This window comes from Salmo salar, chromosome ssa01 (genome assembly GCF_905237065.1).
Source record: "Salmo salar chromosome ssa01, Ssal_v3.1, whole genome shotgun sequence".
NCBI classification, from domain to species: domain Eukaryota; kingdom Metazoa; phylum Chordata; class Actinopteri; order Salmoniformes; family Salmonidae; genus Salmo; species Salmo salar.
In genome coordinates, this window is record NC_059442.1 from 132,818,979 (window position 1) to 132,963,157 (window position 144,179).

Consider the following 144,179-nt stretch of genomic DNA (forward strand, 5'->3'; position numbering starts at 1 on the left):
ACAAGTTTGGCACATCTGTACTTGGGGAGTTTCTCCCATTCTTCTCTGCAGATCCTCAAGCTCTGACCATTCGGATGGGGACTGTTGATGCACAGCTATTTTCAGCACACTCCAGAGATGTTCGATTGGCTTCAAGTCCGGGCTCTGGCTGGGCCACTCAAGAACATTCAGAGACTTGCCCTGAAGCCACTCCTGCGTCATCTTGGCTGTGTGCTTAGGGTCGTTGTCATGTTGGAAGGTGAACCTTCGCTGTAGTCTGAGGTCCTGAGCGCTCTGGAGCAGGTTTTCATCAAGGATCTCTCTGTACTTTGCTCTGTTCATCTTTCCCTCGATCCTGACTAGTCTCCCAGTCCCTGCCGCTGAAAAACATCCCCACAGCATGATGTTGCCACCACCATGCTTCACCGTAGGGAGGTGCCAGGACACTTGGCATTCATCAGACCAGAGAATCTTGTTTCTCATGGTCTTTAGGTGCCTTTTGGCAAACTCCAAGTGGGCTGTCATCAAATCAAATGTATTTATAAAGCCCTTCTTACATCAGCTGATGTCACAAAGTGCTGTAAGGAAACCCAGCCTACTGAGGAATGCCTTCCATCTGACCACCCTATCATAAAGGCCTGATTGGTGGAGTGCTGCAGAGATGGTGTCCTTCTGGAAGGTTCTCCCATCTCCACAGAGGAACTCTAGAGCTCTGTCAGAGTGCCCATCTGGTTCTTGGTCACCTCCCAGACCAGGGCCCTTCTCCCCCGATTGCGCAGTTTGGCCGGACGGCCAGCTCTAGGAAGAGTCTTGGCAGTTCCAAACTTCTTCCATTTAAGAATGATGGAGGCCAATGTGTTCTTGGGGACCTTCAATGCTGCAGACCTTTTTTGGTACCCTTCCCCAGATCTGTGCCTCGACACAATCCTGTCTCGGAGCTCTACGGAGAATTCCTTCGACATCATGGCTTGGTTTTTGCTCCGTGGCACCTTATGTAGAAAGGTGTGTGCCTTTCCAAATCATGTCAAATCAATTGAATTTACCACAGGTGGACTCCAATCAAGTCGTAGAAACATCAAGGATGATGAATGAAAGCAGGATGCACCTGAGCTCAATTTCGAGTCTCATCGCAAAGGGTCTGAATACGTATGCAAATAAAGTATGTTTTTTTTATACATTTGACAAGTAGCATAACTTATACTATACATTTGTAACAGCCTAAATGTTACGAAACGTATATTCAATCAAATAAGCCTTGTGTAATTCAACACTCTCATAGACCTCCATAGAATAAAAAGCTCATCTCAAGCGGACAGATTTTGGGCTGAGTAAATCCTCTCGCTTCGCCTCTTCCTCTCAGAGGCTACTCCTCAGTCTTTCCCTATATCATTCAACTTTTAGCCAGACTATTAGTGCCGGGTCGGCCTCTCCTACGCTCCCTTTTTCTTTCACGCCAGCGCAGTCTTCCCCTCTCTCTCCCCCCCCTGCATAAATGTGGTGGGTATAAATAACCTCCTCTTCCTCCCAGAAGGCTGTGCTGTGGTGGGCGCTCTGCAGCTCTGGTGCGTCACTGAGCTGACTGACCGACCGTGTCCTTCCACGTGTCCCAGGACTGGCCTAGATGACACAGGGCAGGGAGACCTGGTCCAGAGGCTACTTCACAGGAAGCACCGCTGCCACCCACCAGACCACTTAAAATGACTGGGGCCAGCTGGGCAGCTAGCTAGCACTGAGCGTGCCATGGACATTCTGTTAGACACGTCAGGACGCTGTGTGTTCACACAAGCCCCAAGAACTGCCCTCAGTAAACGTTTATAAGCCTATAAATACCCCAGGAGAAGAGAAGCCACTCTCAGGTCCCACTTAAGGCCCATCAGGGAGACCGCTCAGCCGGTCAGCCTCTCAGCTGGACAGGCCATCTGAGACATGTGAGCGATACTGACCGCCCTGATGGCTTGTAAAGACTTCAGACAGTTTACAGCATCTAAGTAAATATAGTTTATATCTAGAGTGCACATAAAATTAAATAAATAAAAAAAGAGTCTGCAAAGGGAGAAGCATAACATATGGTGTGTACTTGTAGTGTAGAGATGAACTATAGTATGGTGTTTTCTGGGTAATTGAGTTTATGTTGATTGGGGCTGTGGCGGAGCGGGTTGTGTTGTTCAGTACCCCCTGGGTGGACACAGAGTCATGTTTTCCATAACTGTCCTCACGTTATCTCCTGCCGTGTGCAGAGATCAGAACAGTAGACAGTTTGCACTGGGCCTACTGATGCTGACAACTGAGCTACACCAGCCAGCTGAACGCAGTTACAGGGCTAGTAGGTGTGTGGTTTGGGCCATGGGGGAAAACAAAGCCTTTTACAGACACTGAGAAATACAGTGTGTATATCTGTATGGGTGGCCAGGCCACCACCACCCTCTGTGATTATAGCCTCTTCAATTCTCTACAATGGATTGGTCTATTCCCACAGTACTATATGTTTACCATAATGCAAAATGCCTCAAGATGTAAAACATACAGTAGAGTACTGTCTGTATTTCTCTCAAAACAAAATGCCTCTCCCACAATGTGCTTCTCAGAATAATGAAATAATTGACTGCGGTTCAAATTCTTTATGGATTGGCATTACCTTTAAAGCTGAGATCCACAAAAGGGGAAACAGCACCACCAGTTGCATTTGTTATCGTAGTTTTTTTGTTTTTTTTAAATAAATGTACAGAGGAGATGAGCATCCCACAACGTAATAAAGGAAATGTGTAGTACATGCTCTGCTGGTGTGTTGATGTCCGAGGGGAAAAAAACAGTTCATTGTTTGAGTAACGTCTTTGTTTTTTGTAATATCCTGCTACGGATTCCAGCTTTAGGAAATCTATATCAGTATAAAACTGTCTGAGAAATGCATGCCCAACAGACCCAGCCATACATTCGCTACGGGGCATATAACTTCATTTTATGTACATTTATGGAATTGTCTGTGAAGTGGATGATTTATCTGTTTTCATATTCAGACGCTCAGTTCAGACTTTGGTTTGCACAAAGCAGTATCCTAAGACACTTGGACAATTCCCAAAGTGAGATGAACCCAATGCTGCCAAACCACCAAGCTCAAAGCTGACATTTTAGATTTGAGTGTGTATCAATCTTTGAGGTGATATGTAACTTGGCCAGACACCTTCTCAGAGGATTTCTTCCCACTTGATTTATTCAATTGTGTGCTGGAATAAATATTTAAAGCGCTCAAGCACTGAAAATTCCATAAACAAATCTAATTTGTGGCTCAGATATCATCCCTTTACTGCTGAGAGTCTTACTGTAAATACAGGGATATTATGGGGATTTGTGATTTATCCTTATATACTAAATTCCACTTTCTGAAAACAGAATATTGCATTTCAAAAGTTGTTAAAATGTTGTTTTAGCAGTTGCATGTCCAGATAGGTCTGTAACGTTACATTTCATGAACTGATAAACATGGCTACGACCACATTTAGCTTCATATCTTTTGTTTTACATCTATACTAGGATTCCTTCCACTGAGAAAATAAGGAAACTGGCCGCAGCATCACTTACCAATTTCACTTTCAAAAACAGGGAAGTGCAAATCTCCTAAACAAACATGGAGCTACAGAAAACTGTCTCGATCATCAAAACTGGTAACAAGGCTGAGGGACTGAGCAAATACTGTACAAGAGCAAAATACTGCTTTGCTATTGGCAAAGGCACTTCAACAAACATTCACCAATTTAATAGCAGCATAAATGGATAACTGGAGTCATACAGTGACGAGATTGGCTTGTCTATTAGCCAAGCATAGTCACTATCAAGTGATAATCAGTGTTAGTGAGAGTCCCATCCTCCTGCTTTTCACAGCAGCAACACAAACAGTGTGTACCTGTGGTGATTCAGAACCATTTCTCAGCAGCAGAGCCATTCTTCACACAGCAGGCCTGCCACTAGGCTTGGGCGGTATACCGTATATACACCATATAAAGGGGGTATTTGGAAAAAGCCACGGGATGGTTTTTCAATACCGTCAAAACGATTTATTTGATGTTTTTCAATAAATATTTGTCGCTACTTTTTAATACCTGCATTCAACTTGTGCAATACATTAGGAGATAAAGCGGATTGCGTTTTTCATTTCACCCGTCACATTATGAATCTTACAGTAGTTCCCCAGAACAGTTGAGTCATCATGTGTTTGTAAATAGCACGGAAGAAAGCAGGAGCTGGTGTATTCGATTTAACTTGCTAGTTGGCTAAGTAAGTGGTTGAATTAATAAGGAGACGGGGCATCATATAGTTAAAAAAAAATAAGAATAAAACCTTTATTTAACTAGGCAAGTCAGTCAAGAACAAATTCTTATTTACAAAGAAAGCCTACCCCTGGTCAAATCAGAACAAATCGAACCAGGAACTGTAGTGACGCCTCTTGTACTGAGATGCAGTGCCTTAGAACGCTGCACCACTCAGCCGTGTTTGAGAAGTCAAAGCTCTTTGGAAGGGTTATTTGTACAGCTGCACACAGATCCACACAGAGATACAGCATGTACACATGCTGCTCCATAGCCAGTACTGTTCTTCTTCAGACAAGCATGAGTCAGAACTGTATTATTTTGCACAATGTGTCTCTTTTACATTTGCTTGTAAAATGTTAAAACTCAAAAATGACATTAGGTAGCTATTACCTATACTTGTATAACTTTATGAGCTGGCTTTACCATCTTTGCAATTTGTTAATTTTCGTTTGAACTCATTAGCATGTTTATCTAGCAGCCTTGAAATGATTGAAATTCGCTATTTGTGCTAATTATGTTAGCATTCTGGTAATAGACGCCCAATGGGCTTTTGTTTTTAGCACACCCTGGTGTATGAAGACAGTAATAACAAATACCGTGATGAGAGAAGGACAGTATGACGATATGAAAAACTTTACCTTCCACCGTACTGATCCTCTCCTATCCCAGCCAAGGCCCCTCAGCTGAGCCCCAGACCAGGCCAGACCCAGCAGAACCCAGCCAGTGCCAGACGTCAGCCTAATAATGTACGGTGCCCCAGACAGATATTACAGAACCACTGCTTCTCCGAAGGGTTCCAGAGAACTGAGAGGAGTCTCTGGCATTCGTAGACAGATTCATCTATTGCTCTGTGACAAGGAAGACGGCCCCACTGTGTACAAAGCCAGAGCTAAAAGCCAGCACTATCTCAGACTGACTGACAGAATATCAAATGGCATGCAGATTGGTAGAGCAAAGTCTACTCTTCACAGAAATTGTGGAAAGTTCTAGAAATATGTGAATACAGTGGTTGCTATTTGGATGTCAGATAAAAATGGCATGAGGCACAAAGATAGAGGGAGATTTACAGAGGCCATTAAAATGTCAGAGGGGCCGTTGCAGTTAAAGCTGTCGGAGGAGAGGTTGTGTGACTGAAAGCAGCAGTGAGTGGCACATACTGGATCTATGGCACAGGCTCTTTCATCACTCAGGAGCCAGATGGCATAGTGAGCATTAATGCCATTCCTGTGAGGTGAGTGTCGTGGCTGAGAGGACACTTGTCTGAGTGTGAGCTTGTGCAGGGTTCTACATTTTAAAAAAGAAATCATTGGTAGTGCTGAAGCTCCAAAATTAAAAAAGTTAGGAGCACCAGGAAATAAGATTTTTACAGCCTATATGAATTCTGTGCCCTAAAAACTAATATGTAATGTGTTAATGCATTATTTTATTATAAAAGCTAACATTGATATGAATACCTTTCATTGAAATGACATTTGTGGAACATTAGGTTTCTACATTGCCTAAAAGCACAATTTTCCAATTGAGATGCATTACATAAAGTGTACACCGTCTCTTTAAAAATGTCAGGTTTGCGATGAGACATGCAAGAGATTGGTCATTCATTTACTTATGTGATCATTGATCTTCTGAAGAAGCTATCCCTTTTCCTTTCTTTCTGTGTCCCCAAATGTTTGGATACACTGCTAAAGTTACCAGGTTGTTAGCTAGCTTGCCAATGAGGTAACATGACTGAACAAAGTGTAAACAAATGGTTAACGACGTCGACGCGTGAGTCGTTTTAGAAAGGCCCACGACATTGCTTTATGAATGTAAAATGCAGTCCCGGCAGATAAAAATGATGTGCTGGTAATATGGGTCAGATCTTTTGACCTGGTTGGACGAGAAGTAAGCCATTTTCACTGTAGTAATGGTTCAACCATAATGCTAACGGATCTGTACTCACTTGTTTCTCTAGGGCACTCTGAAACAACGGTACAGCACAACCTTCTCATTACACAGGGCTTCCAAAATAAAAACTCCTGGTCGCACAGTAAAATATGTTCTCGCACTTTAGTGCCCCGAGTGTGTGTGATGTGTTTTTGGGGGAGAGGGGGAGGGGCAGCATCCCAGAGTCGCCTCTTCACTGCTGACGTTGAGACTGGTGTTTTGCAGTTACCATTTAATAAAGCTGTCAGTTGAAGACTTGTGAGGCGTCTGTTTCTCAAACTATAAACTCTAATGTACTTGTTCTCTTGCACAGTTGTGCACCGGGGCCTCCCACTCTTTCTATTCTGGTTAGAGACAGTTTGCGCTGTTCTGTGAAGAGAGTAGTACACAGCGTTGTACGAGATCTTCAGTTTCTTGGCAATTTCTCACATGGAATAGCCTTCATTTCTCAGAACAAGAATAGACTGATGAGTTTCGGAAGAAAGTTCTTTGTTTCTGGTCATTTTGAGCCTGTAATTGAACTCACAAATGCTGATGCTCCAGATACTCAACTAGTCTAAAGATGCCCAGTTTTATTGCTTCTTTAAATCAGAACAACAGTTTTTAGCTGTACTAACATAATTGAAAAAGGGTTTAATCATCAATTAGCCCTTTAAAATGATAAACTTGGATTAGCTAACACGACGTGCCATTGGAACACAGGAGTGATGGTTGCTGATAATGGGCCTCTGTACGCCTATGTCGGTATTCCATTAAAAATCTGCCGTTTCCAGCTACAATAGTCATTTACAACATTAACAATGTCTACACTGTATTTCTGATCAATTTAAAAAATAAAAATAAATAAAGGCTTTTCTTTCAAAAACAAGGACATTTCTAAGTGACCTCAAACTTTGAACAGATACCCACACACGTTCTGTCACAACCCCCCACCCCCCCAACAAAATATAAATAAAACATGAGAGAGAGAGAGAGAGAGAGAGAGAGAGAGAGAGAGAGAGAGAGACACTCACCCTTGAGATCGTGAGGGGCAGACAGAAGTCCTTTCCTCCCTGCAGTCTGAAGCCCCAGGGGGCAGGGCCAACCAGGGAGACACTGTAGTTGCTGCTCATGATTCTCCTGCAGAAACAAAAAAAGCAGGCAAAACATGAATAAATCGGGACCTTTATGGGTTATACAGAAGACACAGCACTCCAACAGTTTTCCCATCTGCAATATGTGACCGGTTACAGGATCTGAGGCGTTTGACGCTGGTTCCTGCTTCACAGTAGGGACGTTCAAATATATTTTTTTAAATTTGTATTATTATTATATTTTTTTCAATGCCTTCTTGAACATGTGAACTTTCATGTGCCTTAAACATGTATGGGATCTGTAAATATGAATACACATTTTTATTATGAGTTTAGCCAATGGAGAAAGCACTGAGCTATACAGGGAGAAAGGATTCTTCCTGGCTAGTCATGATTGGCTGAGATAATGGATTTGGTTGGACATGATGAGAGATGAGTCCTGTTTGGGATGTCATGTCACAGGCTTCTATCAATAACAGAATGAGATTTTCCCTAATACAGTAGATTATCTTTGCTACCCAGGATACTTGGAAAGATACAGTATAGCTATGGACAACTTAAAAAGTGTTGCTGCAACTCTCAAAAATATTGCTCCCCTGTATTTAGCTGCGTTTAAGTAGAGACTGCTTTCTGGAGGACAATGCCATTCTTACTCACATGGATGGGTTGGGGCTATAGCTTGAGAGGGTGTGAACGATGCTAAATGGGCATAAACAAAGAAGGGCTCTCTCTCTAGTCTAGGAAGTGTGAAAATCTCAAAATCTTTCATAGGGCATTTTATCCTATTTGTCTTTTGAGTGGGATAACAAGTGTATCAACTATTAAAGCAGCATAACTATGAGTATGTACTTTTATAACATGTAAAAATAAGCAAATCACTTACATTTGACATAAACCTCAATAGAGAAATCTGGACACATCTTTTAATATTGAATGAAAAACATAAAATGTCAGCAAACCCACGAGTCTCAGCTGTTCTCAGTGGGTCGCCGAAAGGACTACTATAAGACAAGACTGCCAAGCTCCAAATACCTGCAGTGTCCCATAATGCTTGACTCAGCTGTTTCCATGGAAGCCAGATGGACTACAAGTTAGGGCTTATTTTATTACAGTATTGTTATTAGTCAGTTACATTTTTATTTAACGATAACACATGGTGATATAAATCTGATCTACACAGGGCTTGACATTTTAGCCCTCTTCTTTCGAACCATCTGCAGAGACAGTGGATATGAACGTTTGGACATGGTTCTTGAGTCTTTTGATGCAGCAGCTTAACCGGAATCAACACTGCTATTCAGAGAAGTGAAGCATATTTTCCTCTGTGAGAGACAGACACATTCACGTTTTATTTATGTTAGAGAAAAGATGGATCAGCACTTTTTATACCAGGGGTGTCAAACAAAATTTTCCCCGGGGGCTGCATTCGGTCTTCAATGAGGTCCGGAGGGCAGCACAGAATTAATTTTATATTTCCTTGCCGTCAGTTTGCAAAAAAATTATTATGGAGCTGGACACCGTCAAGACTATATGAATGTAGGTCCATTATAATTTCTACACAATTTAGTTTTATTTTTTTTGTCCTTTTCTTCTTTTGGTAGGGTAGACCAACTTCAATATTGCAGACTGGAACTTCCATCAATATAATTTCCAATCGCCCATATTTTTCTGTGTACGCACACACACCTTTTTCAAATATATGTCCTTTATTATTTTACACTAACCCTACCACCCCTCAAATAATTGAAGTAAACTAATGAACACTTAGGCTTCTACTTCCAGCTTATACAAACTATATACATGTTTTACGTACATAATCCATTTTACAATAGTTACAGTGCCTTTGGAAAGTATTCAGACCCCTTGAAATTTTCCACATTTTGTTATGTTACAGCCTTATTCTAGAATAAATTACATTTTTTTTAAATCCTCAGCATTCTACACACAATGACAAAGCGAAAACAGGTTTAGACATTTTTGCTAATTCATTAAACCTAAAAAAAATCTTATTTACATAAGTATTCATACCCTTTGCTATGAGAGTCGAAATTGAGCTCAGGTGCATCCTGTTTCCATTGATCATCCTTGAGATGTTTCTACATCTTGATTGGAGTCCACTTGTGGTAAATTCAATTGATTGGACATGATTTAGAAAGGCACACACCTGTCTAGATAAGGTCCCACAGTTGACAGTACACGTCAGAGCAAAAAACCAAACCATTAGGTTGAGGGAATTGTCCTTCGTGCTCCGAGACAGGATTGTGTCGAGGCACAGATCTGGGGAAGGGTACCAAAAAATGTCTGCAGCATTGAAGGTCAGTGGCCTCCATCATTCTTAAATGGGGGGGGGAGAAGGGCCTTGGTCAGAGAGGTAACCAAGAACCCAACGGTCACTCTGACAGAGCTCTGGAGTTCCTCTGTGGAGATGGGAGAACCATCTCAGCAGCACTCCACCAATCAGGCCTTTATGGTAGAGTGGCCAGACGGAAGCCACTCCGCAGTAAAAGGCACGACAGCCTGCTTGAAGTTTGCCAAAAGGCACCTAAAAGACTCAGACCATGAAAAACAAGATTCTCTGGTCTGATGAAACCTACATTGAACTCTTTAGCCTGAATGCCAAGTGTCACGTCTGGAAGAAACCTGGCACCATCCCTAGGGTGAAGCATGGTGGTGGCAGCATCATGCTGTGGGGATGTTCTTCAGCGGCATAGACAGGGAGACTAGTCAGGATCGAAGCAAAGATGAACAAAGCAAAGTATAGAGAGATCCTTGATGAAAGCCTGCTCCAGAGCGCTCAGGACCTCAGACTGGGGTGAAGGTTCACCTTCCAACAAAACAATGACCCTAAGCACAGCCAAGACGACGCAGGAGTGGCTACGGGACAAGTCTCTGAATGTCCTTGTGTGGCCCAGCCAGAGCCCGGACTTGAACCTGATCAAACATCTCTGGAGAGACCTATAAATAGATGTGCAGCAACGCTCCCCATCCAAACTGACAGAGCTTGAGAGGATCTTCAGAGAAGAACGGGAGAAACTCCCCAAATACAGGTGTGCCAAGCTTGTAGCGTCATACCCAAGAAGATTCGAGGCTGTAATTGCTGCCAAAAGGTGCTTCAACTAAGTACTCAGTAAACGGTCTGAATACTTACCGAAATGTGATATTTAGGTTTTTTATTTTTAATAAATGTGCAACAATTTCTAAAAACCTATTTTTGCTTTATCATTATGGGGTAGTGCGTATAGATTGGGGGGGGGGGGGGAGTTCTGAACCTATATACATTTTACAGACAGTATATTTTACATGAGTTATGTTATTTGTCCCACCCTTCAGGTCCATTCAACCCCTCCCATCTATCTCTTAACACCATCCATATGAGATTTCTACTTGCCATATATATTGTGCTGTGATGTTTCACAAGTTCTGAACCTTTCTATTCTCATAGTTCCTACAGTTGGTAAATTTAAAGAAATATTTGTTAAAAGTATTATATTATTGATTGATAGAAAGAGACTGACTATGACTTTAAAACTATTTTGCCATCTATAAGGGGGATACCTAGTCAGTTGTAGAACTGAATGCATTCAAATGAAAAGTGTCTTCCACATTTAACCCAACCCCTCTGAATCGGAGTTGCAGAGGGCTGCCTTAATCAACATCCAAGTCTTTGGCGCCCAGGGAACAGTGGGTTAACTGCCTTGCTCAGGGGCAGATTTACCTTGTCAGCCCGGGGATTTGACTTGCAACCTTTCGGTTACTGGCCCAACACTCCTACCTGCCGCCCCATATGGCATTTGGGGCGGCATGTAGCCTAGTGGTTAGAGCGTTGGACTAGTAACCGAAAGGTTGCAAGATCGAATCCCCGAGCTGACAAGGTAAAAATCTGTCGTTCTGCCCCTAAACAAGGCAGTTAACCCACTGTTCCAAGGCCGTCATTGAAAATAAGAATTTGTTCTTAACTGACTTGCCTAGTTAAATAACGGTAAAAGTTTTTTTTCCCCCCACAATTATTATTTTTTTATGTTATTTTTACTCAAACCACCCGTGGGCCTGATTGGACCCCCTCAAGGGCCAGATCCAACCCACGGGCCATATGTTGGACACCCCTGAGTTATACTGTAACATCAAAAACATATCCTATACCCACACATACAGTATGTCTGAATGCAGAAAAATGTCACATAGAAATGTCCATGATATATACTGAACAAAAATATAACGCAACATGTAAAGTGCTGGTCCCATGTTTCATGAGCTGAAATAAAAGATCCCAGACCTTTTCCATACACACAAAAAGCTTATTTCTCTCAAATGTTGTGTTTACATCCCTGTTAGAGAGCAGTTCTCCTTTGCCAAGATAATCCATCCACCTGACAGGTGTGGCATATCAAGAAGCTGATTAAACAGAATGATCATTACACAGGTGCACTTTGTGCTGGGGGCAATAAAGGGACACTAAAATGTGAAGTTGTGTCACACAACACCACAGATGTCTCAAGTTTTGAAGGAGTGTGCAATTGACCTGCTGACTGCAGGAATGTCCATCAGAGCTGTTGCCAAAGAATTTAATGTTAATTTCTCTACCATAAATTCTTGTCAGTGCGGCCAACCGGCCTCAAAATCGCAGACCACGTGTGACCACGCCAGCCCAGGACTTCCACATCCGGCTTCTTTACTGCGGGGACGTCACCCGGACAACTGATGAAAATTAGGAGTATTTCTGTCTGTAATAAAGCCTTTTTGTGGGGAACAACTCATTCTGATTGGCTGGAACTGGCTCCCAAGTAGGTGGGCCTATGCCCTCCCAGGCCCACCAATGGCTGTGCCCCTGCCCAGTCATGTGCAATCCATAGATTAGGGCCTAATGAATTTATTTCAATTAACTGATTTCCTTACATGAACTGAACTGTAATTCACATGTTGCATTTATAATTTTGTTCAGTATAATAACAAAACAGACCCAGAAGAAACACAACATAACCTTCAAAGCAATGATAAAATAAATCAGCTCTCGTTTAATTTATTTCACAAAAGTGTCTTCCCTACTGAGGTCACAAAGAACAATCAATCCACAACTGAAATATCATTAGCGGGTGAAAATGGACAGTCCCACAACAGTGCTGTGCCTATTTATGCTTTGTGAGTGTGTGCCACCATGTACATCAGCTTACACAGAGTGTAGAGTGCAGTCAAGTATTTTAAGAGTGAGTTGAGTTGGGAAGGCTACGTAGATCCAGCATAACCCAAACAAACATTCCTCCCCAGCAATCGATTACAGACTAGCTGTTTACTGAGGAACCCCAAAACTAGCCATGATCGAATGAATTCCCACTGTTGTTGGTCATTCTACCAATGTCATCTCAAAACTTGGCTGAATAACTAACTTCTCTCTCGCTTGTAGAGCCCAAACAAAATATCAGTTCGCCGATATTATCCTTTTAACTCTATATTGGTATAAATCCACCAATAACCTTTTTTTCCCCAGCCTATTTATTGGTTATCTGAACACTTCCTGATGAGCCATTATTGTCACAATGTATGAAAACATTTGAAGCATATTTATTAGACATCTGCCCTTTTGGATGGCAATTTACGAGAATTCAGTGTGGGAAAATGACACTTTGTAATTTGCCCACTGTAAAACAGTATATCGGCAGGTATAAAAATCGGTATCGATACATTTTGCCTCCCCCCAAAAATCAGAATCAGACCCAAGAAAACAGCTTGGTCGGGCTCTACCCTCTTGTCTTCCATAGACTGTTAGTGTGGAACAGGCCCAGGTGGACTGGATTATAGCACAGCACTCAATGTTCCAGACAGTAGAACAGAGAGCTAATTATTACTTCTCTGATCCAGCTCTCTCCAGGAGCAGGCCACTGGCAGGAGAGGAGAGGTACGTAGGTCATAGGGCACGATACCAGCGGGGACTGTGAGGTAGGCCAAAAATCTATACCCACGTAAAAGCAAAAGAGAGAGGATCCAGCTGTGTTTGTTGTGAACTGAGAAAGTTTCCCTTCACTGAACACACTACTGAGTTGTTAATTAACACTGTCCTATTTTGACATGGGCCAGGGCAGGGGGTGGAGGGGAAGACTTTTGGCTCTTGATAAGATATCACCTAAAACATTTTCCACTATGTTAAGTAGAGGTCGACCGATTAATCGGAATGGCCGATTTCAAGTTTTCATAACAAATCGGAATTTTTGGATGCAGATTTGGCCGAATTCTTTTTTTTTTTTTAGACCTTTATTTAACTAGGCAAGTCAGTTAAGAAGAAATTCTTATTTTCAATAACGGCCTAGGAACGGTGGGTTAACTGCCTTGTTCAGGGGCAGAACGACAGATTTTTACCTTGTCAGCTCGGGGATTAAATCTTGCAACCTTACGGTTAACTAGTCCAACGCTCTAACCACCTGCTTTCCATTGCACTCAGGTAGGAGCGAGGAGAGGGACGGAAGCTATACTGTTACACTGGCAATACTAAAGTGCCTATAAGAACATCCAAAAGTCAAAGGTATATGAAATACAAATGGTATAGAGAGAAATAGTCCTATAATTCCTTTAATAACTACAACCTAAAACATCTTACCTGGGAATATTGAAGACTCATGTTAAAAGGAACCACCAGCTGTCATATGTTCTCATGTTCTGAGCAAGGAACTTAAACGTTAGCTTTTTTTACATGGCACATATTGCACTTTTACTTTCTTCTCCAACACTTTGTTTTTGCATTATTTAAACCAAATTGAACATGTTTCATTATTTATTTGAGGCTAAATTGATTTTATTGATGTATTATATTAAGTTAAAATAAGTGCTCATTCAGTATTGTTGTAATTGTCATTATTACAATTTTTTTTTTTTTTTTTTAATATATAAAAATAAAATAAAAACAACAAAATGAATTTGGCCGATTACTCGGTATCGGCTTTTTTGGTCCTCCAATAAATCGGTATCGGTCGACCTCTAATGTTAAGGCCCGATCTACTTTTAAAAAATCCTGCTTATCTTTCCGCACAATAATAATGACTTTCACGTCACATCTCAGATTTCTCTGTGGCAAATCTTACCATCTCCTGTATCAAAACTGTCCTTTGTGAAAGTGATAAACACAGAGATATGGAGTCATGCCAGCAGCATCACACCTCACTGACACAACCAGGAAGTGACATTCTGTAATTCTTTAATTTACCAGGTAAATTGACTGAGAACACCTCATTTACAGCAATGACCTGGGGAATAGTTACAGGGGAGAGGGGGAAGAACGAGCCAATTGTAAGCTGGGACGAGAGGGCCAGACTACCCATAAACATACAAACTGAGTAAGAGATATGAAAGAAAAAGAGAAACAGTCTAGAGGAATATATTGCTTAATTCATGCCCGTCATTATAAAAACCCACAGCGCCAGGTCTCTTTAACATGTTTCAACTGGCCTATTACGTGTTCTTACTAGAAAAAAATAAATAAAAAAGTGTTTCATACACTCTTAGAAAAAAAGGGTTCCAAAACAGTTTTCCATTTTGAGTTCCATGTAGAACCCTTTCCACAGAGGGTTCTACGTGGAACCCAAAAGAGTTCTACCTGGAACCAAAAGGGTTCTTCAAAGGGTTCTCTTATGGGGACAGCCAAAGAACCCTTTTAGGTTCTAGAAAGCACCTTTTTTTCCAAGGGTAGCCTAGTGGTTAGAGCGTTGGACTTGTAACCGCAACGTTGCAAGATTGAATCCCCGAGCTGACAAGGTAAATATCTGTCATTCTGCCCCTGAACAAGGCAGTTAACCCACTGTTCCTAGGCCGTCATTGAAAATAAGAATTTGTTCTTAACTGACTTGCCTAGTTAAATAAAAGGTCACATTTATTTTTATTTTGTTTTAAACTAGCTCATCTCTGAATAAACTGAGTTGATTAAGGTATTGTACTGTACCAGCGATATCCATCAACTAGTGAATCCCCAGTGTAAAACCGTGTAAATGCTGTCATGTCTTCAGACTGATCGGTCTATAGGGCTGGTGCTTGGGCTGGTGCCACTGTGCCTGTTGAGGAGAGAGCAGCAGACAGGCAGAGCGAGAGACACACCCTGGAAGGCCAGGGACGTGTTGGAACTCAACCCAACTTCCCAGTGACTGAGCCTTTCACTGGAGCCCCGAGGGCTTGACTGATTGGTGCTGCCACATTTGTCAACCACCTGGCAAGAATGTACTATACTGTAGGACTTTGAGGGGGGGTACAGGACAGGACTAACAGTGTGTCCTACTGACTCATAGACTCACCCCCATGTTGCTTTACCTGAACAGACAATACCAATAGTCACAGACACACATTATGGCATGCATGGTGCAGTTGAGCCTTTCATGCTCTGTAAAATTTCATTGGTTTTGACACTGCCTATTTTTACATTCCCTTTCCATTGAAAATAAGCAGAAGTATAATTGTTGAACAACTAAATCATTGTGAGTTGAGACGTGACACAGGAGTGAGTGAGCTAGCAGAAGTCCAGACTCAAACAGAGTTTTCATGTCCAGGAAGGAATAAATACGAGGTTCTGAAGGAGATCGCCAAAACTCTGACTGGCGAAGAGAGAGCTCAGGCATCTCTCTACCCACACACACCTCTGTAAGGGAAAAAGTGCTGCCAAATGGTTGGACTAAGGGCTTTGTGAGTATGTGTCCATGCATGCCCATGTGTAAATCCAGTGCACTTTAAACCATGTTGCAGGTTACTGTGTACACATGACCTCTGCTCGTCACACAAGTTTGACGTTGACACAAAAACAAAATGAGACTGATTGGAGCGAGATTGAGTGTATAGACCATAACACTGTTGCAAGAGCAGTTAGTCAATTAGCCCCATTATGCAGGTAAGATTACCCACTATTGTAGATAAAGTCAGTGTGACGTCAGATTTGTTTTGCTTCCAGACTAAGTATTGTCTTCCATGGTTCCTTTTGGAACGTGCACAGATGTTAGCTTTTTTAGCACAGTTGCCTGGGACATCAGTAAACACCATAGAAGATAACAGGTTGAGGATGATGTGGACCACAATGATTCACCACGTTTCACAACAGCTTCTAAAACAGACACTGCCAATAAATTGTATCTGTATCCGACAGGGACACTCATTTCAGTTAAAAAGGGAGAGAACAAATGTTCAGCTGGGGAGTAGTTCATGAGTAATACTGCCTTGTCATCCAAAACATGATATTTCAGTGCTGTAAGTCATGCCGTCAGCCACACCTCCACACTGTGGCCTGGGTAGTAAATGGTGAACCCTGAGGGCCAGAGCACCACCTGCTCCAGCATGTCACCTGACCTCTACCTTACACCCCTCCCCTACCCTCTCCTACCTCAGTCAGACTTCTTACCCACTGGTTATGTGGCTGACTGATCACACCTGGAGCAGGTGTGGCAGACACTTTAACACAGGTGGTGGTGAATCACTGGCAGCCAGGAGGGGAGAGCAGAGGGTAGAGGTGGAGGGACAGAAGGAGATGAGGGAGAGGGGTGGTGGGAGTCACAACTGGAGAACAGGACACATGACCCTCCAAAACACACGTACTGATGTACTCATAGGCACCATTCTCCCTTCTCCAGTGTGACTCAGGGCTGAGGTGAGCTAACTATGTCCAGGGCTCGGGGGAAATTACAAGCCCAACAGCACCAATCTAGAGTTCACCAAGAGGACAATCTGGCACTAAGCATCTGGTAATCAACATGTTTTCTGAGTACATCCAATCGGGTGGGTACTAATTATATGCCACTTACTAAGGAAGCAAAAACAACAGAAACAATGGGGACTGACCTTTAACTCAGACTTCCTTCCTAACCTCTCCAAATGTGCAAATCAATAGTGGGTCAAGGATCAAATCTTTCACACTGCATATCTGAGTATAGGTCAAGGTCTGCAGTTCAGTTTGCACAGCTGATGCATGGATTATTTTCTAAGTACACCACACTGAACTGTTAACAGAACTTCAAAAGTTCCTGTGCTAATTTCAACGGTTTCAGGACATGAGGTTTTCCTCGGGTGATGAAAAACAAGCCACTATCCACTCAGAAATGCCGGTCTGCACTTAGCGAACAGAAGTAGATCATTAGTTTGTCCAAAACAAATGTTAGCTGTACAAGACACAGACTCCCTCTAAACTAACTCCCCAGCAGCTTATCCTCTGTCCAGCATAAGGCTGTTTATAAAACGCTCATGACAAAAACACACAGTCCACCGTTACAAATGTGTCTGTACACCTGTCACCTTATGTAAAAAAAAAAACTACTTCAAAAGTTTCCTGACCTTCACTGATTAGACATTTAAAAATAGCTCCTGTAATTATAGTTCATGTCAACAGAGCAGTCACGCAAACTGGACTAGAGACCCATGACGTTTTTTTTTTTAACTGAGCCTCGGTAGTACCCAAAGCATACTATGTTCAGTGTAATATTGAACAAAGTTTACTTCATGTCAATGCATGCCTGTCTTACACACCCTATTCTGGGACAATGCAATGGAAATAAATACCTTTCATAATTTTTCACACAGATCTCAACATGTTCCCTTTCCTTGCCAAGTATTAGGCAACATTGCTGTACTTGGCTACTGCACATGAAATACATAATAGTACACCAAGTATTAGGCTACATACAGTAAATCCACATTCAAATCTCTTCCTCTCTCTCTGTAGGACAGTTAGTGTATTTATGCCACCAGTGTCTCAATAACTATAACATGTAATATCAACCTTTAAAATTGTCTATAAAACGACACATTACTTCAAACAAAACTTATGAATATATATTAAAAACTTGGCTACAGTATCCTCCACCACTATTGTTTTGTGGGTGGATGTGACTACGCACACTAACTCGTATCTCCTTTAAACAAAAATAAAAGTAGCCTAACAATTGCCTATCCATTTACTTCGAATAGTTTTCCCATTCAATGTATGTGTCTGTCCCCCTCTGTATCTGTTGTGCTCACCTTTTCGTGGATGAGGCAAAGCCGGTTTGGTCGAGGTGTTGAGGTGTGAAAGCGTGTGACCGTTCTGCCGCTACCACGAGTTTCAGACTGAACTGAAGTGAACGGAACTATGACTTCCGCATCGCCCTATCTCATCTGACTGGCCCATACCACGGTAGGCGGGCAATCCCGGTTACTTCAGTCAGCGCGACAATGTTCCAGAATGTACAAATCATATTGATAAATTTTACTTGCAAGATGGTTACATTTGTACCCACTTGTTAAGAACATTTGTACAATTTTAAAGGAAGAAAAACGTATAGACGATTCAATGACTGCCTGCCTATGCCTAGCCTATAGATATGTTTCACAAATCATCTATAGGCCTACTAGCAATCATACTACATAAAGAGTAATGCAAAAGGTCTATGATCAAAAAGGTCATCGACCAAAGGTCCTTGGTCAAAGGTCATTGAATCAGAATATCATACAGAATTTAATAGTAAAGTGTATTGTTATTGACTAAACATAAAATATCCAGTTGTATTAATTTCAATGTGGTTTCATTTTAACTATGTCTGGATGTGTCTTGATGAACAGAATGAACAGGCTTTTTCTCGGATGGATGGGAGTCAAAGGGAAAGGGAGTGCTGATGTTTGTTGTTTGTTAAGGAAGGAAATGAAAAGAAAGGGAACAGGGAAGTGAAAGGATCGGGGGAAGAGGGGGTCAAGACACAATGAAGTCACAGGTGGTTGGCTACAAAAAGAGAGAAGAAGAGAGGAGGGGAATAATTGGTTGAATTGCAAACTACAATGTCCCTGTCAGTGACGGCTTAATCTAATAAAGGTGGTTATTTGGGTGGTCTGGACAGAAGGGAAGTGGGTGGTCAAGTTGACTGCTGGTGTACTGTGACGGTACAATCATTATTCAAAATAAATTCTTGTCAACTTGACCAATTATCCAAGAGTTGTCCAGATCTTTTTTATGTAACTTTCATGTTAAGTTTGATTGTTAATTGGTGCTCATTAGTTTGAGTGGTCATAATGATGATACTGTGGTGAAGCTGTGAGACAGCTTGTAAGGGAGGACGTCACTAAATCATGAACTAATTGCTTGCACCTGTGCCTGCCTCTGCCCGGGACTGAGCAACTGATATAAAGCAGAGCTGAGAGCTGTGCCTTGATAGATGTTGGTCTTGTAGCTTGCACTCCCCTTATGCCTCGATCACACTGACAGTGGTTTTGCGCAAAATGGTACAGAGCATCATCTGGATATGTGTGCAGCAAAAGTTCAACATTCACCTTCTGCTACCAGTTCTGTCAAGCGTCAAAGGGCATACAGTTTGATGCATACATCCAATAAATCCAACTTATGCCCCGATCACACTGACCGTGTTTTGCATTTTGGTATACCAGAAGTATGTTCACTTCCAATGAAATGCTGTGTTTGCCTTGTTGCAGAAGCAGTTGCAGCGTGTTCTGTGTGGTGCATACATTGGATTGATCAAATATGCGTGTCAAACTGTATGCGTTGAGGCTTGACAGAAATGGTAGCAGAGGGAGAATATTGAACTGTTGTTTCACACATACCCAGATGATGCTACCTACTTTTTTGCGCAAGCACTATCGGTGTGATCAAGGTGTTATGCACCACACAGAACGCAATGCGACTGCCTCTGCAACACAATACTGCAAGGCAAATGCAGCGTTCCATTGGAAATGAATGTACTTCTGGTGAAACAAAATGAACAATGGGTGTGATCTGGCAGCCGGCGAAAGACAGGTAGTGAGGGGGAATTTGGGGAACCAGAGTAGATAGTGGGGTTGCTAGGGGTGCAAGCCATCTCTCCAGTTTTGTATTGTGTTCTTGGACATGTGAATTAAGAACCTGGTCTCAGAGCATTTTGTATTATTCTGTATGTAAATCTGAGACACTCCATTTAGTATAATGAGGTTAATGGTGTATTAATGGTGTATTAATTTGTGGATGTCCATCACCCATGATATGTTACGAATTTCAAAACGTATAATATGTTAAGAATTCTAGCTAGGTTGCCAACGTTAGCTAACTGGCTAACGTTAGCTAGGCTAGGGGTTAGGGTTATGTTTAGGAGTTAGGTTAAAGGGTTAAGGGAAGGGTTAGGGTTGGCTAAAGGGTTACGTTAGGGGAATGGTTAGCAAAAATGCTGAAGTTGTCTGTGATGAGATTCGAGTACACAACCTTTGGGTTGCTAGACGTTCAAGTTAAACATCTACCCCAACAACCCTACTTTCATTTTTGCCTTAAATAACCATCTGTCTTATGTAGCCATACCAAACATAACATGTCATACTGAACTGAACAAAAATATAAATGCAACATGCAACAATTTCAAAGATTTTAAAAAGTTACAGTTAATATAAGGAAATCAGTCAATTGAAATAAATTCATTAGGCCCTAATCTATGAATTTCACATGAGTGGGAATACAGATAGGCATCTGTTGGTCACAGATAACTTAAAAAAAGGATCAGAAAGCCAGTCAGTATCTGATGTGACCACCATTTGCCTCATGCAGCACGACACATCTCCTTTTCATAGAGTTGATCAGGCTGTTGATTGTGGCCCGTGGAATGTGGTCCCACTCCTCAATGGCTATGCGAAGTTGTTGGATATTGGTGGGAACTGGAACATGCTGTCGTTCACGTCGATCCAGCTCATCCCAAACATGCTCAACGGGTGACATGTCTGGTGAGTATGCAGACCATGGACGAACTGGGACATTTTCAGCTTTGGGGGAAATTGTGTACAGATCCTTGTGACATGGGGCCGTGCATTATTATGCTGAAACATGATGTGATAGCGGCGGTTGAATGGCTTGACAATGGGCCTCAGGATCCCATCACGGTACCTCTGTGCATTCAAATTGCAATAGATAAAATGCAATTGTGTTTGTTGTCCGTAGCTTATGCTTGCCCATACCATAACCCCACCGCCACCATGTGGCACTCTGTTCACAACGTTGACATCAGCAAACCACTCACCCACACAACACCATACACGCTGTCTGCCATCTGCCTGGTACAGTTGAAACCGGGATTCATCTGTGAAGAGCACACTTCTCCAGCGTGTCAGTGGCCATCGAAGATGAGCATTTGCCCACAGAAGTGGGTTACGACGCCAAACTGCAGTCAGGTCAAGACCTTGGTGAGGATGACGAGAACGCAGATGAGCTTCCCTGAGATGGTTTCTTACAGTTTGTGCCAAAATTCTTCAGTTGTGCAAACCCACAATTTCATCAGCTGTCAGGGTGGCTGGTTTCAGACGATCCCGCAGGTGAAGAAGCCGGATGTGGAGAACCTGGACTAGCGTGGTTACAGGTGGTCTGTGGTTGTGAGGCCGGTTGGACGTACTGCCAAATTCACTAAAACAACTAAAAAGAGCATTCAATTCTCTGCCAACAGCTCTGGTGAACATTCCTGCAGTCAGCATGTCAATTGCACGCTCCCTCAAAACTTGGCAGATCTGTCGCATTGTGTTGTGCGACAAAAGTGCACATTTTAGTGGCTTTCTATTGTTCCCAGCACAAGGTGCACCTGTGTAATGATCATGCTGTTTTATCAGCTTCTTGATATGCCACACCTGTCAGGTTGATGAATTATCTTGGCAAAATATAAATGCTCACTTAAAGAGATGTAAATAGATTTGTGCATTATTGTGCATATGGAACATTTCTGGGATATTTTATTTCAGCTCATCAAACATGGGACCAGCACTTTACATGTTGCGTTTGATATTTTTGTTCAGTATATTTAGTGGGGACTCACGAGTCAGTCTCTAGGCCCGCTACTTTGGAGCAGGCCTTAAGTACTGCGTCTGAGATGGAAGTCATCAGGAGTTTGGAAGGTAGTCGCATAGCCCTCGATGCCAGGGTCCGAGGTGTGTTGGATACTCTCCATCCCTCTCTCCATCAACTAGTGTTGCTCAAATGTAGGTTTTGCTTGGTGTAGTAGAATGGCTTCGACAAGAGGTCAAATCTTTGCACGCTGCGGTAACAACCCCCCCTCCCCCCCCCCCCGCCTATAGACGACCCGGTACATGTGACTAGTGCGCACGCCACTCGGGGACAAAGCGGGTTTCCTTATTACAGAATAAAATTGCTCCTACCTACTGGGAAACTGGATGGGCTGTGCTCGCCCCCGTTCCTCCTTCTTCTAGACTGGCCTCTCCATGTGACAAGAACACTTCCGGGGTGTGCCTCAATGCTAAACTAGGTGGGTGGTACACTCATCTACTAGTTGATAAGCATATATGGATAAAAATAGCTAATGAAGACACAGAGTTTATGTATTACCAGGGCAAATTTGCTGTAGCTAATGGGGGGGGGAAATGGAGATCCTGAGCCGTTGGCAGAGTGTTTGTCAATTTGGGTCCTTGGCCGTAGTTGGGAATTCTTAGTGGCAGATATCCTGCCCTAATACATTTAGCTTGGCACTGACTTTCTAGCTACCTTTTGTGCTGTGATTGAGCTGGGGGAAAGATGCTGCCAACTAATCGGAAGAAGCTGCCTCTCTTGTTGTATGATGCTAATCAACCCAAACTTGTTTTGTTTTACATTTAACCTTTATTTAACTAGGCAAGTTGGTTAAGAACAAATTCTTATTTACAATGACGCCTACCCCAGCCAAACCTGTATGACACTGGGCCAATTGTGTGCCGCTCTATGGGACTCCCAATCATGGCCGTTTGTGATACAGCCTGGATTCGAACCAGGGACTGTAGTGATGCCTCTTGCACTGAGATGCAGTGCCTTAGACCACTGCGCCACTCGGGAGCCAAACTCATACAGTTGTCTCACCCCGTATTGAAGTCATTATCCCAGGCGCGGGTCTTCCCAACAAGTATACCAAAGGTATGCTGGAACCCTCTTCCTCTCTGCCCAACCATTGCGATGTCCTGGTGGCTCACATCATGAGTACAGATGATCAGAGGTTTATGCCAGTGCATGTAATTAATGTGACTGATGTAGCCCAAAATCTAAAATGGGGCATGAAAATTGGTACTCTGTTCAATCAGGTGGAGGTAGACAGTGAAGTGGTAGACTCCGAAAAGCGGAGTGAAGAGAGCATGTACTTGCCCTGGTCTGTAAATACCCTTGTGGAGAAATTAGGTTTGGAAGAGAGTTTTTGTGTGTATTTTTGTTATTTTTGTATTTTACCCCCTTTTTCTCCCCAATTTCAATCTTGTTTCATCGCTGCAACTCCCCAACGGTCAAGTCATGCGTCCTCCGAAACATGATCCGCCAAACCACGCTTCTTAACACCCGCCTGCTTAACCCAGAACCCAGGCGCACCAATGTGTCGGAGGAAACACCGTTCACCTGACGACCAAGGTCACCCTGCAGGTGCCCATCCCGCCACAAGGAGTCGCTAGAGCATGAAGAGCCCCCGGCCAAACCCTCCCTAATCCGGACGACGCTGGGCCAATTGTGCGCCGCCCTATGGGACTCCCAATCACGGCCGGTTGTGATACAGCCCGGGATCGAACCCGAGTCTGTAGTGATGATTCTTCAGGAGGCCTAAAGAAGAGAGAGGTTTTGAACCCGCTGAACTTCATTCCATTTGTGAACTGCTCCATTGGCACACTTCTGTTTTTAGTACAGGAGATACGGATATAGGTCGAACGCGCCTTATGGTGCATCAGATAGATACAGGTAACGCAAAACCCATTAAAATTGCCGGTGCAGGATCCCCCTTCAACTGCGTCAGGAAGCCGCAGACTACATTGACCTAATGCTATATCATGGCATCATCCGCCCCTCATGTAGCTCTTGGGCAGCCCCTGTCGTTCTGGTAAAAAAAAAAAAACGATGGAACTTGACGTTTCTGTGCTGATTATCAGAGACTCAATGTTGTCACTGAGAAAGATGCTTACCCGCTCCTAAGAATTGACAATGCTCTTGACAGTTTGAGCAAGGCTTGCTGGTTCTCCACCCTCGACCTAACCACTGGGTACTGGCAGTTTTGTACCAGACAGGACCTGTTTGAATTCAATGTTTTAAGTTTTGATTCATGCAACGCACCAAGAACCTTCCAGAGGTTGATGGACGTAGTCCTAGCAGATTCGCAGTGGACCACCTGTTTAGTTGATTTGGATGGTATTGTGTTCTGTCATACCTACAATAACATCTCTGTCTGGATGAAGTTCTTTCCAAGCTGCGCCAGGCCAATCTCAAGGTCAAACCCTCCAAGTGCAATCTCTTTTCCTCTCAATGTACAGTATCTCGGCGGAAGGCGGGATGGCAGATCATGCCAAGGTAGAAGCTGTAAGGGGGTGGCCCGTTCCTAAGAACTTGACATATGTATGGAGTTTTGTAGGGCATTTTAGCATAAGCGGGTTGGCTAAAATACCTGGCCCACTGTTTCAATGGGGGAAAACTGCCAGTGGGCATTCACTCAGTTGAAAGTTAGCCTCCCTACTCCACCAGTCTTGTCCTACCCAGATCCTCACAAGACAGTGATCAGAGTTACTGATGCTAGAAATGAAGGAATAGGAGCTGTACTAACCCAAGAAGAGGGAGGATTGGAGCATGTGGAAGCATATGCTAGTCGAGCTCTGACAAAGCAAGAAGTCAATTATGCTACAACCAAAAATAAGTTACTTCCACAAAATACTTGAAAAATTATCTCTTAGGCAAAGAGTTAATTTTGCGTACCAACCACAACTCCCAACGATGGTTGCACAACTTTCAAGATTTAGAAGTGCAGCTAGCTCGGTGGGTGAAACAGTTGGCCAATTTTCAGTATAAGATTGTGCACCACCTCGGAAAGCAGCATGTGAATGCAGACGCCCTGCCGAGGCTACCTGCATTCTCTGCCATGTTGCGGCAAGCCCCCACTCTGATCAGTGCCCTGTGATTCATGCATTGAGGCATATCAACCAGCTGGCAGGCCTAGAACAGGAAGCAGGGCTGGGGATGACTTGGCACAGGCCCAGCAAGAAGATGCGGGAATAAGTACATCCTAGTAGTCAGAGATTATTTCTCAAAATGGACACAGGCATTTCCTCTTCCCAACCAAGAAGCCTTCTCCATCACCAAGGTTTTGGCAGAGGAGTGGATTTCACTCAGATCAGGGAAGCAATTGTGAATCCAATCTTTCAAAGACATTTGCAGGGTCGAACCTCTGTGTATCATCCCCAGTCAGATGGGTTGGTCGAGCTCTTTAATGGCAACTTTTGTCTATGCTGTCCCTTTTTGTAGATGAAAATCAGTTGAACTGGGACGTTCTTCTACCCTATGTCATGATGGTCTATCGCAGTAGTGTTCTTGCAAGTACCGGGTTTTCCCTATACAAATTGCTGTTTGGTCAGGAAATTGTGACCTGTTTCAGGAAACTAGGCGTGTGTCGCAAGTTACGACTTCACAGGAGAGCCATTCTAACGTTTTTTTTAAATTATTTTTTATCAAAATGCATTTTTTTTGGCAGAAATGCCTTCTGGAACATATAAACTTTCATGTGCCTTAATAACAAACTTGTATGCCATCTGTATATACGAATAAAATTGTTAAATTAGGAGCCTTGTTGGTTAAGCCACAGAAAAAGCCTGCAACCTTCCCGCTAGCCATGAATGGCTGAGATGAGTGGGCTGGACATGCAGAGAGAGGAGAGAGGATTGGTCTGCCATATAGAAGGCTTCTGTCTATTTGAGTTGGTCAGTCTGTGTTGGTAATCCTGTCGATTGCTGCTTTTTTTATGTATTGTGAAGTGGAGCTGCATAAGTGTTTCTCTCCACTTTCTGGAGGATCGAGTTTTGAAATCAGTGGAATTAGAGTATGTTAGCTAAAGAGATGGAGAAAACACCTGTCTCTGAATTATATCTTCAAACTAAGGGCAACCGTGGCATGGCATCCGTGACAGGGAGACGCGTCTATCATGCATGATGATGTATACGGGTAAGATAGTCTAACATTAGCTAGCTACATTTTCAAATATTACACGTTTCTAATTTTGACAAAAAGTGGTTTCATTTCAAGCTAAAGTGTTGAATATGGCCGGTGTCAGTAAACGTCGGCAAAAAAGCGTAATGAAATTGTTGCCTGCAGAGCTGGTTTGGCAGTTTTCATGTTATCCAGAGGTAAACAAATCATTGTCCAGAGCGTCAAGTGTGCGCTCTGAATGCTCCGAGAGCGAAACGAGATGGGTGGGGATAATGCTTAAGATGGTGTGAACGCTGCTGAATGGGTGTAGACAAAAAAATTGCTTTTCAGTAGATACCAAAACATTCAATGGCCATTTTCTCAAAAGTGAGTTTACAAGTTTATCAACTTTCAAAGCAGAATTACAGTGACGATTGTCGAAAGGAGGAGACCAAGGTACAGCGTGGTAAGTGCTCATGTTCAGTATTTATTATAACTCAGAACACTAAATCAAAAATAATAAACAACGGAAAACGACCATCACGTTCTGCAGGCTTACTGAGCTGTATAAAAACAAGATCCCACACTGAAGGAGGGAAAAGGGCTGCCTAAATATGATTCCCAATCAGAGACAACGATAGACAGCTGCCCCTGATTGGAAACCATACTAGGCCAATCAAAGAAAAAGACAACATAGAAATATACCACATAAACTGCCCACCCCACACCCTGACCTAACAAAATAGAGAAATAAAACATCTCTCTCAGGTCAGGGTGTGACAATTACTTTCCCATTGTACCTAAAAAATGCAGTGTATGATATACCATTTTGTAGCTCTGAGTCTCTACTTTTATCCAATGTAAAAAACACAATTTCAAATTTTGCTACATAAGATCGAATCCAGGTGGTGAGTTCTTCCAATCAATGTGATGCTAGACATAGATCACAGTGGAAAAGTTTACATCTGTGAATATACAGTATATCGAGGCTGGTTGACACTTTGCCTACTGTTGCGGGGACAGTGAAAAGACACCAAGCTAGAGCCTCTGGTCAACAGAAAGCTAACTTTGATTTTAGGGACAATTGTCAATATTGTTCTGTGGGTGAAATTGGTTTGGGTTTGAAATAAGGCCAGGAAGTGGGGGTATGTCATAGTTAGAGGCACTACAAGGGCACTTTCAAAGTGTTAGACCGGGTTTCAGATGTCCTGTATCAGATAGCACTGGCGGAGGGAGGTCCCGAAACTGTGGTGCATTTCAATCAACTTAAACCCTTTGTTCCTTGTTAGTTGGCTGGGGGGAGATAGAGATTTAGCAACTCCTGCCCAACCACCCCAGGCCTTCCTGCCATCCGGAAGTCAACCCAGGACCCAGTCAGTGGTATCACAGGCCGGGGGTCCAGTCTGCTATGGCTTCTCCCGGGAGAGGGGCTGTGTTGAATTCTAAGACCACTTCAAGAGATCAGCATCCAGTGCTGGTGTTGCCAGCTGCATCTAGCCCACGAGGGGTCATCCGAACTCCAGCACCCAGGGCTGATGTTGCCAGCTGCATCTAGCTCACGAGGGGTCATCCGACCTCCAGCACCCAGGGCTGCTGTTGCCAGCTGCATCTAGCCCATGAGGGGTCATCCGACCTCCAGCACCCAGGGCTGGTGTTGCCAGCTGCATCTAGCCCACGAGGAGTCATCCAACTTCCAGCATCCAGAGCTGGTGTTGCCAGCTGCATCTAGCCCACGAGCACCAACACCCATCAAAGTCTGGCATTCTCTAGATTTATGGTGCTTTCAAGACAACTGGGAACTCTGAAAAAAAAGGTTAAATCATGATGACGTCAGTGATATTCAGGTCGTAGCTCTAGAAAAACGTGTTTTCCCAGTCGTAGCTCATTTTACCCAAGTTCCCTGTTGTCTTGAACTCACTAAAGTCAGATCTTGCAGTTCCCGAGTTAACAGTTGTTTGAGGGCGGCGTAAATCATGCTTCATTGACAGCATGGCCAATGTTGAATGTTTATAATTTTAAACTAAGAAAATAGACCCTTCATCTTAGACTTTCGACCACACAGCCTCTCTACTGAGTAGCAGGCTAATGATTGCTTTGAAATGCTTGCAGTTAGCCACTGATTCCTTCCAAACCACTCATTCTTGAATTTTCCATTTTCAACTTGTTGTGCAATGTTTATGTTCAATGACCAATATGTTTTATCTATAATTTATCTTCATAATTTCTCTTCATTTGACAAGGATTAAAAAGGATTTGCCAGTAGATTGTCGACTTGATTCATGAGGATGACTGCTAGCTAAGATTTTGAAAGTATGATGTTGACATGATCAGTCCAATCAAAGCTACTGTAGATATAATGTGATTTGACGTAATTTCATCTTTGGCCAATGACCTTGAGCCTTCTTGGATGGGCACTTCTAATGTAACTATATGGCAGCACCCAACGGGCTAGAATTGTAGAGCTCTACCCTTAGACTTGGTGGTGACGTAGTGTCCCCAGGAGTGACAGAACACTGAACCAATCACGGCGCAACATTCCGTATATATGTATGTATGTATATATGTATATATGCAGTTTGCAAACTGCAGTTTGCAAACTGATATGTGACATGTATTAATGCCAACATAACATGCACCGCCCTGAATAACGGGTTGCCACTGGTTATGTGGGGCGAACAGAACAGGAATGGCAGACTGCATAGCTCAAAGTGGTGGGTTCTATGACTGACTTTATTTTCACGTGTGGGTCTCTGGACCATGTATAGGCTATTATGCCTGTGAAGTAGTAGTAGAACCTTGGATGTTCAGTTCTCCTTAACCATATACAGTATCTCACTAGTGTGTGCAGTGTCACTTTTTAGCGCGTTATCACATTTAATAGCCTGTGTGCCTTACACCTTTGGGTAATTTTAACAGCTCCCGATTGGGCTACAGACTACAGGAATTTAGCAGGTTTCCTAGCATTTCATGCACGCTGTCTTATGAAATCATGTATTTAATAAAATTCATTGTGTTGAGTTTTGGTTTGTCCTATCCTTTGATGCTGGACCCTACCGGTCAAATAAAGATGGTGGCAGCATCAGGCTACTCTGCTCAATCCAGTACTTTCCCCACCTCTCGGGTGATCTAGCGAGCTTCATTACAATACATATTGAATTTTGAAGTCTCCAGTTGAGTGTCCACATGTTATGAGGTTATACAGAAAAAAAACACAGCATGAGTGAGAGTGTGATTCACCAAATTAAATATTCCCACTGATTTTATCAAAGAAGTATGCAGGGGGCGTTTCTGCGATGTCAGTCGGTGACAGTTTATCAAATTGTTGAGTTGCATCAGTGGGTGCTGATGTCATTCTTTCCATTGCATGCCTACAGGGGAGTGAGAGGCTCATGCCAGCAGATGGCTAGGGGTTTATTTGAACCACAATGGAAATGGTAACATCTGAGAATGTCCTGTCTTGACTGAGTAAAAATAGACCTGGAATGATGTTTAAAGCAGGACTAATGCATGTTTAGCATGTGAGGTGCCTGTGCTTTGTTCAGTGCAGCAACGTACAGTGTTGCACAACTGGATGGTGTTACTTTTGCCAATTGGCCTCAGGCTAGAAAGGTGTTGTGAGATGCTGAAAATAGGATCAATCTCTCGTCATTAGGACTATTCTTTGTAATAATTTCAAGCTGGCAACCCAAAAGTTAAGTAACTAAGATATTGTATTTTCTAATTTCCAGTCATAAACTGACACAGTTACCAACCACAAATAAGGACCTATCACATTGGCCAATGTGTACGTTTCCTCTTGCCATTAGTTGAGCTCTTGGTTGAGGGGCCTGTATAAATGTGCAGTTTGTGCCCTCTAGTGGTCAAATATAAAACATACACATTTATATTTCTTCTTCAAGGCACTGATTGTAGGTCAGGCTCGAAATGAACCCCACCAAATGAACAAACAAGGATCGCAGGCAGTAGTTTTAAAGCCAGAGAAGCCCTTGTGATCTTGGTTCAGTGGTTCCCAGAGCAATTATTCCAGCTTCACACAGATCGTTCGTTTTATGATGCTTTCAAGACAAATAATAAGTCGGAAAAGTACGAGGTCAAGTCGAAAAGTGGGAGCTCTAGAAAGAGACCTCAGTTCCCAAATTGGAATTCAGAGATGGATTCCTTTCGAGTAAGGAACTCAAATGAATCAGTAGTGACCCGTGAACGCTTGTCTGCAGCCTTCGATTTCACTTACCGACATGTCAACTGAGCCAGGATCACAGTCAAACGGATTGAGAAGTAGGTTCCGATGTGCTCTTCCAAGCGTTGGAGGTGAGCAGTCATCACTCGGACACTTACTGATGCTGTGTTCTGTTAGAAACCTGCACAGCCGACGGAAGGGGGCATGGTGCCATTTTGAAGACCCTGTCTCCAATAAGAATTATTTCCTCTGAATCCACTGATTCGGTCACTAATCTGGAGGATGTTTTTTTATTTGGTCTGCATGCTTGCGTTCAGTTTACCAAATATGTCTGTTACATAGGCAAGGAGACACATTATATTTTCATTACACAAAGTCAACACTCCATTGTGAATGACAACAGTTTTTCTCTCAATGCGAAAAATCTTTCCAACATTCCCACTCGACAACCACCAAGCCTCTGTGTGAAATATACTGAACAAAAATATAAACGTAACATGTAAAGTATTGGTCCCATGTTTCATATGCTGAAATAAAAGATCCCAGAAGTGTTTCATATGCACAAAAAGTTTATTTCTCCAAAATGTGTTTACATCGCTGTTAGTGAGCATTTCTCCTTTGCCAAGATAATCCATCCACCTGACAGGTGTGAATAGCATCCCCCGAAATGGATAGCAAACAAAAGTCAATGCATGGGCATCACGGTCCTCAACGCTGACGTCCATTTGGAGAGCATGAGCTGGGGAGTTTGAGTCGTTCAGTCAGTGTCCTCTTGATTGCGAGCAATATCACAAATTATTAGTTCAACAGTGTTATCTGACAAAAGTATTGATGTGAGTTTCTGTGCCTCTGCCTCCCCACACATTGTTTCACCATATCAATTGTGGCTGGTAATATCAAAGTCTCGGCAATAGTGTGTGGTTTCATAGCGTAGCGGGCCAAGCCATTCACCGTGGGAATGATTGGAGTGCAACGGTCAAGGGCGGCCTTTTCCCATGATCTAAGGGCAATCTCTGTTGGAATTTTATCTTTTAGATTTTAATCATTTTATTTAGGATTTTTTAAGTTAACCACATTACAATGATTTTGAGATACTCTGATTGAGGAGCAATGTCAACGGCCTACATCTTTTCTTCCCACACAGCAATGCCAACAATGCCCTGAACTGTATAAACTGAAAGGAGGGCCTGACACTGGTGACTGACTACTTTACATAACCTCTTGTTCAAGGCCAGAGCCGTATAACCTCTGTATGCCCCACCAATTCATGATTAGGGCACATAAACAAGTGTCTGATGAGGCTCAATAGAGCTGAATTATTTTACCTTCAATGCAGATGTGCCTTCTTTCTCTGCTTCTTTGCTCTAAATAGTACATTTTTTACATTTTAAATTTTTTCTGCACCTGTGAAGGGATTTATACACATTGTTACAAGCAGTGAAGACCACAACCCTCAGAGAACTTCATACACCCTTGGAGATATTCAACGACAGTGCTAGCCTAGTTGTTCGAGCGTTGGACTAGTAACAAAAAGGTTGCGAGATTGAATCCCCGAGCTGACAAGGTAAAAATCTGTCGTTCTGCCCCTGAACAAGGCAGTTAACCCACTGTTCCTAGGCCGTCATTGAAAATAAGAATTTGTTCTTAACTGATTTGCCTAGTTAAATAAAGGTAAAAAAAAAAAAAATTAAACCATCTTAAAATAATCTAAGTATAATAGTTTTGTCTTAAAATGTAATTCAGCAGGTTCTAGGCATTTCAAGAGCTTGCCATCAAGTCCAACTACAAGGCACAACCTCAAAGGAAATTGAGAACCAAACATGGAGATGGACCTAATTTATTGGAAGAGCTCAAGGAGGATCTTCAAAGAGGCTAATGGAGTGGAGCTGGAGGTAACCTGGGGGTAGGAAGAGAGTAACAGGGGAAGTGTTTAGAGGCGATGTGCACTGAAATAGAGGATCTGCTCAGAAGTTAGAGGAAGTATCCAGGGGATCATGTACTGTTATGAGTTGAGATTCAGGTCATCAGCTGATAAAGTCATGCTTTAACCGCAGGGGTGAAAAGGGCAGCATTTTTGTATTTTTTTCAGCTGATTGCTCCTACAGCATAACTGATCAATGACACCCAGTGGAGAGAGAGCGAGAGAGTTCAATCACCTGGTCCTGGTCCAAAACATCAGCAGACTACTGTAAATGTTAAGAAAGAGAAGTCACTACCCAAAAACCTCTGCTCTAAAGGAATGGAATTATAGCTCAACCTTATTGCTGGAAAAGAGAGTCATACCCTCATAACAGTCGTACTGTACCCTCATTAAAGATCTAGACAGAGATTAGCAACAGGCACACTTACTGTACAGTATAGATGCCATAGCACAGTAATATCTGAAAATAAAAGCACTGCATGATCGGTGTTACATAATATCTATGGTAGAGCTGCATTAGCACCAACAATCGTTCCAAGTAGTGTTACCGAGATAATTGTGCTTAATCCCGAAGAAGAGCAATGATTAATGTGCACACAGCTCAACATTTATTCAATATCGCTCAGCAGTGATTCACATTTATCGAACATGATTCAGGAATAGGTGTCTATGCCACTGAATGTATACTTTAGTGAAATGAACTAAATAAGGATAAGGGCATCTTGCATTCTTGCGTTTTGCTGCATGACAAGGTAGAGCTTCTCATTCAGCTGCCTCTGTGCCTAAGTTGGAACCATTGATCTGCACAAGTCTACCATGATGGGAAGCTCTCATATAATGTATGGTGTAATTACATAACTGTATAAACTGTAAAGTACTCAGGAAATTCTGGAGCAAGAAGTTCAAATAAGTTCAGAGGATTTAGATGAGAAGGTGCCTTGCTGTGTCATGCCTCAAATCGGTTAGTCTTGTGTACCATATACTTGAAAGAATTTCAAGGAAGTAGACATGGGTGCAATTTGAGTTTATGCAGTAAAAGTATTGCCTCATCTAAAATTGCACATATCCTATAGGTAAAGATACCCAAACAAAATCACTTGAGTTCCCTTCCAAAATATTAATTTAAGGTTCGATCAGGGTTATTCCGGGTTTGGTATAGAATCCCCCACCCCTCTTCTCAAAGCCCATATAGCAGAAGCACCATGCCCATTTGGGGGCACAGGGGCACGTGCCACCTCAGATTTGTCCCTTTTTATAAAAATACAATAATTGTTGTTGTTTCTCTCTAGTACTATTAACCCCCAAGCAGTTTTATGACGTTGACTTTAGCCAGCCCAGATACACTACATGACCAAAAGTCTTGACCAAACATCTCATTCCAAAATCATGGGCATTAATATGGAGTTGGTCCCCCCTTTGCTGCCATAATAGCCTCTACTCTTCTGGGTAAGCTTTGTACTAGATTTTGGAACATTGCTGCGGGGACTTGCTTCCATTCAGCCACAAGAGCATTAGTGAGGTCGGGCACTGATGTTGGGCGTTTAGGCCTGGCTCACAGTCGGCGGTCCAATTCATCACAAAGGTGTTCGATGGGGTTTAGGTCAGGGCTCTGTGCAAGCCAGTCAAGTTCTTCCACACCGATCTTGACAAACCAGCTCGGTATGGATCTCGCTTTGTGCACGGGGGCAATGTCATGCTGAAACAGGAAAGGGCTTTCCACAAACTGTTGCTACAAAGTTGGAGGCACAGAATTGTCTAGAATGTCTTGTATGCTGTAGTGTTAAGATTTCCCTTCACTGGAACTAAGGGGCCTAGCCCGAACCATGAAAAACAGCCCCAGACCATTATTAATCTTCCACCAAACTTTACAGTTGGCACTATGCATTCTGGCAGGTAGCATTCTCCTGGCATCCACCAAACCCAGATGTGTCTGTCGGACTGCCAGATGGTGAAGTGGGATTCATCACTCCAGAGAATGTGTTTCCACTGCTCCAGAGTTTTTTGACGAACTGACTTGTAACGGTGTAAGGCCATTTTACTTGAGTAAGGCCATTCTACTACCGATATGTGCCTATCGAGATTGCATAGCTGTGTGCTCGATTTTATACACCTGTTGTGTGGCTGAAATAGCAAAATCCACTAATTTGAAGGGGTGTCCACATACTTTCGTATATGTATATAGTGTAGGTTCCCAATCTCTCAACTTCATAACTAGCTACCAAGAAGCCATTTCAGGCTATCAATCAAGTTAGAGTAGCTAGCTTGTCTATATTAGCTGGCATGCCTATGGGCAAGGTTGGTAGACTTTAGAAAAGCAAGCAATTACTAAACTGAATAAGACTCACATTTCTTTCAATCTTGTACCCAGATTTTAGCAGAGAAGCATATTTAGTTTCTTTAATAAAAAAATAAACACCAGTCAGGAGAATACAGACAGCTCAAGAGGTATGCTTAGATAAAAAATAAACATATCTTTTTTTTTACATAGAATTAAGCATAGTGATTATGGCTCTAGATTGTAAAATTCTCCAATTTGGGACCATCCCCAACCATCATCATGTAATTTGTGCCCCCTCAGATTTTTGGGGTTTATGACACCCCTACCATGTAGTAAACTCAGCAAAAAAAGAAACGTCCCCTTTTCAGGACCCTGTCTTTCAAAGATAATTCCTAAAAATCTAAACTTTGCAGATCTTCATTATAAAGGGTTTAAACACTATTTCCCATGCTTGTTCAATGAACCATAAACAATTAATGAACATTAAGGTCACATTTATGAAAACTTAGGACACTAAAGAGGCCTTTCTACTGACTCTGAAAAACACCAAAAGAAAGATACCCAGGATCCCTGCTCATCTGTGTGAACGTGCCTTAGGCATGTTGCAAGGAGGCATGAGGACTGGAGATGTGGCCAGGGCAATAAATTGCAATGTCCGTACTGTGAGACGCCTAAGACAGCACAACAGGGAGACAGGATGGACAGCTGATTGTCCTCACAGTGGCAGACCACGTGTAACAACACCTGCACAGGATCGGTATATCCGAACATCACACCTGCAGGACAGGTACAGGATGACAACAACAACTGCCCGAGTTACACCAGGAACGCACAATCCCTCGATCAGTGCTCAGACCGTCCGCAATAGGCTGAGAGAGGCTGGGCTGAGGGCTTGTAGGCCTGTTGTAAGGCAGGTCCTCACCAGACATCACCGGCAACAACGTCGTCTGTGGGCACAAACCAACCGTCACTGGACCAGACAAGACTGGCAAAAAGTGCTCTTCACTGATGAGTCGTGGTTTTGTCTCACCAGGGGTGATGGTCAGATTCGCGTTTATCGTCGAAGGAATGAGGGTTACACCGAGGCCTGTACTCTGGAGCGGGATCGATTTTGAGGTGGAGGGTCTGTCATGGTCTGGGGCGGTGTGTCACAGCATCATCAGACTGAGCTTGTTGTCATTGCAGGCAATCTCAACGCTGTGGGTTACAGGGAAGACATCCTCCTCCCTCATGTGGTACCCTTCCTGCAGGCTCATCCTGACATGACCCTTCAGCATGACAATGCCACCAGCCATACTGCTCGTTTTGTGCGTGATTTCCTGCAAGACAGGAATGTCAGTGTTCTGCCATGGCCATTGAAGAGCCTGGATCTCAATCCCATTGAGCACGTCTGGGACCTGTTGGATCGGAGGGTGAGGGCTAGGGCTATTCCCCCCAGAAATATCTGGGAACTTGCAGGTGCCTTGGTGGAAGAGTGGGGTAACATCTCACAGCAAGAACTGGCAAATCTGGTGCAGTCCATGAGGAGGAGATGCACTGTAGTACTTAATACAGCTGGTGGCCACACCAGATACTAACTGTTACTTTCTATTTTGACCCCCCCTTTGTTCAGGGACACATTATTCAATTTCTGTTATTCACATGTCTGTGAAACTTGTTCTCCCTAAGTAAAGTGTGCCATATGTGTAAAGTAACAGTGCTTGAGTCTAGATTATTTGGATTGGGGGCAGCATCATTTGGTTTGAATCAAGTTTGGCTTAATGATTTCTGGTGAATCAGTTGGTCCTCTACCGATGTGCTGGTTGGTTTTAGAATGTGCACATTCAGAATGAACCTTTGAGTTGGGCACCAAAAAGCAAGTCCATCCCAGTCTTTACAGTGTCTGTCTGTATGTCCTAGTGTGGTGATGGTAGCTACTACTTAGGCTATAGCAGGTAAAGCACAACCTACTCAGTGGCCTGCTGTAGGAGACACAATTATTTGTTTGTCATAAGACATAAGATCATACATAAGACAAACACATATACTTGGATAGAAGTGTGTCAAGATCATACAGTAAATCGTACATCCTCTGAAAGTTGTGAAAAAGTTAGTAGCTGATTGGCTACACACAAAGACCAGATGATTGGCTGGCTACCACTGGTGTAAAGTACCTAAGTCAAAATACTTTAAAGTACTCCTTAAGTCGTTTTTTGTGGTATCTGTACTTTACTTTACTATTCATATTTCTGACAACTTTTACTTCACTACATTCCTAAAGAAAATAATGTACTTTTTACTCCATTCATTTTCCCTGACACCCAAAAATACTCTTTACATTTTGAATGCTCAAGAGAGATTCAAGTTCCTTGGTGTCCACATCACCAACAAACTATCCTGGTTCACACCAAGACAGTCATGAAGACAGTCATGAAGAGGGCACAACAAAATCTTTTTCCCCTCAGGAGACTGAAAAGATTTGGCATGGGTCCCCAGATCCTCAAAAAGTTATACAGCTGCACCATTGAGAGCATCCTGACCGGTTGCAACACCGCCTGGTATGGCAACTGCTCGGCATCTGACCGTAAGGCGCTACAGAGGGTAGTGCATACGGCCCAGTACATCACTGGGGCCAAGCTTCCTGCCATCCAGGACCTAAATAATAGGCGGTGTCAGAGGAAAGCCCATAAACTTGTCAGAGACTTCAGTCACCCAAGTCAAAGACTGCTTTCTCTGCTACCGCACGGCAAGCGGTACCGGAGCGCCAAGTCTAGGACCAAAAGGCTCCTTAACAGCTTCTACCCCCAAGCCATAAGACTGCTGAACAATTAATCAAATGGCCACCGGACTATTACATTGACCCCCCCCCATCCTCCATCTGTTTTGTACACTGCTGCTACTCGCTGTTTATTATCTATGCATAGTCACTTCACCCCTACCTACATGTACAAATTACCTCAACTAACCTGTATCCCCGCATACTAACTCGGTACCGGTACCCCCTGTATATAGCCTTGTTATTGTTATGTTATCGTTTCATTTTTTACTTTAGTTTATTTGGTAAATATTTTCTTAACTCTTCTTGAACTGTACTGTTGGTTAAGGGCTTGTAAGTAAGCATTTCATGGTAAGGTCTACACTTGTTGCATGTGACAAATAAAGTTTGATTTGATTTGATAAGGGCTGTTCTTATGCACGACGCAACACGGATTGCCTGGATAGAGCCCTTAGTCATGGTATATTGGCCATATACCACAAACCCCCAAGGTGCCTTATTGCTATTATAAACTGGTTACCAACGTAATTAGAGCAGCAAAAATAAATGTTTTGTCATACCCGTGGTATATGGTCTGATATACCATGGCTGTCAGCCAATCAGCATTCAGGGATCGAACCACCCAGTTTATAATACTGAATATTTGTGTTTTACTTTACTTGCACTTCTAGAGGCCTTAACAAAGGCTTCCAAACTGGCAGCGACTACAGGGCAAAACAGACCAAAAGGACATGGCAAAATCCTCAACCATTTAAGGATTATCGATGCACTATGCAGAAATTGCACCGCCATTTCCTGGTTGCAAAAATTCAAATAGTTTGCCTAATTTCAGTTTATATGACAAAACAAACAAGTATAGTGTATATAGAGTCATTTTACCATCTAAACTGCTGTGAAATATATTTTCCATAACCAAAACTATTGTATTTTCAGCTGTTTGAAGCTGGTATACAAAACCGAAAGTAAAAGATTAAAAAACAAAACTTATGAACAGGAAGCATAGAAATAACACACATATAACAGATCTACCACTTCTTAGACATGCTTTCAATGAGAATGACAAATCTATAACTCACATTTATATGTGAATTTGGTCAGGTTGCCCAAAAAGTTACATACTGCAGCTATAATCTGTCCCCTGTACACATTTTTGGGACCCTACAACCAAATATGAGTTAAATTGGTGCAGCATTCTCACTCACGGGTGCAACAAAAATATCTTCTTACAAGGCACACCTCAAAATATGTTAATGAGACAGAAACAACAATGCCGTGCACCCACTAGTGGTCAAAAGGTTTTTTGTACAGAACGCTCCAAAGATACTGTACGGTACTGTATTCTGTGGGGTGGAATTACAGTACCATTCGAAATACAGCAACTCTTTCCCTGCCCACAACATTTTCCCACAATGCACCACAAAAAATGTTTCAGATTATTTTACTGTTGATAATACCCAAAATGTGTGTATAATTTACAGTTTTCAGTTACAGTGTATGTATAACCTACTTGGACCATAACAATCCTCACTTGCTCTCGATTGTCTGTATTGTATAGTAATGTGACAGTAACACATCCACATCCACACATCATGCATACACCACAAAACCTTCAGACAGACTCAACAGGGGTGTTTCAGGAGAGGAATTTCTCTACCGACTCCAGCAGTTCAGTGGAGCAGTTTAAACTCTGCAGGCCCAGTAGCAAGTTCTTCTCACGGGTCTGTACTCCATGCTTCTCCCCCTTATAGTCCCCCGTCGTCTCTGACGAGGGGCTGGTGATGATCTGGGAAACCTCAGAGTCTCTGTGTTTGTTGTGGATCAGGGTCCTGGGGGGTGAGGCTGGGGATAGGGGGGCCTCCTCCACCTCAAAGGCTGACTGGGGGACTCTGTCCTGGGTCTTCTCCTTGTCCTCCTCCTGCCACCCCTCTCCAGCCTCCTCTCTGGTCATAAGGCGGGGCACGGTGGCCATGTTGACAGATTCAGACACCATGTCGTGGTCACAGCTGCACAGTGAGCCCCTCTCACACTAAGAGAGTACCAAAATAAATGGGTTGTGAATTACATTTTTACCATCCTCATAATTAGTGGTGACTTCTCAACTATATAATATTTTGAAGAACTCCTGTCTATGCCTCTGTTCCATTGCAAATGATTGCAAATTGCGTAAATAATGTATAAATAAATAAATCATGTTAAAGCACCAGTGAACCTGAGTATACCAGGTACCAGCTGTTAAATTTTGTATTACGCTGTCAGCCTGACAGATTCGTTTCATGTTCAGAAAAGCATTACAGCCCCCCCCCCAAACGTGTGTTTGAGTGATAGTTCGCCACAGAAACCGTGCAAAGTTCTACCCAGCCACCAACTCCTAGCTGGAACTCCAACCTTACCTTTTCCTGTCTGTTGCTGTTCCTTATCTTGGCCCGCTGCTGGGATGACTGTCTGCACTCCTTCACCCTCAGAGCTCCAGAGGAGTGGCTGATTCTCAGAGACTGGCCCTGCTGGTCCATGGGGTCCAGCTCGACATCACTCCTCATCTGCTGTGGAGGTTACACACAATACGGGTCCAAGTCAGCTAGGTCAGCCAGGTCCAAGTCAGCCAGGTTCAAGTCAGCCAGGTCCAAGTCAACCAGGTCCAAGCCAACCAGGTCAGCCAGGTCCAAGTCAACCAAGTCAGCCAGGTCAGCCAGGTCAGCCAGGTTCAAGTCAACCAGGTCCAAGCCAACCAAGTCAGCCAGGACACTATTCAGCCAGGTCAGCCAGGTCCAAGTCAACCAAGTCAGCCAGGTCAGCCAGGTTCAAGTCAACCAGGTCCAAGCCAACCAAGTCAGCCAGGACACAAGTCAGCCAGGTCAGCCAGGTCCAAGTCAACCAAGTCAGCCAGGTCAGCCAGGTCCAAGTCATCCAGGTCCAAGTCAACCAGGTCCAAGCCAACCAAGTCAGCCAGGACACAAGTCAGCCAGGTCAGCCAGGGACAAGTCAGCCACTGCTCAGTATACTGTATGTACTGTAAATTCAGTTTGACCTCTTACATCTACACGTTCCGCAGGCGGAACACCTGCTCCAATATCCAATGATGGGCGTGGCGCGAAATACAAATTCCTCTAAAATCCGAAAACGTCAATTTTTCAAACATATGACTATTTCACAGCATTTTAAAGACAAGACTCTCGTTAATCTAACCACACTGTCCGATTTCAAAAAGGCTTTACAGCGAAAGCAAAACATTAGATTATGTCAGCAGAGTACCCAGCCAGAAATAATCAGACACCCATTTTTCAAGCTAGCATATGTCACAAAAACCCAGAAGACAGCTAAATGCAGCACTAACCTTTGATGATCTTCATCAGATGACACACCTAGGACATTATGTTATACAATACATGCATGTTTTGTTCAATCAAGTTCATATTTATATCAAAAAACAGCTTTTTACATTAGCATGTGACGTTCAGAACTAGCATACCCCCCGCAAACTTCCGGGAATTCGCTAACAATTTACTAAATTACTCACGATAAACGTTCACAAAAAGCATAACAATTATTTTAAGAATTATAGATACAGAACTCCTCTATGCACTCGATATGTCCGATTTTAAAATAGCTTTTTGGTGAAAGCACATTTTGCAATATTCTAAGTACATAGCCCAGCCATCACGGGCTAGCTATTTAGACACCCGGCAAGTTTAGCCTTCACCAAAATTAGATTTACTATTACAAAAGTTTGATTACCTTTTATTGTCTTCGTCAGAATGCACTCCCAGGACTGCTACTTCAATAACAAATGTTGGTTTGGTCCAAAATAATCCATCGTTATATCCGAATAGTGCCGTTTTGTTCGTGCGTTCCAGAAACTATCCGAAATGGTAAATCAGGGTCGTGCGCATGGTGCATTTCGTGACAAAAAAATTATAAATATTCCATTACCGTACTTCGAAGCATGTCAACCGCTGTTTAAAATCAATTTTTATGCAATTTATCTCGTAAAAAAGCGATAATATTCCGACCGGGAATCTCCTTTTCGGCAAACAGAGGAAAAAACACAAAGACGGGGGCGGCCAGGGCACGCGCCTAAGCCCACAGTCCCTTGATCGGCCACTTGAGAAAGGCGATAATGTGTTTCAGCCTGGGGCTGGAATGACGACATTCAGGTTTTTCCCGGGCTCTGAGAGCCTATGGAAGACGTAGGAAGTGTCACGTTAGAGCAGAGATCCTTTGTAATGGATAGAGATGGCAAAGAAGTTCAAGAAATGGTCAGACAGGGTACTTCCTGTACAGAATCTTCTCACGTTTTGGCCTGCCAAATGAGTTCTGTTATACTCACAGACACCATTCAAACAGTTTTAGAAACTTTGGAGTGTTTTCTATCCAAAGCTAATAATTATATGCATATTGTAGTTTCTGGGCAGGACTAATAATCAGATTAAATCGGGTACGTTTTTTATCCAGCCGTGAAAATACTGCCCCCTAGCCATAACAGGTTAAAGAAAGTATGCATATATAACTGAAAACTAAAAAATATGAACTTTTTTGTATGGGGGGGGGGGTCTTTTGTGTTTGGACAGAACTGTAGGTCCAGTAGGTCCATATGTAGGAGGTCCAGGATATAGACCTCCTGCTTTTCAGCTGTGATTGTGCAGACTTAGCACTTCCAGACGGTCTAAAGTGGAACCGGCAGGTACAGTGGTGCTGAATCTGCCCAAGGCACCCTCCCCAGACCAGTGGACCACTGGACACACAGCTCTGAAGGGGTTCAGAAGGACACCCGTTTCACCTACAGACCTCTCCCCATGGGTCCACAACATCAAACACACACAGCATCAGAGCATCAGACCTAGAGCTCCTGGTGTGCTGCTGGATGCATGTGTGTGTTAGCCAGTTAGTCAAGAGCCCTGGGGTGTGTCAGGGAGTTGTCTTGGCACCTAGAAGGCTTTTTGGTCTTTGTCCTCAATCAGCAGCTGAGCTCTAATTCAGCATGTAAAGACAAAGTAAAGTTATTGTGTGTTACGCGAACGACGCATAAGACACGTCACAATGCTGGAATCCATAGCGGTGACACTGCCACGTCTGTTTGCTATATTACAACAACAAAGACGTTACTTCAAACTAAAGCACTGTCTTTCTCCTCAGACATCATTGCACGCGAGATAGAACAGCAGGCTGTACAACCTTTTTTTTACCATGAAGCTGGATGTTCATCTCAAAACAAAAACAATAACAAATGTGCCTGGGGCAGCCAGTGGCGCTGTTTCACCTTTCGCAGCTTTAACCTCTATGGGCTAGGTGGGACGCCCACCTACTCAACAGCCAGTTGAATCCTGTGGCGCGTTATTCAAATCCTTAGATATGCTATTACTTCAATTTTTAAAAAATATGACTATTTTACACCATTTTAAAGATAAGACTCTCGTTAATCTAACCACACTGTCCGATTTCAAAAAGGCTTTACAACGAAAGCAAAACATTAGATTATGTCAGCAGAGTACCAAGCCAGAAATAATCAGACACCCATTTTTCAAGCTAGCATATGTCACAAAAACCCAGAAGACAGCTAAATGCAGCACTAACCTTTGATGATCTTCATCAGATGACACACCTAGGACATTATGTTATACAATACATGCATGTTTTGTTCAATCAAGTTCATATTTATATCAAAAAACAGCTTTTTACATTAGCATGTGACGTTCAGAACTAGCATACCCCCCGCAAACTTCCGGGGAATTTACTAACAATTTACTAAATTACTCACGATAAACGTTCACAAAAAGCATAACAATTATTTTAAGAATTATAGATACAGAACTCCTCTATGCACTCGATATGTCCGATTTTAAAATAGCTTTTTGGTGAAAGCACATTTTGCAATATTCTAAGTACATAGCCCAGCCATCACGGGCTAGCTATTTAGACACCCGGCAAGTTTAGCCTTCACCAAAATCCGATTTACTATTATAAAAGTTTGATTACCTTTTGTTGTCTTCGTCAGAATGCACTCCCAGGACTGCTACTTCAATAACAAATGTTGGTTTGGTCCAAAATAATCCATCGTTATATCCGAATAGCGGCGTTTTGTTCGTGCGTCCCAGACACTATCCGAAATGGTAAATCAGGGTCGCGCACATGGCGCAATTCGTGACAAAAAAATGCTAAATATTCCATTACCGTACTTCGAAGCATGTCAACCGCTGTTTAAAATCAATTTTTATGCAATTTATCTCGTAAAAAAGCGATAATATTCCGACCGGGAATCTCCTTTTCGGCAAACAGAGGAAAAATCACAAAGACGGGGGCGGCCAGGGCACGCGCCTAAGCCCACAGTCCCTTGATCGGCCACTTGAGAAAGGCGATAATGTGTTTCAGCCTGGGGCTGGGATGACGACATTCAGGTTTTTCCCGGGCTCTGAGCGCCCATGGAAGACGTAGGAAGTGTCACGTTAGAGCAGAGATCCTTCGTAAAAGATAGAGATGGCAAAGAAGTTCAAGAAATGGTCAGACAGGCCACTTCCTGTAAAGGAATCTCTCAGGTTTTGACCTGCCATTTGAGTTCTATTATACTCACAGACACCATTCAAACAGTTTTAGAAACTTTGGAGTGTTTTCTATCCAAAGCCAATAATTATATGCACATTCTAGTTACTGGGCAGGAGTAGTAACCAGATTAAATCGGGTACGTTTTTTAATCCAGCCGTGAAAATACTGCCCCCTAGCCATAACAGGTTAAAGTAATGACTAAGATATTTCACCCTGAAACTGTATAACTGTGTGAAATGTATTAGAATCATAAAACTATAATCTGATGTGTGTAGTTTTAGTCAGAATTAGAACCAGGACATTTTGTTCCTTTTTAGCTATGTAAGCAGGGTGCAAGTGTGAAACAAATGATAAGAGAAGCTATCGACAGACAACTTGTGCAACTGTGAAACCAATAACAGGACATTCTGTCTCCACCCATGGAGTGGAGAAACTGTTAGGCTTGCAGAAAATTATGAAACATGTTGCAGAATATGATAAACAATGCATGTGTGTAGTGGAAAAGTACAGACTGTCTGAGCAAGGCGTAGCTTAAGATTTGAACTTGTTTGTGTGTGTGTATAAAATATTCGCTCTGCACTTGAAGGGCAGGGCGCTCTCCGAATAAAGAACTGATACATTGTACGCTGAGACTCTGTCTGTTTCTTTGAGCTGGAGATTTACAACCTTCAGGACACAGACAGAGCGATATTGAATAGTTGAGTTCAACAATTGAGATAGAAATTCTCGTGACACTGTGGTGAGTTATTCACAATTTTGAACAAATAAAGTTTTATATGTAAAATGGCTAAATAAAGAGCAAAATTATTGATTATTATTATATTATTATTTGTGCCCTGGTCCTATAAGAGCTCTTTGTCACTTCCCACGAGCCGGGTTGTGACAAAAACTCACACTCATTCTTATGTTTAATAATTGTATCATATAGTGTGTGAGTGGCAGGCTTACAATTAAAAACCACATTTGAGAGTGCTCTGACCCTGGTGCTAGAGGGGGTACACAGCTGGAGGTTGAATGTTTGAAGGGGTACGGGACTATAAAACGTTTGGGAACCACTACTCTAGAGCACTGTGCTTTACAATGTTTTTATTTTTTGTGATCAACATTTTAATACATTTTCTCAGAAACATACTTACAAAATAACGGATTGTAGTACAAGAAAGCAGTACATTGTTGCATTTGAATGTTTATGTTTTTGTAGACCTGACTCCAGCCTTTGTGTTTGCCTGGCAACATGAGACATCTATTCTTGTGCAGCATCTATCCACCCCTCTACCCCTACACTCCATCCACTCTACTTCTACCCTCCAAGCTCTCTACAACAACCCTCCAACCCCTTTACCCTTACCCTCCATCCCTCTACTCCTACCCTCCAGCCCTCTATCCCTACCCTCCAACGCCTCTACCCCTACCCTCCAACGCCTCTACCCCTACCCTCCAGCTCTCTAACCCTACCCTCCACCCCTACCCTCCACCCGACTCTCCAAACCCTCTACCTCTACCCTCCACCCCTCTACCTCTACCTCTACCCTACACTCCTCTATCTCTACCCTACACTCCTCTACCTCTACCCTACATCCCTCTACCTGACTCTCCAAACCCTCTACCCTACACTCCTCTACCTCTAACCTACACTCCTCTATCTCTACCATCAACCCCTCTACCTCTACCCTACACTCCTCTAATTCTACCCTAAACCACTCTACCCCTACCCTAAACCACTCTACCTCCACCCCTCTACCTCTACCTCTACCCTACACTCCTCTACCTCTACCCTCCACCCCTCTACCCCTACCCTCCACCCCTCTACCCCTACTCTCCACCTCTCTACCCATAACCTCCACTCCTCTACCCATACCCTCCACCCCTCTACCACTACCTCTCCCACCCTACCCTCCACACCTCTACCTCTACCACTACCCTACAGCCCACTCACTACCCCTACACCCCTCTACCCCACACCACTCTAACGGTGACTAACCCCATTCTGTACAAATGTGCGCAACTGCGACATTCAAACGAGGCTGCAATGAAAACTAATGGGACTGTACTGACTGTGTTGACATCAAAATCTGGGGTGTGAACTACATTTCTATTCAAGCGTTGATTGACATGGTAATGGCTCTATAGTATTGGAGAAAAGTTGAAAAAACTGACCCCTCTGACGCTGTACGTTACATCGTGATGTGTCATGGCGTAACGTACAGCACGCATAAAGCAACTAATTCTGTCTTACAGCCTTTCTCCACCAGGTGTAGCACTTCTCTCACGGCTTAAAAACAAGAAAGGGACAAGGACAGGGTAAGGGGGGATACCTAGTCATTTTTTGCATCATCACTGCAAGCTATCATGACTCTCAAAAGCCGCTGTTCACTTCTGAAGATCACTTTAGCACCGCCCTAAAAACCCGATTCAAATTCGACACAAACCTTCAAATAGGTAGGTAATGACACATAATATAAACTCTTTATAGTGTTTTATTTACATTTTAGAGGCGATAAGGTGATAAGTTGGACAGATCGGGTGAAAAAAGCCGTTTCCCCACACGACATCTCTCTTTCTCGCTATCACGCAATAGGTTTCACTTCCCCACCCGCCATTTAAAAAAAAAAACCCGACAGAGCTCATTGCCTTTCTTGACTCATGGTGAGATGGGCATCACAAAGGTCTCGTCATTGATTTTGTTGGAAAGGGGAGAAATTGTGCTTTACAATGGTATTGATATTACAGTTGATCTGGAAGTATTACGTTTTTTGGCTGTTACCCCTACCCTCAACCCCTCCACTCCTACCACCCACTCCTCGCCCTCTACCCTCCACTCCTCTACACTAAACCACTCTAACTCTACCCTCCATCCCTACCCTCTACCCCTACCCTCCACCCCTCTTCCCCTACCCTCTACCCCTACCCTACACCCCTCTACTACACCCCTCTACCTCTACCCCTCTACCCTTACTCTCCACCCCTCTCCTACACCCCTCTACCCTTACCCTCCACCCCTCACCCCTCTATTCCTACCCTCCACCCCTCTACCCCTACCCTCCACCCCAACCTCTCTACCTTACACCACTCTACCCTCTACCCCTACCACCCCTCTACCCTACCCTACCCTCCAGCCCCACAGTAGCACACTAACTCACTGTGTCTCCAGTGGACATAGAGGACACTCTATGGAACTTCGTCTTGGAGGTGGAGGACTGTCTGCTGAGCATGGAGTCCCTGAAGGAGGACTCACTGTTGGACACAGAGATAAAGTCCTTCCTAGGGGTCTGGGCCAGGCAGTGCAGACAGGGAACCTTCTCTGCCAAAGTGTCTCTGTATGGGAGAGTCAACAAAAAAGAAAGGAAAGGAGAGGGTAAAAGGAGGAGAGAGGCAAGAGGGAGGGATACAACATCAAGCATATAGTACACCAAATCATCCCTATTGTCATCACCTAAGTCAAATGCAACAAGTCAGTTGTTATACTGTGCATTCGGAAAGTATTCAGACCCCTTGACTTTTCCCACATTTTGTTACATCACAGCCTTATTCCAAAATGGATAACATAAATGTTTTTCATCATTAATCTACACACAATACCACATAATGACAAAGCGAAAAACAGAAATTCCTTATTTATGTAAGTATTCAGACCCTTTGCTATGAGACTCGAAATTGAGCTCAGGTGCATCCTGTTTCTATTGATCATCCTTGAGATGTTTCTACAACTTGATTGGAGTCCACCTGTGGTAAATTAAATTGATTGGACATTATTTGGAAAGGCACACACCTGTCTATATAAGGTCCCAGAGTTCACAGTGCATGTCAGAGCAAAAACCAAGCCATGAGGTCGAAGGAACTGTCCTTAGAGCTCCGAGACAGGATTGTGTCGAGGCACAGATCTGGGGAAGGGTACCAAAACATTTTTGCAGTATTGAAGGTCCCGAAGAACACTGTGGCCTCCATCATTCTTAAATGGAAGAAGTTTGGAACCACCAAGACTCTTCCTAGAGCTGGCCACCCGGCCAAACTGAGCAATCAGGGGAGAAGGGCTTTGGTCAGGGACGTGACCAAGATCCCAATGGTCACTCTAACATAGCTACTCTGTGAAGATGGGAGAACCTTCCAAAAGGACAACCATCTCTGCAGCACTCCACCAATCGGGCTTTTATGGTAGAGTGGCCAGACGGAGGCCACTCCTCAGTAAAAAGCATGACAGCCTGCTTGAAGTTTGCCAAAAGGCACCAAAAGGACTCTCAGACCATGAGAAACAAGATTCTCTGGTCTGATGAAACCAATATTGAGCCATCCCTACGGGGAAGCATGGTGGTGGCAGCATCATGCTGTGGGGATGTTTTTCAGTGGCAGGGAGACTCGTCAGGATTGAGGGAAACATGAACAGAGCAAAGTACAGAGAGATCCTTCATGAAAACCGTCTCTAGAGCGCTCAGGACCTCAGACTGGGGCGATGGCTCACCTTCCAGCAGTACAGCAACCCTAAGCACACAGCCAAGACAATGCAGGAGTGGTTTCGGACAAGTCTGTGAATGTCCTTGAGTGGCCCATTCAGAGCCTGGACTTGAACCCGATCGAACATCTCTGGAGAAACCTGAGGATCTGCAGAGAAGAATGGGAGAATCTCCCCAAATACAGGTGTGCCGAGCTTGTAGCGTCATACCCAAGAAGAATCGAGGCTGTAATCGCTGCCAAAGGTGCTTCAACAAAGTACTGATTAAAGGGTCTGAATACTTATGTAAATGTAATATTTATTTGTTAACTTTTTTTACCTGTTTTTGCTTTGTCTTTATGGGGTATTGTGTGTAGGTTAATGAGTGGGAAAAAACGATTTAATCCAGTTTAGAATAAGGCTGTAACGTAACAAAATGTGGAAAAAGTCAAGGGGTCTGAGTACTTTCATAATGCCCTGTAGGAGCCCAATCTGGACGGCCAAGCCCAATCACACCAAAGGATCCCTATGGCAACTTGCCAAAACAACCTTAGGTTATGAAAGGTTAGGACAGTACATAAAATGGTGTTTTGAGTTATACCCTAGGGGAGGGACACATTAAGATGATTATACTCACCTGTATTTGGAGTGGATGATGGCATAGATGAAGGGGTTATAGATGGCTGAGGCTTTGGCTATGACAGCAGGGACTGCCTTGGAGTAGGGACTGAGGGTACTTCCATAGCTGAAAGGAGAGGTAACATTTATAGGACACTACAAGCCTCACAGATAAAGTAATCTGACCTCCTCAGGTTTTACTGACACATGGCAGTAACTTATTCTGCTCTGCTTCCACCCTCTAAAAATACGTTTGGAGTCAGAACTCTGTGTTTGTTCAGTATGTCAGTGGATGGTCAGTCATGCGTCAGTCCATGCCTGTCTGTGCCTTGGTCAGTCAGTGTGGTGTCTGTTTGCACTGCCTGCCTAGTTGGCTCCTGTGCAGCCTGTTCGTATGGCTCGGCAGTGACCCAAAGGTGTTGTGGAGTGAGCAGGAGGAATCATATGCTTGATTATCCCTCCTCTCCGACAGACTGCACTCCATCACTTCACATCCACTCTCTTCACCTCTACTCTCGCTGCAGTACGTACAGTACCTTCCCCACACAAAACAAAAAAAAACATATGTTTAAACTGTCTCTGACCCTGATAGAGTTTAAAAACTCTCAAAACAGACTCTCACCTCTTCAACCCATAGGTGCCTGCCATTCCGAACCAATCCAAGCCTCACTTTAAAATAATTTGTGGGATTCGGAAAAAATGTATTCCATATTTTTCTGCATTAACCAAAGATCTGCAGGAACTACAGTAAAATCCTCAACTTCATATCTGAATCAACAGTCAGAAAAATAAATTCAAGACCCCTGATCGTTCATAATATCTAGATCACATGCCCTCTAACTATTTCTCAAGCATCTCAACAGCTTGTATTCATAAAGCATCTCAGAGTAGAAGTGCTGATCTAGGATCAAGTTTCAAGTTTTAATTTACACATGCAGTACAGTGAAAGGTCTTTCTTTTGTTAGCTATTTCATTAGCTATATAGCGGTCTTATGGCATGAGGATAGAAGCTGTTCTGAAGCCTGTTGGTGTCAGACTTGATGCACCGGTACTGCTTGCCATGAGGAAGCAGAGCAAACAGTCTATGGCTTGGTTGGTTGGAGTCTTTAACGATTTTGGGCTGTCCACACCACCCTCTGTAGGGCCATGCAATCGATGGCGGTGCTTTTGCCATACCAAGCAGTGATGCAGCCAGTCAAGATTATCTCAATGAAACAGCTGTATAACCTTTTGAGTATTTGAGGGCCCATGCCAAACTTTTTCAGCCTCCTGAGAGCGAAGAGGCACTGTCACATCTTTTTCACGACCGTGCGCGGGTGTGTGGACCATTTTAAGTTCTTAGTGATTTGAACACCCGGGAACTTGAAGCTCTCTACCCGCTCCACTGCAGCTCCATCGATGTGGATGGGGGCTTGCTCGCCCCCTCATTTCCTATAGTCCACAATCAGCTCCTTGGTCTTACTGACTTTGAGGAAGAGGTTGTGGTTCCGGGCCCACACTTCCAAGTCAGTGACGTCCCTTTAGGCTGTCTCATTGTCGCTGATGATCCGGCCTACCAACTTTGTGTCGTCAGCAAACTTGATGTTGGTATAACTCGAATCGTGCATTGCTACGCAGTCGTGGGTAAACAGGGAGTACAGGAAGGGACTAAGCACACACCCCTGCGGGGCCCCAGTGTTGAGGGTTAGCGTGGCGGAGGTGATTTTGCTTACCCTCACCACCTTCCTCCAGAAAGTCCAGGATCCAGTTGCAGAGGGAGAACGTTCAGTCCCAGGGTCCTAAACTTGGTGACGAGCGTGGAGAGGACAATGGTATTGAACGCTGAGCTGTAGTCAATGGATAGCATTCTCACATATGTATTCCTCTTATCTAGGTGGGTGAGGGTAGTGTGGAGTGCAATTGAGATTGCGTCGTCTATGGATCTGTTGGGGTGATATGCAAATTAAGTGGGTCTAGGGTGTCTTGGATGAGGGAGTTGATGTGTGCCATAACCAGCCTCTCAAAGTACTTCATGGTTACAAACGTGAGTGCTACAGGGCGGTAGTAATTGTGGCATGAAGCCTTAGAGTTATTGAGAACAGGAATGATGGTGGTCATCTTAAAACATGGGGATTACAGACTGGGACAAGAAGAGGTTGAAAATTACTGTGAATATACTTGCCAGCTGTTCTGCGCAGGCTCTGAGAACGAACCCTGGAATACCATAGGGCCCGCGGCCTTGCGGGTATATACCTGAATAAAGACTTTACTCACGTCGGCCTCAGAGAGCGAGATCACCCTATCTTCTGGGTTGGTGGTGGCCCTCACACCCGACACATGTTATTGTCAAAGGGTGCATAAGTTCGTCTGGTAGAGCGGCATCGTTGGGCAGATCATGGCTGGGTCTTCCTTTGTAATCCATAATGGACTGTAGCCCCTGCTATATTCGGCGGGTGTCGGAGCCTGTGTAATATGATTCCACCTTATTCTTATATTGTCCTTTTGCTCATTTGATGACTCTGCCGTAGCCTCAGGGTTGTCTGCGATAGCCCTGTGCGCGGTAGCCCTATACTTTAGTTTAGCTCCAACCTCAGTGTTAATCCAGGGCTTTTGATTGGGTAAGCAGCAAACCTTAACTGTGGGGACAACGTCGCTTATGCATTTCCTAATGAAGCTGGTGATGGAGGTGGTTAGCTCATTGACGTTATCGGCAGAGTCCAGAAACACAGTCCTGTAGCATAATCTCTGATTCTGGAGACCATTTCTCAATGGAGCGAGTCACAAGTAATTCCTGTTTGAGATTCTGCTTGCAGACAGGAAGCAGGAGTACGGAGTCAATATCTGATTTGCAGAATGGTGGACAAGGGAGGGCCTGGTATGCTTGCTTGTGGGTAGAATAACAGTGGTCTAGAACTTTACCGCCGCTAGTGGTGAGGGAGACGTGTTGTTGGAAGTTGGGCATCACGTGTCTTAATGACGCAGAATTAAAATCACCTGTAACCAGAAAAGCAGCTTCTGGATTGTTTTCCTGCTTGGTTATACTGTAACCCTCATACAGTTTATTAAGTGCCAGCTTGTTATTTTTTCTTGTTCTGAGGTGGAATGCATACAACAGTCATGATAACAGCTGAAAACTCTCTCGGGAGGTTAAATGGTCGGCATTTGACCATCAGGTATTCCAAGACGGGTGAACAATGGGCCGACACTTCCACCACGCTCGAGTCAGCACACCAGTTGTTGTTGATAAAGAGGCAAACCCCTCCCCCCTCAATGTACCCAGACTCCTCTTCCTGTTGACACGGTGAATGGCGAATCCATCGAGTTGGATAGCCATGGGGGGTGTCTGAGAGTCATGTTTCAGAAAAGCAGAGTCCCCTTGGTAGCAAATCCGCGATTGGAGGTTATCCATCTTATTATCAAGTGACTGTACATTGGCCAGTAGAATGGGCAGAAGAGGTGGCCAGTTCTCCCTTCACGTTAATCTCTCCAGGATCCCCCCTCTTGCCTCTGTAACGTCAGTGTTTCCTCTTGGCCCGTAAATTGAGTCGGAATTTGAGAAAGAGCCCAGGGCAGATGAGTTGAAGTTGAAGCCGGAATTGAGGTAAGTAACTGCCGATCTGATGTTCAAAAGTCCTTGTCGGTCGTAAGAAATGAAAAAATGAAGTAAAAATTAACAACAAAGGAATCACAAAATAGAAAAGTTGGATTGGTGCTATCAAAACGGCCGCCATCCAGTACAGCGCCATCTTTCATCAGATACCCCCGTCCATGTAATCGTATTCAGAATGATCTAAAAACAGGCAAAACTGATCCTAGATCAGCCCTCCTACTGAGACGCTTTGTGAATATGGGAACTGAACCCCATTGAAATTCATATGTAACACCATAGTTACCCAGCCCAGGCGATGAGGGTGACGCAGGCGTAGGGAGACCAGGACATCACATACACGATGATGACTACAAAGGCAATCTTGGCCAGCTTCCACTCAGTCTTGATGGACTGCTGCTGGATCAGGGTGGACTTCCTTACCTGACTGCCCAGCTTCTCCATGTCTCTGTGGGCATTGGAGAGGGGATGGACGGGGTGTCAGAGGAAGATAGACAACCAGAGGGCCCCATCATCTGGATATGTGTTTTGATGGTGTGTGTGTGCATATGAGTGTGTGTGTGTGTATGTGTGCATGTGTGTGTATATATAAGTACAATATATAGTTGTCGTCGGAAGTTTACATACACCTTAGTCAAATACATTTAAACTCAGTTTCTCACAATTCCTGACATTTAATCTGAGTACAGTTTCCCTGTCTTTAACTTCCTGACTGATGTCTTGAGATGTTGCTTCAATATATCCACATAATTTTCCGACCTCATGATGCCATCTATTTTGTGAAGTGCACCAGTCCCTCCTGCAGCAAAGCACCCCCACAACATGATGCTGCCACACACATGCTTCACGGTTGGGATGGTGTTCTTCGGCTTGCAAGCCTCCCCCTTTTCCTCCAAACATAACGATGGTCATTATGGCCAAACAGTTCTATTTTTGTTTCATCAGACCAGAGGACTTTTCTCCAAAAAGTATGATATTTGTCCCCATGTGCAGTTGCAAACCACTCTGGCTTTTTTATGGCGGTTTTGGAGCAGTGGCTTCTTCCTTGCTAAGCGGACTTTCAGGTTATGTCGACAAAGGACTCGTTTTACTGTGGATATACAGTGAGGGAAAAAAGTATTTGATCCCCTGCTGATTTTGTATGTTTGCCCACTGACAAAGAAATGATCAGTTTATAATTTTAATGGTAGGTTTATTTGAGCAGTGAGAGACAGAATATTATTATTTTTTTAATTATAAATTGATTTGCATTTTAATGAGGGAAATAAGTATTTGACCCCCTCTCAATCAGAAAGATTTCTGGCTCCCAGGAGTCTTTTATACAGGTGACGAGCTGAGATTAGGAGCACACTCTTAAAGGGAGTGCTCCTAATCTCAGTTTGTTACCTGTATAAAAGACACCTGTCCACAGAAGCAACCAATCAATCAGATTCCAAACTCTCCACCATGGCCAAGACCAAAGAGCTCTCCAAGGATGTCAGGGACAAGATTGTAGACCTACACAAGGCTGGAATGGGCTACAAGACCATCGCCAAGCAGCTTGGTGAGAAGGTGACAACAGTTGGTGCGATTATTCGCAAATGGAAGAAACGCAAAAGAACTGTCGATCTCCCTCGGCCTGGGGCTCCATGCAAGATCTCACCTCGTGGAGTTGCAATGATCATGAGAACGGTGAGGATTCAGCCCAGAACTACACGGGAGGATCTTGTCAATGATCTCAAGGCAGCTGGGACCATAGTCACCAAGAAAACAATTGGTAACACACTACGCCGTGAAGGACTGAAATCCTGCAGCGCCCTCAAGGTCCCCCTGCTCAAGAAAGCACATATACATGCCGTCTAAAGTTTGCCAAAGAACATCTGAATGATTCAGAGGACAACTGGGTGAAAGTGTTGTGGTCAGATGAGACCAAAATGGAGCTCTTTGGCATCAACTCAACTCGCCGTGTTTGGAGGAGGAAGAATGCTGCCTATGACCCCAAGAACATTATGCTTTGGGGGTATTTTTCTGCTAAGGAGACAGGACAACTTCACAGCATCAAAGGGACGATGGACGGGGCCATGTACCATCAAATCTTGGGTGAGAACCTCCTTCCCTCAGCCAGGGCATTGAAAATGGGTCGTGGATGGGTATTCCAGCATGACAATGACCCAGAACACACGGCCAAGGCAACAAAGAAGTGGCTCAAGAAGAAGCACATTAAGGTCCTGGAGTGGCCTAGCCAGTCTCCAGACCTTAATCCCATAGAAAATCTGTGGAGGGAGCTGAAGGTTCGAGTTGCCAAACGTCAGCCTCGAAACCTTAATGACTTGGAGAAGATCTGCAAAGAGGAGTGGGACAAAATCCCTCCTGAGATGTGTGCAAACCTGGTGGCCAACTACAAGAAACGTCTGACCTCTGTGATTGCCAACAAGGGTTTTGCCACCAAGTACTAAGTCATGTTTTGCAGAGGAGTGAAATACTTATTTCCCTCATTAAAATGCTAATCATTTTATAACATTTTTGACATGGGTTTTTCTGGATTTTTTTGTTCTTATTCTGTCTCTCACTGTTCAAATAAACCTACCATTAAAATTATAGACTAATCATTTCTTTGTCAGTGGGCAAACGTACAAAATCAGCAGGGGATCAAATACTTTTTTCCCTCACTGTCGATACTTTTGTACCTGTTTCCTCCAGCATCTTCAGAAGATCCTTTGCTGTTGTTCTGGGATTGATTTGCACTTTTCGCACCAAAGTACATTCATCTCTAGGTGACAGAACGCGTCTCCTTCCTGAGCGGTATGACGACTGCGTGGTCCCATGGTGTTTATACTTGCGTACTATTGTTTGTACAGATGAACGTCGTACCTTCAGCTGTTTGGAAATTGTTCCCAAGGATGAACAAGACTTGTGAAGGTCTACAATTTTCTTTCTGAGGTCTTGGCTGATTTCTTTTGGTTTTCCCATGATGTCAAGCAAAGAGGCACTGAGTTTGAAGGTAGGCCTTGAAATACATCCCCAGGTACACCTCCAATTGACTCAAATTATGTCAATTAGCCCATCAGAAGCTTCTAAAGCCATGACATAATTTTCAGGAATTTCCTAAGCTGTTTAAAGGCACAGTCAACTTAGTGTATGTAAACTTCTGACCCACTGGAATTGTGATAAAGTGAATTTTAAGTAAAGTAATCTGTCTGGAAAGAATTGTTGGAAAAATTACTTGTGTCATGCACAAATTAGATGTCCTAACCGACTTGCCAAAACTATAGTTTGTTAACAAGAAATTTGTGGAGTGGTTGAAAAATGAGTTTTAATGACTCCAACCTAAGTGAATGTAAACTTCCGACTTCAACTGTATGTCTATGTGTGTATGCACACAGAGGCATGGCTGTGTGAATGTATCAACTCACCTACTACCAGTGCGTATGGCCAGGAACATGCAGAGGTAGCAGTAAGAGATGATGCCCAGAGGGATGAAGAACACAAAGACGCATAGCATTAGAGTGTAGCTCCTATTGGCTGGTGTGGAGGTCACATAATCCCACGTACAGGATGTCATCAGGCCCTCCGGGATATAAGAACCTGCGTAGGAACAATGGTTTAGTTTGAAAGATAAGATAAAAGGTTGCTAGCCTGGTCCCAGATCTGTTTGGGCTCTTGCCAACTCCATTCGTGTCATTGTCTAGCAAAACATGGCATGACAATTCCATAAGGAGTTGGCAAGAGAGCAGAAACAGTCAGAAAACTGGCACTCAAAAGGACGGTGTTAGTGGAGGGAACTCACTCCAGCCCAGGAGAGGTGCCAGGCTCCAGGCCAATGAGTAGAGCCAGACTATGACGATGACGACGGAGGTGCGGCGTTTAGAGGTCCAATGCAGGGCCTGCAGGGGCTTGGTGATGACTATGTAGCGGTCAATGGAGATAGCCAGCAGGTTGATCATGGAGGTGATCCCAAATAAGGCCCCACAGAAGGCGTACATCTTACAGCCTAACCATAAAATCATTTCACAGAGACAGATAACAGAAATGTTACAATCTGAGTAATCTCAGAGATGGAATTTCCACATAATTACTTTGATGAGTATTTTTTGTTCAGTGTGTACAGCATAATTCATCTCAAAATACCAAAGTAGCTGAAGCTTTCAATTATGACAATTGATCTGATGCGGTTATTTTACCAAATATATGGAATGAAGGTAAAAGTACCTGTGTCTCCAAACACCCACTCCTTGTAGAGACAGTTGACAAAGAAGATGGGGGACTGTGTGACGGCCATGAGGAAGTCACTCACTGCCAGGTTCATGATGAAATAGTTGGGAGGAGTCCGAAGCTTCTTGTTACTGAAATATAGGACAAATATACATATGCAGTGTTTGTTTAAAAAAAAATGTATTCATTGTTATTAGCTTACCGCTCATTTAAGCTTTTACCTTTCACTTTATCACTAAAGCTTAATCATTATTAACCTGTTAGGGCTAGGGGGCAGTATTGACACGGCCGGATAAAAAACGTACCCAATTTAATCTGGTTACTACTCCTGCCCAGTAACTAGAATATGCATATAATTATTGGCTTTGGATAGAAAACACCCTAAAGTTTCTAAAACTGTTTGAATGGTGTCTGTGAGTATAACAGAACTCATATGGCAGGCAAAAACCTGAGAAGATTCTGAACAGGAAGTGGCCTGTCTGACAAGTTGTTGTTCATCTTGGCTCTTTTTATTGAAGACTCAGGATCTTTGCTGTAACGTGACACTTCCTATGGCTCCCATAGGCTCTCAGAGCCCGGGAAAAAGCTGAATGATATCGAGGCAGCCCCAGGCTGAGATTATGAGATTAATGGCATAAAAATTGATTTTAAACAGCGGTTGACATCCTTCGAAGTACGGTAATGGAATATTTAGAATTTTTTTGTCACGAAATCCGCCATGCTCGTCACCCTTATTTACCCTTTCGGATAGTGTCTTGAACGCACGAACGAAACGCCGCTATTTGGATATAACAATGGATTATTTGGGACCAAAGCAACAATTGTTATTGAAGTAGAAGTCCTGGGAGTGCATTCTGACGAAGAACAGCAAAGGTAATAAAATTTTTCTTATAGTAAATCTGACTTTGGTGAGTGCTAAACTTGCTGGGTGTCTAAATAGCTAGCTCTGTGATGCCGGGCTATCTATTTAGAATATTGCAAAATGTGCTTTCACCGAAAAGCTATTTTAAAATCGGACATATCGAGTGCATAGAGGAGTTCTGTATCTATAATTCTTAAAATAATTGTTATGTTTTTTGTGAACGTTTATCGTGAGTAATTTAGTAAATTCACCGGCAGTGTTCGGTCGGAATGCTAGTCACATGCTAGTCACATGCTAATGTAAAAAGCTGGTTTTTGATATAAATATGAACTTGATTGAACAAAACATGCATGTATTGTATAACATACTGTCCTAGGGTTGTCATCTGATGAAGATCATCAAAGGTTAGTGCTGCATTTAGCTGTGGTTTGGGTTTATGTGACATTATATGTGTAACGGTTGTCTTCTGTAGAAATGGACCAAGGCGCAGCAGGTACGTGAATACTCATCTTTAATTAAAATAAAGGAGTAAAGCATCCACTTAACAATTCAAACAAAGTAACAACAGCTACAGTTCTGCAGGCTAGAAACGCAATGCAAAAAACAACCACCCACAACCCCAAAGAAAAACACACACACCTATATAGGACTTCCAATCAAAGGCAACTATACACACCTGCCTTCAATTGGAAGTCCCAATCATCCACCCAACATTTAACCAACACAAACATGCCACGTCCTGACCCCAAAACTAAAACACTAGCTCCATCTGCTGGTCAGGACGTGACAGTACCCCCCCCTCAAGGTGCAGACCCCGGAATGCACCTACCAACAAAAAAAACCAACACAAAACCCATAAACAATAACCCTAAAACAATAAGGGAGGGAAGGGAGGGTGGCTGCCGTCACCGACGGCACTGTGCTACACCCTCCCTCCCCAACCCACCTATCCTGGAGGTGGCTCAGGTGCAGGGCGTGGACCTTGCTCCACCGTCGGCGTAGCCCACTTCGGTGGCGCTGCTAGCTGCGCCGGGCAGATGGGCCACTTGGGCTGACCCTGGCAGACGGACCACTCGTGCTGGGCCGGAGGACAGGAGGGCCCCTCGGGCTGGGCCGGAGGACAGGAGGGCCCCTCGGGCTGGGCCGGGGGACAGGAGGACCCCTCGGGCTGGGCCGGGGGACAGGAGGGCCACTCGGGCTGGAGCGGAGGGCAGGAGGGCCACTCGGGCTGGGCCGGAGAGCAGGAGGGCCCCTCGGGCTGGGCCGGAGGGCAGGAGGACCACTCGGGCTGGGCCGGAGGGCAGGAGGACCACTCGGGCTGGGCCGGAGGGCAGGAGGACCACTCGGGCTGATCCTGACAGGCCGGGCACCCTGGCAGATCAGGGCAGGCGGGCACCTCTGGCAGAACAGGGCAGTCCGGCCACTCTGGCAGAACAGGGCAGTCCGGCCACTCTGGCAGAACAGGGCAGTCCGGCCACTCTGGCAGAACAGGGCAGTCCGGCCACTCTGGCAGAACAGGGCAGTCCGGCCACTCTGGCAGAACAGGGCAGTCCGGCCACTCTGGCAGAACAGGGCAGTCCGGCCACTCCGGCAGAACAGGGCAGTCCGGCCACTCCGGCAGTTCAACGCAGTCCGGCCACTCCGGCAGTTCAGCGCAGTCCGGCCACTCCGGCAGTTCAGCGCAGTCCGGCCACTCCGGCAGTTCAGCGCAGTCCGGCCACTCCGGCAGTTCAGCGCAGTCTGGCCACTCCGGCAGTTCAGCGCAGTCTGGCCACTCCGGCAGTTCAGCGCAGTCTGGCCACTCCGGCAGTTCAGCGCAGTCGGGCCACTCCGGCGACTGTTGACTGGCAGGCAGCTCCGACGACTGTTGACTGGCGGGCAGCTCCGACGACTGTTGACTGGCGGGCAGCTCCGACGACTGTTGACTGGCGGGCAGCTCCGACGACTGTTGACTGGCGGGCAGCTCCGACGACTGTTGACTGGCGGGCAGCTCCGACGACTGTTGACTGGCGGGCAGCTCCGACGACTGTTGACTGGCGGGCAGCTCTGACGACTGTTGACTGGCGGGCAGCTCTGACGACTGTTGACTGGCGGGCAGCTCTGACGACTGTTGACTGGCGGGCAGCTCTGGTGACTGTTGACTGGCGGGCAGCTCTGATGACGACTGTTGACTCCTGATGCGTGGGGCAGGTATTGGACGTACCAGCCTGGAGACACGCACCTCCATGCTAGTGTGTCTAGCGGGAAACACCGGACCGAAAGGGCGCACTGGCGGTCTTGAGTGCAGGGTTGGCATCACCCCTTCCGGCTCGATGCTCCCCTTGCCCTGGCACCTGCGGGGCGCTGGTACTGGGTGAACTGGGCTGTGCGTCCGTATAGGCGAGATGGTGCGCACCTCAGCGTGACATGGCGCCCTCCACCTCGTACGCACCTCCCTGTAGTCACGGGTAGCTGGCTTACGGCTCTTCCCTGGCCTGGCCAAACTACCCGTGTGCCCCCCCCAAAAAAAATCTTGGGGCTGCCTCTCGGGTTCCCTTAGCTCCCTTAACTTGTCCGCCCAGAATTTTCTTTCGTCCTGCCAGGTCCATTCCTCCATTTTCTTCTCCTGTGGCTTCCTCCTCTTCTGCTGCTTGGTCCTTTGGTGGGTGGTTCTGTAACGGTTGTCTTCTGTAGAAATGGACCAAGGCGCAGCAGGTACGTGAATACTCATCTTTAATTAAAATAAAGGAGTAAAGCATCTACTTAACAATTCAAACAAAGTAACAACAGCTACAGTTCTGCAGGCTAGAAACGCAGTGCAAAAAACAACCACCCACAACCCCAAAGAAAAACACACACACCTATATAGGACTTCCAATCAAAGGCAACGATACACACCTGCCTTCAATTGGAAGTCCCAATCATCCACCCAACATTTAACCAACACAAACATGCCACGTCCTGACCCCAAAACTAAAACACTAGCTCCATCTGCTGGTCAGGACGTGACAATATGCTAGCTTGAAAAATGGGTGTCTGATTATTTCTGGCTCGGTACTCTGCTGACATAATCTAATGTTTTGCTTTCGTTGTAAAGCCTTTTTGAAATCGGACAGTGTGGTTAGATTAACGAGAGTCTTGTCTTTAAAATGGTGTAAAATAGTCATATGTTTGAGAAATTGAAGTTTTTGCATTTTTGAGGTATTTGAATATTGCGCCACGGGATTACACTGGCTGTTGAGTAGGTGGGACGCAAGCGTCCCACCTAGCCCATAGAGGTTAAATAAAGATGAGGTCAGAAGGCAATGATGCGATGCTGTACTTTAATGTTAGTTAAAAGTGAAACCACTGGAATTACCCTGTCTCAGGATATTAAGTTGGCGGTTGAAGATATCCATCTAGTGGTGTGGGGTCTGTGCTTTGGCAAAGTGGGTGGGGTTATATCCTGCCTGTTTGGCCCCCCTCCTGTCTCAGCCTCCAGTATTTATGCTATAGTTTATGTGTCGGGGGGCTAGGGTCAGTCTGTTATATCTCTCCTGTCTTATCCGGTGTCCCCAGTCCAGTTCTTTCTATGTTCCGGCCTTTCTAGGGAGTTTTTCCTAGCCACCGTGCTTCTACACCTGCATTGCTTGCTGTTTGGGGTTTTAGGCTGGGTTTCTGTACAGCACTTTGTGACATCAGCTAATGCTGATGATTGATACTCTCACTTTGCTAGCTACCTCCGCGAAACCAACGTTTCCCACTTTCTGCCAACCATTGTAATTCAGGATGTAGAGTCTGAGTGGGTGAATTATCATTACATGCATGACTGTTATTTTGAATACAGTTTCCCATTAATCCCACCACAAACACAATTTGGCATAAGTGATGTTCAGCGATCAGCCATCACCTGCTGACAGCCAGCCCCCTCCTCCCTATATTCATTATTATCCCGTCCTAGCAGCATGGGTCATCCCCTACCTAGAAATACCTCCCATTTTCCAAGAAACTAGACAGGCTCACAGCATGAGGGGAAATCAGAACGGTCAGCCCAATACAAATACAGTGGGTCAATCAAAGAGAGTATTTCAAGAAATATCCAATGGCATGAAAACAATTCCCTGATTTGGCTTGAGAGTGTTTGAATGGGTGAGTGAGTGCCCTCTGCCCTCCCCACTGTGAACATGGCATTATTTTGTACAAATCAAAGAGGGGATGTGATCTAATCATCTCAATGGTCTCCAGCCATCTCTTTCACAAAGGAACCCACGGCCTGTTGGTCACTCACACATTACTAACAGAGAGGACTTTGGTGTTTAGAAAAGTAATAATGCTGTCAAGCCAACTCCTGCTCCCTCCCTCCGGCGCTCGACGTCGCCGGTCTACTAACCACCGGTCATGGCAACCCACATTGCGCACACCTGGCAACCATCATTGCGCACACCTGCTCCCTATCGTTAAGCACACCTGGACTTCATCACCAAACTGATTACTCTCCCTTCATATAGCCCTCACTAATCTCAGTCATCAGGCAGTATTGGTTCTGTTATCATGTCCAGACACTGCGCTTGTTTTGTAACGTGTCGGGTTTGTTAAACAGGACAACATTCACAAGGCCGCGGGGCCAGACGGATTACCTGGATGTGTATTGCAAGCATGCCCTGACCAACTGGTAAGTGTCTTCACTGACATTTTCAACCTCTGCCTGTCCGAGTCTATAATACCAACATGTTTTAAGCAGACCACCATAGTCCCTGTGCCCAAGAACACTAAGGTGACCTGCTTAAAATGTCTACAGACCCTTTGCACTCACATCTGTAGCCATGAAGTGCTTTGAAAAGCTGGTCATGGCTCACATCAACACCATTATCTCAGAAACTCTAGAGCCACTCCAATTTGCATACCGCGCCAACAGATCCACAGATGATGCAGTCTTGATTGCACTCCACACTGCCCTTTCACACCTGGACAAAAGGAACACCTACAGTTGAAGTCGGAAGTTTACATACACTTAGATTGGAGTCATTAAAACTATTTTTTCAACCACTCCACAAATTTCTAGTTAACAAACTATAGTTTTGGCAAGTTGGTTCGGACATCCACTTTGTGCATGACACAAGTAATTTTCCAACAATTGTTTGCAGACAGATTATTTGATTTTATAATTCACTGTATCACAAATCCAGTGGGTCAGAAGTTTACATACTACTAAATTGACTGTGCCTTTAAACAGCTTGGAAAATTCCAGAAAATGATGTCATGGCTTTACAAGCTTCTGATAAGCTAATTGACATCACTTGAGTCAATTGGAGGTGTACCTGTGGATGTATTTCAAGGCCTACCTTCAAACTCAGTGCCTCTTTGCTTGACGTCATGGGAAAATCAATAGAAATCAGCCAAGATCTCACAAAAAGATTTGTCGACCTCTGCAAATCTGGTTCATCCTTGGGAGCAATTTCCAAACGCCTGAAGGTATCATGTTTATCTGTACAAACAATAGTATGCAAGTATAAACACCATGGGACCACGCAGCCATCAGACCGCTTAGGAAGGAGATGTGTCTGTCTCCTAGAGGGGAACGTACTTTGGTGCGAAATGTGCAAATCAATCCCAGAACAACAGCAATGGACCTTGTGAAGATGCTGGAGGAAACAGGTACAAAGGTATCCACAGTAAAACAAGTCCTATATCGACATAACCTGAAAGGCCGCTCAGTAAGGAAGAAGCCACTGCTCCAAATCGCCATTAAAAAAGCCAGACTATGGTTTGCAACTGCACATGGGGACAAAGATCGTACTTTTTGGAGAAATGTCCTCTGGTCTGATGAAACAAAAATAGAACTGTTTGACCATAATGACTATCGTTATGTTTGGAGGAAAAAGGGGGTAGGCTTGCAAGCCAAAGAACACCATCCCAACCATGCAGCATCATGTTGTGGGGGTGCTTATCTGCAGGAGGGACTGGTGCACTTCACAAAATAGATGGCATCATGAGGATGGACAACTATGTGGATATATTGAAGCAACATCTCAAGACATCAGTCAGGAAGTTAAAGCTTGGTCGCAAATGGGTCAATGACCCCAAGCATACTTCAAATGTTGTGGCACAATGGCTTAAGGACAACAAAGTCAAGGTATTGGAGTGGCCATCACAAAGCCCTGACCTCAATTCTATAGAAAATCTGTGGCCAGAACTGAAAAAGTGTGTGCGAGCAAGGAGACCTGCAAACCTGACTCAGTTACACAAGCTCTGTCGGGAGGAATGGGCCAACATTCACCCAACTTATTATGGGAAGCTTGTGGAAGGCTACCCGTAACGTTTGATCCAAACAATTTAAAAGGCAATGCTACCAAATACTAATTTAGTGTATATAAACTTCTGACCCACTGGGAATGTGATGAAAGAAATAAAAGCAGAAATAAATCATTCTCTCTTATTCTGACATTTCACATTCTCCAAATAAAGTGGTGATCCTAACTGACCTGAAAAGGATGAGGAAGAAATTACAAGGAATTGATTTTGTCCATTAAATCCATTTTCCTACTGCATTATGTAATTAAAAAAAAAAGTTTAAAACATTTAAAAAAGCCAATAAGTGGGCTACATTAATATTTGAAATGACTGTTATACACCCACACCATTCTGAAACAGAAAAGCTGCTTTTTAACATGCTCAATTACCATTTTGTGGATGGAAAACTATTTCACTCATATTGTAATTCTTTATAGGTCATATTTCATAGAAATCTGGGAACAATGGACAGTTACTTTAAGGTTAGGTAAGGGTTATGGTTAAGGTTAGGGTAACTGTAGGGGTTAAGGTTTAAAGTATGTGCATCCCAAGGATCCCAGCTAGCTCTAACCCTTACCGTCCTGCACCTTAGCTACTTTACCCGAGTAGTAGAATATGTACTGTAGATTTCTGTCATGCCTATGAAGGGTCACAGTCGATTCCAGGCTGTATCACAACAATTTGCCTAGCGCCGTCCGGGTTAGGGTTTGGCCGGGGTAGACCGTCATTGTAAACAAGAATTTGTTCTTAACTGACTTGCCTAGGTATTTAAAAAAATGTATTATAACCAAAGACATTTAGAAAGTAACCGACCTAACCCTGCTACCCAGACTTACTCCGGGCAAACGCCACACCACGTCCACAAACCTTTATTTCTTCTCCGCAATGAGTCTGGATTTGACTTCCTCCCCGATCCTTCTAGAATTAGAACACATTCGGATCGTCTGATTAGTCCCAGAACCTGATGGGTTGGGACAGAGCCAGAACACACGTGGGTAAAGCGACGTTTTGAAAATTACTGGAAAGAAAGTGTGTGACGCGACTTCCACTTTTGGACATTAACAAGGCTGCATTAACAAGACATTAACTCCTCCTCCACATTTACTGGATTGGTTGAACAGTGCAGAAAACATTCCCGGACAGTTTTATTATTTTGTCAGGACCAGAAAGTAAAAAACGCCTGCTACATTCGAATCCCAAACCTAATAAGGATAGTCTTTATATAAACAACTGGAGACCCATTAGCCTGTTCAATAATGATGTAACGGTTGTCGTCGGATAAAGCGGACCAAGACGCAGCAGGGAAATGTGCACTCATCTTCTTTTATTTAGTTCGCAAAGAAGGTGAACCAAAAATAAACACGTACACAAAAAACAACAACGACGAATAACAGTCCTGTAAGGCTTGAAGCTATACACAGCAACAATCTCCCACAAAACACTAATACAAACTCATACCTATATATAGGACCCTCAGAGGCAACTAAAAACACCTGCCTCCAATTGAGAGTCCAACACCCAATTACCTAGACATAGAAATACTAAACTACAGAGAACATAGAACATAACCCAAAACCTGGAAATAATAAATCAAACACCCTTCTCAACAAACCACCACCCCGAACCACATAAAACAAATACCCTCTGCCACGTCCTGACCAAACTACAATACAAATAACCCCTATTACTGGTCAGGACGTGACCGTACCCCCCCCCAAAATAAAATAAAATACCCCCAACACAAAAAAATCCCCCTAAACTAAAGGGAGGGAAGGGAGGGTGGGAGGGTGCAACACCCACCCTCCCTCCCCAAGCCACCTATACTGGAGGTGGCTCAGGTTCCGATCTACTACCCCCACCCAACCTGTCCACCCCTGCAGAATACTCAGGGCTGCAGAGCGTCTCTGGGGCCTCCGGACCGTAGGGCGACTCACTCGGCTCCGGACCGTAGGGCGACTCTGGGAGCTCCGGACCGTAGGGCGACTCTCCTGGTTCCGGACCGTAGGGCGACTCTCTTGGTTCCGGACAGTGGGCCGTCTCTCTTGGTTCCGGACACTCTGGACGAGGCACTGTCGCCGGAAGTTCTGGACGAGGCACTGTCATCGGAAGCTCGGGACTGGGCTGACGCACTGGAAGCCTGACGCATGGGGCTGGTAGTGGAGGTACCAGACTGGGGACACGCACCTCAGGGCTAGTGCGAGGAGCAGGAACAGGACGTACTGGACTGGGCTGATGCTCTGGAAGCCTAGTGCGTGGGGCTGGTACTCGAGGTATCAAACTAGGGACACGCACCCCAAGGCTAGTGCGAGGAGCAGGAACAGGACGTACTGGACTGGGCTGATGCACTGGAAGCTTAGTGCGTGGGGCTGGTACTGGAGGTATCAGACTGGAGGCACGCACTTCAAGGCTATTGCGAGGAGCGGGAACAGGACATACTGGACTGGGCTGATGCACTGGAAGCCTAGTGCGTGGGGCTGGTACTGGAGGTATCAGATTGGAGACACACACCTCAGGGCTAGTGCGTGGAGCGGGAACAGGACGTACTGGACTGGGCTGATGCTCTGGAAGCCTAGTGCGTGGGGCTGGTACTGGAGGTATCAGACTAGGGACACGCACCCCAAGGCTAGTGCGAGGAGCAGGAACAGGACGTACTGGACTGGGCTGATGCACTGGAAGCTTAGTGCGTGGGGCTGGTACTGGAGGTATCAGACTGGAGGCACGCACTTCAAGGCTATTGCGAGGAGCGGGAACAGGACATACTGGACTGGGCTGATGCACTGGAAGCCTAGTGCGTGGGGCTGGTACTGGAGGTATCAGATTGGAGACACACACCTCAGGGCTAGTGCGTGGAGCGGGAACAGGACATACTGGACTGGGCTGATGTACTGGAGGCCTGGTGCGTGGTGCTGGTACTGTCTTCACCAGCCAGCTAGCACGCACCTCAGGACACGTATGTAGAGCTGACTCAGGTGACATCAATTTACGGACACGCTCTGTAGGGCGAATGTCATGCCTAATACACCAACATAGTAGCTCTCTCAGTTTTCATCTCCAATTTTCCCATCAACTCCTTAATAGTCTCTGCTTCGCTCACTTCCAATTATACCCCGACTGGCTCTGGTTCCATCCTCAGCTCCGCCGATCTGTCCATGTGCCCCCCCCCCCAAAAAAAAATTGGGGCTGCCTCTCCGGTTTGAACGCTATCGGCGCAGATAAAGCCTCATACCGACGCCTCTCCGCCTTGGCTGCCTCTATTTCCTCCGGAGGAAGACGATAGTCCCCAGCCTGATGCCAAGGTCCAGCCCCGTCCAAAATCTCCTCCCAAGTCCAATTTCCATTATAGTCCATATAATTTTTCCGTTGCTCCTTACCCCGCTGCTTGGTCCTTGGTTGGTGGGAGATTCTGTCACAGTTGTCGTAGGGTAAAGTGGACGAAGATACAGTGGGGAAATGTGCACTCATCTTCTTTTATTTAAACGGATAAAGAAGGTAAACCAAAAATAAATACGTACACAAAAACGACAAATAACAGGCCGGTAAGGCACAGAGCTATACACAGCAACAATCTCCCACAAAACACTAATACAAACACATACTTATATATAGGACCCTCAATCAGAGGCAACTAAAAACACCTGCCTCCAATTGAGGGTCCAACACCCAATTACCTAGACATAGAAATACTAAACTAGAGAGAACGTAGAAATACAAAAGACATAGAACATAACCCAAAACCTGGAAATAATAAATCAAACACCCTTCTAAACAAACCACCACCCCGAACCACATAAAACAAATACCCTCTGCCACGTCCTGACCAAACTACAATACAAATAACCCCTATTACTGGTCAGGACATGACAAATTATGGGAAATTATTTGCCCTTGTATTTGCTAAGAGTTTGAAACAAGGCTTGCATAATGTAATTGAATAAGAACAATCTGTTTTTATGCATGGTTGACACATTAGTAATAACATCAGGTTGGTCTTAGATATGATTGACTATAAATGACCTCATCCTTGATGATAGTCTTCTTATGTTTTAAAAAAAAAATTATATAAAGCTTTTTACACTGTAGAACATGAGTTTATGTGCAAAGCAATACGTTTTTTGGGGTTTGACTTTTTTTTGAAAGCAGTCCAAACTTTATGTAGTGATTGTACTAGCTCTGTAAAATTAGCTCACGGGACATCCCAAAGATTTGATATTGGGCGTGGCATTAGGCAGGGCTGCCCAATTAGTCCATTTTTATTTTTATTGGTTACTGAAATTATGGCTCTTCATATCAAGAAAGGGAATTTGGCAATGAATTTAAACTATGTCAACTGGCTGATATCACCATATTTTTGAGAGACAGGAAGGAGGTTTCTAAAGCAGTTTCCTGTATTGAAGTTTCGGGTTTGAAAAATTAATATTAATAAGTCAGTCTTATTTCCACTCAAGGATAGTTTTTTACACGAAGTATATGGTATCCCAATTAAAGATAAGGTTACTTATCTTGGAATGGTTATATGCAAGGATGACAAACAAAGGAGTGAATTAAACTTTATCCCCATTATTGAGAAAACAAAGAAGAAATTGAACCTCTGGTTGATGAGATATTTCATTATATGGTCGGGTTTTTAGTCCAAAGCTGAAGGGTTATCCAGATCGGTTTATGTCTCGTTATCACTTGAATTATCCCCTAAAATTAGATAAGATTCTTCATAATTTTATTTGGCGGAACAAGCCTCACTATCTACGGAAAGATATTCTCACCAATACCCAAGAACAAGGAGGTCTTGAGGTTTTAGATTTCAATACTCTAAATAATACTTTTAAAATAAATTGGATTCTGAAGTATGTTAAGAACCAGAACAGTATTTGGAATGTCGTTCCTAAGTATTTATTTGACTCTGTTGGTGGTTTAGAATTTTTTCATCAATGTAATTTTGATGTTGATAAAATCCCAGTATAATTGTCCAAATTCCATAAGCAGGCAATTTTAGCTCGGATGTTAGCGTATAAACACAATTTTTCCCCTCACAGATACTTTCTATGGAATAACAAAGATATACAATTTAAAAATAAGTCTCTTTTTTTCATAACTGGTTTGAGAATTAAATAATTTTGGTTGGTCAGTTACTGAATGAGGATGGATATCTACTCTCATATGGGGAATTTCTTGATAAATAAAAAATTCCAATAACCCCGAAGTAATATGCAATTCCGGGGGGGGGGGGGGGGTGGGTTGTATCTTTTTAAAATTCCTCTGTGGTTGATGTAAGTAACATAGATTTACATTAAAATATATTAATTGGCAATATTAACATCAAAGATATGTAGTAATAAACATATAAGGAATATTGTTTGTTATACTACAATTCCCTCAGACAGATTCTTTTGGTCAAATATCTATGGTGATATGCAATGGGGGAAAGCATGGAAAATTGCTAACAAATATTTTATCAGTAACCAGGTAAAGGAAGTTTCATTTAAAAAGTTACATAGAATTTATCCTGTGAAACATGTTTTGGAAAGATTCAAGCTGAATATTGACTATAATTGTGATTTCTGTGGAATGGAGGAGACCATTTTGCATTTGTTTTTTTGCCTGTGTTTTATAGTAGAATGTTTTTGGGATTGACATTCAGAATTTTGTTCCAAATTTTTTTTGACCGGTTGTACAATTTAACGGTTTTGATATAATGATTTATTAAAAAAATTCTGACATTGATAAAGATGTAGTATATTTAATTCAACTGCTAATAATATTAGGTACATTTTCATATTCACAAATGCGAATGCTCTAAATCAAAACTTAACTTTCTTCACTTTATAAATGAATTTAAACAATACGGCACTACTTTAACTAAAATGAAAAACAAAGGCAATTAAAACGTGTTGTATTATTAATGAATATGATTTGTTTGTTTAGGATTCCTGGCAATGTAAATAGTTTGCATGTGACTAATCTTCTTTTGTTTGTTGATATTTGTTAATAAAAAATACATGTTTGGGTTAATTCCTCATTGGCTTTGTCATACTCTGATTGGTTATAGATGATCCAATCGCTGATGACTTTGTTTTGTACAATTCCTCTCATCACCACAAATGACTTAAAAGACGGCAGATTCAGACTGAAGTGTGTAGCGATCGATAGAGCAGCGGAAGAATTGTGTGTGAGTCGTCAGGCAAGTATGAATCCACACCAATTATAAAACACTTCCTGATTTGAGTTTATGGATAAGAACTAGCTGGACAATGCATGCACACTGTCTGTCACCCATCATTAGCTCGCTTCATTCTGTCGCTCCCAGCACCAGCGAGAATAAGTCTTGGTGTCAGAACAGTACCATGTCATGTCATGTCAAAACACGTAACACTCAAGAGCACACCACCACCACTCTTCATATTGTTCAATCAAACATGAAAAAACAACACCTGTCATCCTGCTGCAACCGTTGAGGTTCACTTTCACTCAGTTGGCCAATGATGAACCAGGTCCAGTGATTTATGAAAAGTGACTACTCTATTAGAGGGGAATTCAGACCCATGTTACGCGCATGTAAATGGTAGTCAATTCCCTTTTTATTGGGCTCCCGAGTGGTGCAGCGGTCTGCATCTCAGTGCTAGAGGCCCATAGGGCGGTGCACAATTGACTCAGCATCGTCCGGGTTTGGCCAGGGTAGGCCGTCATTGTAAATAAGAATTTGTTCTTAATATTTAAAAAAAGCCCCCTTTTTTTCAATTTTCGCCTAAAATAACATACCCAAATCAAACTGCCTGTAGCTCAGGCCCTGAAGCAAGCATATTCTTGGTACCATTTGAAAGGAAACACTTTGAGTATTGTGGAAATGTGAATTGAATGTAGGAGAATATAACACAATAGATCTGGTAGAAGAAAATACAAAGAAAAAAACCAACCAGTCTTTTTCTACCACCATCTTTGAAATGCAATGGAAAGGTCATAGTTCTAGCTATTACTCTGGTTGTAATTCCGATAGTGTCCACAAGATGGCATCAGTGTATGTGCAAAGTTTCAGATGGATAGCTTGAAGAATGATTGACCTACAAAACTTTAGTGTGAAGTCCACAGGGACATTTGGGCAAATCGTGAAGGAGAGATTCGCATTCATATTCCATTTTTCTGCAAGAATATCGTCAAACCTGTGTACCTGGACTTTGATTTAGCTTTCCAAGTATTAGTAGCCATATTATAAGTTCAACATTTGCAAAACAACCAGTTTTCATAACTTCATAACTCTGAATATCCTTATAATTTTTGTCCAAAATTAAAAGGCATGCTGTCGTACAAGGTTAGAACCTACATTTTACGACATATACATAGTTTCCAGATACTCCCGTAAAGCCCAGCTCATTGGCTATCTAGCTAGCTTTGTTTGACCCCGATTGGTGCTTATACAAAGATACAGCCATTCAAGTGATGGCCGCCCGCGTCATCGGCGTGCCATGAAGGCGTTGCTCTCTGACCAAATAGGGTGTCCTATAGGCTATACTACACCCCTAATGAAATATTGAAGTCTTGTTACCTTCTAGGATCTCTGAGGAATAGATACGAATGTGATTTGACTTGTTCAAACAACGTTTAGGGTGAGATTTTCACAGATTCCTTTCTTTGCATATTGAACGAGTGGAAATACAAAATCGATCGTGCGTGCTATATGGACCTTTTTAGGATATGAAAAATGATTTTATCTAACAAAATGAAACTTCATGTTATCTCTGGGACCCTTTGGATGATAAATCAGAGCAAGATTTCAGAATGTAAGTATACATTTATCAAACCTACCGTGTAGAAAAAAGGATTTTGTTGTAAGGAGCTCTCCTCAAACAATAGCATGGCATTTTTTTTCGCAGTAATAGCTACTGTAAATTGGACAGTGCAGTTATATTAACAAGAATTTAAGCTTTCAGCCGATATAAGACACTTATATGTACCGACGTGTTGTTTCTCTAAAATCTGCGATCTTGAAAATAACGCGCTGCATGATTTCCAACTGTCCCGTTGACGGAACGGCGATCCTTGACTTGCCTAGTTAATAAAAACAAAGCACTTTTCTTTCTATGCATATTCTGACCTTGAATGTAACCATGAGGAAATGCATGTGCCAGCCAGTTATACATTTGGGGTGGAGATCACAGAAATGTAGGTGTGGCAGAGTTGTCTACAGATACGCGTATTTTGACTTTAACTTAATTCCCTAATAATTACACCACCGTTCCATGCAAGGAAAACATGAATAAGGTCGAGCAACCTATCAGTTCCAAGTGAAAAAACATAAACTTCATTTTTTTCTGATAAAAATAACAACAATCTCCATGCACTGTATTTTGTAAATTTGTAACAGCTATTGATAAAAGCTAGGTAAATAAGTAATCTGTTTGGATAAGGTACACTGAACAAAAATATTAACGCAACAAGCAATAATTTCAAAGATTTTACTGAGTTACAGTTCATATAAGGAAATCAGTCAATTGAAATAAATGCATTAGACCCTAATCTATGGACTTCACATGAATGGGAATACAGATATGTATCTGTTGGTCACAGATACCTTAAAAAAAACTAGGGGTGTGGATCAGAAAACCAGTCAGTACCTGGTGTGACCACCATTTTCCTCATGCAGTGCAACACACCTCTTCCACAGAGAGTTGATCAGGCTGTTGATTTTTTGCCTGTGGAATGTTGTCCCACTCTCTTCAATGGCTGTGCAAAGTTGCTGGATATTAGCGGGAACTGGAACATGCTGTCGTACATGTTGATCCAGAGCACCCCAAAAATGCTCAATGGGTGAAATATCTTGTGAGTTCGCAGGTCATTGAAGAACTGGGACATTTTCAGCTTCCAGGAATTGTGTACAGATCCTTGCGACATTGGGCCGTGCATAATCCTGCTGAAACATGAGGTCATGGCGGTGGTGGATGAATGGCACAACAATGGGCCTCAGGATCTCATCACGGTATCTCTGTGCATTCAAATAGCTCTTGATAAAATGCAATTGTTTGTTGTCCATAGCTCATGCCTGCCCATGCCATAACCCAACCGCCACCATGGGGCACTCTGTTCACAATTTTGACATCAGCAAACCGCTTGCGCACATCAGCAAACCGCTTGCCATCTGCCAGGTACAGTTGAAACCGGGATTCATCTGTGAAGAGCAAACTTCTCCAGCGTGCCAGTGGCCATCGAAGTTGAGTATTTTCCCACTGATGTCGGTTACGATGCAGAACTGCAGTCAGGTCAAGACCCTGGTGAGGATGATGAGCATGCGGATGAACTTCACTGAGATGGTTTCTGACAGTTTGTGCAAAAATTCTTCAGTTCTTCTAACCCACAGTTTCATCAGCTGTCCGGGTGGTTGGTCTCAGACAATCCTGCAGGTGAAGAAGCCAGATGTGGAGGTCCTGGGCTGGCGTGGTTACACGTGGCCTGCGGTTGTGAGGCCGTTGGACGGACTGCTAAATTCTGTAAAATGACATTGGAGGCAGCTTATGGTAGATAAATTAACATTTAATTATCTGGCAACAGCTCTGGTGGACATTCCTGCAGTCAGCAAGCAAATTGCACTCTCCCACAAAATCTGTGGCATTGTGTTGTGTGACAAAACTGCCCATTTTAGATTGGCCTTTTATTGTCCTCAGCACAAGGTGCACCTGTGTAAGTATCATGCTGTTTAATAAGCTTCTTGATATGCTACACATGTCAGTCGGATGGATTATCTTGGCAAAGGAGAAATGCTCACTAACAGGGATTTCAACAAATTTGTGCTCAAAATTTGAGTGAAATAAGCTTTTTTTTCAGCTCATGAAACATGGTACCAACACTTTACATGTTGAGCTTATATTTTTGTTCAGTATAAATATACAGTACCAGTAAAAGGTTTGGACACACCTATTCATTCAAGGGTTTTTCTTTATTCTTACTATGTTCTACATTGTAGAATAATAGTGAAGACAACAAAACTATGAAATAACACATATGGAATCATGTAGTAGCCAAAAAGTCTTAAATATATCCGCCGTGTCTTTGTGAGACGCAGAGTAGGTGAACGGATGATCTCCGCATGTGTGGTTCTCACCGTGAAGCCAAGAAGTAGAGTAATGGAATGCTGCATCAGATGACCTGGCCTCCAAAATCACCCGACCTCAACCCAATTGAGATGGTTTGGGATGAGTTGGACCGCAGAGTGAAGGAAAAGCAGCCAACAAGTGCTCAGCATATGTGGGAACTCCTTCAAGACTGTTGGACAAGCATTCCAGGTGAAGCTGGTTGAGAGAATTCCAAGAGTGTGTAAAGCTGTCATCAAGGCAAAGGGTGACTACTTTGAAGAATCTAAATTCTAAAATATATTTAGATCTTTGATTACTGCATGGTTCCATGTGTGTTATTTCATAGTTTTGATGTCTTCAATATTATTTAACAATGTAGAACATAGTAAAAATAAAGAAAAACCCTTGAATGAGTAGGTGTGTCTAAACTTTTGACTTGTTCCATAAATGACAATTGTTTTGGTCCATTTTACCTTATGATTGCTGGAAACAGATATCAGCATAATGAAAATCATGCAAACATGATAAATATTTCAGCCTCTTTTCCACAGTGAAATAGAAATAGTTACTAATTGTAGGACTACGGCTTCATAATTTTGGGTGGTGAAATTCAAAGACCCAAGCCGAGGCTGTATCTTATGGAAATCTGTGTGCACTGACCATAGCACGGAACCTACCGAGTTGATTTATACTGTCTAGAATATTTTAACTATATTCCCAGGCTTGTCTTTTTTCATATGAAATATTAGTCACTATTGGAAGCCACTGTCAGTAATACCCACATACATAATAATGGTCCCTTTAGTCTTAGTGTCCTTCAATTTGTAGCCTAAATATTTTTGCATTACATCATTAGATTACTATCTTTCTTCTGTCACGTCCCAGATAGCAATGAGGAATTGGTCCAGAGCGGCCCTCTCCCAACGGGTGGTATTTATTCAATTGGCCCGGATCAGGTTTTGGACTCGGACCAGAATCAAAATGAATGACTGCCCAGAATCCTACCAAGTACATCGAGCCGTTTCCGTCTACCGGAATGCACCCGACTTTGCCGGCATCTTACCAGAATCCCCCCTGAAGCAGCTCGATGCTAATTTAAATAAATGCATACAAAATTACCAGATTTAGTCATTTTAAATATTACTATTATACATTTTATGCATACAAATTATACCCATCCACCCCCAAAAAAATTATGTCGGAGGAAACACTGTACACCTGGTGACCGTGTCAGCGTGCATGAACCTGGCCCGCCACAGGTGTCACTACAGCGCGATTGGACAAGGACATCCCGGCCAAACTCTCCCGTAACTCGGACGACGCTGGGCCAATTGTACATCGCCTCATGGGTCTCCTGGTCGCGGCAGGCACGGGTAGCAACGCTGTTTGCACTGCGATGCAGTATCTTAGACCGCTGCGTCACTCGGGAGGCTCCATCCAAAGTTTAATGCTTATCAATTGCCTTGCACAAAGTATCAAAATACTAAAATACTACTTAAACAGGACTGTTAATAAAGAATTTAATTAAAATGTTAATTGTATTTTTTGATCACAGAAAATATGTGAAAATATGGAAAAATAATGAAATGTTATATAAAGCAGCCCGTGTAATCATCTGCCAGAGAGTAGCACCCATCGGCCCGAGCCCCAAGTAATACATTTGGGCCAGATAACTCACACCGGAATCGGTCCGAGCTCAATCCTGCATCCTAGCCATAAGTAATACTGCCGAAAGATGGCCCAGACTAGGGCCACATGACGTCGGCCAAGTCTCTCAGCCGAGTGCCCCGACTCTCAGCCGGAATCGGCCCACATCCGTTGTGCTAGCTGGGGTCCGTGTGGTTGTTCGTCAGAGTCGCTAGTAATAGTGGATCATATTAGGTTAACGTTTGGGACATGTAGCCTATTTGAGTCATTATGGAACCAAGACCAGACATAGCAGTTTAAACCTGGATCCTAGTGCACAGTTCACAACGACTGGACCGTTGTCATCACAGTTCCATGATTTAGGGAGGATTATTAGGGTACATTTATAGATGGGTTGGCTGACAATGTCACGAAAGCAATGAGTTCGCTTCTATGGAGCAGAAGTCCGCAAGTTGTTGTGATTCTGGATAGTCAAATAGCTAGCCACAATGACAAGAAGCTGCCATGTGGGGAATTGTAAGTGACTCGTTTCAGCTGGTTCCATCTTGTTCTTGATACCATGTCTTGTTTTGAGGTGTTTTGACTGATTTCATGTCAATGCTAATATGGCCAAAAATGTGCTAGCTAGCTAACCAACAACAGTAATGATGTATTTCAGAGACAAGTACTCATTGTGCAAATGTATTTATGTTTTCAATAGACATTGGAGACGAAATATAGTTTACTTGTTGTCAACAAATCTAAGCCAACCCCGTCTATTTTGCCCCATGGTTGCACTCACATTGGTTTTGTTGTCAAAAAACCAACCCGTCTGTAGGACTATTATTCAACCTCTATTGTACACTTTTCTCACCGTCCAATATTTAATGGATTGAACAGTTGAATATGAGTCAAACCACCATATTTTTGATTAACCAATATATTTCATGAGCAAAGGCTCTCCAACCCTACTTTGCATGATTCATAAATACTTTCCTTACCCTAAATAATGTACAAGATCAGAGTATTTTTAAATGTAGTAATTGGTGCTGAAAAGGAGACAAATATGAATGTCTTTAGATGGCTTTATTTCATTGATCCCTAATATTCTGAACCCATTCTCTCGATATATGGTATTCTAATGAGTCTGTCAAATTCAAATGAAAGTTACACCGTATTTAAAGGGATGGCTTTAGATAAATGTACTGGAGACCCTATTGAATGAAAACTCCACCAGAAAATCTGTTGGCCAGCAAGTGGGAGGATTTTCAGCAGTTGAATTATGTTTATTCAGTGCACGCAAGGGAGCCACACCTGCACAGCCCATAACGTACTTGTATAAGGTAAGTCTGAGTACCAACTACTGAGAAGTGCTTAAATCAAAATGTGTAAAAAGGGCATCGATTTCCTAAGTCTGAATCGGCCCCTTACTGAAGAGCTGAACACAAACAGTTTTGAGGAATTTAAACGGACAGGATTGCACAAAGAACAGGCATATGAAGACAAATCTGAGAGCTAAAACCAAAGGGTGTGAAAATCTGGGATGATTCATATTCTCATGCCTGTTCCCACAACGATCTTCAAATATTCAAATATCCTCTTTTAAATACCTTGCATGGTAAAATCTATCCTGTAATAAACACTTAGTAATTACTTTGGCGAATCAAATAAGAACAGGTTTAGAGGATAAAAGTCTGAAAGAGAGCAGAAACAGACTGGTACCCAGGCTAGAAACACTTGCCCTCTCTCCTCCAACAGGTGATATTCCCTCCTTCATTCCCCTCTTCCCTCAGGTACTGTGGCCTACCTGAAGAAGGCGTACATCACCAGGGCGTTCCCACCGACCCCTACTGCTCCAATCACCACGACAAAACAGGCCACGATGTAATGAGCATGGTCTGGCACATCCACCTTCCGGAAAAAACCTCGGTCCATGTTGTCCATGCCTGACATGCCTGTGACAAAGAGAGAAGCAGACTTGACTCAGTCCATATGAACAACGTAATGGACCATACAAAACTTTCACTAAACCACTTTCACCACAGAGCTCTCCCTCTCTTTCACAACATTTCTGTCTCTCTCTCTCTCTCTCTCTCTGTCTCTCTGTCTCTCTCTCTCTCTCTGTCTCTCTCTCTGTCTGTCTGTTTATTACATAACTGTCTTCCATGGTTTGTCTTGGCTCTATGATATCAGTAGTAAACATTGACTGTTTTCCATCTGATAGAGGATGGAACAAGGTAGTAAGACAACAGCTCTCAGAATTAATCCAAACATCATATCTGACCTCCCATCATCCTCCAGGTGAAATGTGTCCTGTGGTTCAGATATTGATCCCTTCCAGGTAGAGCCTTGTGGCTGAGTTGCTGTGGTGTAGTCAACATACTGTAGCTCTGCCCAGACAGGGGTCCCTTACTCATTGGTGTGAATGCATTGATTGGCTGCAAGCCACTGCACAACAATAACAATCAAAAACCTTTAGTTATCATGGATCTAAGTGTTTGTGACAAGCAACCATTTGGAAAGAGAATTTAGGAGAGACTGCACATACCATGAACAAAACTTAATGTTTGGCCATTTTTGTCTTATAAAAGTGTGTTACTTTTGGTGATACAATTATGCAATATGTGAAATCAGACTCATGAGGTCATAGACTATTTACTTTAATGCAGCATTTTTGTCACTGTTAATAAATTATAATATTGATCACTGGGTTATGTCCATCCATAAAGCTAATGATTAAAGGAAGTGATTAAGCGGTGGCATTTTGTGATGATGAAAATAGCCATGCAGACCCTGCAGTGTGTTGGCTTGGCTCTGGTTGACCGCAACCCCATTGAGGTACTGATTATAAGAGGATTTGTTTATTTATGTTAATGTGATCAAATCAAGACTGCCAAAAGAGTCACGCAATGTCAAGCCATGCCTAGGGTTGGGGAGTAACGGATTACATGTAAGGAATTACAAAAACCGGTAACTGTAATCTGTATGTTACCAGCAAAATACCAGCAAAAAATGTTGTAATCAGATTATAGATACTTTTGAAAAACTAGATGATTACTTCGAGGATTACTTTTAAACTCCGAAAAGATGTTAGCGAGAAAAGAAAATCTTTGACACTTCTCTGTTTTCTCAATGACATTCAAATCACCATTGAAAAAAGGCGCAACTTTAAATTTATACCACCTGAGCGAGTCTGACCACAAGCCATACACCACTATGATGACACCTATGTGTTTGATGGATCGCGGGAAAAGAGCAAGCTTCAGTCCAAGATATGTCTCCCAATGGTGTCGACTGCTGTCGGCATCCAAAGATTATCCAATTTGAATAAACACTTGGAGTTAAGGATGACAGCAGTGGTGTAGTCTACAGCGATACGGATATCACTTATTATTGATATCTACATAGCTGTCACGACTTCCACCGAAGTCGGCCCCTCTCCTTGTTCGGGCGACGTTCGGCGGTCGACGTCACCGGCTTACTAGTTGCCACCGATCTATGTTTCCCTGTTCGTTTGCTTTTGTCTTTATTATTCACACCTGTTTTTGATTCCCTGATTATGTTCATTATTTAACCCTCTGTCTTCCCTGTTTGTCTTGTCCGTGATTGTTTCCTGTTTTGTGATTGTTGGAGGTGGTTTCGCCTAACCCTGTATTTGGATGTGGAAGAAGTTTGATTATGATTTTAGTAAACACGTTATTGTTTACACTCATCCATGTGTCCTGCGCCTGACTCCGACACTTATTCTACTAAAGCATTACAATAGCGCATTGATGTGAATCACACTGCTGCCCTCTCATTTAGCTATTTGCGCCTCACAGATTGTGGTTGTTGTGGATGGCAGTTCACAAATCTAAATGTGTATTTGAACCCAATAATGGTTGAATTCAAGAAGTTAAAGCTGCCTATCAATCATTGTTTTTGAAACCAGTGGACAGCCAGTGAAAAATGTGCTCTTGCAACAGCTGCACAGTGCGGACCCCAGCCAATGGAATAAAAGTGGGGTGTTCAATCTAATTCATACTGATTTAAAAAAATTAAGAAATCCATAGGCCTAATGGACACATGCTCAAACTCAAACACTTATGATAGATTTAAAGGGGCAATCTATAGTTGCTACATCCAATTTTGGACTTATAAATTATACATATATATCCATTGATTCTTAAAAAAATATACCTTATAAATGCCTCATGAGCTTAGTTCAACTTTTGTACCCTATCAGAACCCACAATATAACCTTGTTTTTCTCCAAAGTTTGTAAACATTCTAAATGTAAACAAACACTGTATAGCCTCATAACATGGTTCAAACAATAATTTTGATACCATGGATAGTTAGTCATTGCATCCATAGCTCAGTCTATTAATCTGAGAGTGGTTACATTTCTCCAGGCCCATCCCTAAGCTTTTTACCAAAACAGAGGCGGGGCGGCCGTTTTGTTATTGTTTAATCATTTTTGTCTTCTAATGCCTCTTAAGGGGAAAGTAATCTAAAAGTAACTGAATGTAATCAGATTACATTACTGAGTTTGGGAAATCCAAAAGATATGCTACTGATGACAGTTTTGGACAGGTAACTAGTAACTGTAACGGATTACATTTAGAAAGTAACCTACCCAACCCTGGCCATGCCCCCTCCCTTAATGTGTAGCCATTCAGTTTCTATCTGTGAAATACATCAGAGTTGAGCAGAGTGGTGTGGGTGGGCGTCATTCAACTGCTGTTTATCTGACTGACTGAAGCCCCCTCATCAGTGTGGCTGTCCAAGAGTGTTTCACAGTAATCTCAAGAGGCAATGCTTATTTTACTAATAGCGCAATCGGCACCTTTTGTTTGTGTTTTAGGAGCCATGTGTTTCAGAAGCTCTCCAAAGATGTGTGTTGGGGGAGGTGTGCAGATGCGTCATGCCCATAGGGGGCACAGGGGCACACGCCCCCTCAGATTTGTCCTGTTTTATAAAAATATTTTTGTTGTTGTTTCTCTGTAATATTACTAGCCATCTAGCAATTTTATGAAGTTGGCTTTAGCTAGCCCAGATAGGTTACCAATCTCCCAACCACATAACTTACTACCAAGAAGCTTTTTGAGGCTATCAAATTAGAGTAGCTAGTTTGGCTAACTAGCTTAGCTGGCATGCCTGCTGGCAAGGTTGGTAGCAAGCAATTACTAACCAGATGCCTCACAAGTCCTCAACTGGCAGCTTCATTAAATAGTACCTGCAAAAAAACAGTCTCAAGGTCAACAGTGAAGAGGCGACTCCGGGATGCTGGCCTTCTAAGCAGAGTTGCAAAGAAAAAGCCATATCTCAGACTGGCCAATAAAAATAGAAGATTAAGATGAGCAAAAGAACACAGACACTGGACAGAGGAACTCTGCCTAGAAGGCCAGCATCCTAGAGTCGCCTCTAAACTGTTGACGTTGAGACTGGTGTTTTACGGGTACTATTTAATGAAGCTGCCCGTTGAGGACTTGTGAGGTGTTTGTTTCTGAAACTAGAAACTCTAATGTACTTGCCCTCTTGCTCAGTTGTGCACCAGGGCCTCCCACTCCTCTTTTTATTCTGGTTAGAGCCAGTTTACGCTGTTCTGTGAAGGGAGTAGTACACAGCGTTGTACGAGATCTTCAGTTTTTTGGCAATATCTCGCATGGAATAGCCTTCATTTCTCAGAACAAGAATAGACTGACGAGTTTCAGAAGAAAGTTATTTGTTTCTGGTCATTTTGAGCCTGTAATCAAACCCACAAATGCTGATGCTCCAGATACTCAACTAGTCTAAAGAAGGCCAGTTTTATTGCTTCTTTAATCAGGACAACCGTTTTCAGCTGTGCTAACATAATTGCAAAAGGGTTTTCTAATGATCAATTAGCCTTTTAAAATGATCAACTTGGATTAGCTAACACAACATGCCATTGGAACACAGGAGTGATGGTTGCTGATAATAGGCCTCTGTACGCCTATATTCGATTAAAAATCAGCCGTGTCCAGCTACAGTAGTAATTTACAACATTAATAACAATGTCTACATTGTATTTCTGATCATTTGATGTTATTTTAATGGACAAAAAATTATATTTTCTTTCAAAAACAAGGACATTTCTAAGTGACCCCAAACTTTTGAACGGTAGTGTGTGTTTAAATACATACTGCTCATAAAAATAAAGGGAACACTTAAACAACACAATGTAACTCCAAGTCAATCACACTTCTGTGAAATCAAACTGTCCACTTAGGAAGCAACACTGATTGACAATAAATTTCACATGCTGTTGTGCAAATGGAATAGACAACAGGTGGAAATTATAGGCAATAAGCAAGACACCCCCAATAAAGGAGTGGTTCAGCAGGTGGTGACCACAGACCACTTCTCAGACTCTGTCTCATGCTTCCTGGCTGATGTTTTGGTCACTTTTGAATGCTGGCGGTGCTTTCACTCTAGTGGTAGCATGAGACAGAGTCTACAACCCACACAAGTGGCTCAGGTAGTGCAGCTCATCCAGGATGGCACATCAATGCGAGCTGTGGCAAGAAGGTTTGCTGTGTCTGTCAGCGTAGTGTCCAGAGCATGGAGGCGCTACCAGGAGACAGGCCAGTACATCAGGAGACGTGGAGGAGGCCGTAGGTGGGCAACAACCCAGCAGCAGGACCGCTACCTCCGCCTTTGTGCAAGGAGGAGCAGGAGGAGCACTGCCAGAGCCCTGCAAAATGACCTCCAGCAGGCCACAAATGTGCATGTGTCTGCTCAAATGGTCCGAAACAGACTCCATGAGGGTGGTATGAGGGCCCGACGTCCACAGGTGGGGGTTGTGCTTACAGCCCAACACCGTGCTGGACGTTTGGCATTTGCCAGAGAACACCAAGATTGGCAAATTCGCCACTGGCGCCCTGTGCTCTTCACAGATGAAAGCAGGTTCACACTGAGCACGTGACAGACGTGACAGAGTCTGGAGACGCCGTGGAGAACGTTCTGCTGCCTGCAACATCCTCCAGCATGTCCGGTTTGGCGGTGGGTCAGTCATGGTGAGGGGTGACATTTCTTTGGGGGGCCACACAGCCCTCCATGTGCTCGCCAGAGGTAGCCTGACTGCCATTAGGTACCGAGATGAGATCCTCAGACCCCTTGTGAGACCATATGCTGGTGCGGTTGGCCCTGGGTTCCTCCTAATGCAAGACAATGCTAGACCTCATGTGGCTGGAGTGTGTCAGCAGTTCCTGCAAGAGGAAGGCATTGATGCTATGGACTGACCCGCCCGTTCCCCAGACCTGAATCCAATTGAGCACATCTGGGACATCATGTCTCGCTCCATCCACCAACGCCACGTTGCACCACAGACTGTCCAGGAGTTGGCGGATGCTTTAGTCCAGGTCTGGGAGGAGATCCCTCAGGAGACCATCCGTCACCTCATCAGGAGCATGCCCAGGCGTTGTAGGGAGGTTATACAGGCACGTGGAGGCCACACACACTACTGAGCCTCATTTTGACTTGTTTTAAGGACATTACATCAAAGTTGGATCAGCCTGTAGTGTGGTTTTCCACTTTAATTTTGAGTGTGACACCAGATCCAGACCTCCATGGGTTGATAAATTGGATTTCCATTGATTATTTTTGTGTGATTTTGTTGTCAGCACATTCAACTATGTAAAGAAAAAAGTATTTAATAAGATTATTTCTTTCATTCAGATCTAGGATGTGTTGTTTAAGTGTTCCCTTTATTTTTTGAGCAGTGTATATATATATATATATATATATATATATATATATATATATATATATATATATATATATATATATATATATATATATATATATATATATATATATATATATATATATATAATACCAGTCAAAAGTTTGGACACACCTACTCATTCAAGGCTTTTCTTTATTTTGACTATTTTCTACATTGTAGTGAAGACATCAAAACTATGAAATAACACATATGGAATCATGTAGTATCGAAGAAAAGTGTTAAACAAATCAAAATAAGTAATTAAGATGGCGCTGGAGGAGAAGGCAGACGTTTTACATGCCCCCAGCTGATTTTTTTGTTCATTTATTTGCAACTTATTTTTTTACTTATTTTGTACATAATGTTGCCGCTACCGTCTCTTATGACCGAAATGAAGGTCTAGACATCAGGACTGTGATTACTCACCACGGACTAGCAGAATACTTTTTTTCATTTCATGACTCGACGTAAATGATATACTGCTTCCTCGGGAACAGTCCCCGATCCCCATGACCTGCGTGAAGAGGAGGCGGAGAAAGAGGGGCTAAAGGTCCGGTTGCCTTCTGAGAATTCATAGGCGATAGAGAAAAAAAACACTTCCCTCCATTCTGCTAGCAAATGTGCAATCTTTGGAGTATAAAATTGACGAGTTACGCGGAAGATTAAACTACCAACGGGGGTGGTTTACAGAAGATAGAAGAAGCCCTATTTGGTAAAAGACCAAGTCCATATTATGGCAAGAACAGCTCAAATGCGCAAACGACAGTCTGTCATTACATTAAGACATGATGGTCAGTCAATCAGGAAATGTCAAACTTTGAAAGTTTCTTCAAGTGCAGTCGCAAAAACCATCAAGCACAATGATGAAACTGGCTCTCATGAGGACCGCCACAGGAAAGAAAAACCCAGAGATACCTCTGCTGCAGAGGATAGTTAATTAGAATTAACTGCACCTCAGATTGCAGCCCTAATAAATGCTTCACAGAGTTCAATTAACAGACACATCTCAACATCAACTGTTCAGAGGAGACTGCGTGAATCAGGCCTTCAGGGTCGAATTGCTGCAAAGAAACCACTACTTAAGGACACCAATAAGAAGAAGAGACTTGCTTGGGCCAAGAAACATGAGCAATGGACATTAGACCGGTGGAAATCTGTTCTTTGGTCTGATAAGTCCAAATTTTAGATTTTTGGTTCCAACCACCGTGTCTTTGTGAGACATAGAGTAGGTGAATGGATGATCTCCGGATGTGTAGTCTCCACCGTGAAGCATGGAGGAGGAGGTGTGATGTGTGGGGGTGCTTTGCTGGTGACAGTGTCAATGATGTATTTATAATTCAAGGCACGCTTAACCAGCATGGCTACCACAGCATTCTGCAGCAATACGCCATCCTATCTGGTTTGCGCATAGTGGGACTATCATTTGTTTTTCAACAGGACTATGACCCAAAACACACCTACAGGCTATGTAAGGGCTATTTGACCAAGGAGAGGGATGCAGTGCTGCATCAGATGACCTGGCCGCCACAATCACCCGACCTCAACCCAATTGAGATGGTTTGGGATGAGTTGCACTGCAGAGTGAAGGAAAAGCAGCCAACAAGTGCTCAGCTTATGTGGGAACTCCTTCAAGACTGTTGGAAAAGCGTTCCAGGTGAAGCTGGTTGAGAGAATGTCAAGAGTTTGCAACACTGTCATCAATGCAAAAGGTAGCTACTTTGAAGAATCTAAAATCTAAAATATTTTTTGATTTGTTTAACACTTTTTTGGTTACTACATGATTCCATATGTGTTATTTCATAGTTTTGATGTCTTCACTATTATTATACAATGCAGAAAATAGGAAAAGTAATGAAAAACTGCTGTGTCCAAACTTTTGACTGGTACTGTATATTATTATTTTAGTTATTTTTTTGTGTGTGCCTGTTTTGCATGTTATTTTAGCATTAATACGTGTCACATATCAGTTTGCAAACAATGTAAAAAACAAAATAATTGAGTTAACAAAGCCACATGCAAAGATGGTCTCTTTTTTGAGTAAGGCAGCTCCAAAATGCAGGTGTTTCAGCCTAGCTCAGTGCTTGCTGTGGTCTTGGGTTAACCAGCAGATAATATGGAGCGTAGGGGTTGGTAATGTTCTTTCATTGCGCCGCGATTGGCCCAGTGATCTGTCACTCATCGGGACACTGTTTCACCGCAAAATCTATGTGGAGAGCTCGAAAATAGATTTACATTAGGAGTGCTCATTCAAGAAGGCTCAAGGTCATAAAATGACATCAAATCACGTTATATCTACATAGCTTTGAGTGGACTGATCATGTCAACATGATACTTTCAAAATCTTAGCTAGCAAGCTAGACAAGCAGTTATCATCATGAATCAAGTTGACAATCTACTGGCAAATCCTTTTCAATCCTTATCATATGAAGATAAATTATAGATAAAATGTATATGTAGGGTATGTAAACATTATATAAAGTGGCATTGTTTAAAGTCACTAGTGATACATTTATTACATCCAATTTTTTATGATTAATGTGGCTAGAGATTTGAGTGAGTATGTTGGCAGCAGCCACTCAATGTTAGTGATGGCTGTTTTTCAGTCTCTCGGTCCCAGCTTTAATGCACCTGTACTGACCTCGCCTTCTGGATGATAGCGGGGTGAACATGCAGTGGCTCAGGTGGTTGTTGTCCTTGATGATCTTTCTGGCCTTCCTGTGACATCAGGTGGTGTAGGTGTCCTGGAGGGCAGGTAATTTGCCCCCGGTGATGCATTGTGCAGACCTCATTACCCTCTGGAGAGCCTTACGGTTGTGGGTGGAGCAGTTGCTGTACCAGGCGGTGATACAGCCCAACATGATGCTCTCGATTGTGCATCTGTAAAAGTTTGTGAGTGTTTTCGGTGACAAGCCAAATTTCTTCAGCCTCCTGAGGTTGAAGAGGTGCTGTTGCACCTTCTTCACCACGCTGTCTGTGTGGGTGGACCATTTCAGTTTGACCGTGATGTGTACTCCGAGGAACTTAAAACTTTCCACCTTCTCCGCGACTGTCCTGTTGATGTGGATAGAAGGGTGCTCCCTCTGCTGTTTCCTGAAGTCCATGATCATCTCCTTTGTTTTGTTGAAGTTGAGTGTAAGGTTCTTTTCCTGACACCACACTCTGAGGGCCCTGACCTCCTTCATGTAGGCTGTCTCGTCGTTGTTGGTAATCAAGCTTACCACTGTGGTGTCGTCTGCAAACTTGATGATTGAGTTGGAGGCGTGCATGGCCATGCAGTCATAGGTGAACAGGGAGTAAAGGAGAGGGCTGAGCACGCACCCTTGTGGGGCCCCAGTGTTGAGGATCAGCGGGGTAGAGATGTTGTTTCCTACCCTCACCACCTGGGGCGGCCCATCAGGAAGTCCAGGACCCAATTGCACAGGGCGCGGTCGAGACCCAGCTTAATGACGAGTTTAGAGGGTACTATGGTGTTAAATGCTGAACTGTAATCGGTGAACAGCATTCTTACATAGGTATTCCTCTTGTCCAGATGGGTTAGGGCAGTGTGATTGCGATTGCGTCGTCTGTGGACCTATTGGTGCGGTAAGCAAATTGGAGTGGGTCTAGTGTGTCAGGTAGGGTGGAGGTGATATGATCCTTGACTTGTCTCTCAAAGCACTTCATGATGACGGAAGTGCGTGCTATGGGGCAATAGTCGTTTATCTCAGTTACCTTAGCTTTCTTGGGAACAGGAACAATGGTGGCCCTCTTGAAGCATGTGGGAACAGCAGACTGGGATAGGGATTGATTGAATATGTCTGTAAACACACCAGCCAGCTGGTCTGCGCATGCTCTGAGGACGCGGCTAGGGATGCCGTCTGGGCTGGCAGCCTTGCAAGGGTTAACACCTTTAACCTGTTAGGGCTAGGGGGTAGTATTGACACGGCCGGATAAAAAACGTACCCGATTTAATCTGGTTACTACTCCTGCCCAGTAACTAGAATATGCATATAATTATTGGCTTTGGATAGAAAACACCCTAAAGTTTCTAAAACTGTTTGAATGGTGTCTGTGAGTATAACAGAACTCATATGGCAGGCAAAAACCTGAGAAGATTCCTTACAGGAAGTGCCCTCTCTGACAAGATCTTGTTCTTCTTGTCTCTGTTTATTGAAGACTGAGGATCTTTGCTGTAACATGACACTTCCTACGGCTCCCATAGGCTCTCAGAGCCCGGGAAAAAGCTGAATGATATCGAGGCAGCCCCAGGCTGAAACACATTATCGCGTTTGGATAGTGGCCGGTCAGAGTACTCTGAGACTCAGGCTTGTGCACGAGGGCACGAGATGTTTTTATTTTCTCTCTCTTTGTACGTATACACGCTTTCCCGGTCTGAATATTATCGCTTTTTTACGAGAAAAATGGCATAAAAATTGATTTTAAACAGCGGTTGACATGCTTCGAAGTACGGTAATGGAATATTTAGACATTTTTTGTCACGAAATGCGCCATGCTCGTCACCCTTATTTATCCTTTCGGATAGTGTCTTGAACGCACGAACAAAACGCCGCTATTTGGATATAACAATGGATTATTTGGGACCAAACCAACATTTGTTATTGAAGTAGAAGTCCTGGGAGTGCATTCTGACGAAGAACAGCAAAGGTAATAACATTTTTGTTATAGTAAATCTGACTTTGGTGAGTGCTAAACTTGCTGGGTGTCTAAATAGCTAGCCCTGTGATGCCGGGCTATCTACTTCGAATATTGCAAAATGTGCTTTCACCGAAAAGCTATTTTAAAATCGGACATATCGAGTGCATAGAGGAGTTCTGTATCTATAATTCTTAAAATAATTGTTATGTTTTTTGTGAACGTTTATCGTGAGTAATTTAGTAAATTCACCGGCAGTGTTCGGTGGGAATGCTAGTCACATGCTAGTCACATGCTAATGTAAAAAGCTGGTTTTTGATATAAATATGAACTTGATTGAACAAAACATGCATGTATTGTATAACTTAATGTCCTAGGGTTGTCATCTGATGAAGATCATCAAAGGTTAGTGCTGCATTTAGCTGTGGTTTGGGTTTATGTGACATTATATGCTAGCTTGAAAAATGGGTGTCTGATTATTTCTGGCTGGGTACTCTGCTGACATAATCTAATGTTTTGCTTTCATTGTAAAGCCTTTTTGAAATCGGACAGTGTGGTTAGATTAACGAGAGTCTTGTCTTTAAAATGGTGTAAAATAGTCATATGTTTGAAAAATTGAAGTTTTAGCATTTTTGAGGTATTTGAATATTGCGCCACGGGATTACACTGGCTGTTGAGTAGGTGGGACGCTTGACCTAGCCCAGAGAGGTTATATGTTTTACTCATGTAGGCTGCGGTGAAGGAGAGCCCACAGGTTTTGGTAGCGGGCTGTGTCAGTGGCACTGTATTGTCCTCAAAGCGAGCAAAGAAGTTGTTTAGTTTGTCTGGGAGCAAGACGTCGGTGTCCGCGACGGGGCTGATTTTCTTTTTGATTGACTATAGACCCTGCCACATACGTCTCGTGTCTGAGCCGTTGAATTGCGACTCTACTTTGTCTCTATACTGACGCTTAGCTTGTTTCATTGCCTTGCGGAGGGAATAGCTACACTGTTTGTATTTGGTCATGTTTCCGGTCGCCTTGCCATGATTAAAAGCAGTGGTTCGGGCTTTCAATTTTGCGTGAATGCTGCCATCAATCCACGTTTTCTGGTTGAGGAAGGTTTTAATAGTCACCGTGGGTACAACAACACCGATGCACTTGCTAATAAACTCGCTCACCGAATCAGCGTGTACATCAACGTTGTTGTCTGAGGCTATCCAGAACATATCCCAGTCCACGTGATCGAAGCAATCTTGAAGCGTGGAATCGGATTTGTCGGACCAGCATTGAACAGACCTGAGCACGGGCGTTTCCTGTTTTAGTTTCTGTCTATAGGCTGAGAGCAACAAAATGGAGCCGTGGTCAGATTTGCCGAAAGGAGGGCGATGGAGGGCTTTGTATGCGTCGCGGAAGTTAGAGTAGCAACGATCCAGAATGCTGCCAGCCCGGGTCGCACATTTGATGTGCTGATAAAATTTAGGAAGCCTTGTTTTCAGATTAGCTTTGTTAAAATCCCCAGCTACAATAAATGCCTCCTCAGGAGATGTGGTTTCCGGTTTACATAGAGTCCAGTGAAGTTTTTTCAGGGCCGTTGAGGTGTCTGCTTGGGGGGGATATACACGGCTGTGGTTATAGTCAAAGAGAATTCTCTTGGTAGATAATGCGGTCGGCATTTGATTGTAAGGAATTCTAGGTCAGGTGAACAGAAGGATTTATGTTCCTGTATGTTGTTATGATCACACCACGACTCGTTAATCATAAGGCATACACCCCTGTCCTTCTTCTTACCAGAGAGATGTTTGTTTCTGTCGGCGCGATGCATGAAGAAACTTGGTGGCTGTACCGACTCTGATAACGTATCCCAAGTGAGCCATGTTTCCGTGAAACAGAGTATGTTACAATCTCTGATGTCTCTCTGGAAGGCAACCCTTGCTCGAATTTCGGCTACCTTGTTGTCAAGAGACTGGACATTGGCGAGTAGTATACTCGGGAGCAGTGAGCGATGTGCCCGTCTACGGAGCCTGACCAGAAGACCAATCCATCTGCCCCTTCTGCGGTGCCGTTGTTTTGGGTCACCTACTGGGATCCGATTCATTGTCACCGTTTTAGTGCAATTAATGCATTGTTTAGTGTTGTGTTGTGTAGGGGCTTTCCTGGCATATTTTTCCCCACCAAGATTTTCATGCTAAAATCGCTACTGCCTACACTACTATATACACTCACCTTCCAGTTTATTAGGTACACCCATCAAGTACCGGGTTAGACTCCTCCTTTGCCTCCAGAACAGCCTGAATTCTTCGAGAATGGATTCTAAATCTTTTAAGGGGGGGGGGGGGGGTTAGAAGGATTACTTTATCCTATCCTAGGTATTCCTTAAATAGGTGGGGTTTCAGGTGTCTCCGGAAGGTGGTGATTGACTCCGCTGTCCTGGCGTCGTGAGGGAGCTTGTTCCACCATTGGGGTGCCAGAGCAGCGAACAGTTTTGACTGGGCTGAGCGGGAACTGTGCTTCCTCAGAGGTAGGGGGGCCAGCAGGCCAGAGGTGGATGAACGCAGTGCCCTTGTTTGGGTGTAGGGCCTGATCAGAGCCTGAAGGTATAGAGGTGCCATTCCCTTCACAGCTCCGTAGGCAATCACCATGGTCTTGTAGCGGATGCGAGCTTCAACTGGAAGCCAGTGGAGAGAGCGGAGGAGCGGGGTGACGTGAGAGAACTTGGGAAGGTTGAACACCAGACGGGCTGCGGCGTTCTGGATGAGTTGTAGGGGTTTAATGGCACAGGCAGGGAGCCCAGCCAACAGCGAGTTGCAGTAATCCAGACGGGAGATAACAAGTGCCTGGATTAGGACCTGCGCCGCTTCCTGTGTGAGGCAGGGTCGTACTCTGCGAATGTTGTAGAGCATGAACCTACAGGATCGGGTCACCGCCTTGATGTTAGTGGAGAACGACAGGGTGTTGTCCAGGATCACGCCAAGGTTCTTAGCACTCTGGGAGGAGGACACAAGGGAGTTGTCAACCGTGATGGCGAGATCATGGAACGGGCAGTCCTTCCCCGGGAGGAAGAGCAGCTCCGTCTTGCCGAGGTTCAGCTTGAGGTGGTGATCCGTCATCCACACTGATATGTCTGACAGACATGCAGAGATGCGATTCGCCGCCTGGTTATCAGAAGGGGGAAAGGAGAAGATTAATTGTGTGTCGTCTGCATAGCAATGATAGGAGAGACCATGTGAGGATATGACAGAGCCAAGTGACTTGGTGTATAGCGAGAATAGGAGAGGGCCTAGAACAGAGCCCTGGGGGACACCAGTGGTGAGAGCGCATGGTGCGGAGACAGATTCTCGCCACGCCACCTGGTAGGAGCGACCTGTCAGGTAGGACGCAATCCAAGCGTGGGCCGCGCCGGAGATGCCCAACTCGGAGAGGGTGGAGAGGAGGATCTGATGGTTCACAGTATCAAAGGCAGCAGATAGGTCTAGAAGGATGAGAGCAGAGGAGAGAGAGTTAGCTTTAGCAGTGCGGAGAGCCTCCGTGACACAGAGAAGAGCAGTCTCAGTTGAATGCCCAGTCTTGAAACCTGACTGATTAGGATCAAGAAGGTCATTCTGAGAGAGATAGCAGGAGAGCTGGCCAAGGACGGCACGTTCAAGAGTTTTGGAGAGAAAAGAAAGAAGCGATACTGGTCTGTAGTTGTTGACATCGGAGGGATCGAGTGTAGGTTTTTTCAGAAGGGGTGCAACTCTCGCTCTCTTGAAGACGGAAGGGACGTAGCCAGCGGTCAAGGATGAGTTGATGAGCGAGGTGAGGTAGGGGAGAAGGTCTCCGGAAATGGTCTGGAGAAGAGAGGAGGGGATAGGGTCAAGTGGGCAGGTTGTTGGGCGGCCGGCCGTCACAAGACGCGAGATTTCATCTGGAGAGAGAGGGGAGAAAGAGGTCAAAGCACAGGGTAGGGCAGTGTGAGCAGGACCAGCGGTGTCGTTTGACTTAGCAAACGAGGATTGGATATCGTCAACCTTCTTTTCAAAATGGTTGACGAAGTCATCCGCAGAGAGGGAGGGGGGGGAGGATTCAGGAGGGAGGAGAAGGTAGCAAAGAGCTTCCTAGGGTTAGAGGCAGATGCTTGGAATTTAGAGTGGTAGAAAGTGGCTTTAGCAGCAGAGACAGAAGAGGAGAATGTAGAGAGGAGGGAGTGAAAGGATGCCAGGTCCGCAGGGAGGCGAGTTTTCCTCCATTTCCGCTCGGCTGCCCGGAGCCCTGTTCTGTGAGCTCGTAGTGAGTCGTCTAGCCACGGAGCAGGAGGGGAAGACCGAGCCGGCCTGGAGGATAGGGGACAGAGAAAATCAAAGGATGCAGAAAGGGAGGAGAGGAGGGTTGAGGAGGCAGAATCAGGAGATAGGTTGGAGAAGGTTTGAGCAGAGGGAAGAGATGATAGGATGGAAGAGGAGAGAGTAGCGGGAGAGAGAGAGCGAAGGTTGGGACGGCGCAATACCATCCGAGTAGGGGCAGAGTGAGAAGTGTTGGATAAGAGCAAGAGGGAAAAGGATACAAGGTAGTGGTCGGAGATTTGGAGGGGAGTTGCAATGAGATTAGTGGAAGAACAGCATCTTGTAAAGATGAGGTCAAGCGTATTGCCTGCCTTGTGAGTAGGGGGGAAAGGTGAGAGGGTGAGGTCAAAAGAGGAGAGGAGTGGAAAGAAGGAGGCAGTGAGGAATGAGTCAAAGGTAGACGTGGGGAGGTTAAAGTCACCCAGAACTGTGAGAGGTGAGCCATCTTCAGGAAAGGAACTTATCAAGGCGTCAAGCTCATTGATGAACTCTCCAAGGGAACCTGGAGCGCGATAAATGATAAGGATGTTAAGCTTGAAAGGGCTGGTAACTGTGACAGCATGGAATTCATATGTGGAGATAGACAGATGGGTCAGGGGAGAAAGAGAGAATGTCCACTTGGGAGAGATGAGGATTCCAGTGCCACCACCCCGCTGGCTCGATGCTCTAGGGGTATGTGAGAACACGTGGGCAGACGAAGAGAGAGCAGTAGGAGTAGCAGTGTTATCTGTGGTAATCCATGTTTCCGTCAGCGCCAGGAAGTCTAGGGACTGGAGGGTAGCATAGGCTGAGATGAACTCAGCCTTGTTGGCTGCAGACCGGCAATTCCAGAGGCTGCCGGAGACCTGGAACTCCATGTGGGTCGTGCGCGCTGGGACCACCAGGTTAGAGTGGCAGCAGCCACGCGGTGTGAAGCGTTTGTATGGCCTGTGCAGAGGGGAGAGAACAGGGATAGACAGACACATAGTTGACAAGCTACAGAAGTGTTGTTTCTTGTATTATTGTCTCTTGTGTCTTTAGAGAACTTTTTCACTTTGATATCCTTTTTCTTCTGTCCTGATTTTCTCTTTCGTTTCTTCTGTTAACCTCTATGGGCTAGGTGGGACGCAAGCGTCCCACCCGTGGTGCACTCCATCAACAGCAGGTGCATTTCAAGAGCGGCAAATTTGAATCCAAATAAATGTCAAAATTCTAATTTTTCAAACATACAACTATTTTACACCCTTTGAAAGATAAACATCTCCTTAATCTAACAACGTTTTACGATTTCAAAAAGGTTTTACGGCGAAAGCATAAATTTAGAGTATGTTAGGACAGTACATTTACAAGAGTTGTGTGTAATGTTTTGTCAATTCAAAGACAGGGTCGCCAAAACCATAAAACCAGCTAAAATTATGCACTAACCTTTTACAATCTCCATCAGATGACACTCCTAGGACATTATGTTAGACAATGCATGCATTTTTAGTTCTATCAAATTCATATTTATATCCAAAAACAGCGTTTTACTATGGCATTGATGTTGAGGAAATCGTTTCCCTCCAATAACCGGCAGTCAAGTCAGCACCACAAATTAAATAATTAAAATTAGAAAACATTGGTAAAATATTATATTGTCATTTAAAGAATTATAGATTTACATCTCTTGAACGCAATCAACTTGCCAGATTTAAAAATAACCTTACTGGGAAATCACACTTTGCAATAATCTGAGCACTGCGCCCAGAAAAATACGCGTTGCGATACAGACTAGCCGTCATGTTGGGGAGATCTAAAATCGAAAATACTATGTAAATAATCCATTACCTTTGATTCTCTTCATCAGATGTCACTTCCAGGTATCACAGGTCCATAACGAATGTAGTTTTGTTCAAAAAAGCTCATCATTTATGTCCAAAAATCTCCGTCTTGTTAGCACATGATCTAAGCCCGCCGGACTTCACTTCATGAACGAGGGGAAAAATATATTTACGTTCGTTCAAACATGTCAAACGTTGTATAGCATAAATCATTAGGGCCTTTTTTAACCAGAACATGAATAATATTCAAGGTGGACGAATGCATTCTCTTTTATAACGTATTGGAACGAGGGTACCCAACATGAACTCGCGCCAGGTGTCTAATGGGCCATCATCGTTCCATGGCTCTTGTTCGGTCAGATCTCCCTCCAGAAGACTCAAAACACTTTGTAAAGGCTGGTGACATCTAGTGGAAGCAATAGGAAGTGCCAAAATATTCCTCAGCCCCTGTGTTTTTCAATGGCATAGGTTTAAAGGTAATACAACACATCAGGTATCCACTTCCTGTCAGAAAATGTCTCAGGGTTTTGCCTGCCAAATGAGTTCTGTTATACTCACAGACACCATTCAAACAGTTTTATAAACTTTAGGGTGTTTTCTATCCATATATAATAAGTATATGCATATTCTAGTTACTGGGTAGGATTAGTAACCAGATTAAATCGGGTACATTTTTTTATCCAGCCGTGCAAATACTGCCCCCTAGCCCTAACAGGTTAACTAGATATTCTTTGTTGTTCTTCTTCTTACATCACCGCCACCAGATTGTACCAGGCAGGATGGTTCCATGGACTCATGCTGCTTACGCCAAATCATGACAATATCATCAGCATGATGCAACAGAAACCGGGCTTATGTCGGACCAGGTGATGTTTTTACACTCTTCAATTGTCCTGTGTCGGTGATCACATGCTCATTGGAGCCATTTCTTTTTGTTTTTAGCTTATAGGAGTGAAACCCGGTGTGGTCTTCTGCTGAAATAGCCCATCCGTGACAAGGATCAACGAGTTTTGCGTTCCAAAATGCCATTCTGCACACCACTGTTGTACTGTACCGTTATTTGTCTGTTTGTGGCCTGCCTGTTAGCTGGTACAATTCATGCCATTTTCCTTCAACCACAGGACTGCTGCTGACTGGATGTTTTTTTCACACCATTCTCAGTAAACTGTTGGCAATGTTGTGCATGAAAAGCCCAGGAGGGTAGCCGTTTCTGCGATATTGAATCCGGCATGCCTGGCACTGACGATCATACTACACTCAAAGTCACTTAGGTCAATCGAACGTTCAATCGAACAGTAAGTGAATGCCTCGATGCCTGTCTGCCTGCCTTATATAGCAAGCCATGGCCATGTGACTCACTGTCTTTAGCAGCGATCCATTTTCGTGAACGCGGTGGTGTACCTAATAACCTGTCCAGTGAGTTTTGGTAAACCAAAACATAAATATAGAAAAAAGGGTTGCCTGGTAATGTGTCTGTAAAATAGAAATTGTGTGAGCAATAATATCAGTGAAGACCACCTCTTCCAGGGAAATAGGAGACACCACATTTCCCTCAGCCAGAATAATTATGTCTAAACCAATTTTGGATGGGGTGAAATGCTAGTGCCTGGGAATACAATTTAAAGTTTGGTACGGATAGTCCTCCTATTTCTTTCCTTCTTTGTAAGTGTGTTAATTTTATCCGGGATCGTTTACCTTTCCATATACATTGAAACCGCACTATACATTTTATCCCAGTAGCCAGAAGGGGGAGCGATGGGAAGCATTGAACTACAGAAATTAAGCCGTGGCAATATATACATTTTGACAATAGATATTCTTATTAATGCAGCTAGGATATTATTCCATCTACTGAGGTCAGATTTAATTGATTTGAGCATTCTGTTAAAGTTTCTGCCAATGGTTTTATCTCAGGAAGAAAATAATATATATCTACTCCCAAACATTTAAAATGGGAAATGATCGGGATTCCATAAGTAGAGATGGAGTCCTCCATTGGGGTCTTGAGAGATATAGGGCTGATTTGGTTGAATCAATTTTAAACCTTTAGATGAAGCTGAATTTATCTATGATCTTTAATGCGTTTGGGAGCAATTGAGATACATTGTCTAGATATAGAAAAAAAGGGGCTGTGTATAATGAGATGAAGTAGATTTTAAGGAAATCTGTGTTATTTCCTTCGATTCATGTATTGCCTGGGCCAGGGGTTCCATGGAGTATATATAAACAGAAGCATATTCAAATTACAAGTAAACTGACCATTGTTTTATATTTACAATCAGCCACTTGCTGCTATTTCTTACTTGTAAAGTGTTGCTATTTCTATATCAGCCCACATTGACCCAAACACATAACATATTACAAAACCCCATCTCTTACCACACTGAACACAGTGAGTGATGGTCTGACTCAAGTGTGTCACATCAATTCAGGACTCCATGCTGTGCTCATTGATGTTGCAGGACATCTCTACACTCAGGTTGACGTCAGACACACTTTCTATCACCTTGACACCTTCCGCCTGCTCCTCCTCAAAACAAAACATTAGCAAGCCAGTCTAAAACCCAGGCTAAATGTAAACCAAAACATTTAACAAGCCAATCTAAAACCCAGGTTAAAGGTAAACCCAAAACATTTAGCGAGGCAGTCTAAATCCCAGGCTAAAGGTAAACCAAAACATTTATCGAGTCAGTCTACAACACAGGCTAAAGGTAGACCAAAACATTTAGTGAGCCAGTTTAAAACCCAGGCTAAAGGTAAACCAAAACATTTAGCGAGCCAGTCTATAACCCAGGCTAAAGCTAAAACCAAAACATTTAGCGAGCCAGTCTATATCCCAGACTAAAGGTAAACCAAAACATTTAGCAAGCCAGTCTATAACCCAGGCTAAAGGTAAACCAAAAAATTTAGCGAGCCAGTCTAAAACCCAGGCTAAAGGTAAACCAAAACATTTATTGAGCCAGTCTACAACACAGGCTAAAGGTAAACCAAAACATTTAGCGAGCCAGTCTATAACCCAGGCTAAAGGTAAACCAAAAATTTAGCGAGCCAGTCTAAAACCCAGGTAAAACCCAGGCTAAAGGTAAACCAAAACATTTAGCGAGCCAGTCTAAAACCCAGGCTAAAGGTAAACCAAAACATTTAGCGAGCCAGTCTAAAACCCAGGCTAAAAGTAAACAACAACAATTGAGTACTTCTTTGAAAGAAAGTCTGTATTTGTATGAAGGAAATATTCACATGTAAAAGTTTCATTCTGTTTCAATTGAATTGTGTTATAATACATATTTTATGAACTTTGTTGCATGACAGTGGGCAGAGTATGTGTATTCTCACTGAAAGGCAGCTAAAATATTGGCCATGGAAAGCAGTTGAAATCAGAATGTACTGTGCTTTAAACATGACTTGGCATTTTACTGGGGTTGGTGTTAAACTTGAAGCTGTAACAGCTGTCGTCGGATATAGACCAAAATGCAGCGGGGAAATGTGCAATCATCTTCTTTATTATAATCGGACAAGAAGGAGAACCAAAAATAAACACGTACACAAAGAAAACACAACAACTATTCACAGGCTGGTAAGGCACAAGGCTATACACAGAACAATCTCCCACAAAGCACTCAACAAACACATACGTATATATAGGACTCTCAATCAGAGGCAACTAGAAAACATCTGCCTCCAATTGAGAGTCCAACCCCAATTAACAAAACATAGAAATACAAAAGACTAGACAGAACATAAAAATACACTAACATAGAACAGTGCCCAAAACCCCCCGGAATACATAAATCAAATACCCTACTAAACAAACCACCACCCCGAACCACATAAAACAAATACCCTCTGCCACGTCCTGACCAAACTACAATAACAAATAACCCCTATTACTGGTCAGGACGTGACAGAAGCAAATTGATTAGATCAGTGGTTCCCAACCAGGGGTACTAGGACACCTGGGGGTACTTGGCCTACACATTTATTTATTTATTTTCACCTTATTTAACCAGGTAGGCAAGTTGAGAACAAACTCTCATTTACAATTGCGACCTGGCCAAGATAAAGCAAAGCAGTTCGACACATGCAACAACACAGAGTTATACATGGAGTAAAACAAACATACAGTCAATAATACAGTAGAAAAATAAGACTATATACAATGTGAGCAAATGAGGTGAGATAAGGGCGGTAAATGCAAAAAAAGGCCATGGTGGCAAAGTAAATACAATATAGCAAGTAAAACACTGGAATGGTAGATTTGCAGTGGAAAAAAGTGCAAAGTAGAAATAGAAATAATGGGGTGCAAAGGGGAAAAAGAAATAAATACAGTAGGGGAAGAGGTAGTTGTATGGGCTAAATTATAGATGGGCTATGTACAGGTGCAGTGATCTGTGAGCTGCTCTGACAGCTGGTGCTTAAAGCTAGTGAGGGAGATAAGTGTTTCCAGTTTCAGAGATTTTTGTTGTTCGTTCCAGTCATTGGCAGCAGGGAACTGGAAGGAGAGACGGCCAAAGTATACATAGGGGGTACTTGAGAAGACTCATGATATCATAGGCCTACTGGTAAAATGCACATGGGGGGATACTTCAGGGGTATTCTGGACAGAGCAAAATTAATTTGGTTGTACAGTAACTGAAAAAGGTTGAGATGAAGCTGCATTTATCTATGATCCTTCATGCGTTTGGGAGCAACTGAGATACATTGTCTAGATATAGTAAAATATAGTCTCTGTATAATGAGATGAAGTAGATCAGTAGATTTTAAGGAAATGTATGTTATTTCCTTCACTTGATGAATTTCCAGGGGCCAGGGGTTCCATGGATAATGAAAATAGCAAAGGCGAAATTGGATCGCCCTGTCTGCTGCTTCTAGTGATTCCGAATGGAGCACAGCAGATAATGCCTGTTAAAACTATGGCTAAGTTGTATGCATATATCGACTATGCATATAGCATTTTAATGCATATAGCATTATATTAATGAAATTGGAGGCAATTTCCATTATGTTCCAAGACAAACCAGAGATATGACCATTATATCATATCAAAAGTTTTTTCTGCATCGAGAGATAATACACACAAGGAGCTGTTGTTTCTGATGAAGCATTTAAGACATGTAATTATCACGCCTGCCCCCGCTCCCCCTCTCTGGCACTCGAGGGCGCCAGGCGGCCCATCATTACGCACACCTGTCACCATCGTTATGCGCATCAGCGCTTCATGGGACTCACCTGGACTCTATTATTTTATCGATTGCCTCCCCTATATCTGTCACTTCCTCAGTTTCTTCCCCGTGTCTGCATAAATGTCGTTTTGTTCCCCGTCCAAACGCTGTTCTTGTTTTGTTTCATGTCTGTAATTTATTAAATATTGACTCTCTGCACTTGCTTCTCATCTCCCAGAGTCTGTCCTTACAGTTGGTGGAGGTTTTCCGAAAATAAAAGTTTTTTAACAAACACACTTTAGTCTGTGTGGGCCAATTTGGGTAATTAAGTCTCGAGACAGGACAACAACATTTTGGAAAACAGTTTTATTTCTGTGTTTATCATAGATAGGGGGTTATAGTGAGAACACAGGGTGGCATCCTTACCTTTTTTAATAAAAGCGAAATTAGTGCTGTATTCACGTCTTTCCAAAATGAACCTTTGTGAATGGCTGTATTCATCATTTCGAACAATAGTGGACCTCATTTATTTAAATGAAATGTGCCTTTATTCATGCTATCCAATACCCTTTTGAGTTGAGAGAGATTTGTGCTCACAGCGAGGTGACTTCTTCTGTTGAGAGAAGAGGAGTTACTAATTATTTTAGAAAGGAATAAGTCTGGCTTGGTGTGGATTTACAATCAGAGATGTACAGTTTTTTATCGAAGCGGGATAATATTTGATTCATTCATTTGAGTTCTGACCGTAATTCCCCTGTTTTAGATTCAGTAGTTACTATATCAGCTAACGGTTCATTACTGCGAAGTTTGTTGGCCAGTAAACGACTAGGATGATTACCATGTAAGTAATGGTTGAGTCTAACTCGATGGATGGTAAATTCTGCTTTATGTCTTATCAATAAATGAAGTTCTGTCTTGATTTTAAAAAGAGTAACTGGTCTGAAAAGAGTGTTTGTTGAGAACGCTCTAACACAGTTATTAACAACATTTCCATTTCAGATATACTTTTTAATTGCAATTTATTCAACCAGGTGCAAATGCAGTTGCACTATTTTTTATAAAACCTTTAGTTGCATCCCATAGAATCCAGGGGTCAACTGAATTTTGATTGATCATTATGAATTAATTTAGTTCAATTTCAAATTAATCAGAATGTAGGATTTAGTAGTAATGAAAGGTTGAAACGCCATCTTGTGGCTCTTTTAGTAGATTCGAAGATTTAAAGTTGGCAGTAGTTTGTGTGGTGATCAGACAAGCTCATATTAAGTCAGATTTCTATTTTCTTGATTAAAGAAAATATAGGTGTAGATAATTGTATGAAATCGATTTGCGAGAATGTTTGCTTTGCTTTAAGATGATGTGCTTGCCAGGCATCAATGATGTTGTAATCAGAGAGTATACAGTATGCTGGAGAGCCTTGGTTGCGTGTGGACTGTAGTTATTAGATTTGTCTCACACGTCCAAAATGTCGTTAATGTCTGTCCGTATAACCAGATGGAATTCAGTTAATTATAACAATAGGGTGTTCAGAGAATCAAAAAATGCAGGATCATATGAATTTGGAGCATACACATACAGGCTATAGTAGTAGGTGCCAGGCCCCCTGGTTTGAGTGTGTCAAGAACTGCAACGCTGCTGGGTTTTTCACGCTCAACAGTTTCCCGTGTGAATCAAGAATGGTCGACCACCCAAAGGACATCCAGCCAACTTGACACAACTGTGGGAAGCATTAGAGTCAACATGGACCAGCATCCCTGTGGAACGCTTTCGACAGCTTGTAGTGTCCATGCCCCAACAAATTGAGGCTATTCTGAAAAAAGGGGGTGGAACTCAATATAAGGAAGGTGTTGATAATGTTGTTTGTACACTAACTGTATATATTTGTTTAGGACTTAAGTTATTCATAAATAAATAAAGTGAAACACAATAAGTAAGCATTTACCCCTTCAGACTGGTACATTTAAGCTAGTAGACTTGATGAGATATGGTGGGTAATAAAAGAAAAGGAGAAAAGTAGGCGAGATATAACTGATATGCAAGCCTAAACAGTCAAATAGGACGGCTGTACTGTAGGAGTAATATCCCTTGAGCCATAATCCTCATTATTATTATTAGCAATATGGTTTAAATGACCATAAACATAAATGTACCCTTAATTTGTATTAAGCATTTAGGTGCTCTATACTACATTTTCAGTAGCGTAAATGGAAGGGGACACTGATCAACAGGAAGAAGAAAAAAAGGAATTGTGTGGTAGCCCATATAGGACTGGCCATCTATCCTAAACAGTCGTACAATAAAAATAGTAGGGGAATAGCTTCCAATTTTTATTGCCATATTTAGGCCACTTATGGATGCAATGTGCTGTATCCCCACAATGAAGCAGCCCCAGTCTGTATGACACTTCAATATATTGTCCATTGTTCCTTAATTGACATAGAGTCCTTTTTGTCTAGATGTCCTGGATCAATGGCAATATAGTAAGAAGGAAGTCCAATGTTCAGCAATAATAGTATTAATAGTGTTCCTTTTACCCAAGTGAGAGGGTGCCCTCATCATTGTCTTATGCTGAGGGCAGCATCATAGCCATAGGCTGTTGTGGTTGTGCATGGTTGTGTGGTTGTGCATGGATAGCATACCTGAATATTGAGCCAGTCAAATTGGGGTTAGCCTAGATCTTTCGGCTCGTTCCCATGTGTGTTGGGCTTGATGTGTTTCTCGAAGAATAAATGTGAGCTTTATAATGGCCAGGGAATAGCGGAAATAGTCTAATTCAAATAATTCCAGACTTATTCAATGTATTTTTTTAGAAGGGACACCCTGCAGTGTAGTGAATCAAATAAAGTTTTACAGAATCAACATAGCTTTCAACTCGCAATACTGCAAACATTTTGAAGACAGATTTGATACGAGCTTCATCTTCAAATCACAAAATCCATCAATCAATCTATGTTAGCAGAGAGAAAATGACTGAACAAATCATAAATAAGTCAATTCCACATACCTGTTGCCCTAGTGATGTCCTCCTCCTCCTGTTGAGTCTATGTTAGTATGGACTGGTGGAGATGGGTGACTTTGGCTGCGCAGCATGTATAGGAAGTGCTGGAGAGAGCAGACAGGCTGAAGATTTAAATGTTGTGTAAGGTTCTAGACTGAAGCCTCTCTCTCTAATTCCTGGGTTAGGTGGAGCCTGACGTTTGTTCAGATAGTCTGATGATAATCACCCAAAGCTACAGGAATCAACTGCTCTGCTCTCCACTACTCTGCTCTCACCTCAGCCTCCTCTCAGCCAGCCAGTCAGCCAGCCAGCTGAAAGAGTAACAGTGAGAGAGGAGGAAGCAGCCTCCCCCACCCCGACTCCTCCCCTGCTTCCCTCCCTCCCCTGTCACTCTGCCCTCTGTTCTCACGCTGGTCATGTGTTACATTGATTTCCAATGTGCTTTTGGCAATATTTCTCAATGTTGCATGTAACCTTTAAATCTTAATTAGTTTTGGATTAGATTAGTTATTAATTTACTATGTAGACTTTGACTGAATTCCATGATGAGGACATTTGTGAGGAGTGCAGGTCTTGGCAGTGCTGCAGTATTAAGGAGAGGGGGCAGTCTGATCATGTCAGGCACAGGGACTACATTTCAGCAGGGGTCATTAAACTCGTTTTTCAACCACTCCACACATTTCTTGTTAACAAACTATTATTTTGGCAAGTCGGTTAGGACATCTACTTTGTGCATGACACAAATAATTTTTCCAATAATTGTTTACAGATTATTTCACTTATAATTCATTGTATCACAATTCCAGTGGGTCAGAAGTTTGCATACACTAAGTTGACTGTGCCTTTAAACAGCTTGGAAAATTCCATAAAATAATGTCATGGCTTGAGAAACTTATGATCATCATTTGAGTCAATTGGAGGTGTACCTGTGGATGTATTTCAAGGCCTACCTTCAAACTCAGTATCTCTTTGCTTCACATCATGGGAATATCAAAAGAAATCAGCCAAGACCTCAGAAAAAAAATTGTAGACCTCCACAAGTCTGGTTCATCCTTGGGAGCAATTTCCAAACGCCTGAAGGTACCACATTCATCTGTACAAACAAAAGTACGTAAGTATAAACACCATGGGACCACGCAGCCGTCATACCGCTCAGGAAGGAGACGCCTTCTGTCTCCTAGAGATGAACGTACTTTGGTGCGAAAAGTGCAAATCCAACCCAGAACATCAGCAAAGCACCTTGTGAAGATGCTGAAGGAAACAGGTACAAAAGTATCTATAGCCACAGTAAAACAAGTCCTATATCGACATAACCTGAAAGGCCGCTCAGCGAGGAAGAGGCAACTGCTCCAAAACTGCCATAAAAAAAGCCAGACTACGGTTTGCAGCTGCACTTGGGGACAAAGATCGTACTTTTTGGAGAAATGTCCTCTGGTCTGATGAAACAAAAATAGAACTGTGTGGCCATAATGACCATTGTTATGTTTGGAGGATAAAGGGGGACACTTGCAAGCCGAAGAACACCATCCCAGCCGTGAAGCACGGGGGTGGCAGCATCATGTTAGATGGCATCATGAGGATGGACAATTATGTGGATAAATTGAAGCAACATCTCAAGACATCAGTCAGGAAGTTAAAGCTTGGTCGCAAATGGGTCTTCCAAATCGACAATTACCCCAAGCATACTTCCAAAGTTGTGGCAAAACGGCTTAAGGACAACAAAGTCAAGGTATTGGAGTGGCCATCACAACGCCCTGACCTCAATTCTATAGAAAATTTGTAGGCAGAACTGAAAAAGCGTGTGCGAGCAAGGAGGCCTACAAACCTGACACAGTTACACCAGCTCTGTCAGGAGGAATGGACCAAAATTCACCCAATTTATTGTGGGAAGCTTGTGGAAGGCTACGTTTGACCCAAGTTAAACAATTTAAAGGCAATGCTACCAAATACTAATTGCGTGTATGTAAACTTCTGACCCACTGGGAATGTGATGAATTAAATAAAAGCTGAAAGAAATAATTCTCTCTACTATTATTCTGACATTTCACATTCTTAAGATAAAGTGGTGAGCCTAACTGACCTAAGACAGGGAATTTGTACTAGCATTAAATGTCAGGAATTGTGAAAAACTTTATTTAAATGTATTTGGCTAAGGTGTATGTAAACTTTCAACTTCGAACTGTAAATCCTGTCTTAAACATCTTTGCCACACCCTATATTCCTTGGTAACACGGTGATATAAAGTTGTTTCAAGTGGCTTAAAAGTACAGTGACTGGTAGATGTGCTGTCTACAGTTTTAGATTATTCCACTTTTATTTATTTGTATTTATTTATTTAACCTTTATTTAACTAGGCAAGTCAGTTAACCTGTTTAGGATAGGGGGCAGTATTTTCACGGCCGGATAAAAAACGTCCCCGATTTAATCTGGTTATTACTCCTGCCCAGAAACTAGAATATGCATATAATTATTTGATTTGAAAACACCCTAAACTTTCTAAAACTGTTTGAATGGTGTCTGTGAGTATAACAGAACTCATATGGCAGGCCAAAACCTGAGAAGATTCCATACAGGAAGCGCCCTCTCTGACCATTTCTTGGCCTTCTATAACCTCTTGATCGAAAATAGAGGATCTCTGCTGTAACGTGACATTTTCTAAGGCTCCCATAGGCTCTCAGAAGGCGCCAGAACGGGGAATGATGACTCTGCAGTCCCTGGGTGAAAAACAGTAGGGCTTTTGGAAAGTGGTCGTTCTGAGAACAATGACACGGGTGCGCGCATGCATGTGAAGACTCCATTTTCTATTTTCAGTGTTTGAACGAAAACAAGGTCTCCCGGTCGGAATATTATCGCTATTTTACGAGAAAAATCGCATAAAAATTGATTTTAAACAGTGTTTGACATGCTTCGAAGTACGGTAATGGAATATTTTGACATTTTTTGCCACGATACGCGCCGGCGCGTCACCCTTCGGATAGTGTCTTGAACGCAAGAACAAAACGCAGCTATTTGGATATAACTATGGATTATTTGGAACCAAAACAACATTGGGTGTTGAAGTAGAAGTCCTGGGAGTGCATTCTGACGAAAAACAGCAAACGTAATCCAATTTTTCTTATAGTAAATCTGAGTTTCGTGAGTGCCAAACTTGGTGGGTGTCAAAATAGCTAGCCATGATGGCCGGGCTATCTACTCAGAATATTGCAAAATGTGCTTTCACCGAAAAGCTATTTTAAAATCGGACACCGCGATTGCATAAAGGAGTTCTGTATCTATAATTCTTAAAATAATTGTTATGTTTTTTGTGAACGTTTATCGTGAGTAATTTAGTAAATTCACCGGAAGTTTTCGGTGGGTATGCTAGTACTTAACATCACATGCTAATGTAAAAAGCTGTTTTTTTTATATAAATATGAACTTGATTGAACAAAACATGCATGTATTGTATAACATAATGTCCTAGGAGTGTCATCTGATGAAGATCATCAAAGGTTAGTGCTGCATTTAGCTGTGGTTTTGGTTTTTGTGACATTATATGCTAGCTTGAAAAATGGCTGTGTGATTATTTCTGGCTGGGTACTCTCCTGACATAATCTAATGTTTTGCTTTCATTGTAAAGCTTTTTTGAAATCGGACAATGTGGTTAGATAAAGGAGAGTCTTGTCTTTAAAATGGTGCAAAATAGTCATATGTTTGAAAAATTGAAGTTTTTGGATTTCTGAGGTGTTTGTAATTCGCGCCACGCTCTATCATTGGATATTGGCGAGGCGTTCCGCTAGCGGCACATCTAGATGTAAGAGGTTTTAAGAACCAATTCTGATTTACACTGACAGCCCACTTACCCAGCATGACACAGGATCACAGAGTTGCAGACTGGTATCAGACTGACTGGATCAAGCAAAGCATGGAGGAACAGGTGCAACAGAGAAAATCGACTGCATTGGTCAATTACCTGAAGACAGGACAGACAGGAGAGTATGTATTGAACTGCACCTGTAGCCCACTAAGGCTGTCTGGCTCTCAGCTAGATAGTATGAGCTTTATAAGCATACATGTTGTATCATTGCATTATGTAGGCTCTACAACATACTGTATCATTCCTAGACTCCAATCTCCATTATATAACTACTGTAAATGCGGAACACCACAGATAATTCACTTCTAAAAAGCGCTGTTCTTCTCTCTAACTCTGCGTGCCTTAATCAGATCTGAGTGTACATAGAGCTCCAGGGCCCAAGGTACATGGAAGGTGAGAGCAGTGTGGCCCAGCATGGCTCCCTACAGAGGGGAGGAGAGACCGAAGTGATCCAGCATGGGGATTCAGGGAGAATCAGCCCTTTTAAACCAGCATCAGGCCTGTTAAATGAGCAGCCATGTGTGAGGGAAGGTTAGTCCTGGGAGAGGGACAGATAAAAGCCTCCCCACTTTTATCAAGTCACGCCCAAGTGAGCAAGCAGCTGCCCTTCCACTCCCCAAGACCCTATTCAGACCTCTTTGCTCAAAAACCAAAATACTAAACTCGATTATCTTGGGTTCACCACAGGTCAGAACTCGCTAAAGGGTGTAAAAAGATTGCCTTCGCCACTTGTAAAAGACATAGCAGGTTCACGATGTACAGGGTTTGCCAGGACACAAGAGACTGTGGATAAAGAAAGAAAGGTGTTATTTAAACTCCACCCCTGAGGACAGTAAAAACGGCTGAATTCATTCAATTTTCTAGGGAATTTGATTTGTTGCAAATAGAATATTTATCACCAGCTCCAGTGCTTTAGAATGTTCCATTCACAAAAATACAAATGCCACACTTTTTCCACATAATAGTTTTTTTCCACTGGATGACAACTACAGTACCTTCAGAAAGTATTCATGCCCCTTGACTTATTCCACATTTTGTTACGTTACAGCCTTATTCTAAAATGGACGAAATTAAAAATGTTCCTTATGTTCCTACACACAATACCCCATAATGACAAAGCAAAAACAAGTTTTTATTAAATAAGTATTCAGACCCTTTACTATGAAACTCTAAATTGAGCTCAGATGCATCCTGTTTCCATTGATCATCCTTGAGATGTTTACACAACTTGATTGGAGTCCAACTGTGGTAAATTCAATTGATTGGACATGATTTGGAATGGCACACACCTGTCTATATAAGGTCCCACAGGTGACAGTGCATGACAGAGCAAAAACCAAGCAATGAGGTCGAAGGAATTGTCCCTAGAGCTCAGAGACAGGATTGTGTTGAGGCACAGATCTGGGGAAGTGTGCCTAAAAATCTCTACAGCATTGAAGGTCCACAAGAACACAGTGGGCTCCATCATTCTTACATAAAATACGTTTGAAACCACCAAGACTCTTCCTAGAGCTGGTAGCCTGGCCAAACTGAGCAATCGGGGGATTAATCTTGGTCAGGGCCAAGAACTAGATGACGCCGACAGAAATGGTCGCCTCGCTTCGAGTTCTTAGGAAACTATGCAGTATTTCGTTTTTTTTACATGTTATTTCTTATATTGTTACCACAGGAAATCGGCTAGGCCACTTTTTTCTCAATTTCACCCTGAAAGACGTGCCCAAAGTAAACTGCCTGTTGCTCAGGCCCTGAAGCCAGGATATGCATACAATTGGTACCATTGGAAGAAAGCACTTTGAAGTTTGTAGAAATGTTAAAATAATGTAGGAGAATATAACACAATAGGAGAAAATCCAAAGAAAAACCAACCAGATTTGTTTTGTTTTTGAGAGAGATCATGCTCTTACAATGGAAAGTATAAGAGCATACTGAATTCTATCTCCCAGGATGCAATTCCTATGGCTTCCACAGGGTGTCAGCAGTCTCTGTTCAAAGTTTCAGGCTTGTAACTTCCAAAACTAATAAGAAATATCAGTTTTAGTACAGGGACACAGTCTTGGAAATTCGTGTTTGGGCGCGCCATGAAGACAAGATGCACTTGCTAAAACATGAACATACTTCTTTCCGTAAGAAATATTATAGTTTGATTACATTTTAAGGTATCTGAGGAGTAAATAGAAATGTATTTTGACTTTAGGGGTAGATTTTCGGATACCTTTCTCTGCATGTTGAATGAGGGGATTACTCAAATCGATGGCGCCAACTAAACAGACTTTTTGAGATATAAAGAAGGATTTTATCTAACAAAACGACACAACATGTTATAGCTGGGACCCTTTGGATGACAAATCAGAGGAAGATTTTCAAAAAGTAAGTGAATATTTAATCGGTATTTGTGAATTTATAAAACCTGTGCCGGTGGAAAAATATTTTGACGTCGGGCGCCGTCCTCAAACAATCGCATGGCATGCTTTCGCTGTAAAAGCTACTGTAAATCGGACAGTGCAGTTAGATTAACAAGAATTTAAGCTTTCAACCGATATAAGACACTTGTATGTACCTAAATGTTTCATATCCATCATTTTTATGATTATTTATTTGAATTGCGCACCCTCCAGTTTCACTGGCGGGACGCCTAGCCCTTTAAGTCTTATTATATACAACCGGGAAGAACTTTTGGATATAAGAGCAACGTCAACTTACCAACATTACGACCAGGAATACCACTTTCCCGAAGCGGCCGGATAAAAAACGTACCCGATTTAATCTGGTTACTACTCCTGCCCAGAAACTAGAATTTGCATATAATTAGTAGATTTGGATAGAAAACACTCTAAAGTTTCTAAAACTGTTTGAATGGTGTCTGTGAGTATAACTGAACTCATATGGCAGGCCAAAACCTGAGAAGATTCTATACAGGAAGTGCCCTGTCTGACAATTTGTTCTCCTTCTAGGACATCTCTATGAAAAATACAGCATCTCTGCTGTAACGTGACATTTTCTAAGGCTTTCATTGGCTCTAGGACGGCGCCAGAAAGTGGAATGAGAGCTCTCCAGTCTTTGGGCGAAAAACAGCAGGGGTTTTTGTGAGTGGCCCTTCTGAGAACAATGACACTGGAGTTCTGTATCTATAATTCTTAAAATAATTGTTATGTTTTTTGTAAACATTTATCGTGAGTAATTTAGTAAATTCACCAGAAGTTTGCGGTGGGTATGCTAGTTCTGAACATCACATGCTAATGTAAAAAGCTGTTTTTTGATATAAATATGAACTTGATTGAACAAAACATGCATGTATTGTATAACATAATGTCCTAGGAGTGTCATCTGATGAAGATCATCAAAGGTTAGTGCTGCATTTAGCTGTGGTTTTGGTTTTTGTGACATTATATGCTAGCTTGAAAAATGGCTGTGTGATTATTTCTGGCTGGGTACTCTCCTAACATAATCTAATGTTTTGCTTTCGCTGTAAAGCCTTTTTGAAATCGGACAATGTGGTTGGATTAACGAGAGTCTTTTCTTTCAAATGGTGTAAAATATTCATATGTTTGAGAAATTGAAATTATAGCATTTTTAAGGTTTTTCGTATTTCGCGCCAGGCGCTACCATTGGATATTGATGAGGCGTTCCGCTAGCGGAACGTCTGTCCATAATTAACAAAGCAAATTTGAGAACAAGTCTACCTAAATTCTTCCAGCATATTGATTGCGCTACGCGTATGTTCAATAGCCTCGACCACTGCTGCTCTAACTTCCACGATGCATAAAAAGCTCTCCCCCGCCCTCCCTACGGCAAATTCGACCATGACGTCATCTTGTTCCTTCCGTCAAAAACTCAAACAGGATGTACCAGTGACGAGAACCATTCAATGCGGGTCCAACTAATTGGAAACCACGCTTCAAGATTTTTTGATCACGCGGACTGAAATATGTTCCGGTCAGTCTCAGAGAACAACATCGACCTATACGCTGACTCTGTGAGTGCGCTTATAAAGAAGTGCATTGGAGATGTTGTACCCACTGTGACTATTAAAACCTACCCTAACCAGAAACCGTGGATGAATGGCGGCCTTTGCGCAAAACTGAAAGCGCGATCCATCGCATTTAACCATGGATAGTAGCTTTTCCCTCCGCAAAGCAATCAAACAAGCGAAATGCCAGAACAGGGACAAGGTGGAGTCGCAATTAAATGGCTCAGACACGAGACGTATGTGGCAGGGTCTACAGGAAATCACGGACTCCAACAATAAATCCAGCCACATCACAGACACCGACGTCACGCTTCCAGACAAACTAAACACCTTCTTTTCCCACTTTGAGGATAATACAGTGCCACCGTCGCGGTCCGCTATCAAGGACTGCACCCCCCCCCTCCTTCTCCGTGGCTGACGTGAGTAAAACCTTTAAACATGTTAACCCTCGCAAGGCTGCTGGCCCAGACGGCATCCCTAGCCGCGTCCTCAAAGCATGCTCAGACCAGATGGCTGGTGTGTTTACAGACATATTCAATCGCTCCCTATACCAGTCTGTTGTCCCAACATGCTTCAAGATGGCTACCATTGTTCCTGTACCCAAGAAGGCAAAGATAACTGAACTAAATGACTACTGCCCCATAGCACTCACTTCTGTCATCATGAAGTGCTTTGAGAGAGTAGTTAAGGATCATATCACCTCCACCTTACCGACCACCCTAGACCCACTTCAGTATGCATACTGCCCCAACAGGTCCAGAGATGACGCAATCGCCATCACACTGCACACTGCCCTATCCCATCTGGACAAATGTAATACCTATGTAAGAATGCTGTTCATTGACTACAGTTCAGCATTCTACCCCATAGTACCCTCCAAGCTCATCATCAAGCTGGAGGCCCTGGGTCTCAACCCCGCCCTGTGCAATTGGGTCCTGGACTTTCTGAAGGGCCGCCTCCAGGTGGTGAAGGTAGGAAACAACATCTCCACTTTGCTGACCCTCAACACTGGGGCCCCAACAAGGGTGTGTGCTCAGCCCCCTCCTGTACTCCCTGTTCACCCACGACTGCGTGGCCATGCACGCCTCCAACTCAATCATCAAGTTTGCAGATGACACAACAGACGAGACAGCCTACAGGGAAGAGGTAAGGGCACTCGGAGTTTGGTGTCGGGAAAACAACTTCTCACTCAACGTCAACAAAACAAAGGGAGATGATCGTGGACTTCAGGAAACAGCAGAGGGAGCACCCCCCATCCACATCGAAGGGGCAGAAGTGAAGAAGCTGAAAAGTTTTAAGTTCCTCGGCGTACACATCACAGACCAACTGAAATGGTCCACTCACACAGACACCGTGGTGAAGAAGGCGCAACAACGCCTCTACAACCTCAGGAGGCTGAAGAAATGTGGCTTGTCACCCAACACCCTGACAAACTTTTACAGATGCACAATCGAGAGCATCCTGTCGGGCTGTATCACAGCTTGGTATGGTAACTGCACCGCCCTCAACCGCAAGGCTCTCCAGAGGGTGGTGCGGTCTGCACGACGCATCACCGGGGGCAGACTACCTGCCCTCCATGACACCTACGGCACCCGATGTCACAGGAAGGCCAAAAAGATCATCAAGGACATCAACCACCCGAGGCACTGCCTGTTCACCCTGCTATCATCCAGAAGGCGAGGTTAGTACAGGTGCATCAAAGCTGGGACCGAGAGACTGAAAAACAGCTTCTATCTCAAGGCCATCAGACTGCTAAACAGCAATCATTAACTCAGAGAGGCTGCTGCCTACATTGAGACTCAATCACTGGCCACTTTAATAAATGGATCACTAGTCACTTTATACAATGCACTCTAAATAATGCCACTTTAATAATGTTTACATATCTTACATTACTCATATTACATGTACTGTATATACTGTATTTTTTTAACCATTTATTGCACCTTGCCTATGCTGCTCGGCCATCACTCATCCATATACTTTCATGTACATATTCTCATTCACCCCTTTAGATTTGTGTGTATTAGGTAGTTGTTGGGGAATTGTTAGATTATTTGTTAGATATTACTGCACTGTCGGAACTAGAAGCACAAGCATTTTGCTACACTTGCATTAACATCTGCTAACCATGTGTATGTGACAAATAAAATTTGATTTGATTTGAACACGATGGTCACTCTGACAGCGCTCCAGAGTTCCTCTGTGGAGATGGGAGAACCTTCCAGAAGGACAACCATCTCTGCAGCACGCCACCAATCAGACTTTTATGGTAGAGTGGCCAGACAGAAGGCACTCCTCAGTAAAAGGCACGTGACAACCCACTTGGAGTTTTCCAAAAAGGCACCTAAAGGACTCTCAGACCATGAGGAACAAGATTCTCTGATCCGATGAAACCAAGATTGAACTCTTTGGCCTGAATGCCAAGCGTCCCGTCTGGAGGAAACCTGGCACCATCCCTACAGTGAAGCATGGTGGTGGCAGCATTATGCTGTGGAGATGTTTTTCAGCAGCAGGGAAGTGGAGACTAGTCAGGATCGAGGGAAAGATGAATGGAGCACAGTACAGAGAGTTCCTTGATGAAAACCTGCTCCAGAGCGCTCAAGACCTCAGACTGGGGGCGAAGGTTTACCTTCCAACAGGACAATGACCCTAAACACACAGCCAAGACAATGCAGGAGTGGCTTTGGGACAAGTCTCTGAATGTCCTTGAGTGGCCCAGCCCGAACCCGGACTGGAACCTGATCAAACATCTCTGGAGAGATCTAAAAATAGCATCCAACCTGACAGAGCTTGAGAGGATCTGCAGAGAAGAATGGGAGAAACTCCCCAAATACAGGTGTGCCAAGCTTGTAGTGTCATACCCAAGAAGACTCTAGGCTGTAATCACTGCCAAAGGTGCATCAACAAAGTACTGAGTAAAGGGTCTGAATACTTATGTAAATGTAATATTACATTTTGTGGGTAGATTGATGAGGAAAAACAACAATTGAATATATTTTAGAATAAGACTAACGTAGCAAAATGTGGAAAAAGTCAAGGTGTCTGAATACTTTCCGAATGCACTGTAAGTATTCACACCCCTGAGTCAATACATGTCAGAATCATCTTTGGCTGTAATTACAGTTGTGAGTCTTTCTGTGTAAGTCTTTGAGCTTCTGAGCTTTGCACACCTCAATTGTACAATATTTGCACATTATTATTTTCCAAGGGGTGTGAATACTTTCTGAAGGCACTGTAACTGACACTACAAAATGCTTTTGTTTTTATAAAAAATATGAGTATCTGCAGCTCTGTTGATGGGTTGCTCTGTGGACCGGTTTATTTTAGGCCAAACACAGCCAGTCCATGGTTGTGATTACCAGCTGATCCACGGGCAGAGGTTTATCATTGCTGAAACAAAGCCAACTAGTGTTCCTGGACATAACGGAGACACGAAGCCCTCTCCGAAAGCTGCATCATGAAAGGAGCTCTCCAGGCATCTAACACGCATTACCCCCTACTGCTACAGCACTATGGGCTGTGAGTGTCTGGGTCTTTGGGCTCTATGGGCCCTGGTCAAAAGTATTGCACTATATAGGGAATAGGGTGCCATTTCGAATGGCATTTAGACTAATTAGAGGTCAAGGACACAGCCAAAGGAAAGTCCCATAAGACTGTATGGCCTGTAGCATTAGGTTATGTTATGTTATCTTAACGGTGTGGGGTAGAATCTCAAATATAGCTTTGTGATATTTGCCATATCATCATAACCATTTTATATTGCTGTTGTTACCACCTCAAGTTTTAGGTCCACAGATGGTGTCAGACTTCCACCGAAGGTGGCTCCTCTCCCTGTTCGGGCGGTGCTCGGCGGTCGTCGTCGACGGCCTACTAGCTGCCACCGATCCATTTTTCCTTTTCGTTTGTGTCTGTCTGTTTTATCACACCTGTGTTCATTTAGTTGATTTCGATGGGTTTATTTACACCCCGCTGCCTGCTAGTCTTTGTGCGGGATTGTTCAGTGTTACTTTGTTAGGGGTGCGTGTCTGCACCACGGGGTTTTCTTTGCTCACGGTAATGTTACCGTTTTGATTTATTCGTCTAGGAGTACAACTTTCTCCTCCGTGTGTTGCGTTTCTTCCCTGTGTGTGGCGACTTCATTTTAGCGTGTTTTCCCACATGTTGTTGTTTGTTTGGGACTCCTTGAGTAAACGATTGTGCCACTGGGACTTCCTTGCTCTCCTGCTCCTGATTCCTGCACCTCCCTCCTACTAGGAGGTACGTAACAGATGGTGCTGCGATTACATCCATGAATGCATGTCAATCTTACTGGCCACCCCAGCCACAATTTTTTCTAACGCTGAATAAAATCATTTTTTTTAATCATTATAAAATAACTGTATATCATTCACTCCCTGATATCTGATTTCAGGAGTGAAATAACTGTATTCCAAAATGCCTCTCATCTGTGCTAGTGGCATATGCCATTGCAGCCTGCTTGGGACAGGTCTCCCTCCCTGTTGTCTCTGCTGTGGGTAACAGGCCATCTGATTGGTCTGTCACCCTCTGCTCTGGGGCCACTGCGCAGGCTAGGTGTGAAAAGACAGCTATAGCCCACACATACACATCATCTAGCCCACCACAGCAGAGGTCAAATAAATGCACTTTAACTTACTTAGGTTGTTGTTGTGTGTGTGTGTGTGTGTGTGTGTGTGTGTGTGTGTGCGTGCATGCCTGCGTGTGTGCCTGTGTGCGTGCGTGTGTGTGAAAGTCACAAAGGAAAGGGTGGGGGGGGGGGGTGTGAATTCTAAGAGTAAGGCCATATTCTGAGAAGAGGCAGCAAGATGTAAGAGCTTCTGAGAAAAGGCATTGTACCACACTATGGGTATGTTGTGGTGAGACTGTGTTTTAATTTGAGAACCACTGAGGACAGGTAGGTGTGGGTGTGAAGTTAGGGGAAAGGGAACCTCAGATTCCTTTACCACATTTCCCAAATGTGTTGAAGGTGAGAAGTACTTAGCAGAACTGACAGGTAGGGCACTGCAAATGCCTGCAGAAGAAAGTAATTTGTAAGTGTACATTTTGACATTTACATTTTAGTAATTTAGCAGACACTCTTATCCAGAGTGACTTACAGTTAGTGCATTCATCTTAAGATAGCTAGGTGGGACAACCACATATCTCAGTCATAGTAAGTTTTCCTCGATAAAGTAGATATCAGCAAAGTCATTGCTAGTAGGAAAAGATCAAGTGTGAGTGTTAGTTTACGAAAGGCAAGAGTGATAGTGTAACGTGTGCGCTGAGAGTCGGGAAGCAAGTTCAGGGAGCGAGTGTTTTAATAAATAAATGCAACTAAATACAAACAAGAAACACAAACAATGCACAGACATGACACTGGAACAGAAACAATGATGCCTGGGGAAGGAACCAAAGCTAGTGACATACATAGGGCAGGTAATCAAGGAGGTGATGGAGTCCAGGTGAGTCTGATGATGCGCAGGTGTGCGTAACGATGGTGACAGGTGTGCGCCATAACGAGCAGCCTGGTGACTGGAGAGGGAGCACACGTGACAGTACCCCCTTCCCGACACGCGGCTCCTGCCGCAGGACGCCGACCAAAATTACGATCCCGGGGATCAGGAGCGGACCGGTCACCTCTGCTGAGGTGTGGGAAACCTGTCAGTCCGGCTGAGACGCGGGAGCATGGCGACCTAGAGCGCCGGAGAGAGAGCATACGTGACGGTACCAGCCTCCCCGGGGCTTTCGGATCTAGCCGCAGGACGCCAACCAAAGGGACGATCCCGGGGCCCCGGAGCGGACCGGTCACCTGAGGCATGAGAGCCTGATGAGCCGGCTGAGACCTCCGCTGTTGCCTCGGTCGAGGCATGGGAACCTGTTCACCCGCTGAGTGTCACGTCCTGACCAGTAAAAGGGGTTATTTGTCATTGTAGTTTGGTCAGGGCGTGGCAGGGGGGTGTTTGTTTTGTGTATTTCGGGGTTTTGGGGTTTAGGTTCTATGTTCTCTATTTCTATGTTTATATCTAGTTTTCTATTTCTATGATGGGTTTTTGGCAATGACCTCCAATTAGAGGCAGCTGGTTGTCGTTGTCTCTAATTGGAGGCAATATTTAGTTGGGGTTTGTTTCACTTGTGTAGCCTGTGTTGCCTTACGGAACTGTTTCGTCGTTTGTTTATTTAGTTTAAGTGTTTTTTTTTTCAAATAAATTAAGAAGATGAGCACTTTACCCGCTGCGCCTTGGTCCAATCCTTACGACGCTTATGACACTGAGGCATGGGAGCCTATCGAGCCCGCTGAGGTATGGGAGCCTATCGAGCCAGCTGAGGCATGGGAGCCTATCGATCCCACTGAGGTATGGAAACCCGTCGAGCCAGCTGAGGCAGGGGAACCCGACAAACCGTCTGAGGCCTCCCAGGTAGCTTTGGTTCGGACACCCGGACCAGACATCACCTCCAACACACACACACAAAACAATCACCCCCTAATGCTTCCCTTTTGTGAGGCATCATTCTGTAACGTGTGCGCTGAGAGTCAGGAAGCAAGTTCAGGGAGTGAGTTTTAATAAATAAACGCAACTAAATACAAAACAAGAAACACAAACAACGCACAGACATGACACTGGAACAGAAACAATTATGCCTGGGGAAGGAACCAAAGGGAGTGACATACATAGGGAAGGTAATCAAGAAGGTGATGGAGTCCAGGTGAGTCTGATGATGCGCCGGTGCGTGTAACGATGGGGACAGGTGTGCGCCATAACGAGCAGCCTGGTGACCTAGAGGCCGGAGAGGGAGCACACGTGACAGATCGTTTTTTGTTGTTTTTATAGAAGGGAGGGGCGGGTGCTGTGGGATTAGTCAAGATAGTCCGTGAAGAGGTAGGGTTTCAGACATTTTCGGAAGATGGGCAGGGACTCTGCTGTCCTAACATCAACTCTGGGAGGGGGACAATGTGGAATTGTCAACCATGATGGAGAGGTCTTGGAGTGGGGAGTCCTTCCCCAGGAGAAAGACCAGCTCCGAGGTTGAGGTGGTGGGCCAACATCCAAGCTCAGATGTCTGGGCCGATTTCCAAACTGAGATGTGTTTTGCTACCTGGGTGTCAGAAGGCGAAAAGGAGAAAAGTAGTTGAGTGACATCTTCATAGCAATGATAGGAGAAACCATGTGAGGATATGATAGAGCTGAGTGACTTGGTACATAAAGAAAAGAGGAAGGGGCCTAGAACCGAGCCCTGGGGGACACCAGTAGTGAAGGAACGTAGTGCAGACACAGATCCTCGCCACATCACCTGGTAGGTTGGATGCAATCCAAGAGTGTGCAAAGTCTGAGACACCCAGCCCTGAGAGGGTGTAGGGGAGGATCTGATGGTTCACTGTGTTGCAGGCAGTGAATAGATCTAGGATGAGAACAGTCCCCTTTGGCAGAGAGAGAGTCCCCTTTGGCAGAGTGGATAGCCTCCATGACACTGAGGAGAGCGGTCCCAGTAGAATGATGCGTCTTGAAGTCTGACTGGTTAGGGTCAAGAACATTGATCTGAGAGAGATAACGAGAGAGTTGGCCATAGACAGCACACTCAAGTGTTTTGGAAAGAAATAAGGGATACCGGTCTGTAGTTTTTGAAGTCAGAGGGGTCGAGTGTTTCTAGAGGGGAGCAACTGTGGCCATCTTGAAGTCCGTAGGGACAGCCAAAGGTCAGGGATGAGTTGATGAGGGAAGATAGGAATGGGAGAAGGTCTCCAGAGATGGTCTGGAGAAGGGAGGAGGGGATGTGGTCAAGTGGGTAGGTTGTCAGTAGCTGGACATCACTAGTTACACAATTTCATCTGGAGAAAGAGGTCAAGGCATAGGGTAGTTCTGTGTGGGTGGGACTAGTGGACTAATAGACTGTGAATGAGGAGCAGATGTCGTCAAACTTCTTTTCAAAGTGGTTGACAAAGTCATCCACAGAGAGGGAGGAAGAAGGGAGAGGAAGTGGATGATTAAGGAGGGAGGAGAAGGTGGAAAATTGTTTCATAAGGTTAGAGGCAGAAGTTTAACATATTGAGTAATAGAAAGCGGCTTTAGCAGCAGATAGAAAGAGAAAGTAGAGAAGAAGGAGGGGAAGAATACCTGCAGCCCTGTTCTGTGAGCCCGCAGTGAGCCACACAGCCACAGAGCGGGAGGGGAAGGCCTAGCCAGCGGGGAGGAATGGGAACATTGAAAATCAAAGGATGCTGAAAGGTGATAAGAGTAGGGAGAAGGATTTAGCAGAGGGGAGAGATGATAGGATAGAGGAGCAGTAGTGGGAGAGTGAGCGGAGATTGCGACGTGCAGGACCATCTGGGTAGGGGCTGAGTGGGTAGAGTGGGAGGAGAGAGGAAAGGAACATTTGTGATCAGAGACATGGAGGGGGGTTGCAGTGAGATTAGTAGGTGAACCGCATCTAGTAAAGATGAGGTCAAGCGCATTGCCTACCTTGTATTGTGCGTGTGAGGGGACTGGGAAAGGGTGAGATCAAAAGAGGAAAGGAGTGGAAAGAAAGAGGTGGAAAGAAATTAATCGAAGGCAGGCTTTGAGGGGTTAAAGTCACCCAGTACAATGAGTGGTGGGCCATCGTTGGGAAATTAGCTTGTCAAGGTGTCAAGCTCATTGAGGAACTCTCCGAGGGCACCTGGTGGGCGATAGATGACAACAATGTTAAGCTTGAGTGGACAAGTGACAATTACAGCATGGAATTCCAATGAGTAGATGGACAGGTGAGAGAGGAGGAAAAGAGAAAATCTCTGCTTAGGAGTAATGAGTAGCATCTTCTGGACCGCAGATTGGAAGTGCCAAATGCTGCCAGAGACCAGGAATTACACATGGGGTGTGCACGCAGGGTACACTAAATTAGAAGGGTTGCAGCCACAGGGTGGAGAGCATCTGTAAAACCTACAGGGAGAGGAACGAACAGGGATAGAAAACAAACACATAGTTGACATGTGGGTTGCTTGACAAAGCTATAAAAGAGCTAAATGAGATCATCTGAAAATAACTAGTCAAGAAACTCAAGTAAGAGAGTGGTGTGGAGCCTTCCTCTCTATTTCCCTCCTCAAACAACTCCGCAGAACAACTCAGCAGAACTGTCTTTGTTTTGTTGACAGTTTTGGCAATAAGGTCACCGCTTGACAAGACTGCCACTTACAGCTGCCATACAAGCACTAATTGCTGATTGCCTAGCACAGGGTTCCCAAAGTGGGGTCAAATATATATATATATATATATATATATATATATATATATATATATATTGCTAACAATAGCAGATTAAAATACTTTTGGACAAGGGATCTGTGTTAAAAGCTTAGAGGGTGCAGTACAATACAATGTAATATTAATAATCCACAATTTATGTTCTAAACCCTTATATGCATGGGCCTGGAAGGCTCACAGGGATATTGGTATCCACAGTAGGGTCGTTCCACCAATTAGGTGCCTTTTGAGTAGTGTGACTTGGTAAAAAAATAAATATTTGATTTCAGATCATTTTAACATTATGTCATAAAAAGTACATGTTCATAAAAACAAGTTTTCTCATCTCAAAAGGTTTGATAATTACCACTTTTCATATTTTCAAGCATGCTGGTGGCTTCATCATGTTATGGGTATGCTTGTCATCGGCAAAGACTAGGGAGTTTTTTAGGGGGGATAAAAAGATACAGAATAGAGCTAAGCACAGGCAAAATCCTAGAGAAAAACCTGTTTCAGTCTGCTTTCCAACAGACACTAGGAGACGAATTCACGTTTCAGCAGGACAATAACCTAAAACACAAGGTCAAATATACACTGGAGTTGCTTACCAAGACAACATTGAATGTTCCTAAGTGGCCTAGTTACAGTTTTGACTTAAATCGGCTTGAAAATCTATGGCAAGACTTGGAAATGGCTGTCTATCAATGATCAACAACCAACTTGACAGAGCTTTTTATTTATTTATTTTTTATTTAACCTTTATTTAACTAGGCAAGCTTGAAGAATAATGTGCAAATGTTGTACAATCCAGGTGTGCAAATCTCTTAGAGACTTACCCAGAAAGCCTCCCAGCTGTAATCGCTGTCAAAGGTGATTCTAACATGTATTTACTCAGGGGGTGTGAATATTTATGTAAATTAGATATTTCTGCATTTCATTTTCAATACATTTGCAAACATTTCTAAAAACATGTTTTCACTTTGTCATTATGGGGTATTGTATGTAGATGTGTGAGAAGAAATAGAAATGACCTTTTAATGACGTCAGACCGAGGCTCTGCATCTGTCCTCGTGCTCCTAGATCTTAGTGCCGCTTTTGATACCATCGATCACCACATTCTTTTGGAGAGATTGGAAACCCAAATTGGTCTACATGGACAAGTTCTGGCCTGGTTTAGATCTTATCTGTCGGAAAGAAATCAGTTTGTCTCTGTGAATGGTTTGTCCTCTGACAAATCAATTGTAAATTTCGGTGTTCCTCAAGGTTCCGTTTTAGGACCACTATTGTTTTCACTATATATTTTACCTCTTGGGGATGTCATTCGAAAACATAATGTTAAATTTCACTGCTATGCGGACGACACACAGCTGTACATTTCAATGAAACATGGTGAAGCCCCAAAATTGCCCTCGCTAGAAGCCTGTGTTTCAGACATAAAGAAGTGGATGGCTGCAAACTTTCTACTTTTAAACTCGGACAAAACAGAGATGCTTGTTCTAGGTCCCAAGAAACAAAGAGATCTTCTGTTGAATCTGACAATTAATCTGGATGGTTGTACAGTCGTCTCAAATAAAACTGTGAAGGACCTCGGCGTTACTCTGGACCCTGATCTCTCTTTTGAAGAACATATCAAGACTGTTTCACGGACAGCTTTTTTCCATCTACGTAACATTGCAAAAATCAGAAACTTTCTGTCCAAAAATGACGCAGAAAAATTAATCCATGCTTTTGTTACTTCTAGGCTGGACTACTGCAATGCTCTACTTTCCGGCTACCCGGATAAAGCACTAAACAAACTTCAGTTAGTGCTAAATACGGCTGCTAGAATCCTGACTAGAACCAAAAAATTTGATCATATTACTCCAGTGCTAGCCTCCCTACACTGGCTTCCTGTTAAGGCAAGGGCTGATTTCAAGGTTTTACTGCTAACCTACAAAGCATTACATGGGCTTGCTCCTACCTATCTTTCCGATTTGGTCCTGCCGTACATACCTACACATACGCTACGGTCACAAGACGCAGGCCTCCTAATTGTCCCTAGAATTTCTAAGCAAACGGCTGGAGGTAGGGCTTTCTCCTATAGAGCTCCATTTTTATGGAATGGTCTGCCTACCAATGTAAGAGACGCAGACTCAGTCTCAACTTTTAAGTCTTTACTGAAGACTTATCTCTTCAGTAGGTCCTATGATTAAGTATAGTCTGGCCCAGGAGTGTGAAGGTGAACGGAAAGGCTGGAGCAACGAACCGCCCTTGCTGTCTCTGCTTTGCCGGTTCCCCTCTTTCCACTGGGATTCTCTGCCTCTAACCCTTTTACAGGGGCTGAGTCACTGGCTTACTGGTGTTCTTCCATGCCGTCCATGGGAGGGGTGCGTCACTTGAGTGGGTTGAGTCACTGACGTGGTCTTCCTGTCTGGGTTGGCGCCCCCCCCTTGGGTTGTGCCATGGCGGAGATCGTTGTGGGCTATACTCGGCCTTGTCTTAGGACGGTAAGTTGGTGGTTGGAGACATCCCTCTAGTGATGTGGGGGCTGTGCTTTGGCAAAGTGGGTGGGGTTATATCCTGCCTGTTTGGCCCTGTCCGGGGGTATCATCGGATGGGGCCACAGTGTCTTCTGATCCCTCCTGTCTCAGCCTCCAGTATTTATGCTGCAGTAGTTTATGTGTCGGGGGGCTAGGGTCAGTCTGTTACATCTGGAGTATTTCTCTTGTCTTATCCAGTATCCGGTGTGAATTTAAATATGCTCTCTGTAATTCTCTCTTTCTCTCTTTCTGTCTTTCTCTCGGAGGACCTGAGCCCTAGGACCATGCCTCAGGACTACCTGGTATGATGACTCCTTGCTGTCCCCAGTCCACCTGGCCGTGCTGCTGCTCCAGTTTCAACTGTTCTGCCTGCGGCTATGGAACCCTGACCTGTTCACCGGACGTGCTTGTTGCACCCTCGACAACTACTATGATTATTATTATTTGACCATGCTGGTCATTTATGAACATTTTAACATCTTGACCAAGTTCTGTTATAATATCCACCCTGCACAGCCAGAAGAGGACTGGCCACCCCTCATAGCCTGGTTCCTCTCTAGGTTTCTTCCAAGGTTTTTGGCCTTTCTAGGGAGTTTTTCCTAGGGAGTTTTTCCTAGCCACCGTGCTTCTTTCACATGCTTTGCTTGCTGTTTGGGGTTTTAGGCTGGGTTTCTGTACAGCACTTTGAGATATCAGCTGATGTACGAAGGGCTATATAAATACATTTGATTTGATTTGATTTAAGCCATTTTGAATCCTGGTCGACAGCACCCCCACTCCAAAACATCTTCTCTCAGCCACCTGTCACTCTATACTTGTGACAAACACATCTTTGGCCAAATGAGACACTACCGACGCTCAAAGCTATGGATGGATAAATAAGTCTGCCAATGACGGGGCATTGTCGGGACATCGCACCGCTACAGTAGACCAGGGTCAAATACCTTTAAATATTTATTGGTTTAGCTTGACCAGAATTAACTTTTGGGACCATTCCTCTGCTTCCATTATGCCAGGGAAGTGAAGCGCATATTTGAAAGAAAACAAATAGACCCACGACAAATATCAGAGCCTGAGTAGGAGCATGAGTCATTGTTCTGTGAGCTTATTGCACTCTTGGTTCTCTCAGGCTGAAGGAAACAGGCATACATGGCCAGATGCTATTTCCTACTGCACCAGCTGTTTTCCCAGCCCAGCCCAGCCCCAGAGGCAGTCTGAGAGAGTGCCACAGAGGATCACCCATCAGCAGTATCATCCTGGTCTTAAACATCTCTAAGGGGGCACGCTGCCCTGGGATTCCAGGAGGATGAGAAGAAGAGGACTGATTCAATGCTACACTTCTCACCACCCCCACACCACATTGTTCCTGTGACTCCCTACCTTTCTCCCTGTGTGTGTGTGTGTGTGTGTGTGTGTGTGTGTGTGTGTGTGTGTGTGTGTGTGTGTGTGTGTGTGTGTGTGTGTGTCCGCGCGCGTATGGATGCGTGTGTGTGTGTCAGACCTGGGTTCAAATACTATTTATGGTATTTCAATGACTTTGATAGACATTTGGAAGTAAGTATTTAAATATTGAAAATACAAGTAGTTGAACATTGGAATATATTTGGAAATACACATGGAAAGTATTTGAAAATACTCAAATAGACGCATTTAACCCAGGTATTTGAAAATAGTATTTGAAGTAGTTGATTCGGGCCACATTATTTGAAAATACTCAAATACACAGAAAATAAGTATTTAAATAACACATCTATTTGAATCCAGTTCTGGTGTGCGTGTATTGGGAAGCACAGGCCAGGGCTAGGCGATGGACCAGAGCAGAAAGAGAAAGTGAATAGGTTATTGATCGGGTGACACAGACTTTTAATTAGACTGACCAGGCAGTCATTGACAGATACTGAATAGCCTTCAGGACACAGGCTGCATTCACACAGGCAGCCCAATTCTGATATTTTTCCACTAATTGGTCTTTTGACCAACCACATCAGACTTTTTCACATCAGATATTTTTCAGAGGTGATCTGATTGGTCAAAAGACCAATTAGGCTGCATTTACACAGACAGCCCAATTCTGAAATGTTTTCCACTAATTGGTCTTTTGACCAATCACATCAGATCTTATCACATATTTTTCAGAGCTTGTCCTCTCTAGGGTAGGGGGCAGTAGTACACCTCTGGATGAAAAGCGTGCCCAAAGTAAACTGCCTGTTACTCAGGCCCAGAAGCTAGGATATGCATATAATTGGTAGATGTGGACCCTCTAAGTTTCCAAAACTGTTAAAATAATGTCTGTGAGTATAAAAGAACTGATATGGTAGGTGTAAACCTGAGAAAAATCCATCCTGGAAGTGGAATTATTTTCATGTGGTTGTTTTTCAACTCAATGCCTATAGAGAATCCAATGGGTTAGGAATCAGATTGCAGTTCCTATGGCTTACACTAGATGTCAAAAGTCTTTAGACATGGTTTCAGGCTTTTATTTTGAAAAACGACGTGTAAATAGCCATTTTGGTCAGAGGACAGAGGAAGTTTGCAGACCTGATTTGGCGCACTCCTGTGAGCACACCGTTTGTTATTTTTCCTTTCTATTGAAAACCGTATTGTCCGGTTGAAATATTATTGATCATAAAGACAATAAACAACCTGAGGATTAATTATAAACATCGTTTGACACGTTTCGACAAACTTTACTGGTACTTTTAGTATGTATTGGTCTGCCTGTTGTGATCGCCTTGGAACCATTGGATTACTGAACAAAACGCACCAACAAAACTGAGTTTTTGGGACATAAAGAGGGACTTTATTGAACAAAACAAACATTTACTGTGTAACTGGGAGTCTTGTGAGTGAAACCATATGAAGATCATCAAAGGTAAGTGATTCATTTTATCGCTATTTCTGACTTTAGTGTTTCCTTGACTTGGCTGGTAAATGATTGTATGCTTTTCTACACGGGGCGCTGTCCTCAGATAATCGCATTGTATGCTTTCGTCGTAAAGCCTTTTTGAAATCTGACACAGCGGCTGGATTAACAAGAAGTTAATCTTTAAGCCGATGTATAACACTTGTATATTTTATGAATGCTTATTATGTGTATTCCTGTATTTTAAATTCGGCGCTCTGCAATTTTATCGGATGTTGGCCAAGTGGGACGTTAACCTCTCTAGGGTAGGTGGGATGCTATCTGATTGGTCAATAGACCAATTAGTTAGACAAATATCTGAATTGGGCTGCCTGTGTAAATGCAGCCATAGTGAATAAAAAGATCAGAATTGAGCTGCCTGTCTAAACACAGCTGATAGAGCAGGGACGAGAGGGTCAGCTCAGCTGCTTATGGCTGTGGGCCACAACTGAGGGAATTCAATGTTCCAAGATCAGGGACAGGTGATTTAGTTGTCTTAGGCTGCATTTAAACAGGCATTTTTTTTACCAATCAGATCAGCTCTGAAAAAGATCTGATGTGAAAAGATCTGATGTGATTGGTCAAAAAAACAATTAGTAAAACAAATATCAGAATTGGGCTGCCTGTATAAACGCAGCCATAGTCACTCTGATCATTCAATCAGGATGGTATGGTGGGGTAGAGAAACCAGTTGAACGATTTTATGTGATTTAAATGAATCACTAATTACAAAACCAATTACAACACATTCTTATTCAATATAGTCCTTGTTACATACATTATATTGAAGTAGAAATCTTCCCTCTGAAGATTTCATGAGAAGCAGCAACCTCAAGTGGACAGCTTGTATTCAACAACTCAGTGGGGTGCTAATCAACATTCTGTCCTAGCAGAGCCAGAACCAGAGGGTTACTGGTGCACCCGCTCCAAATACTGGTCTATCATTAAGTGAAACGTGTTATCTAATAGCAGTGGGGATCAAGCCGTCATTCATGTTAGGGACTGATACTGTGCTGTCAGTATAGATTAGTATGGATTTAGCTACAGCCAATGGCAACGCACAGCCAATTAATGACAGATTATCAATAAGGAAACTACCAATGACAGGAAGCACAGTCAGCAACAGGGTTAAAACTGATCGTTACTGAGACGTTTGGAATTCATAACTCAGGACACACATCTGTTCGAAGCAATTTACATGGACATTCTGGAGAACATATTAGCCAATTGTATCTATCACAGCAGTGCAGACTAAGCATTTCAGACTGCTGTGCCTGGCTGATTAGATCCTCACAATAGTGTGAGGAAGTCAGCTAACTTCAACATTAACAGTCCATTTGCGTGACCATTCAACCATACTGCTATTGCTGCTGGTAAATGAAACCTTGGGACGGAATCACTGTATGCACATAACTTATACCTGAAGGACTCGAGTAGCAGTATACCATCTGATACTCTTAATTCAACAATGAATCTCTGCGCCAAGCCATAGGAAAGGACACTGTAAAAGAAAGGAAGCATTAACCAGAGACTTCTCAGTAGCATGTGCCTATTGTACACCAGAGAATAACACATAATGGTGAGTGGGTAAGGAGAGGTGAGATCATGGGAGTGGATGGTGGTGAAAATGGAGGAAGAGTGCCCAAGTCTCAGCCTGGGAAACCAGGGGTTGAAGAGAAACAGAAACAGAGAGAAGGGGGAGAGAGGGAACGAAGCCAGAGCTATTAGGCTGGAGAACAGAGGAGCTCCTTAGGAGGGGAGGAAAGAGAGCTTTAGGAGGCGTGTCAGATGGGATTATCACAATGCAGTCTCTCTCTCTGTAGTTACACCCAGAGAGGAACATCATCATCATCATCAGTTTAAGCACTCTGGGGCAAACCCCATGACAGAGAGAGCAACAGACGTAAACCGTCCGCCCGCACAGCATACAGCCACAAACAAACAAAACAACTTTAGAATCAGCTCTGTCTCTCTGAGATTTAACACAGAATTCTCAGACAGTATACAATTTCTCTGAATTTCTTCTCCCCATGGCATTCAAGCTTAGGCTGTTTACTTAAAAAATGTATATACATTATCTTCGTGCAAAAACTAGAAATGTTATATATTTTCACCCTGATATATAGATTCTTATTAGATGATTGTATCATTGTGCTTGAGGGTGTGAAGTTAATTAGACAAGGGATGATAAAAAGCTATGTATGCTCTCTGTACAGTTGAGTGGTGAACACCCCAGGGCAAAGTCTTAAATAACCTCTATCCACCAACAGTTAATCTGGCATGCCTTCTCAAACAACTACAACTGTATCCCACATCTGTTGCTATGGGGTAATGATGTTAGGGACAGTATAGGATGGAATCATAATGGAATGTAAAGTGCATAATAATTGTTCAACATTTAGATGTTGTACTGCCAGTCATTGTTATAGGTAACAATCCTTCGTAGGAAGTGGCAACATTATTGAGCATATTATTCGTCAATTGTGTGAATGAATTAAGATATGCAAGATTTTTTTAAATACACTGAACCAAAATATAAACGCAACATGTAAAGTTTTGGTCCCATGCTTTATGAGCTGAAATAAAAGATCCTAGAGCATTTCCATATTCACAAAAAGCATATTTCTCTCAAATGTTGTGGACAAATTTGTTTACATCCCTGTTAGTGAACATTTTTCCTTTGCCAAGATAATCCATCCACCTGACAGGTGTGGCATATCAAGAAGCTGATTAAACAGCATGATCATTGCGCAGGTGCACCTTGTACTGGGGACAATAAAAGGCCACTCTAAAATGCGCAGTTTTGTCACACAACACAATGCCACAGAGTTTTGAGGGAGCATGCAATTGGCATGCTGACTGCAGGAATGTCCAACAGAGCTGTTTCCAGATCATTTCATATTAATTTCTCTTCGATAAGCAGACTCCAACTTCGTTTTAGAGAATTTGGCAGTACGTCCAACTGGCCTAACAACCGCAGAACACGTGTATGGCGTTGTGTTGGCAAGCGGTTTGCCGATGTCGACGTTGTGAACAGAGTGCCCCATGGTGGAGGTTGGGCTATGGTATGGGCAGGCAAAAGCTACTGACAATGAACATAATTGCATTTTATCTATGGCAATTTGAATGCACAGAGATACTGTGACGAGATCTTGAGGCCCATTGTCGTGGCATTCATCCACCTCCAACACCTCATGTTTCAGCATGATAATGCATGGCCCCATGTCGCAAGGATCTGTTCATAATTCCTGGAAGCTGAAAATGTCCTAGTTCTTCCATCGCCTGCATAGTCACCAGACATGCCATTGAGCATGTATATCCAGCAACTTCACACAGCCATTGAAGAGAAGTGGGACAACATTCCACAGGCCACAATCAACAACCTGGTCAACTCTATGCAAATGAGATATGTCGCGCTGCATGAGGCAAATGGTGGTCACACCAGATACTGACTGATTTTCTGATCCATGCCCCTAAGGTATCTGTGACCAACAGATGCATATCTGTATTCCCAGTCATGTGAAATCCATAGACTAGGGCCTAATGAATTTGTTTCAATTGACTGATTTCCTGATATGAACTGTAACTCAGTAAAATCTTTGAAACTATTGTTGCGTTTATATTTTTTATTCACTATATATACTGTATATATACAGTACCAGTCAAAAGTTTGGACACACCTACTCATTTAAGGGTTTTTCTTTATTTTTACTATTTTCTACATTGCAGAATAATAGTGAAGACATTAAAACAATGAAATAACGCATATGGAATCATGTAGTAACGAAAAAAGTGTTAAACAAATCAAAATATCTTCTTCAAATAGACACGCTTTGCCTTGATGACAGCTTTGCACTCTTGGCATTCTCTCAAGCAGCTTCACCTGGAATGATTATCAAACAGTCATGAAGGAATAGTCAGACTCCTTCCCTTTTTCCACATTTTGTTGTTACAGCCTTCTTCTAAAATGGATTTAAAAAAAATCCATCTCATCAATCTACACAGAATACCCCATAATGACAAAGTGAAAACAGGTTTTTATATATTTTTGCAAATACTGATATACCTTATTTACATAAGTATTCAGACCCTTTGCAATGAGACTCGAAATTAAGCTCAGGTGCATCCTGTTTCCAATGATCATCCTTGAGATGTTTCTAGAACTTGGATTCCACCGGTGGAAAATTCAATTGATTGGACATGATTTGGAAAGGCACACACCTGTCTGCATAAGCTCCCACAGATGACAGTGCATATCAGAGCAAAAACCAAGCCATGAGGTCGAAGGAATTGTCCCTATAGCTCTGAGACATTTCTGCAGCATTGAATGTCCCCAAGAACAAAGTGGCCTCCATCATTCTTAAATGGAAGAAGTTTGGAACCACCAAGACTCTCCCTAGAGCTGGTTGCCCGGCCAAACTGAGCAATTAGGGGAGAAGGGCCTTGGTCAGGGAGATGACCAAGAACCCGATGGTCACTCTGACAGAGCTCCAGAGTTCCTCTGTGGAGATGGGAGAACCTTCCAGAAGGACAACCATCTCTTCATCACTCCACCAATCAGGCCTTTATGGTAGACTGGCCAGACAGAAGGCACTTCTCAGTAAAAGGCCCATGACAGCCCGCTTGGAGTTTGCAGAAAGGCACCTAAAGGACTCTCAGACCATGAGAAACAAGATTCTCTGATCTGATGAAAGCAACATTGAACTCTTTGGCCTGAATGCCAAGAGTTACGTCTGGAGGAAACCTGGCACAATCCCTACGGTGAAGCATGGTGGTGGCAGAATCATGATGTAGCAATGTTTTTGAGCAGCAGGGACTGGGAGACTAATCAGGATTGAGGGAAAGATGAACAGAGCACAGTACAGAGAGATCCTTGATGAAAACCTGCTCCAGAGCGCTCAGGACCTCAGACGGGGGCGAAGGTTCACCTTCCAACAGGACAACTACTCTTAGCACACAGCCAAGACAACGCAGGAGTGGCTTCAGGACAAGTCTCTGAATGTTCTTCAGTGGCCCAGCCAGAGCCTGGACTTGAAACTGATTAAACATCTCTGGAGAGACCTGAAAATAACTGTGCAGCGACGCTCCCCGTCCAACCTGACAGAGCTTGAGAGGATCTGCAGTGAAGAATGGGAGAAACTCCCCAAATACAGGTGTGCCAAGCTTGTAGTGTCATACCTTTGAAGACTCGAGGCTGTAATCACTGCCAAAGGTGCTTCAACAAAGTACTGAGTAAAGGGTCTGAATACTTATGTAAATTTGATACTTCAGTTTTTATGTTTAATACATTTGCAAAAATGTCTAAAAACAAGTTTTTGCTTTGTCATTATGAGGTATTGTGTGTCAATTCATGAGGGGAAAAAACGATTTAGTCAATTTTAAGAGTAAAGCTGTAACATAACCAAATGTGGAAAAGGTCAAGGGGTCTGAATACTTTCAGAATGCACTGTATATATACTGCTCAAAAAAATAAAGGGAACACTTAAACAACACATCCTAGATCTGAATGAAAGAAATAATCTTATTAAATACTTTTTTCTTTACATAGTTGAATGTGCTGACAACAAAATCACACAAAAATAATCAATGGAAATCCAATTTATCAACCCATGGAGGTCTGGATTTGGAGTCACACTCAAAATTAAAGTGGAAAACCACACTACAGGCTGATCCAACTTTGATGTAATGTCCTTAAAACAAGTCAAAATGAGGCTCAGTAGTGTGTGTGGCCTCCACGTGCCTGTATGACCTCCCTACAACGCCTGGGCATGCTCCTGATGAGGTGGCGGATGGTCTCCTGAGGGATCTCCTCCCAGACCTGGACTAAAGCATCCGCCAACTCCTGGACAGTCTGTGGTGCAACGTGGCGTTGGTGGATGGAGCGAGACATGATGTCCCAGATGTGCTCAATTGGATTCAGGTCTGGGGAACGGGCGGGCCAGTCCATAGCATCAATGCCTTCCTCTTGCAGGAACTGCTGACACACTCCAGCCACATGAGGTCTAGCATTGTCTTGCATTAGGACGAACCCAGGGCCAACCGCACCAGCATATGGTCTCACAAGGGGTCTGAGGATCTCATCTCGGTACCTAATAGCAGTCAGGCTACCTCTGGCGAGCACATGGAGGGCTGTGCGGCCCCCCAAAGAAATGCCACCCCACACCATGACTGACCCACCGCCAAACCGGTCATGCTGGAGGATGTTGCAGGCAGCAGAACGTTCTCCACGGCGTCTCCAGACTCTGTCACGTCTGTCACGTGCTCAGTGTGAACTTGCTTTCATCTGTGAAGAGCACAGGGCGCCAGTGGCGAATTTGCCAATCTTGGTGTTCTCTGGCAAATGCCAAACGTCCTGCACAGTGTTGGGCTGTAAGCACAACCCCCACCTGTGGACATCGGGCCCTCATACCACCCTCATGGAGTCTGTTTCTGACCGTTTGAGCAGACACATGCACATTTGTGGCCTGCTGGAGGTCATTTTGCAGGGCTCTGGCAGTACTTCTCCTGCTCCTCCTTGCACAAAGGTGGAGGTAGCGGTCCTGCTGCTGGGTTGTTGGCCTCCTCCACGTCTCCTGATGTACTGGCCTGTCTCCTGGTAGCGCCTCCATGCTCTGGACACTACGCTGACAGACACAGCAAACCTTCTTGCCACAGCTCGCATTGATGTGCCATCCTGGATGAGCTGCACTACCTGAGCCACTTGTGTGGGTTGTAGACTCCGTCTCATGCTACCACTAGAGTGAAAGCACCGCCAGCATTCAAAAGTGACCAAAACGTCAGCCAGGAAGCATAGGAACTGAGAAGTGGTCTGTGGTCCCCACCTGCAGAACCACTCCTTTATTGGGGGTGTCTTGCTAATTGCCTATAATTTCCACCTGTTGTCTATTCCATTTGCACAACAGCATGTGAAATTTATTGTCAATCAGTGTTGCTTCCTAAGTGGACAGTTTGATTTCACAGAAGTGTGATTGACTTGGAGTTACATTGTGTTGTTTAAGTGTTCCCTTTATTTTTTTGAGCAGTTTATATATATATATTTATATATATACATTTACATTTACATTTTAGTCATTTAGCAGACGCTCTTATCCAGAGCGACTTACAGTAGTGAATGCATACGTTTCATTTCATGCATTTTTTATTTTTTTTCCTTCTTTTTGTACTGGCCCCCCATGGGAATCAAACCCACAACCCTGGTGTTGCAAACACCATGCTCTACCAACTGAGCCACAGGGAAGGCCCAGTTCCCTGTTTATCTCTAGTCTTTATGATGCTAATGTTCTCTTTGTCAATATGAGCATTTTATTTTGTACAGTTACCAATTTGAAGACCATTTGTCATTAGCTAGATATCTCAATATCTGAGGTGCTGTTCGTTTTAACATCAACTCCCTGAGTCTACCTTTAACCATTAGTGGAGGAATATCTGAGGTGCTGTTCGTTTTAACGTCATCTCCCAGAGTCTACCTTTAACCATTAGTGGAGGAATATCTGAGGTGCTGTTCGTTTTAACGTCATCTCCCAGAGTCTACCTTTAACCATTAGTGGAGGAATATCTGAGGTGCTGTTCGTTTTAACGTCATCTCCCAGAGTCTACCTTTAACCATTAGTGGAGGAATATCTGAGGTGCTGTTCGTTTTAACGTCATCTCCCAGAGTCTACCTTTAACCATTAGTGGAGGAATATCTGAGGTGCTGTTCGTTTTAACGTCATCTCCCAGAGTCTACCTTTAACCATTAGTGGAGGAATATCTGAGGTGCTGTTCGTTTTAACATCAACTCCCTGAGTCTACCTTTAACCATTAGTGGAGGAATATCTGAGGTGCTGTTCGTTTTAACGTCATCTCCCAGAGTCTACCTTTAACCATTAGTGGAGGAATATCTGAGGTGCTGTTCGTTTTAACATCAACTCCCAGAGTCTACTATAGATATATATATATACACACACATACACACACTACTGTTCAAAAGTTTGGGGTCACTTAGAAATGTCCTTGTTTTTTATAGAAAATAAATTTTTTGGTCCATTAAAATAACATCAATTTGATCAGAAATACAGTGTAGACATTGTTAATGTTGTAAATGACTATTGTAGCTGGAAACGGCAGATTCTTTATAGAATATCTACATAGGCATACAGAGGCCCATTATCAGCAACCATCACTTCTGTGTTCCAGTGGCACGTTGTGTTAGCTAATCCAAGTTTATCATTTTAAAAGGCTAATTGATCATTAGAAAACCCTTTTGCAATTATGTTAGCACAGCTGTTGTTCTGATTAAAGAAGCAATAAATTGGCCTGTTTCTCAAACTAGACACTAATGTACTTGTCCTTTTGCTCAGTTGTGCAACGGGGCCTCCCACTCCTCTTTCTATTCTGGTTAGAACCAATTTGAGCTGTTCTGTGAAGGGAGTAGTACACAGCGTTGTACGAGATCTTCAGTTTCTTGGCAATTTCTCGCATGGAATAGCCTTCATTTCTCAGAACAAGAATAGACTGACGAGTTTCAGAAGAAAGGTCTTTGTTTCTGGCCATTTTGAGTCTGTAATCGAACCCACAAATGCTGATGCTTCAGATACTCAAGTAGTCTAAAGAAAATCAGCCATTTCCAGCAACAATAATAATAAAATTAACAATGTCTGCACTGTATTTCTGATAAATTTGATGTTATTTCAATGGACAAAAATTTTTGCTTTTCTTTCAAAAACAAGGACATTTCTAAGTGACCCCAAACTTTTGAACGGTAGTATATATATATATATATATATATATATATATGGGGAATGGAAATTATGCAAACAGTTACATTGACAGAACCCACAATCTATCTGCAATATTAAAGCTGATCTAACCTCCTACAAAAAATAAACAGTCTCTAGAAAGTGTTGACAGTTCCTTTTCTTTCAGTGGTTCTCAAGAAAAGCTACAGTACAGGCAACTTGAGGTAAGACAATGAGAAGTGGACGGCAGCCACAATGCTTTACTGTTTTGTTCCGTGGTGTCCACAGGATCTCAGGCCTCTAGGAACAGCTCTCAGGGAAGAACCCACATCATACTGTCCTTGTAGCTTCTGATTGTCAGCATAATCGTAATGAGTCCGAGAGAACACCTCAGCATCTTTGCCCAGGCTGTCAGTCTTTGTTTCTCTGTATGCCTCTCTTTATATCTCACCTAGATCTGATGTGTTTGACATTTGTATCCCCAGGTAACTGGAATGTGAGGTGAGATGGGATTAGTGGGGTAAGATGGGGCCACCGCTCTGCTCACGGACCCCTGGAGGCTCCTGGAGGCTCCTGAAGCCCCCCCCTCCGAGTCCCCAGAACCAGACAGACTGTCTCCCTCTATCTGGGCTCAGTGATGGGAGAGAGCAAAGTGATTTTGAGCAGACCCATCATTACCGCTTGGTAAAACTGTCCAGATAACATCGTATTCTTAGCTTATCCAGCTGAAATACAGAACACCGTAATTAACTGTAGCAGTCTGCTTAAGGACAGTCAATGACAAGGATCTCGTCATACACACCTTGTTAACAGTGGACCTGGGATGTCATCGTGACTAAAACTGAAAAGTCAGATCGCAGCTATTTATACTTCCCCGGTTACAATGAGAGGCTGAGGAGGATGTTTTTCCAGCTGAGTACATGCTTTTGCCTTATATAAATTGATCAGCGACCAATGCATTCTTTCTGTCATTTGCAAGGGTTTGGGTTGAGGTATTGTTAACCTGGCAACACTACTTTGTACAGTATGAGTATTATACAGTGAGTATTGTACAGCATGAGTATTATACACTGAAAATTGTACAGTATGAATATTGTACAGTATGACTATTATACACTGAGTATCGTACAGTATGAGTATCGTACAGTGAGTATCATACAGTATGAGTATTGTACACCGAGTAATGTACACCAAGTATAATACAGCATGAGTATAATACAGTGTGAGTATTTTGCAGTGTGTATTATACTGTGAGTGCATCAGTGAGCAGCACAGGGGTGTCTTCCTAACAAGCAAGGTTTCCGCTATGAATCTGTTGTATAGAAAAAGGTACACGACACGCTGCAAGACATGCTAGATGGAAATAGAGCACTCACAATTTCTTTTTTTTCAGTAGGAGAAGGAGTAATTGTTCTGAGAATCTTAAGACCATTTTCACCTGGAACGGCAGAAATGGCCTTAAGATTTGCAGAAAAGAAAACAGAACATTTGCTCTTTCTCCTACTGAAAATAAGATTCTTTTTTTTCACCAATTTCTGACAGACATCTTTTTGAGCGGAAGATGTGCATGAACGTTTCTAGGAATGGTTTATATGTCCTTTCACCATCGCTTTCTGTTGAGCTATTGTTCCTCTATGGCAGACAATATAACAAGGACTGTATATGTGTTTGTATGGAGGAGTCTGGCAGACTATTTCTGGCCCAGTAGGTGGCCAGGAACAACCACAAAGAGCAGAGGTGACAAAACGTTTTACTTTGGAGGACCAGTCAGGCATACTGCTCCAGTCTGCAAAGAACAGTTGTTTGGGAAAATAATGTTTCAGTTTTAAAACCTTTTTTTTCTGTTATGACACAACACAAGAAAGGTAACTTTAGTGGTACACCTGTCAAGACAATATTACCACATTCTTTCTCAATGAAAGACAATCAAATATAACATGCTGTTTAAAATGTTTATGTTTCTAAAAAGACATGTCAGGACATGTTATGGCATTTGTATATATTTCCACATCCAGAAAATCTTCTGCATATTGCAATACATATACATCCTATACATTTCCTTTGACAGATATGGTTACAATACAAGTTTAATGTTGTATTCGTCATATGTACAGAATACACATGGTGTACACCGTCCAAGGAAATGCTTACTTGCAGGCTCCTTCTCTACAATGCAACAACAATAAGAAATAATAAGAGTTAAGAATATGAACATAAAGTAAATACGATGCATGTATTACGGGATTAAATACACAAAACAGCTGGATAGCAGTATCTGACAGTACAAAACACCACACCTCAGTATCAGGCACAAAGAGATTCTAGAAGGCTGAGTTCCATGCCTCTACTGTCCATGAGACGGGAATCCCATAAAAATCATACATTTTCAAAACAATGGAAATTCTTTACAATAAAAAAAACAACAATAAATAATAAAATAGTTGCAAGTTTAACCATCAATTGCGTGTTTGGGTTCATCCCAAGACATACAGTAAATATGAACATAATTCTAAAACATGATATAGTCTGCTCAGGGAAACGAGGTCAGCAGCTGTCAGGGACTGCATGTGTTGATGTTCTTGCCAGCGGCTGCATCCTCCACTAGAGAGAGGTGGTAGTCAGTAGAGGGAGAGCTAAGAAACGCAGCCCACCAGGCCCCACAGGTACTGGCCATGGGTATACAAGCCAACCTCTTTCCTTCCACCTGCAGGAACCATGGCATCATCAATATTATTTTCAACATCAATATTCCCACCACCACCACCATTACCCCTACTATCTCCATCAACAGCACTACTGACCCAGGTACACCATGCTGTTGGTATTGAGCTGTCTCATGTTGCCTGGTGATCTCCCTGTACTGGTCTCATAGTGGTCCACTGTCAGGCTCCCATCCTGGCCATCTCTGATAAAGAGACAACCTCATTACATCACACCACCAGGAAGCAAACTCCCAACAAATCGCTGTGTAAATGCAGGAAACGTAATTGTTTGTCAACACGTCAATATTTCTGAGCCAAAGAAAGGCTGGAATAGTGAAAGAGGTCACCTGACTGCCTTGACCCGATGCCATATACAGTGTCTTCAGAAAGTATTCATACCCTTTGACTTTTTCCACATTTTGTTGTGTCACAGCCTTAATTAAAAAAATGATTAAATATATGTTTTTTCTAATCCATCTACACACAATACCCCATAATGACAAAGTGAAAACATGTTTTTAGAAATTTTGATGAATGAATGAAATGATGAAATACAGAAATATGTCATTTACATAATTATTCACACCCCTCAGTCCAGAATCACCTTAGCGATTACAGCTGGGAGGCTTTTCTTCAAGCTCTATCAAGTTGGTTGTTGATCATTGCTAGACAGCCATTTTTTTAAAGTCTAGACTGTAATTAGACCACTTGGGAACATTCAATGCCATCTTGGTAGGCAAGTCCAGTGTTTATTTAGACTTATGTTACTGTCCTGCTGAAAGTCTCCCAGTGTCTGTGGACAGCAGACAACCAGGATTTTGCCTGTGCTTAGCTCTATTCCGTTTCTGCTCAAAGGGATATTCAATGATTTTTGTTACTTTTTAAAAATTTTACCCATCTAAAAATAGTTGCCTTTCTTTGGGAGGCATAGGAAAACCTCCCTGGTCTTTGTGGTTTAATCTGTGTTTGAAATTCACTGCCCGACTGTGGTACCTTACAAATATTTGTATGGGTGTGGTACAGAGATGAGGTGGTCATTCAAAAATCATGTTAAACACTATTATTGCACACAGGGTCCATGCAACTTATGTGACTTAAGAAAATTCATACTCCTGAACTTATTTAGGCTTGCCATAAAGGTGTTGAATATGTACTGACATTTCAGATTTTCATTTTTAGACATGTTCATAAATTAATTAAAAACATAATTCCACTTTGACATTATGGTGCATTGTGTGGAGGTCAGTGACACAAAATCTCAATTTAAAATCAATTAAAAAAAATCTTCCTTTAACAACAAAATGTGGGAAAAGTCAAGGGGTGTGAAGACTTCCTGAAGGCACAGTAAAGGGGAACCTGTACTTACCCACAATTTCCACTAGATGACACTACAACGTTTCACATGGACAGATTCAAATCAATAGACTGTTTCCAATTACAAGTAAACGCCACATGCTTTCACATGCTGTTATACAGCTTATTGTTATATGTCATTGTATAATTATGCACCGGAGCAACATGACACACACAGTGAGACTTACAGTTCATGCAGAAAGTCCCACATTCTGCTCAGCAATACCATGGTCAGAGAAGAGAGAGAGGAGAGAGGGTGAGAGGTGGGCACACTAGAGATGTGTGCATGCAGCATACACATGCATTATATAGTATAGCAGTGAGAGGTCTGACCTTGCAGGCAGTGCTTTCCAGTGTATCCCAGGGGGCAGTCACACTCATACAAGGCCTGTTTTGGGCGGCACGTGCCCCTGTTGGCACATGGGGAGTCTACACAGGGGTGCAGGGAGTTCTCTATGTTTACCCCGTCAGAGAAGTCCTGGGGCAGACGGATGCTGCGCTCATTAAGAGTGATCTGATAGAGATGGGAACGGCAGAGGAATATGGAACAGTCAATAAGGATAAAGGAGGGTGGAGACAAATAGTTAGTTATGCCCTATGTAATGTATCCACAGCAATCATTATGTACAATACTGTTACAGAACCACATAGCTTCAGTAAAGGTCACTAAGTGTATTTGACAGCGATGAGATTAGAAACTTTTACATTTCCTATGGGGGACATGCCCTGCAAACAATAATGAGTTGTTGGGACGTTCCCGGGACGTCATGAAATGGTTGCCTAAAGTCGTCAGGACGTTGTGTCATTGTCCGCTGGAGGTTTTGTGTAGTTCCTGGTTTGTTCCGGGATGGTTTTAGGACTTTCTTGGAATGTTGTGTCATGGTCCCATGAATGGCCTCTAACTTTCATGGGATGTTGTCATGGTCCCGTGGAGGTGTTTGTCTAGTTCCCGGTTTGTCCTGTGGATTTTTTTTCTTTTTAACCCAGCCCCCCCCCCACCCACAACCTAGTTTCATTATACATCACCCCTTGTTACTGTTGCCAAGCCCATCAAGGCCCTGATTGGTGAACAACTGATCCAGTCACAGCTCTTTGTCTTTTGGCAATGCTGGGGACACAGAGTGCTTTTCACATAGTGTTTTCAACTTATACAGTTGACACATTTTGACATACATAATGTATGTATTTTTCATACAGTAATTATTACTTAACATGTCCTCACCTGGGATTTGAACTCACAACCTCTTGGTTCACAGCCTTCCGATCTTCCTGCTATGCCGCCATGTCTGTATCAATTTCACCTGTAGGCCTATTCCTACACTTTGCAAAATATACTGAAGAAAAACGACTATATTCAGGAGTAACATTAAAACAGAATAATATGCCCCACCAACATTAGACAACTACACCAAAATCCAAAACTCAAATTGCTGAAATTAAATCAATAAGAGAATAGTCATATTAACTTAACTAAAATAGTAGTGCAGATGGCACTCTTTTTCTAAGTGCAGAAATGTATTATAGGTAATGAATGTGTAGGGAGGGGACGTCTGAACTTCTACAGACTTTGTGGTGCAGCAGAAAAGGTCAGCATACCCCAAACCCAGAGGTTGGGAGTTCAAATCACATATTGGAGTCAGTACTGACCATGTCAAATGTAATCATATTGTCATTGATTAAAGGTTTACACTATTTTAGCTGAACAGCGTACCATTTACCTTAAAAAACTCCTATACCATTTCATTGCTTTACTTATAATGGTTTGAGACATCTGGGACTCACCTGACAAAAACCTCCAGGGGATCATGACACAACGTCCCAAGAACGTCTTAAAAGCGGCTAACCGGGAACGATAAAAAGGTCCGCCAAAGAATGTTCACTTGATGTTTTATTTGTAGTTTAGTTTATTAATTCGACCATTTTAAAAAACTAGCACTCAAACAACTTGAAAAAGCCAAACATGCACATGAGTTAAATCACGGAGGATAACACACAATAAAGTCTGGGTCTTGTTTCCATTGTGTTCCTCTTGAGACAAGATGGCTAGGTAAGATCCAACACGGTTGAACACAGTATGACAGCGAGATAATAAAACAAAAAACAAAGAAGAACATCTATTTCATCATTGCAGTTTACATCATAGGGGTCATTCATATGGGCACAGAAGACATCAAACAGTTTTTTAATATATTTTTAAAGCTGCCCAGAGGGGAAGTCATTTTTATGTGCAGAGGCAACTCATTCCATTCAACTCAATATTCTGATTTATAACTGTGCACACGCACGTCCCACGCCAGTTTCCCTTCATAAATCACAATCAACTCAATGTGGCGCATGTGAGCGAGCGTCTTGTCCCACCCTTTTAACGCCCATAGTTGCCTATAAATAGTCAGTGAAACGCCCTAATTAATATTCATCCAAAACTGAGTGCATGACGACAATGACGGCAAATCACGACAGAAAGGCTAAAAAAAAGACATTTCACCCAGTGTGAAATGGAAGTTCTTGTAGGGGAGGTTGAAGCAAGAAAAAATATATTGTTTGGTGGACGCAGTGTGGGAATTACAAATGCCAAAAAGGCGTTAGAGTGGCAGCATGTGGCGGACGCTGTGAATGCTGCTGGCTCAGAAGGTCGGACCCTCTCAGAAATAAAAAAGTGGTCTGACATAAAAGTGGAGGCCAAAAGGCGCATAGCCTTCTGAGTGGAGTAGTGACGGAGGTGGAGGGGGACACGGACATGCAAGACGCACCGGATGATCCAGGTATGTAATAGGAATTCCCTCGCTTTAAAAGAGTCAACCAAATGCATTCAAGTTGTGTTTAAACATATATTTACACAAACAATTGTGACATTTTCTATTGTTTTTAGTCGCTGCATGTTCCAGCGGGGGTCGGTGGTGCTGCAGCTGAGCGAAAGCTGAGTGCGCCCAGCCCCGGCGTCTCCACCGGACCTCATGCGTCACAACCCTCCAGCGGCCGTGTCCTCACATATGCAGTCCTGCAAACGCAAAGAGACTATAGACGCCATAAACGAGGTTGCCAAGGAGATGAAGTGGGACAGGCACGGCTTGGTTTCTGCGGGTGCTTCTCTGTAAAGCTGGGCCCAATACAGCACAGAGATCCAAGAGAACAGCGCTTGGTAATCAGAACCGGCTCATAAGCCACTCATCATCGGCCAGTAAATCTTGCTGGTCTCTGAAAATTCACTCTGAATTCTTTCATTCTCCAAATCTTCCAACAGTGCCAAAACAGTTTGTAATTGCATGCCTTTTTATACCCACCCATTTGACTGTCAAAGCTACCCAATTGTGTAACACCTTCAGGTGTGGTAATTACCCTGATTGTAACTGATAATGACAGGGCCATTATCACATTGACAGTTCTGCACAACGAACATGTGATAACAATATGTGAAACTGTGCACTCGTATCTGCCCGACTGAGGCATCGAAAACGGCATCAGTTTATACATAATTTGTCCTAACGTTCACCTTATTATAACAGACAACTCTGTATTTATTATCCTAAATCATGTTTTTTTGTGTGTACTCCAGGGAGCTCTTCATATATAATATGTGAGAGGTAATATTTAGATTTATTTTACACAATAGTATCAATTTCAAAGCATTTCTTGAGTTTCATCCTTCTGCCAACGGAGTCACAGTTTCTAATTTCTGCAGTTTATGTGCGTACGTATGGGTCAAAGTGTCAGTGGAGGACCGCACATTCTCAAGTTAGTTTTTTTAATAAATCCCAAAGTTTGCTTAGAAAGTGGCGTACACCTTATTTTGTAATCAGTTAGATATCTGGGCGCAGAACCATAAATACTCCCGTAAACCAAACCCAGTCTAATCTGGGACACCCTAGCCTCAACAGGCAGCCAATTGAGTTCCTGAAAGCAGCTCCTGCCTATGTGAGTATGTGGACTCCCCTTCAATACTAGCCTGATCAGCTTATTCTGGGATATCTGGAGCTTCCCCTACATAAGCTTAGAAAAGCCCCCAAACCAGGAAGTACTAGCGAGACAAAATGGCATTGAATGAGGGCAGTAGCTAGCACTTTCATGGAGTCCTTATCAAGTAGCTTGGACTTTCTACCCAAAAACTTAGTCCTGGCATTAACCTTCCCTAGCACTTTAGTGGAAATGCTCACACCTCCTAAGGACTATTAAAATGAAAGTCCTGAGAACGTCCTAAAAAGGTCCTGACATGGTCCTCAGTGACATCCTGGGAACATACAGGGAACTAGACAAAGGTCCCCCAGAGAATGTTCCCTTGGGATAACGTTGCACCGAAACCCTTAAGGGACAAAATGGGAACGACGCCGAATGTCCACAGGACATCCAGTTTACTGGGTGGTGTCATATCTACGAACCAAACACTGGGGGCTCATTGGTCTGTGGTACCTTTTGGATACTGCCAGTGAAGTGGTGTAGCAGGGCAGCACCAGCGTTGATCTTAGTCCTGGGATTGGTGTGTTCTGGAACGCCCCCGATGTACAGAGGACCGCTGCACCTGATCTGAGTGAATGCTCCCTGAACAACAGGAGAGAGGAAGCCAAACTACATTTACTTCAATCTACATTTACTTAAAACAACAAAGATGACCAAATTCACATTTCAGTATTCTTCTAATTTACGGTTTGAATACATTATGATCAGTCTTTACTGAAATGTTCAGTGTATGTTTTCAGCAGGCTCCATGAAGGTCTGTACCTCACCCAGGCTGTGTGTGGGCATCTGGTTATCCACCGGCAGGATGCCCTCTCTGCCCGTCCTGGAGACACGCAGCTCATGCCACTCGTTCATTGTGAGCGTCTCTTCACTCCTGCACATGAACAGATACATCAGCCTTACCAGTGCTGACCAGACACAGCCTTTCTCCTATTTGGTTACATTTATGTAATGCCTTGGTTCTGCACATAGATGGCCTTTCTTCAGAACGTGATTGCTCGACAACGTCAACATGTTGAAATATAAAAAATGTGCATGCTTCTCAAAAACAGGACTCTCCCACGACTAAGCAACCCTACTGTTATCCCTAACCTGATGGTGGCTGTCCCAGAGCCACAGTCGAAGCTGAACTCCAAGTAACCTCCCAGCAGAATGATTGACAGGAAGTCTCTGCTGGCTGAGTCCTGGCTGTAGAGCAGAATGCCATCAGGAGCCGTCGGCCTGAAGGTCACCTCAAACTCCATCCAGGACAGGTTGTGTCTGGAGGACCGAGGCCAGGGGGCGCTAGCGTATGACAGCACAGACGCATTAAAGTACGGCACCACCAGCTGGAAGCCTGGGGGAATACATGGAAGGGGTTACAGGTAAGGTGTGTGTGTAATTACAGTAGGTTCAAAATAAGAAAATGTGGAGATGTGGTAGCTACTCACTCTCCTGGCATAGAGGACCCCTATAACCCAGTGCGCACAGACATATGTACCCATCTGCATGGCTGGCAAAGCAAGTTCCTCCATTGGCACAGGTGACCCCTTCACAGACACTGGCACTGCATTCACCTACAGGGTAAACCACATACACCATAGTATACCAGTCATTTAAACAGTATATACATTCTGTCATACTAGAGGCATACAGAATATATGTTTATGAAAGTGAGCAAGAGAGAGAAAGAAAGAGAAAAGAGGTAGAGATATATTGAAAGAAAGATAGATACGGAGAAAGAGTAAAAAAAAGACAGACAGACAGAAAAAACAGACAGAAATTGTGTCAGTCCACAAATGGACCAAAACAAAAATCCCTTTTTACATAATCTCACTTATCGAGTCAGCTCATTAGGGACTATTGTGTCTGACCACTTTGGCATCTCCCTGCTGGCATTCATCATATCCTATTGAACTAGAACACAGACTTCCTTTCTGTCTCTCTGAATAATAGGAGTGATGAGGAGGAAGCCTTCCAGAGGCTGCCATAGAAACGCATCTCACCAACCCTAGGCCATTCGAACCAGACGCAGACCCACACATCAAAGCTTTGTCTGCTCCGTCTTAATGTGCACATGTTGTACACAACAAGGACTGCTGTGTGTCACAATATCTACTGAACAACTGACTCAAGATGACAGTATGTTCTTAGGATATTCAGACATCAACAAGAAAGAAGGCAAATTGGCCAGTGACCAGGAAGTTGTTGGTTCCGACAGAAAATAAGACATGACAAAGGGCTTCAGAACAAATACAAGTTTATAACCTACTGTCATTAAACACTTATGTTAATCATTGATTGACATGTTACTTGCTATGACCTTCACGCAATGACATAAATAAGCAGGGATAAACTTATCAACAGAGAGAATAAATGAGGTAAGAGATTATGATGGAAACATTAATGTATTAGAATCCAGTGGCTTCAGTTCAGTGACTCACCCACATCCGCCCCACTAAGAGCCCATCCCATTGGCCAAGGCCTCATGTCCGTCACCCTGCTGTTGACTTTTATTTGGGATGTACAAAATAGCTTTACAGCTTATTTCTATGAAGGAACTGCAACACATTCAGAATGAAACAGACAACATTTTACCTTAAACTCAAGCATGATCTGAAAGGATTGATAGGAATTCTTCAGTGGCTCAAAGGCAATATGGGAGAAGCCATAAAACTGTGGATATTTCACCACTACAACTGGAGGACAAAGAAACCCAGAACAATAATACACAAATAAGCTCAAATTCAGTAGCAAAACAGAGACTCGTGTCCATCAACTAAGCAATAATAGTCCATTAGAGTGGTTCTCTTGTCTCACCCTGAGAGCAGGCGTCCCCTCCTCGGCCCAGGGCACAGTAACAGCGAGATCCCCCACTTTGGTAGTCATCTATACACACACTGTTGAGAGAACACACAGCGTTCTCACAGGCCAGGTCATACAGCCCCCTCACCTGTCCCTTCCACTGGGACCTGGGCTGGGAGGGGTAGAGGAGAGGGGG

At 43.3% G+C, this 144,179-nt stretch overlaps 4 protein-coding genes across 8 annotated transcripts in view; all 4 read right to left on the minus strand.

Annotated features, from left to right (window-relative positions):
- The window catches only part of pdlim5b (PDZ and LIM domain 5b), a 72,887-nt gene extending 54,486 nt beyond the window's left edge, over positions 1 to 18,401 (minus strand). For all 4 annotated transcript variants that reach the window (XM_014130046.2, XM_014130040.2, XM_014130035.2 and 1 more), the window contains exons 1-2: positions 18,251 to 18,401; positions 7,223 to 7,328 (exon numbers count right to left, since the gene is read on the minus strand). In XM_014130046.2, coding sequence (XP_013985521.1) covers positions 7,223 to 7,321 — 99 coding nt within the window. In that variant the 5' untranslated portion in view covers positions 7,322 to 7,328; positions 18,251 to 18,401. The remainder of the gene's footprint in view (positions 1 to 7,222; positions 7,329 to 18,250) is intronic.
- Positions 18,402 to 38,274: 19,873 nt separating this feature from the next.
- opn4xa (opsin 4xa) lies at positions 38,275 to 102,333 on the minus strand. 2 transcript variants are annotated; one of them, XM_014128739.2, is made up of 9 exons: positions 77,212 to 77,689; positions 56,610 to 56,743; positions 56,188 to 56,391; positions 55,814 to 55,985; positions 52,708 to 52,869; positions 48,855 to 48,962; positions 46,932 to 47,106; positions 39,648 to 39,797; positions 38,275 to 39,283 (listed from the first exon to the last, which is right to left on the minus strand). In XM_014128739.2, exons 1-9 carry the CDS (start codon positions 77,355 to 77,357, stop codon positions 38,891 to 38,893), a joined length of 1,644 nt encoding a protein of 547 aa, XP_013984214.1. In that variant the 5' UTR covers positions 77,358 to 77,689; the 3' UTR covers positions 38,275 to 38,890.
- Positions 102,334 to 135,131: 32,798 nt separating this feature from the next.
- On the minus strand, positions 135,132 to 143,875 carry LOC106564097 (pikachurin). Its single transcript, XM_014130093.2, has 8 exons — positions 143,623 to 143,875; positions 142,630 to 142,755; positions 142,292 to 142,535; positions 141,962 to 142,073; positions 141,653 to 141,781; positions 137,582 to 137,762; positions 135,995 to 136,098; positions 135,132 to 135,897 (listed from the first exon to the last, which is right to left on the minus strand). Exons 1-7 carry the CDS (start codon positions 143,666 to 143,668, stop codon positions 136,076 to 136,078), a joined length of 861 nt encoding a protein of 286 aa, XP_013985568.1. The 5' UTR covers positions 143,669 to 143,875; the 3' UTR covers positions 135,132 to 135,897; positions 135,995 to 136,075.
- Positions 143,422 to 144,179, minus strand: part of LOC106564089 (pikachurin) — an 11,414-nt gene continuing 10,656 nt past the window's right edge. Inside the window, exon 9 of the mRNA XM_045689838.1 lies at positions 143,422 to 144,179. This exon is cut by the window's right edge and continues 290 nt beyond it. Within this exon, the coding sequence (XP_045545794.1) occupies positions 144,128 to 144,179 (52 nt within the window). The 3' untranslated portion in view covers positions 143,422 to 144,127.

Coding starts and splice junctions, on each gene's coding strand:
- opn4xa (XM_014128739.2), bottom strand. CDS start 77,357: ATGTCAGGCATGGACAACATGGACCGAGGTTTTTTCCGGAAGGTGGAT. Junction 48,963..52,707: donor ACCCTCATCGCCTGGGCTGG/GTAACTATGGTG, acceptor CTCTCCTTTCAG/CTATGGAAGTACCCTCAGTC. Junction 47,107..48,854: donor ATCATCCACTCCAAATACAG/GTGAGTATAATC, acceptor TCTCCCATACAG/AGACACTTTGGCAGAGAAGG.
- LOC106564097 (XM_014130093.2), bottom strand. CDS start 143,668: ATGAGGCCTTGGCCAATGGGATGGGCTCTTAGTGGGGCGGATGTGG. Junction 141,782..141,961: donor CCACACACAGCCTGGGTGAG/GTACAGACCTTC, acceptor CCTGTTGTTCAG/GGAGCATTCACTCAGATCAG. Junction 136,099..137,581: donor TGGAAAGCACTGCCTGCAAG/GTCAGACCTCTC, acceptor TCTCTTTATCAG/AGATGGCCAGGATGGGAGCC.